Source organism: Ochotona princeps, chromosome 22 (assembly GCF_030435755.1).
Source record: "Ochotona princeps isolate mOchPri1 chromosome 22, mOchPri1.hap1, whole genome shotgun sequence".
Classification (NCBI taxonomy): domain Eukaryota; kingdom Metazoa; phylum Chordata; class Mammalia; order Lagomorpha; family Ochotonidae; genus Ochotona; species Ochotona princeps.
The window spans coordinates 6,340,402-6,484,037 of record NC_080853.1 but is presented as its reverse complement, the minus strand read 5'-3'; the positions used below and the strand labels follow the sequence as shown (position 1 = coordinate 6,484,037).

At 49.2% G+C, this 143,636-nt stretch overlaps 1 protein-coding gene across 5 annotated transcripts; it reads right to left on the bottom strand.

Annotated features, from left to right (window-relative positions):
* Window positions 1-48,762: 48,762 nt before the first annotated feature.
* Window positions 48,763-110,798, bottom strand: ZFP64 (ZFP64 zinc finger protein). 5 transcript variants are annotated; one of them, XM_004585907.2, is made up of 9 exons: window positions 110,470-110,798; window positions 106,731-106,970; window positions 97,199-97,360; window positions 94,965-95,027; window positions 91,468-91,719; window positions 58,556-58,708; window positions 57,980-58,042; window positions 52,084-52,335; window positions 48,763-49,772 (listed from the first exon to the last, which is right to left on the bottom strand). In XM_004585907.2, exons 1-9 carry the CDS (start codon window positions 110,513-110,515, stop codon window positions 49,075-49,077), a joined length of 1,929 nt encoding a protein of 642 aa, XP_004585964.2. In that variant the 5' UTR covers window positions 110,516-110,798; the 3' UTR covers window positions 48,763-49,074. The 5 variants fall into 5 exon arrangements, 4 of the variants coding, with proteins under 4 accessions (XP_004585964.2, XP_058535448.1, XP_036353038.2 ...); XR_009247441.1 differs by lacking the exon at window positions 48,763-49,772 and adding an exon at window positions 85,220-86,331 and having other exon boundaries at window positions 52,262-52,335; window positions 110,470-110,796; XM_058679465.1 differs by lacking the exon at window positions 91,468-91,719.
* Window positions 110,799-143,636: the final 32,838 nt, after the last annotated feature.

Here is a 143,636-nt window from a genome sequence, read left to right as displayed (position 1 = left end):
AGATAGTGATAAAAGAACAACTCAAAATAACAAAAAAGGAATAAAATGTGCCAGATGCCTAAAAAATGAGGAGGACAATGCCAATAAAAGCAACTGGTTTTCCTATTCTGGGGAATAAACTGGATCCACAATTGAAGCAATCATTCTAGTAGCCAGTTGAAAGAAATCTTTTTTAAGGGATTAGGAGGGGGGGGGAATAAGCAAATATCAGCTGACAACCGCTGCCACATTCTGTTGCAAGAGGGAAAGGAACCCGAGGGTGCCGGAAATCACGGGCGTGTCGCTCCGGCGTCTGCCCTGCCACGCTGCTGTGTTGCTGTTTTATTTTTGTTTTTGTTTATATTTTTTCTCTTTCTGTCTTCATTTGGCTGTGACTTAGATATTGCTCATTAATCGTCATACTGAAAGATTTTGATCCGCAGTGCTTTTTTTTTTTTTTTAAATTACAAAATATCTCAAACCTGTCCAAAAGTCCCCAGGCTTAGGCCAGCCACATCTCTTCTTCCCACCTCTCCAAACTGCCTTCCCTCCCAAGTCCTCTTACACAAGACTTTCCTCAGTTTCGACGTCACCTTTGTTCCTTGAAGGAAGGTGGTTTTTTTTTTTAATAAAAATACAATCCATTTCCTAGTCTTTTTGGTTCTCAAGGGCCCCCCTTCCTGGGCTCCGTGTAAAACAGGGTCTAATGTTTCCAGAATCAGGCTAGCGGACGGAGGGCACAGGCAGGATCCGTAGATTTTTGCCTGTGATGACTGCTTCTTTTCAAAAGTTACCACTGCCAAGTTGCTTTGTCAATTCCTGTGCCCAGAACCAGGTATCCTTCCTGGCCGACTGTGACTGCTCAGCCAATACAAACTTGTACTTTCCATAAATGACTCTGTCAGCTGGGAGCCGAGGACCAGAGGCAGCGGCAGCCTGTATGTCCTGAGCCCAGTCCCGCTTGGGGCTTGGATCCTTTCTCAGCCTAACCAGATAACATTCATGAACCGACTCCACATTAACATGCAGCAGGCATGGGAAAATGATAAACTCCTATTGCCACTGTCATGGCAACTGAAAAAATGGCTGCTTTGCCAGGAACAAGGGCCACAGGAGAAGAAAGGCAAAGGCCTGGGCTCTTTATTCTATCTGACATCTGTTGTTTAACATACAAAATTGTATTATGGAGGGGCGGGCTCTCGGGCAGCGCTGAAGCCTGCCTCCGGGTCCTGCCGCTGCCCCACCCCCTCCGAGTTCCCCAGGGTATAAAATCTGATGCTGCACTCTCACTGCGGCCTCTGGGTCCTCTCCCCTTGCACTCCAGGTAGCAGAGCCCACAGCACCCAGGACCAATCACCCAACTCTACCTTTGTAACTTTCCTTCCCCCCAACTTTCTATCACCAAACCTTTTTGGATTCGCTGAAAGCAGAGGTTGGACAGGATTCGTGAATCCAAATGCAAAACTAGCAGAGAGCGAGAGCGAGAGCGAGAGAGAGAGAGAGAGAGAGAGAAGAGAGAGAGAGAAGAGGACAAAGGGTCAGCAGTGTGTAGGACTGCAGGTTTAACCTGATCATTTGAAGTCTGTGGCTGACCACCCAGGACTGTCACTGGGCCGGTGGCTGTCTCTCCTTCTGAGTTTTTTTTTTTTTAAAAGGCTGTGTGTTCTTATTTTTTTTAAGATTTATTTATTTTTATTGAAAAGTCAGATACACAGAGAGGAGGAGAGACACAGAGGAGGAGCTTCTGTCCAATGATTCACTCCCCAAGTGGCCACAATGGCTGGAGCTGAGCTGATCCAAAGCCAGGAGCCAGGAGACTCTTCCAGGTCTCCCACGTGGGTGCAGGGTCCCAAGGTTCTGGGCTGTCCTCCACTGCTTTCCCAGGCTACAACCAGGGAGCAGGATGGGAAGTGGAGCTGCCAGGACTAGAACCAGTGCCCATATAGGATCCTGGCGCGTTTAAGGTGAGGACTTTAGCTGCTAGGCCACCGCGCCGGATCCACTGAATTCTTCATAAAGGGCATCTGTCAATTAGTCATGGGAAGCAAAAATAACCCCACTTGAGTTTCCAAGTGTCTCCAGAAGTTGGTCCTTAGAAGGACTTTAGGGCTGATTCACAAAACTTCCATATTCTCCAAACAGATCACTCAAAGCAAAATCCTTGGCTTCTATATGAGGGGATTTCAAAAAGTTCATGGAAACATGGAAATCAAAGAAGAATCATCAGGTGCAAAAATTCTGGAAACCCACACATTACTTTTTGTTTTAAGTGCGCATGTGCCGTAAACTTTGTGAAGCTGCTACACAGGCGTGGGCCTCACGTTTTTTATTGTACCCTTAAAGAAACTGTTCTTTTAATTTCATGGTTCCATGAACTTTCGGAAGCTCCCTTCTCTGTGGTTTTTGGTGGGGAAATTTAAATGAAGTGACTCTAACATCTTCGGCTCCCGCCTCCTCCTTCCCTGCTGTGCCCACAGAACTAAGGCATGCTGCAACTGTGACCGAGCTGCCCACTGCTTTGTTGTCAGGCCATCCTGAAATGCATGAATCTGAAATTTCCAGTAAGCATGAGCTGCAACCCCTTGACAGGAGAAGGATTAGATAAATGTAAACAAAAGAAACTCACCTACAGAATCTACCGGATCAGCGGTGCCCAGGGCTGTGCAAGGGGAAGCTCATGGCCCGGTCTGGGGTGCCGCTTGGGAGAACAGGCCACAGGAGCAGCTCTGTTTGTTTTCACAAATTGTCAGAGTAAGCTTGCCATGTGCCACCTGGGCACGGCCACTGGCTAGCACAGTCACCATGGGGGCTTCAGGCGCAGCCAGGAAGGGCTGTTGCAGGCATGTGCTTGGGGGAAGGGAGCCAGGCTGAGGTGGGATAAGCCCCAAGCAAGCACGGAGGACACTGGGTGCTGGACATGAGAACAGGTCCTACTCTTGATCCTCATCTCTTTGAGGGAGGTGTGATTATTCCCAGGCCACAATAGGGCACCCTCCCCCACACCCAGATCCCCTGATTTCTGTTTCCAACAGCAGTCCTGGCAGGCGGAAGCTGCACATTTGCAATTCTAGATTTTTTCCTTTTGTTGTGGGCTTCCGGTAACCCATTACTGCCTTTTTTTTTTTTTAATTTATCGTATACATCAAATAATTCAAACCCTAGAAACAGTTCTGGAATGCTTCCTGGGGACTTCCTTCCACAGGGTCAGATTCCACAAGGTGCAACTTTCTGAGGGGGGGTAGGGGAGTCTTTTCATTCAAATCCTCACCAACTTCCCCTCCGCTCTTTTGACTACTTGTTTGGGGCACCTTGACAACCCCAGAATAAAACCCTGGTCGGCGCCCAAGCTGCCTCAGAATCACTTGGTGAGTTTTTCAAAATAGGGGATTTGCTTCTGTTCTACGTTTGGGGTCAGACTCCAAAGTCTAGAAAAGGGCTGCTTGATTCTCAAAGACCAAAAAGAACTAAGAAGCATAGAAACACATGTGTGTTTAGACTTGGGAAAATCACTGGAAATAGGAAACAAGGCACATCTCAATTTAAGCATCACCTGTTCAAGACACCTTTGGCCTCATCCTGCAAATCCTAATTTTTCAATGTATGCAGTTGGTATCACAGATTTGCATTTTTACCACCACCGTCTCAGGTGTACAAGTCCAAAGTGCAAAGGCCAGTGCCTGAAAATAGCAGGCAGTGCTGGGCAGGTGCGGTAATGAAGGGACAGTTACATTTTCAAAGATTCACTGAGCCCGGGGGGACCTATAATTGAACACAAGCAGGAAGGTAGCACAAAGGGGACCCTGCTACTGAAGTCGCCACTCCTCCCTCATCCTTTCTGCTCCCACAACCATGTGAGTGGTCCTTCCTCTCTCTATGTCCATTTTCTAAGTCAAGTCACTTGGCAAATGGTTGAACAGGGATTTGGAGCCCAGTAGGCTGACATTCAAAGCCTGTGTCCTCAACTGTCCATGTGCAGGAAGTCACTGGACTACGGTAAGACTGTCTGTACCCAGATGCCCTAATTAGGGATCATGGTAGTTCCATGTCCTTCCCAGCCCACGGAGGCAGGAGACTGAAATTCACAAAGGTTCCTTTATCAGGATGTTTTCAGATGAAGTACCAAGGAGTTGACTAAAACTTGACCCCCAAAACAGAGGTGGGAAGTTCCAGGGCGGCATTATAAGATCACCAATACCATGGCGAAAGCAACTTTCTCTATTCTTGTCATGTCAATTCAGTCCCCAGTGAACCTGCTTGTAGACACAGGACTGGCACTGCAGCCCCATCAACTCATCCCCCAACAACATCAAAGGTAGCAGAAGGAGCATGAAACCCAATTCAGAAAGAAAATCTTATCAAGTCTTTGGTGGCCAGAAGGGGTTATACACTCACTTCTAGCAAAACGATCTAAGATGAGTTGGAAGGTGGTAGGAGCCTCCAGGTACTTGAACAAAACACAAAAGCAAGGTAGAAAGGGATGAGGGCAGTTGGGCAGGTGAGCAGCATGGCTCAGGAAAACGTGACTTCTAAAACTGGGTGCCACAGCTTGAAAAGAATATGGCTCCAGAACCCACACAGCAGAGGGCACTCTTTGTCAACTGGGAAATTAAACTGATCATGATGTCTAGCTTTGGGGGGCCTGTGGGAGGTCCTTAGGTCATGGGTGGGGAAGGTGCCCTTGGAAGGGATGACTTGGGAACTCCCTGCTTCCCAGCTCACCCCACGACACTTCCTGCATACACGTCATCAGTGTCACTCTCCAGCCTCCCTGGACAGCAGGGCTGATGGAGCCACCTGACCTTAGACTATGAATCTCCAAAGCTGAGAGCTGAAATAAGCCTCCCATATAGCTTGTGATAGGCATTCCCTTGTTGTGGAAAGCTGACTAGTGGATTGGCCAATTTCCGTTCACTTAGAGTGGGACAACGTTGAGCTGTCACTTGCATTACTGCCATTGGTTTTGGAGGATCAGTTCAAGTCCTGGCTGCCCTGATGCCAACTCAGCACCCTGTCAATGAGTCTGTCAAAGCTTGGAAAATGGCCCAAATGCCTGGGTCCCTGCCGCCCACATGAAGGGACCAGGAAGGAGTTCCTGGCTACCTGTTTCAGCCTGGCCCAGTCCTGGATGTTGCAGCCATTTGGAGAGTGAACCAGAAAATAGATTTCTCTCTCTCTGTGTGCCGCTCTGCCTGTCAACTACATAGGCAAATTGGAAAAGAAAGAAAAGGGGAGGGAAGAAGGGAGGGAGGAAGGAAGGAAAAAAGGAAGGAAGAAAGGGAGAAAGAGAGAAAGGAAGGAAGAGAGGAAGAAAATAAAAGAAAAAAATTTTAAAAATGACAAGACTCCTGAACATCTGGCAATGTATCCTCATGTTTCAGGCCCTGCCGTTGCCAATGCCATGAGCTCATTGTTAGCCATTACAAGGTGGTCTTCATTATAAAAATACTCCTGGTAACAAAAACATTCAATTACAGATAGTTAAATTAGCGAGACTAGCGGGGTACATTTTAACTAGTGACCCAAGTTAGATGGAAACAGATAAATTTGCAGAGCCTTCAGCCTGACAAAGGCAAGGGCATGAAATCAATTTGTATGTAAATGGCTCCCTGTCTGTACCTCCCACCAAGGGAGAGTCACACGCAAGTCAGATCCTTCTGGGACAAAATTCTTTCAGAAAGGATCCTGCTTAAAAGTTGCTAAACACTTCTTCCAGTTTAGAGTCTAGTTGTGTGTGTGTGTGTGTTTAACCTTGTTGTCCCTGTATACAGGGAAAGAGGAGAATTTACAAATTGTGTTTTCCTCCCGTTGGCTTTTCTTTCAAGGGTAGACCAGTTGCTGTCATGACAATCCTTTAATTAATACAACGTGGGAGGGTCGAGGATCCCAGCAGTCCTAGTTGTGCTGTAGGCAATGTTTTCCTTGGATGGCACTCTTGACGGAAGGTAAGAGCTTATGATAAGAAATAGGATGATGCTGATTATGCTAACATGTCTACGGCATTCGCTGTAAGCCAAGCACTGTGCCAAACAGCTTCCTGTGTCAGGACCACACACTCGCACTGTGCTGCAGTGAACCCAGCTCCTCTAGGAGGGAGAGTGCTTTGTTAGACCCCTTTGACAGATGCGGCCACTGACCTTTGGAGAGGCTAAGTGATAGCTGGAGCCCCAGCTCTACTGCTAAGGACCTGAGTAACTGTAGGGAGCTCAACTGAGGCTTCCCAAAAGCTGTGCTAGGATCCTAATCTCCAGCAGGTGCAATGTGACTTCATGGAAAAAAGGGTCTTTCCCAGGGCTGGATGGGAAATGGGAAGTGAAAGAGCTGGCACTCATACTGGTGCCCATATTTGATACCAGTGCCATAGGCACCATTTTTATGCCTTATGCTACAGTGCTATTTCTAAGAAAGATAAATTTAAATTAAAAATCATGTTTCTTGGGCCCAGCAGGGTAGCCTAGCGGCTAAAGTCCTCACCTTGCACCCACCAGGATCCCATATGGGCGCTGGTGCCAATCCTGGCAGCCCCGCTTCCCATCCAGCTCTCTGCTTGTGGCCTGGGAAAGCAGTCAAGGACGGCCCAAAGCCTCGGGACCCTGCACCCACATGGGTGACCCGGAACAGGCTCCAGGCTTGTGGTTTCAGATTGGCTCAGCTCCAGCCTTTGTGGTGACTTGAGGAGTGAATCATTGGACGAAGATCTTCCTCTCTGTCTCTCCTCCTATTTGAATATCTGACTTTCCAATAAAAATAAATAAATCTAAAAAAAAAAAAAAAGAATCATGTTTCTTTAGAAAGAAATCTGCAGCTCAAGCTCCTTGCATGACAAGTACTGCCCTGATCTGGAAGCCAGAAGATGACCTTCATAGAGGCCAGTTGCTGCATATTTGAGTTAAATCAAACCTGTTTTTCCAGCTTCCAGTAATCTTATAATTATGCAAGGGAAGTGCAACTTAAGAGAATCACAGGAAAATGATGTCTCTTTGCATGTGTGAACATAGTTTGCCAGGCAGGTGACAGAAAAGTTAAAACCTGGTCAGTCATCAGACAACACAACAAAGGGTCTGGATACTTCTCAACTCACCTCTGAGACAGTCCATTCTTTCATGGCTCGCACTAAATATCCCCAATCAAGAGCTCTCCCGGGCCCGGTGCTGGCCTAGCAGATAAAGTCCTTGCCTTGAACACTCTGGAATCCCATATGGGTGCCGGTTCTAATCCCGGCTGACCTGCTTCCCATCCATCTCTCTGCTTGTGACCTGGGAAAGCAGTCAAGGACAGCCCAAAGCCTTGGGAACCTACACCCACGTGGGAGACCCAGAAGAGCTCCTGGCTCCTGGCTTTGGATTGGCACAGCACCGGCAGTTGTGCTCACTTGGGGAGTGAATCATCGGACAGAAGATCTTCCTCTCTATCTCTCCTCCTCTCTGTATATCTGACTTTGCACAAAAAAATTAATTAATTAAAAAAAATAAGATACATCTTTAAGAAAAAAAGAGATCGGGCTTGGCGGTGTGGCCTAGTGGCTAAGGTCCTCGCCTTGATCCCATATGGCCGCTGGTTCTAATCCCGGCAGCTCCAATTCCTCTCTGTCTCTCCTCCTCTCAGTATATCTGACTTTGTAATAAAAATAAAATAAATCTTTAAAAAAAAAAAAAAGAAAAAAAGAGATCTCTTTTTCCACCACCTCAAGGTAAAAGGACCCATCTTGACCAGCATCTACCAAGAACTCTGATTTCCCTTTATATTAAAAAAAAATATTTTTAGGACCTACAATGGCCATTTTTAGCACAATGGCTCAAAGGTTGAATACCTTGCAAACACTGGGATCCCATATGGGCATCAGTTTTTGTCCTAGCTGCTCTACTTCCCATCCAGCTCCCTGTGTATGGCCTGGGAAAGCAGTAGAGCATGGCCCAAAGCCCTGGGACCCTGCATTCATGCTGGAGACTTGGAAGAAGCTCCGGCTTTGGACCAGCTCATTTCTGGCCATTGCAGCCATTTGAGCTATCTTTCTAAGGCAGATAAATAAGTCTTTTATTTATTTTTCCTGGAAAGACCCATGGCTTTGGGACATCCCCTACTGCGGGAAATGGAGTAGCCAGGGCATGAACCAACATCCATATGGGATGCCAGCACTTGCAGGGGGAGGATTAGCCAATTGAGACATGGTGGTGGACCCTCTGACTTCCTTTGGACTCTATCTCTAACTGTGGCTTTTGACTTTGATGTGTGTCTGCGCGCTACAGTGCTAACATGTGTTGCTGTTGGGTGTAGCCCGTGAGCTGAGTTCTCCTCCTTGCTTTCCTACCCTTTTCTAATGTTCTTCTATGAGGATGCACCACGTTGACATAATACACTAAGCAAACGACTAATAAAAATGTTCTTAAAGACACTAAAATGTAGCATTTTGAAGTTGCGGGTCACAGAAGCAGGTGGCACTGCTGGTGCATGGTGCAGCCCCTCTCCTGAAGGACACGGGTTGTGGCGGGAGAGAGGGACAACCTCCAGGCAGTGTTCCCCAGCACTTGTCATTTGTGGACCACTGTCACAATTTTAAAAACTGTTTATTGATATGCAAGTCAGAATGGGATCAGGTGAGACAGAGACAGAAACTGACCTTCTGTCTGTTGGACTACAACAGCCAGGCCTGGTCTGGGCCGAAGCCAGGAGCCAGAACTCCGTCTGGTCTCTCGTGTGAGAGGCTGCTGCCCAACACTTGTGCTGCCAAGCACTGCCTTCTGGGCATCTTGGCAGCAAGCTGGACTGCGAGCACAGAGCAGCCAGGACTCAGACCAGGTGCTCCCGTGTGGGATGTGACCACTTAAGTGGGGCCACTGGGACTACCACGTCTGTTACTAGTCTTAGAAAATTCATCTATCGCCTCATTTCTTTGAGTTTATTGGGCTCCTGGTCCACATATTTTCCTGTTGTAGGGCTTTCAGAATTACATTTAATGCCTAGGACAGTTCTCCTCTACTTTAATTTTAGAGCCAGAGAATGTGATTTCCTCCTCCCTCCAGGCAATTAAGATTAAATAAATATTTACATTTTCTTACCATTTACCCAACATTTTCCACTCTTCATTTTTGGTATTGTTTCAGAGCACAGTTTCGTCTTGTTCTCTAACATTCTAATTGCTACTTAGATTTCTGGGTTGTAATTTTGCTGCTATGTAAATTACATCACTTCAGTAGTAAAACCCAGCAAACAGTATTTATTTCCTTCCTCTGCCTTGGAAATTGATGCCTTCTGAAAAGAAACGCAGAAACTAATGAATGCAAGACACAGCTCCTGTCTGGATCTTGCTGATGCGATTTTGAACCAGTCCCTAGAGGAAGGAGGAGATAAAATGATGCCAGACTAGCCAGCATTCTTGGCTGTTTCTGGTGATGTAGAAGCAATGTGACCAATATGTCAAGTGAAAAAATATTTCCTTGATGAAAGTCATAATAACATATTATGTGTAATAACACAGGGAGCAGACATGACTCCGATTCCAGAAATAATAAAAACTGGTGTCTCAGCAACATAAACCAGCTGGAGAGGAATGCGGTGCCGGGACAGGGAATTGGAAAAGCCAGGCCAACCATGCGCTGAAGTTAAACAGAAGCCTAACTTAATTTTTAACCCCTGGCTGATACTGGTATATTACATACTTCAGTCAAAAGTGACACGGATGCCTTTGGCTCTCTGCAAAACCCCTGTGATTTAAATAAGATAAACGTTTATTTTCCTTCAATGGAAAGCCATGTAGGTGGTCGAAGCCCGTGATGACGTGGCCTAGGCCCAAGCTTTCTCTCTCGTGCTCTGCATACTTGACCGATCTCACGGCTCACACGACAGCGTCCAAGCCCAGACAGCTGCAAGACGAAAGGAAACAGGAGGAAAACAGTAACAGGGCCCCGGATGTGTGTCACTTGTATTTCGACACTATCGGCTGGAACTTGGTCTCAAGAACTTTGGAAATGTGGGTATCTGCAGCAATGATATAAACATGCCCTGATGAAAATTCTGTCGCACGCAAGAGAGATGAGTTTTTGAGGAACAGTAAAATCTTCTAGCCTGAAGTTCCATATGGATACAGAAAATACTCATTCATTCAGTTATTGAATTAATGCTTTCCGATAAGTGTTCACTGAGCGCCTACGATGGGCCACTCACTGTTGCATTGGCTGTGCCACACTGGGAATAAAAACAAAGCCCCCTGCTCTAATGGAGCAGACTTCCTGTTGGGGGAGGAAAGACAGAAATCATTAGCACAAGCAACAGAATTCTTGTCATCGCTCAAACATTTGTGTCCTCCAAAACTCAGCTGCTGACATCCTAACCCCCAGCTAGACGGCTTTACAAGGTGGGTGCCTCGGAGGTAAGGGGGTCACGAGTAAGGGTGACTGCTCTATTAATTTAGATTTATTTTAATTTGAAAAAACGACAGAGAGAAGAAGAATCAGAGAGAAAAATCTTCTATTCACTGAATCACTCCCCAAATGGCCACAATTTCCAGAGCTGGATTGGTCCACAGCCAGGGGCCAGGAGCCTGGGCTATCCTGCTTTTCCAGGCACAGCACCAGGGAGCTGGGTTGGAAGTGGGGCAGCCGGGACTTGAACTGGAGCTCATTAATGAAGCTGGTGCTGCAGGTGGGAGCTTTAACTGACTATGCTATGCTGCCAGCCCAACGGGTTAGTGTTCCTTTTTTTTTTTTTTTTTAAGATTTATTTATTTTTTCGGGCCCAGCACAGTGGCCTAGCAGATAAAGTCCTCGCCTTGAACGCCCCAAGATCCCATATGGGTGCCGGTTCTAGTCCCGGCAGCTCTGCTTCCCATCCAGCTCCCTGCTTGTGGCCTGGGAAAGCAGGAGAGGATGGCCCAAAGCCTTGGGACCCTACATCCACATGGGAGACCCGGAAGAGGTTCCTGGTTCCCGGCATCGGATCGGTGTGCACCGGCCGTTGCGGCTCACTTGGGGAGTGAAACATTGGAAGGAAGATTTTCCTCTCTGTCTCCTCTCCTCTCTGTATATCTGACTTTGTAATAAAAATAAATAAATCTATTAAAAACTTTTATTTATTTTTATTGGAAAAGCAGATCTACAGAGAGTAGGAGATAAAGATCTTTCTTTTGCTGGTTTACTCCCCAGATGGCCACAATGACTGAGCTGAACCAAACTGAAGCCAGAAGTCAGGAGCTTCTTCTAGGTCTCCCACGTGGGTCCCAAGACTTTGGGCCTTCATCAACGCTTTCCCAGGTCACAAGCAGGGAGCTGGATGGGAAGTGGAGCAGCTGGGAAATGAACTGGTGCCCATATGGGATCCTGATACTTGCAAGGTGATCTGACCATTGAGCTGAAGTGCCGGGTCATCTTTGCTTTTCCTTAACCACATATAATTGTTTGGAAAAGCAGAAAAGAATTTGTTCTTTAGTAACCTGAGATGTTCTCCCCAAGACACACACACACACACACACACACACACACACACACACAGAGTCTCTTCTGCACCAAGGCTTGTTTGGAAAACAGGGCTTTATTCCAGTGATGATGTACATACAATTAGGGAGCAGTTTGAGCACAGTCCAAATTTTGCCTTTGCTTGTTTGCAAGAAATCTTAAGTGAATTCTGAAAATCGCACACTCATGTGCAGCTACATAAAGCACCCATTCCAAACATCTTGCAGTCACCTCAGGCCAGATGTGCCACACCAGGCCCCACTGGGTGCCCTTCTGTCTGGTTTCAGATAAGCCTCCGTTTCATCAGAACACCAGGCTGGGCATCAGAAGCTTAGGAGTGTTGTGGGTTTGAAGACTGAGGCGCCTGGGTGTTGGGGAGAGGCACCTGTGGTTAGGATCTTGGTGTCGTGTCTTAACATGGCAGTAGGCGGCGCAGGCAGACAGCGAAGGGGGCTGAATGTTCCCCACTTCTCTGATAAGCCCACGCCTCCAATAACAGCTTACTCTATTCAAGAGAGGGGCATCTTATCTCAGTCACCAACACCACTGTACTGGGAAGTATATTTCCAACACTCCAGTGCTGGGGCCACATTCAGACCACAGCACCTTCTGGCCACTGCTTCCCCAAGCTCCCAAGGTCTCAAGTCCTGCAAGGCGCATTCTCACAAGCTCTTCCTCCAAGGACAGTGTTCTTTCTTTTTTTTTTTTTGAAAGATTTATTTATTTTTATTGCAAAGTCAGATATACAGAGAGGAGGAGAGACAGAGAAGAAGATCTTCTGTCCCACTGACTGATTCACTCCCCAAGTGAGCTGCAACGGCCGGTACTGCGCCGATCCGAAGCCAGGAACCAGGAACCTCTTCCAGGTCTCCCACGCGGGTGCAGGGTCCCAAAGCTTTGGGCCGTCCTCGACTGCTTTCTCAGGCCACAAGCAGGGAGCTGGATGGGAAGTGGAGCTTCCGGGATTAGAACCGGCGCCCATATGGGATCCCGGGGTGTTCAAGGAGAGGACTTCAGCCGCTAGGCCACGCCGCCGGGCCCAGAGAGTGTTCTTGACTTCAGTACACAGGTGTACTCTATATGACTGTGCTACCGTTGTTATTAGGATTCAGTCTCTCTTGCCCTGTGTCACTGCTCAAGTGTGTGGGAGGGTGCTGTGCCCCAACTGCCATTTTCCAGTAAGTCCTATGGCTCTGACTGCACATCTTTCACAGCACAGCGTTTTTCAGGAATGTGCATGGCACCTGACGGAGCTGGTCATATTGTGTAAAGAGTTACATGCACATTATAGGAAATCTTCAAAGAGGTTAGGAGAGTAGTGGGGGGTGGGTATGGAGGGACAGCACAAGTCACTGCTAGAAGAAATCATGTTCCCTAATGTGCTTGCTCTGCATCTACACACATTGGAAAACCACCACACCATACGTACACAGTACAGTTATATAGTTGCATCCTTGCTGCCCACATTTAACTGTCTGGATTTAGTTCCTGGCTCTCGCAGGTAAGCTGGCCTCTACTCGCTGTTGCAGGTGTCTGGGGAGCAGGCCAGCAGGTAGAGGATCTCCATCTCTCCACCGCTTGAATTAAAAAGCACCAACCGCTTAAACCATAAATTCATATGTGTGTATATACATTTACATAATATATGCACATATAAATGCATATGTATATAAATATATACACATATAAATATATATATACATAATACAAATTTATGTATATGAAGTTTATTTGAGAGGCAGAGAGATTGGATAAATCTATCCACTGATTCACACCCCACCCCAAATTCCCAAAACAGCCAATGGGACCGAGCTTAAGCAGAGAGCTGAGTCCCCCAGGTGAGGTGATCCTGGCTGGACGGCATCGCCACAGGAGGGGTCCATATTTACAGTCACAGGTGCCCGGCCCGCAGTACTGTCTCGGCGCACTGCAGTTCCTGCATGGCACTTACCACGTCTGCCAGCTATGTTGCCTTCTGAGGTTTTTTTCTACACTTTCTGGCTCTGGACACTGCTCACCCCTCGAAAGCAGTTTCTGGGCCTGCTTTTGTTTATTTCTCAGTTAAATCCCCAGTTACCACCCCAGGAGGGCTCAACAGACAGCTGCCAGAGAGATTATGTAAATCACGGCTGGGGTGAGAGTACAATTCAGCTTTCCCTCCCGTGTGGCAGACTTCTTCCTTTCCTTTTTTTTTTTTTTTTTTTTTTTGGTAAGCGTTATTTTATTATTTGCATGGTACAGAAAGAGAGAGAGAGAGAGAAGAAATTTCTATCCATTGGTTCACTCCCAAATGGCACAATGGTTGGGCTGAGCCAGGCTGAAGTCAGGAGCAAGAGTTCCGTCTGGCTCTCCCATGTGGGTGGCAGGGGCAAAGGGACATAGGCCATCCTCCACTGCCTTCCTAGGCACATTAGCAGGGAGCTGCATTGGGAGTGAACAGTTGATATTTGAACCAACGCTCCAACATGGGATGTCAGCATCTTCAGCAGCATTTCAGCCGGTTGTGTCACCATGCTGGCTCCAAAGGCTTCATTTTTCCTCACTGCACACATATGTTTTGCTTTTACAGTAGTGGAACTACACATACTCATTTGTTTAACATTGCCTCCTTTGCCTAATGACTTACCCAAGGGAGCTGGGGCCTGGTGCGGCTAAAGTCCTCACCTTGCACATGCCAGGATCCCGTGTTGGTTCTAATCCCAGCTGCTCGACTTCCATCCAGCTCACTGCTTGTGGCCTGGGAAAGCCGTCGAAGAGGGCCCAAAGCCTTGGGAACCTGCACCCACATGGGAGACCCAGAAGCTTCTGGCTCTGGCTTCAAATCAGCAAAGATAGGGCCGTTGAGGTCACTTCGGGAGTGAATAAGCAAATGGAAGATCTTTCTCTTTGTATCTCCTCCTCTTTGTGTATCTGATTTTCCAAGAAAAATTAATAAAAATAAAATAAATAAAATAAATAAAATAAATAAATCTTTTTAAAAAGATTTTTTTAAATTGGAAAGTCAGAATTACAGAGAGAAGGAGAAACAGAGAGAAGGATCTATCCACTGGTTCACTCCTCTACTGGCTGCAATGGCTGGAGTTGAGACAATCTGAAGCCAGGAGCGTCTTCTGGGACTCCCACATGGGTTGCAAGGTCCCCAGGCTTTGGGCTATCCTCTACTGCTTTCCCAGGCCTTGAGCATGGAGTTGGCTGAGAAGTGGAACAGCCAGGACATGAACTGGTGCCCTTACAGGATGTTTGTATTTGCAGGCAAAGGGTTAGCCAGTCTACTGTGTCAGCCCCTGTTATGTCATTCAATCTCTATGTCAGCTCTTTGGGGTGGTCAGTATTCGCAGCACACAGCTCACACAGCTCACGGAAGCACAAGACATCCCTCAGCTTCTTCAGTGTCAGAAAGTGGGACAGCTCTGAGTGAATCAGAAAGTCCAGGTAATAACACCCCTTTTAAGGTTATTTATTTAAAGATTTGTACCTTTTCTGTCAAGTTCATTGATTTTTATTTATTTGAGAGAAAGAGTGAGAATGAGAATGAGAAAGAGATCACTATTGGTTTATCCCCCAGATGCCTTGCAATAGCTAGGTCAGGCCCAAGCCAGGAGTCAATCCAGGTCTTCCATGTAGGTGGCAAGAACCCAGCTACCTGGGCCACCACTTGCTTCCTGTGGCGTGTGTATTAGCAGGAAGGTAGAGATAGAGGCAGAGCCAGGACTTGAACCCAGACCCTCCAGGGAGGGAGGTGGCTGTCCCAAGCTGCAACTTAAATGTCGCATGAAACATCTACCAGTTTCGGGCCCAGCACAGTGGCCTAGCAGCTAAAGTCCTCGCCTTGAACGCCCCGGGATCCCAGCTGTAATCCCCAGCAGCTCCACTTCCCATCTAGCTCCCTGCTTGTCACCTGGGAAAGCAGTTGAGGACAGCCCAAAGATTTGGGATCCTGTACCCGCGTGGGAGACCCAGAAGAGGTTTCTGGTTCCCAGCTTTGGATCGGCACAGCACCGGCCATTGCAGCTCACTTGGGGAGTGAATCATCGGACGGAAGATCTTCCTTTCTGTTTCTCCTCCTCTCTGTATATCTGACTTTGTAATAAAAATAATAAATAAATCTTAAAAAAAAAATCTACCCGTTTCATCTTTCTGAACTTCAGCATAAGATGTTGAGTGTTTCCCTACTTGAATAGAGAGTTATTTTCAAGAGGGCAACACGTAGTGTGCTTAAGCACACATGTCAGTAAAAAGCAACTTCTTTTGCCATCCACACCCTATAGACACTACAAATACATCCAGACCTGTTACTCTCAAGCTCCCGAATGCAACATGAAATCCCGGGCCAAGGTATCAAAAAGACAGAGCACTCCACAAAGTCTGGAGTTGAGCTGTCTTGCACCAATGTGATCTGCTCAGTCTAGACAACCACAGGATGTTAGCACCAGGCAAAGCAACAGGACAGGCACCCTGGGCGGGACTCTGCAGCCTTCCTGCTACTCTGACAATCAATTCCAGATACCAAGTTTATTTTGCAAGAGCGTCTAGTACTAGATTTTAGTTCTGTAAACACACTCCCTATGTGGTTGGGCAAACATGGGAAACACCTGGCCAGGGTCACGATATGGTAAAAAGAGGGAGAAAAAAAAAGGATCTGTTCTGCTTCAGCTGGACAAAAGGGTATATTTAGCCCCAGATTTTTTGTGGTGACCTCTGCATTCTGAAATGAATTGGAGGTTTATATGTCAGAATCAGGAAGCCGGTGGGGAACCACTTGGCAGTACTGTTTCACTTGACTCTGCATAGGAGTGACTTGAGGCGTGGAGGTTCTGCTAGACCTAAGGGGAACACACATCGCCTCACCCAGCCTTCTGGAACTTTCTATTGCATGGGTTAACTCAATTACTACTGTGCTCAGCCAGGCTGTTATTATTTTAGCTGAACTACTGTGATAATGATTATTTTTCCTAGCCAGATTATCATAATTTTAGTGAAATTTTTTTTAGCCAGATCATTATAATTTTAGCTGAATTATAATTTATTATTCCTAGATAGACTACACATTTTAGCTGAATTCATATTTTCTGATTATTATTACTATTTGTGTATTATTTGCTGGTTACTATTATTTTAATGGAAGTATCATATTACTGCTTTAGCTCAATTCTTGAATTGGCTCTTCTTTCCGGGGTTATTTTGCTCCAAATGAATTTCCATCTTTGGTTGCATGTCCAGGAAGTTTTTTTTTTTTTTTTTTACGTCTCAAAGATCATCCAAGGGAGGGATGTCTTGGAAAGCAAAACACAGTCCATTTCACCTCTTTAGTAATCATGCAACTTCTGAACATCTGCATTGTTTTTGATGGTCCTAACCAACGTGGCACTTTCCATGCAGATCAGGAAAAGTCCAGCTTTCCTAGAATTCTGGCTGTCTTGTGCAGTTGTTTCTCTAAGCGTCTAACTTGGTGGCTGGCAGATGATTGACACTTGTATTTCTAGGATGGGCAAAGAAAGGAAGAGCTTTGCACACTATCCCGGCACTTGATGCGTTTATAGGGGAAGCAGCATTTTTTTTTCTGCGAGAATGTAAGGCAGCGTATTAGAAAATGCAACCGGCAAGGACATTTGCTGCCTTTAATATCCACTTTTTGGGAACAGTCTTCATTTTCAGGAATTTCCAAGTTAATACTGAATAGTAAGCAAGATGGGTTATTTTTCTCTTATTCCTCAAATCTGACCACATTTGGTGTCTTAGAAGCATCTAAACACTGACATTTTGTTTCCATTCATGGAACAAACGAAGGGGTTTTAGTTGAACTTTTATTCAAATGACATTTTCAAACCGGAGCATATGTTTCAGGGAGTAATTAGTGATTGTTTAATATAAAGACCCTGCAGGCTGGGAGGGCTGCAGGTCAGAACTGTTAACAGGCAAAGCAATGAAAAATAGTAAAGCATTAGCAGATAGCATAAATAGTCAGATTTGACCTCCAGAGGTCAACAGAGAACTAAATAGTGTGGTCACAGCATGGACTGATTTAAATCCACGCCACCTCAAGCCCTTTCTGGCTGGTGTGCCCTGCGGATTCCACGGTCCAGTTATCGCCAGCAGTTGGGAGAGAGACAGCGGCCTCAGGGCTGCTCAGTCACCTTTGCTACACGTGGGTGGCTTCCAGTGGAAAAATAGCCAGAAGTATTTCAGGAGCCAAATGAAGTTATCTAAACAGAATGCCACCGTCATCCGCTCTCCTCTTTGCTTCTCTAAGGGTGATTTACGAGGCTAACACCAATACAAATACATAATTAACTTTGGAAGCATTTGGTATATCGGCGTTCCCACACTGCTTCCCATTCGTGGGCTTCTGAGATTTAAAAATCACACCCTTAGCCTAGAAAACAGAAGCATTGGTACGCTGATCAAAGGATAAGCTTTTATCTTTTTCATATAAAAAGGTTCTTTTTTTTCCAAATCAAAAAGTGTTTGAATGCACTCTTTTTAAGTGATTTCACTCTTTTTAAGTGATTTTCCTTTGGCATACTCTTTTTCCGCAGGGATGAGCACCCCGCCTTGTAGCTCTCACACAGACCACGAGAAGAGACTTCAAAAACCTCACGGAAGAATCGAATTAAAGATAAGTTGATCTGCGGATCAACATAGTTTTGGACTCTTAATTTTTTTTTCCACGTTAGAGATTTCCCACGCACTTTTTGAAGACTCCCCGTTTGTAGCTGGTTCCGATTTATTTTTAAGCTCATAATGTTTTGATTAAGAAAAGAATATTTAAAGGGAGGAAAAAAATCTTCTGGTGATTACAAAATCACTTTAAGACCCAGAGGGAACTATGCCTCAGTGACAAAACAAATTTGCCACAAATCATTGTACAAAAGAACAGCAGGCTCTGTGCCTGAACCCGGGCTGCTCCCATTCATCCCACATTTGTTTTGGAAACCACACCCTCCTGCTGCCACATCCAGTATCTCATTGGCATTCTGACCCTTCAGATAACTGAACATCTGCTCCTCGGACGCATCTTGAAGACCCTTTGTTCCCCTACAGGGAGGAGCAGAGGCTCTCCTCATGGATACATGGTCCAGGCACACCATTGTGTGCACAGCTCCTGGCACAGGCAACTTTGGCACGCCGCTAGCCAAAAATGCAGCCTCCTACCTATTCCAATCAACTTGCCCTTGGAAGATGCGACACTTCAGATGGAGGAGATACAGAGTGATGAAGACACCAAGCACTGAGCGCCCCGGTTTTACACAGCAGTTGCAGGTGGCAACCCATAGTTTGACTTCAGCTTCCAGGTTTGGTTGATATCCTTTATTTTCCACTGTGATGAGGAAGCCTCATTGCTTCCCCCTGAACACAGCTGTAAGGATTTCCTATGGGTTTCCAGGGGGAGCCACACATACCAATGATCTCCTAACACATTATTTCACTGAATCCTAAACATCGTGGACTGTAAACTGCATTCTTCTCTTCTGTTTGGAAAGAAAAAAGTGTGCCAATTAACTTGTGACATGCCTTGCATTCTAAAACCTGAAATGCAAAAAAAAAAATGTGGAAAAAAAAAGTGCCCACCCAGGAATGGTGATATTTGCATATCCTAGCACGGGTTTATGGAGAGATTTATGCAATTTGCATTTCTGCAGTTCACTGACTTCAGCTGCCTGCCTTTCTCCAGGTGGCCCGCTGTGTTCTGCTTGCAGGGACACACGCCTTGGGGCAGCCAGAACCACAGGTGTGAGCAAGCGGCTTCCTTTTATTATTTCATGGGACAGTTTGGTGTGTCGTGGTCTCACAGATGGAGCCATCCCTGTTAATACCTGTTCTTTTAAATCCTGAGTGGTGGAACACCCTGGACACTTCTATTATTCTATTACTAATACCCTAAATCTCAGGAGACAGAACCAAAGGGCATGAGCTCTGTCAAGACATCAGGGGCCCAGCACAGTGGCCTAGCAGCTAAAGTCCTCACCTTGCAAGTGCCGGGATCCCATATGGGCACTGGTTCTAATCCCGGCAGCTCCACTTCCCATCCTGCTCCCTGCATGTGGCCTGGGAAAGCAGTCAAGGACAGCCCAAAGCCTTGGGACCTGAACTCACATGGGAGACCTAGAAAAAGCTCCTGGCTTCAGATAAGCTCAGCTCTGGCCATTGCAGTCACTTGGGGAGTAAATCATCGGACAGAAGATATTCCTCCTCTCTGTATATTTGACTTTCCAATAAAAATAAATAAATCTTGAGAGAGAGAGATATCAGGTAGTCTGGATGACTTAAAAAATTTTTTTCTTCCCAGTTCTAAATGGTGGCCAGGGCCTCGCAGCGCTTTGGTTAGAATCTCTGCCCTTGCAGCTTTTAAGCTGGAAGACTTTGGGGCAAATGTTTGCGTCTGTGAAATGCAATATTCACCTCACAGGATTAAATGCGTTACTGCAAATAGCTTTTAGCTTAGTGTCTTGTATATCTTATTACTTGTGATTATTCTTTCTGTGATATAAAAAAATTAATTTATGTTGAAAGACACACGAGAAAGAACTTGAGAAACAGATGTCATTGAATGGCTGTAATAGCTCAGGACAGAATCCAGTGAAGCAAGGAGCCAGAAATATGATCTGAGTCTCGCATGAGGGGGAGGATGGCAGGGACCAAAGAGCTTGGGCCGTCACCTGCTGCCTACCACCGTGTGCACTAGGAGATGCACACGTGGGCTGGAGGCAGGGACTTGAACCCCAGCACTGCGCTTTCCCAAGTGGTGATTTTACGGGTGCCAAACGCCTGTCCCAAGTGTGAGCATTTTGTTGCTGTTAGACCTGGCCTCTTTCGATCCAAAGCTGCCAGAAATGCCCCGCTGCTTCCCAAACAGGGGCAGCGCTCCTGTGCCTGGAGTTTCTTCAAGAGTAACTATCACTATTATATTAAAGTCATGATTAAGCTTTCCATCATTGTTCTTGACTCCCCTCCCTTCAAAACTTAACATCGGTAGGTTTTCATATCAGCGACAAAAGCTGACGTTCAATAGGCAAGATTTTCAGTTCTAATTCCTGGTTGTGTATACGCGTTTTCAGAGTTCTTAGTGTGGAAATGTCTTTCCAGATGCTTTGAGGCAGCTACACGACCCATGGCCTGCTTCTGGAGTCTTCATCTATCACTTCACTCTTCTGATGACTACATTCATTTAGGGGGATTTCTGAACAGGAGGAAAGATTCTAATAATTAAGAGATTTGGGTGGTTGCTTGACCTATTACACCTTTCCGTGTGTGAAGAGCTAAGAGTGAGCAAGAAGTGGTTTTCCAGGGGAGAAAGGCATGGAAGCGAGGGCAAAAGCTGGAACCCAGCTGCTTCATTTTACTTTCAAAGGCCTTTAAAGGATTTCACTGGCTAAGCAAGCAGGCTCAGGAATAGGGGTGGTAGAAAATTTAAGGGAATACCAAAAAGTCAGAAATCAAGATAAACCACATTCACTGACCCACAATAAGGAGCGGGCACTTTTTAAATGCTCTTCCACTGTTTTAAAGGATTGCATGAAGGATGTCTAAGAAACTCAGCAGCCAAAGGAAGTCCAGGAAGACCAAAGTTTCAAAATTTTAGATAAAAACAGGATCAGCTTTCCCAGGCCACAAGCAGGGAGCTGGATCGGAAGTGGAGCTTCCGGGATTAGAACCGGCGCCCATATGGGATCCCAGGGCGTTCAAGGCGAGGACTTCAGCCGCTAGGCCATGGCGCCGGGCCCCATGGAGTGATTTTTTTAAAAATAACTGAGGGCCTGGTACGGTAGCTAAAGTCCTTGCCTTACATGCACATGCCAGGATCCCATATGGGCACCGGTTCTAATCTCAGCAGCCCCATGCCCCATCCAGCTCCCTGCTTGTGGCCTGGGAAAGCAGTCAAAGATGGCCCAAAGCTTTGGGACCCTGCACCTGCTTGGGAGATCCGGAAGAAGCTCCTGGCTTCAGATTGGCGCAGTACTGGCCATTGCGGTCACTTGGGAAGTGATTCATCGGATGGAAGATCTTCCTCTCTCTCTCTCCTCCTCGCTGTATATCTGCCTTTCCAATAAAGATTAAAAAGTATGGGCCCGGTGGCATGGCCTAGCGGCTAAAGTCCTCGCCTTGAATGCCCCGGGATCCCATATGGGCACCAGTTCTAATCCCGGCAACTCTACTTCCCATCCAGTTCCCTGCTTGTGGCCTGGGAAAGTAGTAGAGGACGGCCCAATGCATTGGGACCTGGAGGAGGTTCCAGGTTCCCGGCTTCAGATCGGTGTGCACTGGCTGTTGCGGCTCACTTGGGGAGTGAATCATCCGACGGAAGATCTTCTTCTCTGTCTCTCCTCCTCTCTGTATATCTGACTTTGTAATAAAAACTGAATAAATCTTAAAAAAAAAGATTAAAAAGTAAATCTTAATATAAGAGCGGAAATGGATGATGTCAAGCAAAATGATGGTTCCAACAAGATTAGTCTAACGACTGGCGTTGTGGTAATAACATCCCATATTGGAGTGCTGGTCCAAGTCCCAGCTACTCTGCTCCTGATCCAACCCCTCATTACAGTTCCAGGAAAGCAGTGAAAGATGAGCCAAATATTTGGGCCTCCATCAGCCATGGAGACCTGGATACCAGCTTTGGCTTGAGCTAGTCCTGGCTATTACAATTATATGGGGGAGTAAACAGGATCTGTGTGTGTGTGTGTGTGTTACTATGCCTTTCAAATAAATGACTAAATTTTTAGGTAAAAAAATACCACATGGGCCAACATAGTGGTATAGCACATTAAATTTCCACCTGTGGTGTTGGCATCCCATATGGGTGCTGGTTTGAGCCCTGGCTGTTTCACTTCTGATACAGCTTTCTTGCTGATGGGTTGGGAAAGCAGTGGCAGATGGCCCAAGTGCGTAGACCCCTGCACCCACGTGGGAGACCTGGAAGAGACTCCTGGTTTCTGACTTAGGATTGCCCAGCTCTGGTCATTGTAGCCATTTGAGGTGTGAACCAGAGGGTGAAAGAGCCATCTCTCTCTGTCTCTCCTTATTTTCTTTGTAACTCTGCTTTTAAAATACAGGTAAATAAAATAGTTATAGGATAGGCAGGGCTTGAACCCTCCTACTAGTCTCCTTTCTGTTTTCCCTTGATGAAAAGAACATACCAGGTGGAGCATAGAATTTTAAAAAGATATTTTCCTCCTCCTCCATTAGAAAGGCAGAACCCACAGAGATAGGCACATGTTTTCCATTTACTGGTTCACTCCCAAATGGTCACAACCCCCAGGGCTGGGCCAGGTGCAGCAGGAGGCAGCAGCTCCACGCACATGGGACTTGCTATGCAGGACTAGCTATTTGACCAATCATTTGCTGCCTCCCAGACACTGGGAACAGAGGTGGGGGTGGGGCCCAGTCCCAGGCACTGTGGTACAGCCAGAGCTGTGGCCTCCCCAGTGCAGCACAAAGCCTTTGGCTGGGCACAGAATTGAAAACTGGATTGCTTTGCGCATGAATGCTCTATCCACCACTTGCAAGCTGGGTGGCCTGGAGAAGGTTACTTAACCTCTCTGGGCCCCACTTAAAGGGAAGGCTTTGCAACAGGCTCAGGTGAGGATTAAATGCGACCAGGCAGGTAAGAACAAGTACTTAGAAAGCCGGCCTGGGTGTCAAGAGCAAGGTCATGCGATCTGAGAAAGAAAACCACCCTGGTTTGCTCAGGGTCTGATGGTCAGCCCTCCAGGGCCATCCTGTGTCCAGAGGGGCTGCCCCACTTCACCCATGCTGTGACAGCGCACCCTTCACCCAGCAGGCTCAGCGTGGCTTGGCCACGGAACCCAGCAGGTGCAGGATGCTCAACTTCTTCCAGTACTGCTGACCCTCCTTGGAACACTAAGAAGTTCCATGTTATTATTTCAGTGAAATGTTCCTACAGACCCCAAAGCAGGGTGCAGGAACCCTCCCCTCCCATAGGTCATCATCCAGATTCAACTGTGATTGCAGACTGTGACAGTCACCATTGCTCAAGTACCACAGACCTCATGCCATTGTCCCCTGCATACTTTAGCATTCCCATTAAAAACCAAGCAAACATCCTCTTAACACCCAGGCCCTCCTCCGGCAGTGGGCCCCAGCCACTCCAAAGCGCCTGCTCCGCCCTGGATTCGTTCCCATCGACTCAAGATCCACGCTGAGTGGACGCTCTGCATTTGGCTGTCATCTGAAACCCCTTCCTGCGGGGAGTCCACAGCAGGTGATGGCGGAATCTCCACCAGCTTTCCTGGCCCCCCCAACTCAGAAGACAAACAAACAAACATAATCCTAACCAATTTTTCAAACGTGTTTATCTAAGAGAAAGGGTGGTGAAGGGGAGGAAGGGGGAGCCACACGTTGGGGGGAAGGGCAGGGAAGGGGAAGAGCCACAGACACAGAGGGGTGCTGCCCGGTGGTGGCGGGGTGTGCCTGTGGGGAGTGCCCGTGTTCCCTCGCAGCAGGCCACAGGCTCCCTGGCTGCACCCGTGTCACAACCAGGTGTTGAGTGTCAAGCCCACTCTGGCCATTGTTTATCCTCCTCCCGCGGATTAATCCCCTGTCAGTCAAACCAGAGATGCGCTCAGGCAGACAGGCCTGCATAGCATCCCATGTGTCAAGGCCCCTTGACACCCTTTATCTGCCCTTATCCCCTAGATGCACCGTGATTCCTCTGCCGGTCACGGCCCGCAGCTTTGGAATCTGTGTGCAGCAACCGACTGCAAGGGAGGCAGGAGGCCCTTTCTTTCTTTGCACAGAAATCATTGTTCTGCCACAATCAAGTGTCCAACTGGGAGTGCCACGTATCTGGGGTTCAGAAGCGGTTCTAGGGCCACAGCCCCCTGCCAGTTTCTGTTGATGGCAAGATCTTGTTACAACTTTGGACCTCATTTTTGTTTATTGAGTTTGGAGATGGGGAAGGCAGGTGCGTGCAGAAGTAAAAAAAAAAAAAAAAAAAAAAAAATCATTCTTCAAATTCCAGTATGAAACAACAAAAGAAACAACACAGGGGCTGGCACTGTGGTATAATGGGTTAAGCTCTGGATTACAGTGCCAGTATTCCATATGGGCATGAATTCAAATGCTAGCTACTCCCCTTCTAATCCAGTTTCCTACTAATGTGCCTGGGAAAGCAGTTGAAGACGGCCCAAGTACTTGGCTCCTACATCCATATGGGAGACCAAAATGAAGCTCCTGGCATTTGGCCTATCCCCAGCCACTGTGGCCATTTGTGGAATGAACAAGTAAATGAAATCTCTCTCTGTGTTTCTCAATCTTTCTCTGTAACTCTGCCTTTCAAATAAATAAAACAGATCATTAAAAAAAAAAAAACAGGGGGAGAAGAGACATGGAGGTGACTGTATTTTGCTGTATCATAAACATAAATGTAGTAAGAGTAATATTAAACCAAGGTACTTTGTGGAATTATTTCAGTTGTTATGCTACTCTTACTGTTTTTTTACTTTGAACATTGTAACTTTCACATGAAATTCTAAATAATTGGGCCCAGTGTGATAGCCAAGTGGTTAAAGTCCTCGCCTTGAACGCCCCGGGATCCCATATGGGCGCCAGTTCTAATCCCAGCAGCCCCAGTTCCCATCCAGCTCCCTGCCTGTGGGCTGGGAAAGCAGTCAAGGCTGGCCCAAGGTCTTAGGACCCTGCACCCACATGGGAGACCCGGAAGAAGCTCCTGGCTCCTGGTTTTGGATTGGCTCAGCTCCAGCTGTTGTAGCCCTTTTGAGAGTGAACTAGTAGATGGAAGATCTTTCTGTCTCTCTTTTTCTAGAAATATGCCATTCAAAGAAAAAATAAAAGCTTATTATATAAAAGCTAACAAACTGTGCAGATCTTCCCTGAGGGGATCCCCAAGAGAACTTAAACTTCCTTGGCTGGACGGTTTTCCAGTATAACACAGGTCATCCCTGTCACAGGACAATGGTAAAGATGACGAAGTTACCTGAAACTGACAATGACAGCAGAGTGAAAATTAATTTTTTTAAAGCAGAGCACTCCTTCACTTCAGCATTCACTCCACCTTTGCGTTTTTCCATTAATAACATTTCAAAATTTAGTTTCTTTTTATTTGAAAGGCGGATCTAGAAGGAGACAAAGCTCTTCTGTCCGCTGGCACTTTGCAGTGACCGGCTGAAGCCACGACACCTCTCCCGGTGTCTCCCATGCCGTGCAGGGATTCAGCGACCCGAGTCACTACCTGTTGCCTTTCAAAGTTTCACACGGGCAGGAAGCTGGGGTGGAACATGGAGCTGGCACTGCAAAGCGAGGTGCTCCCATAGCCCATATGTCGGTGCTATGCCAAACACTCTAAACACCAGCTTGTGTGCCACTGTGCTGCTGTGTGCCCTTCCTCCTGTCTACGGAACATGTTGAAGAGAAGACAGAACTGGGAAAATACAACTAACCTGTTATGAGTTCCTTTGTGGAAAACAGAATCCACTTAACGATACAATTTTTGTCTGATGTGTTCTTTGATAGACAGTCTCCGACTACAGGAGGTTGTGCTGCCTTTGGCCGATGGCTGACACCAGGCTGTGAGATGTAAAGTACCCAAACCCAACGGCTGCTGAGGCCCTGCTAATAGGAATTAGTGCATCAGAAGTGGGAGTTCATATCCTGACAGGAAGAGCCTGGTGTTGCGGTGTAGTGCATAAAGCTGCAGCTCCCAGTGCTAGGATCCCAAATGGGCACTAGTTAGTAGTGTCCCAGTTGCTGCACTTCTGATCCTACGCTCTGCTAAGTGCCTAGAAAAAGCCTTGGAAGATGGTCCAAATTGGGAGGCCTGGAAGAAGCTCCTGGCTCCTGTCTTTAGCCTGGCCCAACCCATGCTGTTGCTGCCATCTGGGAAAGTTGCCCAACATACAAAGATTTCTATGTATCTCCCTCCATGTCTAATTTTTTCAACTAAACAAATATATATATATACATATATATTTTAAGATTTATTCATTGTATTACAGCCAGATATACACAGAGGAGGAGAGACAGAGAGGAAGATCTTCCGTCCGATGATTCACTCCCCAAGTGAGCAGCAACGGCCGGTACTGTGCCAATCCGAAGCCAGGAGCCAGGAACCTCTTCCAGGTCTCCCACATGGGTGCAGGGTCCCAATGCATTGCGCTGTCCTCGACTGCTTTCCCAGGCCACAAGCAGGGAGCTGGATGGGAAGTAGAGCTGCCGGGATTAGAACCGGCGCCCATATGGGATCCCGGGGCTTTCAAGGCGAGGACTTTAGCCGCTAGGCCACGCCGCCGGGCCCTAAAAAATATTTTAGAGTTTATTCTTGGGGCCCAGCACAATCGCCTAGTGGTTACTAAAGTCCTCACCTTGCACGCGCTGGGATCCCATATGGGCGCTGGTTCTAATCCTGGAAGCCCCCCTTCCCATCCAGCTCCCTGCTTGTGGCCTGGGAAAGCAGTCGAGGACGGTACTCTGCACCCACATGGGAGATCTGGAGGAAGTTCCTGGCTCCTGGCTGTGGATCGGCACAGCTCCAGTTGTTGCAGTCCCTTGGGGAGTCAATCATCAGACGGAAGATCTTCCTCTCTATCTCTTCTCCTCTCTCTGTATCTGACTTTGTAATAGAAATACATAAATCTTTTTTTTTTTTTTTAAAGTTTATTGTTAGGGCTCAGTGCAGTGGCCTAGCACCTAAATTCCTCGCCTGGAACGCGCCAGGATCCCCTTTGGGAGCCGGTTCTAATCCCGGCAGCTCCACTTCCCATCCAGCTCTCTGCTTGTGGCCTGGGAAAGCAGTCGAGGACGGCCCAAAGCCTTGGGACCCTGCACCCGCATGGGAGACCCAGAAGAGGTTCCTGGTCCTGGCATCAGATTGGCACAGTTCCGAGTGTTGCAGTCCCTTGGGGAGTGAATCATCGAATGGAAGATCTTCCTCTCTGTCTCTCCTCTCTGTATATCTGACTTTGCAATGAGAATAAATAAATCTTTTTTTTTAAAGAGTTTATTGTTATTTTATTTGAAGGGCAGAGTTACAGAGAGAGTCCAAGCACTGAGCTTCATCATCTACTGCTTTCCAAGGAACATTAGCAGGAAGCCAGGTCAGAAACAGAGCAGTTGGGAATCCATCTGGCACTTTGAAGTGGCGTGCTGGTGTTACATGCCACCAGCAGCTTAATTCACTATTCCACAACACCTGTCCCATTGCAAAACATTTTGGCTATCAAACAGAACCTTTTCATATTATCCTGCTAAAAAAATATGGAGCTGTCTAAATATACTACACACATTTCTCTTGGTTAAGTAGGCTGAGTTTGCAATTGCTACTTTATCCCAAATGTATCTCAAGTTGGTTAATTTTTTCCCCTACATCTTGGGTATGCTTTTCCTAATTACAATTCCACTGAGTGTTTCCCAAGCATAGGTTTTTTTTTTTTTTTTTTTGGTCTGAGTTCTTTTGTGAAATCAACTCTTTTTGAATTGCAAGTGGGATGAATAGCAGATGCCACAAAAGTGAAGCCACTTGTTGATGACAGGCCTTGTTTAATCTGGGGGGTTCTTCAATGGCTGTGCTGTTGCTGCTGTTTAGAGAATTACATAAAATCAGCAGCATGCCCTCACTCACCCGAGGTGGTTTCTTCTGGGGGAGCCCAGATGTTGGGGTTGCTGATAAGACATGAAAAGCCGCTTCTCTGCGGCTCGTTTTCTAAGGGCGTGTGGGTCATGGTAACATACGAAGGTGCACCTCGCGCCATCTTCTGACACAGCTGTGCTTGATCTGTTTTATCAACTAGTTGAAAACACACACATTGAAAGAAAATTAAATAGTAACCCCTAAATGTAGGCCCAGTTCAATAATTTAGATGGCCAGCTTGCCTACTGTGTCTTTAAAAAACATTTTACAAAGCCCAATATATCCACACTACACACACACACACACACACACACAACCATGCAGTCTGTTGGAATGTTCCTAAGGGTTACACACGTGCTCTGGTTATTCGGTGTCCATAAACCTCACAGCTCTTGTCTAGTTTTTAAATTCCAGTTCGTATTGAAGCAGGTCAGAGGGCTCTGCCAAAGGCAGGGGTGTTAGTGCCCCAGCTGTGTGGCTTTATTTAAACAAAGGATGCCTTGGGCCTGGCACGTGACATGGTTGTTAGTATATGTGCTGCCGAAGCACACGTGACATGATATTAAGTGCAAGTACCAAAGGGATGACCCTGCCCCTTCCGCTTGATTTCGTTATGTGTTCTGAACATTCTGCAGGTGAGCAGAGACTTTGCTGGATGTCCAAGATGCACAGAGTGCCACAGGACAGCCCAGCCCTCCCTTCTGCCACAGGCTTCAGCATCAAAGCTACCAGGGTGCAGCTGAGCCACGATCCCCTTAGCTGACCTGGAGCTCACTTCTACCCCCTTGGTACAGACGTCCCTCTGTGAATGTCCAAAGCATTTGCTGCACATATTTCATCCCAAGGTCCAGTATCAATGCCAAGTGCAGGTGGTACGTTTTGACATCGAAAACAGCAGTTTCTTGGAGATAGCTCTTCTCATCTGACACCAAACGAGAAAACGAGGTGTGTTGTCAGGATTCCGAGATGGTCACTCCAGGCCTTTCCAAGCTGAACTCATTTTGGATTTTCCAGTACCAGAAACACAACACAGTAGACACATGATCAGACTGAAGGGCAGGCCAGCTCCTGCTTCCAGGCGTGGGCAGATTGCCATGAGCTGAGACCTTGCTCCAGGTGGCAGTTGGGGTCACCCCTCGCTCAGAACGGGAGCACTTCACGAGCATCTGCGGACTGGATGTGTTTCCTCTTTGTGTTTTTCATGTGCCTGGGGCTCTTTGATGGCTCAACCTCAGGCTGTGTCAACAGGCCCATAACAGCATAAAGGTGAGTGAGAGCCACAGTTCCTTAACACTTAGGGGTTTGGGCCTGGCTGTGGCCTAGCGGCTAAAGTCCTCACCTTGAATGCGCCAGGATCCCATATGGGCGCCGGTTCTAATCCCGGAAGCTCCACTTCCCATTCCAGCTCCCTGCTTGTGCCTGGGAAAGCAGTGGAGGACGGCCCAAAGCCTTGGGACCCTGCACCCACGTGGGAGACCCGGAAGAGGTTCCTGGCTCCTGGGTTCGGATTGGCACAGTACCGGCCGTTGCGGTCACTTGGGGAGTGAATCATCGGATGGAAGATCTTCCTCTCTGTCTCTCCTCCTCTCTGTATATCTGACTTTGTAATAAAAATAAATAAATCTTAAAAAAAAAAAAACTCAGAAGGACAAACAATAAAACCTGGCTATGGGCTTGGTGCCTAAGACCTCACCTTGCATGTGCCAGGATCCATTATGGGGGCCAGCTCGAATCCTGGCTCCTCCATTTACCTTCAAGCTCCTGCTTACGGCCTGGGAGGCAGTAGAGGATGGCCAGGATTGGGACCCTGCATCTGTGTGGTGTGCCCTGGAAAACCTCCTGGCTCCTGGCTTCAGATCGGTTCAGTTCTGGTCATTGCGGCCATTTGGGGAGTGAACCAGCGGATAGAAGATCTTTCTCTCTGTCTTTCCTTCTCTCTGTAAGATCTAACTTTCCAATAATAATAATGATAATAAAACATTATACATGGGGCTAACTGTAATAAAATACATTACTAAATATATTTACAAATAAGTAACAAAATTAAAGTCATAATAATTCAAAGATAATAATTCCTTATATGATTACAAGAAACATTAAAATGATTGCCCTTCGTTGCTCCTAGACGAAGGTAGGCTAGCCGGAAGCTCAGCTGTATGTACTGAATTTCTCAGGCATGGCACTGACAGGGGCTTCCCTGGCAGGCTCGGGAACGCTTTCCGGATCATGCCAGCTCTTGGTCGGCCCTGAGAGCCAGGCCTCGTTCTCATCACGTGCCGTCTGGGTGCTGAGGTTCACCTCTCTGCCCGTCCTCCCGTCCTGTTCCCGGGCAGCCTCCTTGGTGGGTGCTGAGCGGCGTCTGCCTCTGGCTTTCCGCTCATAAATTCCTGCCCCTTCTCACCCCGATACTCTCTAAGGAATTTCCGAGGAGGACACAAAAGCACTTTTGGAGTTCACCAGCACTCCCAATTCCAGGTCTCCAGACCGTGGCAGGGACATCTTTTTCTATCTGGGAATCCACGCCTTCCGGGGAGGGAAAGAAAGATGGGGGCGGGAGGGGTGCAGAAAAAGAAAAGAAAGATTCAGTGTGTAGGAACCACGTGAGATCACAGCCGGAAGACGCAGGAAAATCCATCAATCACTGCTTTCGTGATGGCTGTTTTAAATATTTAGCTGAAATCGTCCTCATCTGGGCGTCAGCTGTTTTCCCTGCGCTCCCACACAGCACTCGGGGCCTGGCGAGGGACCCCGTTTCAAAGTCCCTGGGTTGATGGTTCGCAGCAACGCTAGCATAGAAAACACTCAACCTGCGGGTTGAGAAAGCAGTTTTTCCTCATAAAACCCTTTGATAGTTTAGCCATCTGGTCAGAGGGAAGCCCTGCATACAAGAGGCCCAAATAGGGTCAAAGGGCATCCTCTGGGCGGGTCAAGGGGCCCTCCCCGAGGTGGCTCCAGTGGACTCCGCTAAAAGGATGCCTGACAAATTATGGCGCATTCCACAGCTCTGGGCGTACGTATTTGATTACAGTGGACAGCAACACTGTGGATCTTTCTAGCAAAGCGTTGAGAGGGAGGAGGGGACCTGCACTTGCGTGGGCAGACGAACGCCCAGGAGTGGCATGGTGTGGCGTGGAGAGACACATCTCTTCCCCATTTCCCCTCAGAGAGGAGGAAGGAGACCCTCAGAGTTGCCCTCACTGCGCGGACATGAAGCCCTGCGCTGCCACTTTCCTTGCTGTTTAGTGGTCAACAGGCACCTTGCCAACTGAACAAGCCATACTGATGCCTTTGTTTCTTGGTGGGGGTCAGAGAGCCAGGGGAATTGGGGGGGGGGCCTGAAGTGTCATTTTCCGCAGGCCTGGACAAAGGCGGAGGAAGTCCCTCCACTTTATGGCGTCTTTGAACGGCTCTGCCCCGCATCTGGGATCTCTCCAGACTAGAGTGCCAGGCGGGCGTCCCTCTCCTTAGAAGCAAGGGGGGACCAGGCCACTGTCCGGGAGCAGGCTCTGTGGTGTGACTTGGGAGGCAGGGGAAGGGTGGTGAGCTCTTGGCGAGGGGCTGGCCCCTTGAGGACACTGGGTCCCAGGACAGGTTCTCAGCTCTGCAGGCCACACAGTTTAACTTCTTGGTAACTGCCAGCTGCAGGGGGTGGGGGGTGGGGGAAGGAGCAAACAGCGGTGGGGCAGAGACTTACCGAGCAGCCCACAGGGGTAGGGAGCCGGGCTGGGGACAGACCCCAGACTCTCTGCCCAGAGCGCAGGGCTGTGGCCAGGGCAATGCCCCGCCTCTCTGTTTCCATGACTGTGGAATGAGACGCAGAACACAGACTTCCCCAGCGCCGAGTGGACCCGTCACTGCACTCTAGACGCTGGCAGGGCTGTGCCACCAGCAACACTCTTTAGTTTTGGACCATCTTTTATTCAACCCAAGAGGAAAGCCCTTGGTGCCCACAAGCACCCCTGCCCCAGCCTTTCTTAAATTAATTGTGAGGACAATGTAAGGTGCTCTAACAGTTCCTAGCCAATGTATTTACTGGATCCGTTCCCTTCCCGGGAGGCGTGGGATGAACAGACACACGTGTGGGTCCCCTTGGCTGGCTGCATCTGAGACAGAGAAAGGTGAATGCCACGGATACAGGGCAGAAAAGGGACAGAGCCATTTCATCGCTGACTGCCTCCCCAAGTAACAATCTCAGTGCTGTCAGCAGGGCCCCACAGGTGCCTGTGGTCTGCACAGTTCCATCCCTCGGCCCTTTAAGTCATCTCCTTGTAGGCCTCCTTGGAAGTTCATAGAGCTGTGACTTCGAGCATTATCAGAAGCCACGAAGGAAAACAAGTCATGTCAAGTGCTCGCTGCACCCAGGAATGAATGTTGAAATGGGAAGAGGGGTTAGTTCTCCCATTTCACAGATTAGGACACTGAGGTTTCCAGAGGTGAGCACAGAACTAACACTCTGTGAGGGAGGATGGGCAGCTGGGCCCGTTCCATGCAGCTGTTTATTGTTTCAACGGTGTGGTTCCAAATGGAAGCACCCACTCCTGAGAGTGGTCAGCATCCATCTAGAAGCAAACAAGTCCTGTGCCTGGTACTGGGAAGCTGCCAGTGAGTATTCCTTTTGTATCTCACTGCCCAGGATGAGCCACACGACCACGCTTGGTCACAGGGGCTGCTGGGAAAGTAGTCTTTGTTTCTAGTCAGAAGCCTCCCACCAATATTCAGGCTTCTAATTATTAGGGATGGAAATGGCTACTTGGGGACCAGAGCAGTCTACCACAGGTACTCAGTATGTCACTTACGGACTGTTACGACAAACATCAGCTTTAAGACTAGAAACCCAGGGCCCAGTGCAGTGGCCTAGTGGCTAAAAGTCCTCGCCTTGAATGCACCGGGATCCCATATGGGTACCAGTTCTAATCCTGGCAGCTCTACCTACCATCCAGCTTCCTGCATGTTGCCTGGGAAAGCAGTGGAGGGTGGCCCAAAGCCTTGGGACCCTGCACCCGCATGGGAGACCTGGGGGAGGTTCCTGGCTCCTGGCTTTCGATTGGCACAGCACTGGCTGTTGCGGCTGCCTGGGGAGTGAACCATTGGACAGAAGATCTTCCTCTCTGTCTCTCCTCCTCTCTACATATCTGACTTTGCAATAAAAATAAATCTTTATATTAAAAAAAAAGACTAGAAATGACCACTACACATCTGTTTATGCCAGGAAAAACACGAAGTCCTTTTCATTTGTTTGTATACTGTCCCACTCAAAGGCTATCACGTGAGGGCTATTTGTACAACTTGCGAGGTACGATAGTCTTGGTGCTTAAAAGAAAAAAAAAAGACATTATTATCCAGGAAGAGAAACATCCTGGCAGGGACAGATGCTTGTGTACAAGAAAGAAACAGAAAGGCATCCCTGTTTTCCCTAAAGCAGTAATTAAGAAGACTTCCAAAGTCTTACCTGTGAGGAATGCTCATCACACTTCGCTATAAGCCAGTAAAAAATGGAAGGCAACTGAAATATCCCGTTGTTTTTAAAGTCAAGGACTGCACGTCATGGGAAATAACGTGGTAAAATGGTACCTGGGCTTAGCATCTTTTTATCATTTCTCTGTGTCAGTCACCGAATCAACTCCTGATAACATTCATTTGGGTCTCCCATGTGGGTCATCTTTCATTGCTTTCCCAGGTGCGTGATCTGGAAGCTAGACTGGAAGTGGAGCAGGTGGGACTCAAGCAGCACTCACATGGGCAGTCAGTGTCTCAGGTGGCTGATTAACCCCCCATTGATTTATTTGTTGTTGCTGTTTTTGTGCCAGAGTAAACTTCTGGGTCCTATGCCCATGTGAGACCCAGAAGAGACTCCTGGCGCCTGGCTTAGGTTCAGCTCAGCTCCAGCCATTGTGGCCACGTGGGGAGTGAACCAGTGGATGGAAGATCTTTCTCTCTGTATTTCCTTGTCTCTATAAATCTGAATTTCCAATAAAATAATAAATATGAAAATACAAGAAGAGAAAGATAGACTATAAGGAATGATCTCATTTTTAAAAGATTTTTATTAGAAACTCAGATATATAAAGAGGAAGACTTCTGTCTGTTGATTCACTCCCCAAGTGCCTGCAACAGCTGGATCTGTGTCAATCTGAAGCCAGGAGCCAGGAGCCTCTTCCAGGTCTCCCACGCGGGTGCAGGGTCCCAAGGCTCAGGGCCGTCCTTGACTACATTCCCAGGCCACAAGCGGGGAGCTGGAAGGGCAGGTTAGTGGAATAAGGGGCCGGGGACCTGTGCCTAGTGGCAGGAGACTGTTTCAGATTACGTGTAAGAGATTCTTCCTCATCCCTCAAGATTACCAGAAACTCAGGTCTAAGGAGAACAAAGCAGTTTGCACTAAGCCAAATGAAAGGGCTCTTAAGTTTCGTCCAACACTTGACAGCAATGCAGTGTCATGACACAAACTCTGAGCCTGGAGAGGCAGATCCTGATACAGTCAGGATGTTCCAAAAAGCAGGATGGAATCCCAGAGAGCAGCCTGTTGGGAGAGGCCTGAGCCTGCCAAGCAGCAGCTCTGGGTGAAGATGAGCCCTGGGACAGGCAGAGCAGCGTCTGCTAATCGCCAAGGGCAGCAGAACTGTCAGAACCATCGAGTCTTCAACAAGCTTGAACAGCGAAAGGAAAGCTTGCTGGAGAGACAGCAGCCAGGCAGGCCAAAAGAATCAGCACTGCTGCCCTTTTGGATTCTGAGCATGGAGAAGGAAGGCTGCATCACAAGGCCCTTATCAAAAAGAATATGGTATGTCAGTGAGATTCACAGAATCCAAGTGCAGGGTGGCGTTCACCAGGGATGAGGGGCTCCCAGACTCTGAGCAGCAGGCATCAGCTAACCACAACTCAGACGCTCTGCAAAACTGCTATAGCACGTGGCGCCCAGGGTCGACACACTACTGCACCCCAAACATGTAACAGGGTAGGTCTCCTGGCCAGTTCTCGCCACAACAGAAGTCAGAACTTCCTGCTCCTGACTGTGGATCCATGTCTCAGTTACCTGAATAACAATGGCAGTGCCCCCAGAATCACAAAGCCAGAAATGACTGCTTACTCAGGTCTGACTTTGTAATAAAAATAAATAAATCTTAAAAAAAAACTTAAATAAATTAAAAAAAAAACAAACAAGAGAAAAATGTTAATGATAACCATGTTTGGTTTTAAATGGGTCCCTTGATAGTGAATATTTATCCACAAATTCAAAATAACCAAATTGTGCGGGGCAGGTTCCATCAATGTCTGTGGTTAAAAATTTCCAGAATAAAGTTGAGTTCCTCTAGACTTAATACTTTTATATGTACCATAATGTGGAAGGGAGAACTGATAACTTGAGCTATGGTGTCTTTTTAAAATGTGTCATTTAAATGCAAATGAGCTACTTGGGGCATTATTAGAGAAAAAAAAGATTAAACTTGATTATTTGCATCATACTGCAGGAGGATTACCCAGTGCGGACGAGCTTTCCCACAATGCCTGGTCCTATTTCAGTTTCCAGACAGGTAATTTTTAGAATGGACAAATACAGGGAGGCTGGGCTATTCTTGGCACCTTCAAACCAGCCCCACATTTCTGCATGTTCTGATGAAACACTTCCAGGCAGTTTGCGCGTGACCACAGCAGCAGTGGCAAGGCATCTGAATGTTAACCAATGCAAGTGGTATCATATTTGCATCATAACTGAGCCTCCAGATTTACAGCCACAAAAGGTGGAACTGGTCTAGAAGCATGAAAGACAGGGAGCAGTTTTCTTTCTTTTTTTTCCCCTCCCTCCAGCCACAGGAGTGTCATCACTCAGTACCCAGAACAGTGGACAAGCCCACTGGTGGATTAAAAATCCACACGTTGATTCTTCAAAAGCGAAGCCACTGGACGCATCAAAGCGAAGTGCTTTGGCCCTGCTCTCACTCCAAAAAAAAACACCAGGAGGAGGCAGGAGAAAGGGTGGACACGAGGGGGGAAAATTGGCCAAGATAAAAGAAGTTAAGCAAGTCCCCAGGTCTGTGCCATATTTTAACGGGGTTGTACCGTCCCTGCTGTGCAACCCAAATCCATGCTGGGAGAAGCACCCCTGCTGGGTGGCTAATTAAAACAATTATAAATACAAAGGAGGTATCCATGGCATCCCAAGACTCAAACAAAGAGATAAAGCACTGAAGATTTAGATTATCAGGGGCCCCTCTCTTACGGCAGTGCTGGCCAGGAGTCCTTGGGAGACCCCCAACTTCTTTACCCTCTCGGTTACAATGGGTTTCTTATCCTCTATGCCTCCCTTTGCGCTTTTAACCAGGGAGTTATGGGACTTTAATTCATTGGCTTGCAATGACTTCACTGTCAGGATTGTACTGCACCTGAGGTTAAAAAGAACATCTTATCTGGAAAAGTAGTTTCCTGACTGCTCCAGATAGAACCAGCATTTCCAATACCGCCACAACAGAAGACACCTCAGACCTTTCACCTCAATTCCACAGGACAAACCAAAGTCAAACATGATTCAGTTTCTTGTAAAAGTAATGTGGGCAGGGCCCGGCGCGATAGTGTAATGGTTAAATACCTCGCCTTGAACGCACTAGGATCCCATAGGGGTGCTGGTTCTAATCCTGGCAGCTCCACTTCCCATCCAGCTCCCTGCTTGTGGTCTGGGAAAGCAGTGGAGGATGGCCCAAAGCCTTGGGATCCTGCACCCGCATGGGAGACCTGGAAAGAAGTTCCTGGCTCCTGGCTGTGGATCGGTGCAGCACCGGCTGTTGCGGCTCACTTGGGGAGTGAATCATCGGATGGAAGATCTTCCTCTCTATCTCTCCTCCTCTCTCTACATCTGCCTTTCCAATAAAATAAATAAATCTTTAATAAAGAAAAAAGTAATGTGGGCAACTTTAAGATTTAAAATGCAGCAGTTATAGTAGAATACATCCCCACCATGTATCTTTAAAAGATTCATTAATTTATTCAAAAGTCAGAGTTACAAAGAGAGGGTGAGTCAGAGAAAGAAACAGAACTTTCACCCACTCCCCAGGTGGCTGCAATGGCTGGTGCTGGGCCAGGAGCCTCATCCGGGTCTCCCATTGTGGGTGGCAGGGGCCAAGGTCTTCACGTGTCATCTGCTGCTTTTCCCAGGGCATCTGGACTGGAAGTAGAACAGCTGGGTCATGAACTGGTTCCCATAGGAGGCATCAGCGTCACAGCAGGGAGCTTCGCCTGCATGTAGGGGAGTAGGGCACTGATGTGCTGAATCAAATGGAAACCTTTCCTAGTGTCTTTTTTTTTTTTTGGAAGTTGTTTGTTTGTTTTTATATTGGAAAGTCAGGTATACAGAGAGACAGAGGAAGATCTGTCTGCTGATTCACTCTCCAAGTAGCTGCAACTGCCGGAGCAGAGCTGATCTGAAGCCAGGAGCCAGGAGCCTTCCCTCTGGGTCTCCCACGCAGGTGCAGGGTCCCAAAGCTTTGGACCATTTTCCACTGCTTTCCTATCCCATTAGCAGGGAGCTGGAAGGAAGTGGAGCAGCTAGGACACAAACCGGCATCCATATAGGAACCCTATGGATGGATGCATGGCAAGGATTTAGCCACTTGGCTATCGTGCCGGGCCCGAGCTTGATTCTCTATCTGCCAGGCTACTCCCCAAATGGCCACAATGGCCAGGCTGACCAAGTCAGCATCTCTGTCTGGGTCTCCCTTGTTAGCAGCAAGGGCCCCAGTACTTGGATCATTGTCTGCTGCCTTCTCGAGTGCATGAATCAGGAACTGGATCAGAAGTGCAGCAATCAGGACTCAAATTCATGGGCCCGGCGGCGTGGTCTAGCGGCTAAAGTCCTCGCCTTGAAAGCCCCGGGATCCCATATGGGCGCCGGTTCTAATCCCAGCAGCTCCACTTCCCATCCAGCTCCCTGCTTGTGGCCTGGGAAAGCAGTCGAGGACGGCCCAATGCTTTGGGACACTGCACCCGCGTGGGAGACCCGGAAGAGGTTCCAGGTTCCCGGCATCGGATCGGCGCGCACCGGCCCGTTGCGGCTCACTTGGGGAGTGAATCATCGGACGGAAGATCTTCCTCTCTGTCTCTCCTCCTCTGTGTATATCTGGCTGTAATAAAAAAAAAAAAAAAAAAAAAAAAATTCTTTTGAGATTTTTAACCAACAATTTCTCATTTCAACTCTATAAGAAACAAATTTTTGAAAGGCAGAGGACAAAAACACAGAGGCATTCCCTAAACTACTGCAACAGCTGGTGCTGGGCTGGGCTGGGCTGAAGCCAGGAGCCAGGAAGCCCTTCCAGGTCTCCCTCCTGCACAGCCAGAATCCAGGTGCTTCAGCCACCATCCCGGCAGCCTGCCACCTCTCAGGTGTGCCAGGGCAGGAAGCCGGGAACTGTGGATGCACACACTGCAAGCGGCATCTTCATGCTTGCCTAACTCCTCATTCCCAGGAAGCACCAGCAGAGGCGGGACAGTGCTCAGTGTTCCCACAGGGCAGTGCCTGGAGGCAAGTCCTGCCTCCACTCCCATTACTGCCTCCACTCTCCAGCGAAGGCACACCTGTCCCCGCTACTCACACGGAAGATGCAGATTGGGTTCCAAGACCAAACCCAGACCACCCAGGCTAGTACCAATCCTGTGCGCTTCCAAAGTTTTGGATTTAAAGCTGTTTTTAGGTTATGGAAATACTGCAAAGCTGGTACAGAGATTTCCCAGACACTGACGCGCAGCCTCTCCCAAGGCTAGCATACTGTATGGCTGCTGGGACGGCAGCAGCGACGAGCCTTGCAGCTTTTATTTACGTTCCCACTTAGCGCTTCAGGATACACTGCCGCATCCTTCTCTCCATTGTCTTGGAGGTGGAAAGACTAGTGGACATCTGTATGGAGGTCAACTGACAGCTCCCATACCCGGCTGTCAACCACTAAAGGACATGATTTCGCCAGCTTGGCCTGATTTACAAAGCTTCTGGGTGGCAGAGGACCAAAGAAATTTCCAGGGCTCTGGGATGTCAGGTGTGCTAATAAAGGCCCGGTTAGGCCAGGTGGGGCACATCAGCACCTCGTCACCATTGCTGCCAGTCACGCTGGAGGAAGTGGGCGATTTGTTCCTAACACAGGGTCACTTCCTCCCTTCCATCGCCACCTCCTAACAGCTGGTAGAAGCCGCAGCCCGGGTCGCTTAGAGATATCTCCAAAGCTTGTTTGGAGGTCCTAGCAGGCAGCACGGCTAACTGTGTACCCTTGACCTAAGACTGGTCCTCCTCCAGTGGGGAATGTCATCCTCTCTGACCAAGCACACAGCTTTGGGAGTGACGCCCAAGAAGCATCAACCCTGGCGATAAGGGAGATGACAGATGTCACAGCCAGATCTCCCTCAGATTTGGTGACATCTTAAAGTGAGGCCACAAACTGATGGCAAGTGTCATTCTTCACCTCTCGGGGGACTTTCAGAATCTCAGAGTCCCTCCTGGGAGGACTGTCACCCAGAAATATGAGGTTAGACATGGGGGGGGGCATTGGGAATTATAAGAAACCAAACTGCTGTGTGCTTTCACCAGGAGCTCCTTCAGTTACTCATACAGCAGTCACTTGCTGACTACCCACAGCTGAGCATCAGTTCAAATTCTAGCTTGCTTGCTAATGTGCCTGGAAGAGCAGTGGATGGCCCAAGTGCTTCAATCCCTGCCACGCACACAGGAGACCCGGACTGAATTCCTGGCTCCTGGCTTCAGCCTGGCCTTGTCCTGGCCATGGTGGACATTTGGGAAGTGAACCAGTGAATGGACTATTTCTCTTAGTCTTTCTAATAAATAAATCTTCACAAAAAAAGTAGAAAAGGTTGATTGTTAAGATTCTATTTTAATAATGAAGTTGGGACAAGCCACAGACTTCCCCCCGCCCCCGCTTGTGCCTGTTCTTGGACCGTATTTTACAGTTGCTGTCACACTCAGCTTCCTAGCAGCAACACCGAATCTCCCCAAGTAACTTAGTGAGATGAGAGCACCGGGCAACCCTCAGTCAACACTGGACCGCCTTCCACCTTCCTTCTACACCTGCAGGGTTCCCTGGGTCTCTGGGACAGAATCACCGTGTCTGCACCACACCAGGTTACCTCCTCCTGTGCTAGCGGCTGCGCACTCCCCTGCTTCAATGAGACACTGAAAACACAGCAAAGCTGTCTTACTTGATGCTATCCCCACCCACAGCCCTTTTCTGGATCACCCACTTTGATCACTTTCAAGATTTACATCCAGATACCCAAGTCAGTCAGTCTCTGAGGCTATTAGCAGTGAAAGCTAATCAATTGGAAATGGTCCCTGATGGGCAATTTTCAAGCAGAGTCATCACCAAAAGCCAATCGTGCTGGCAGCTTTGGGCCATCACGAGCATCCCAGTCCCATTAGAAGTCAATGCACTTGCTGAGTCCTGAGATTCCTGCACAAGCGGTGAACATTGCTCAAGCAACGCAAGGCCCACGGGAAGGAGCCCAACATCTTTTGGGGCACAAAGTTCAGAAATGCAATAATTTTCCTTTTGTTCGTTACTAGGATAGATGTATACAAACAAGGTGATAAATCCAATAATTGTGTTCATAGAGCTTTCTAAAAGTTTAAAAAGAATACTTTAAAAAATATAAAACAGAGTTATAGAGTAGGGGACAAAGAAGAGAGCTCTTCATGGATTGGTCTGCTTTCCAAAGGGCCAGCCAGCAGCTTAGAGCTCCACCCAGGTCACGTGGGTGTCGGGGGTACTTGAGACAAGTGCTTTAGTAAAGAGCTGATTGCAAGCAGAGCAGCCAGGACCAGCAGGTTCTCATATGGAAGACAGGCAGTACAGGTAGTGGCTGAACCTGTTGAGCCTCCACAACGACCCCTTTACAGGGCTCCTGTATCCTTCCGGTGATACCTGACCATCAGAAAACTCCTGATCCTTTTCTGTAACAGCTATTAAATAAAAAAAATTAAGCAAAGACTAGGTATTAATGTACAAATCTTGTTCAGATTTTAAAAACCTCTTCTACTGAAGTCATGAAGTTACAAATGTTTAATGACCATCAAATCAACGAGTATAGGACTGGATTCCTTTCTTTCACAAACAAGGCTGGTTGCTGAAATGACAACTGTGCTCACTCAATAAATTCCAATTGTACCCTGGCAGGACAGCACACAGACTCAGAGAAGCCACCAGCTCTTCCAGGCTCCCATGTGGCAAGCAGAGGTGCCAAGCAAGTCACTAATAACACTGTAAACAAACCTTCAGTTTGTCATCCAGAGATTGGCAGAAAATGCAGTCAATGTGTCTCAAGCACAGGGTGGAGACTAGACAGATGTGTGTGAACATGTGTGCTTTGTGTCCGCATGTGTAAGTGAGTGTGCACCCAAAAATCCTAGCAAGAAAGACGTACAGTACGAGCAAGGCCACAGAGCCTTGTACATTGCAAAGGGTTTTACACATTGAAACCAGTATGTATCTTCAGAATAGGAACATCAGAGAGAATAGTTCAGAACCTGGCAGAGAAACCTGTTTTTATTATTTATGTCACACTTGCTCGCCGTCAAAAGCCGAACAGACAGAACAGGAACAATGAGATAACCAGCAGAGGCTTAACTGGCAGTAGCACAACACTGGCCTCAAGCACACAGGATGTAATCTAGATATCATTGAGATAGAAGTGCCCCATACCAACAGGTTGCCATGGCTGGACTAGCAACTTCCATTTGTCACTTGCTGTTCTCCATTTCCCCTAGTGACTTCGCCTTGCTTTCCCCAGAAGACAAAGTTATTGTAAAATACTGCTTAGTCCTGAAAGGCACAGTGCTTTCTGCCTGGAAGGAGGTTCCCCCTCCAGGTACCCCAGCCGTCTCTGCACCAGGGGGTCTGCATGTTGGTGGAACATAGGTCTTGCACCCATCTTAGGCCACGTGGGCACCTCACAGACTCCACACACAAACCTGGGTACTTCTCTAACCCCACAAAACCAAGTCCTAATTAGCACATCACAGGGCTCAGAGGGAAGAGAATTGCCTGGCAAAAGGACAGGAAGAAGCCAGGGCGAGCAAGCTTGGGAACAGAAAGTAACGAGAGCCACCATCTGCAATGGCTAGAAGATATCACTTCTGGCAGAGGCAGGCTCAGGGTGCAGCCTGTGGGTGCAGGGACCATGAGGGTCCTGGTCGGTGGACTGGGGGCTGCTGGGACTGAGTCATCATGGATACATCTCTGTGCTCACATCCATTTATACCCAGGACTCAGGGCATTCCTCTAATGGGACTTCGGTGCCCTACCTGACATCCTGGCTACCAGACCAAACACCTGCTGCCTTCTGCTGACGTTTAAATAACCTCTAGATGATTTATAATGCCTCATACAATGGAAATGCCTTGCAATTACCTGTTATATTATGCTGTGTAGGAAGAATGACCAAGGTCGGGGGATACCTGGAGAGGTTCAGTCAAGTCAGAATGTTTTTCAAATATATTTTTAAAAAGATTTATTTACTCGGGCCGGTGCGGTGGCTCAGTGGCTAAAGTCCTCGCCTTGCATGCACCAGGATCCCATATGGGCACCGGTTCTAATCCCGGCAGCTCCATTTCCCATCCAGCTCCCTGCCTGTGGCCTGTGAAAGCAGTTAATGATGGCCCAAAGCCTTGGGACCCTGTACCTGCATGGGAGACCTGGAAGAGGCTCCTGGCTCCTGGCCTCGGATTGGCACAGCTCCGGCCGTTGCAGCCGCTTAGGGAGTAAATCAGTGGATGGAAGATCTTCTTTGTCTTTCCCCCTCTCTATATCTGACTTTGCAATAAAAATAAATAAATCTATTTAAAAAAGATGTATTTACTCATTAGAAAGGCACAGCAACAGAGAGGAGGAGAGAGAGAGAATCTTGCCATTTGTTGCTTCACTCCCCAAATGGTTGCAGCAACCAGGTGTGGCTAGGCTGAAGCCAGGAGCCTGCCTTCCATCAGGGTGTTCCCTGCAGGTGGTAGGGGCTCAAGCACTTGGGCCATCTCCTGCTGCTTTCCCAGGTACATTAGCAGGGAACTTGAATGGAAATGCAGACTTGAACAGGTGTCCATATGGGATCCAGTATTTTGATCTACACTCAGCTATTCTGCATAGGGGAACTGAAGCCACATGACTATGAAAACAGGCAGCAGGCCAGCTGGTGGACCCTGGCTTAGACGATTGGGCTTCAGGTCCGTCCTTCCCTGCCATGGGGCTGTAGAGTCATGAGGTCATGCTAACCCTTAACCCAAGCAGGATGTGCAGATTCATGGAACAGATTTGGGCTCAATCTAAAGCCTGGAGTCAAGCCCAGTTAACCAGAAACTTGCTGAGTCCCCTAGATAACCATAAGCGAGAAAAATAGCCACCTGTTGTAAGATCTTCAGATCTGGGGGCTGGTAGGTCATACAACATTATCTCAGCAATAGTTGACTCATCAACCATCTGATTCTCTCAGCCAACAAGCAGAAGAGCATGGCACTGCGCGGCTGGAGCAGCTCTTCCAGGGCATTTCAGGGCTGGTGCACCCCACTGTAGTTCCAGGAGAAGGACTGCTAGCTTGTTGCAAATAGTCTGACAAAACCAATATCTGTGTTTTTAAAAAGTGCTTTTTCATTCAAATGGAAAGGCAGGGTAATGGAGAATAAGACACAGACATCTTGCAAATGTGAGTTCACTCTTCAAATGCTCTCAACAGCCAGGGCTGGGCCAGGCTACAACCAGGAGCCTGAAGCTCCATCCAAATCTCCCATGTGGGGGCAGGGAACCATCTGCTGCCTAATGGGGCATGTACTGGTGGGTAGATGGGATCAGAGTGGAGCTGGGACTAGAGCACAGCACTGTAACACGGGTTGCTGGTGCTCCAGGCAGCCAAGCAAACACTGGCCTCGTGTGGGATTATGCTAACAATCATGCAAAACCTATTTCTTAGGGAGGATGGGGGAGGGGGAGATGTACTGTTAGTCTTGGCTTTCCCAAGAACAATTTTTAACCTCCAAGTGACTGTCAGTGCATCCACCTGTCTCGGGGTGATCACACATGTAGGACCATGCCTCCAAAGATACTGCTAGGACTCTCGCAGGAGCCTAATATTGCAAGGCCATGTCAGACGGAGCAAAAGGAAGGGAGGAGAGTGAAAAGCTTTCCAGTATAAGGTGGAGTGCGCGTGTAGCAAGTTGGGGTTGCTAGAGCAAGGGCCTTGTGTCATGTGGGAGGGACCCTCCCTGCAGGCAATGGGAAGCCCCAGCAAGGCATGCTCGGAAGCACACCCTACTCATGTCTGCCGACTCTGCCTCCAGGAGTCTGAGCTGCAAGGTGGACCCAGCATTCCCTAGTTTGCAAAGTTGGTGGATGGAGTCAAGGGGTTTGGGAACAACAAGAACTACTATTTTTGGCAGCTAACTTGATAAAGCCACCCATGATGACAAATATTAGTAAGACCTTGTTAGTTTTTTTAAAGATGCACATACAAGGCCCAGGGCTATTTCTCCATTATTTAATGACACCTATGTTTGAAGTTTTCTTCTCATTCAACAAGAGACCTCATTGTTCTTGGGGAAAGAAAGAAAAAGAAAACCTTGGACCCGGCATGATAACCTTGTGGCTAAATCCTCACCTTGCATGCCTGGGATCCTATACCGGCACCAGTCCGTACTTAGCTGCTTCGCTTTCATCCCAGCTCACTGCCTGTGGCCTGGGAAAGCAGTAGAGAATGGCCAAGGCCTTGGGACCCTGTACCCGTCTGGGAGACCTGGAAGCAGGTTCATTTTTCCAGAGGCCACTTTTCCTGCCAGCACAGAGGCAGATTCTTGCTTTGTTAGTTCTGAGTGGCCTCCTGGAGGAGATGGGAGGTTTGAAGGGGAGTGATTCCCGGCGCTGGCTCCTCCTACCCAGTGCCTGGCTGTTTCACCTCAGGAGTCCCTGTTGCATTCTTTTCCATAGCTTACAAGTGAGGCAGCAAAACCTGCTTCCTTAGGAAGGGTCTTTCCTTCCCCGTCAAAAATGGCTGCATTGGGGTGGTTGTTGTGGGGCAGTGCATGTGTCATGTTGCTGCATGGGACACTTGCATTCCTTCTCGGAGTGTCCAGGATGGAGTCCTACCTGCACTTTCAACCCAGCGTCCTGATAATGCACCTGAGAGGCAGCGAATAATGGCCCAGTACTTGGCTTTCCACCATGGGAGCTCCTGACTTCAAACTGGCCCAGCTTTGGCTGTTGTAGGCGTTCGGGGATGGAAGATCTGCTCCTCTGATAAACATATTTTCTAAACCACTGACTGCATAATCTGTGGGGCCTGGTGCAAAATCAGAGTGTAGGACCTCCTTACTTAGAAAGTACGGATTTCGCAACAGGGACAGCAGAGCACACAACCAAGCAAGAGGTCCGCGCGGCAGCTTGCGTCAATCGCCCAGGAAGACAGACCTGCTCCTCTCGCTGGTGCAGGCCCTGCCCAAGTTACACATTACAGTCACCTGAACAACTGCAGGAAGTGGGGATGCAAGCGCCTTTTCCCCAGAGGCAGATTCCAGATCTAAGAGCATCTTAGGGTCTGTACAGGTGTGCCTGGCTGTATACCACCTGGGAAGAGCACCGGTAAAACCCTGCTAAGACACCAACTGATGGGCAGAACACACTGGGGCCAGGGATGCCCCAGCAGAGCATCTTCAGTCACTCCATGCCTGCTCACTGGCCGCTCGCTGAGCCAGCAGGCCTGCTTCCCAGCATGCTGCGCAAACAGGAGGCTGTGGCCCTGAGCTGGGTGGAGCTGCTGGAAGGTGTCGGGGAAGAAGGGGGGGGTCTCACGCTTGGTTATTCTCACTCCCTCTACAACAACAAGAAAAAAGGGAGGGGGTGGGGAGGGGACTCTTTGAAGCCAGATGTTGTCTTTAAGCCTGATTCCTGACACAGCCCATTTTACAGATAGGCAAATCTGCAACTCAAAGTCAGACAGTATTACCCCAAGCAAGGTCTTCCTACTGCCCTCTTCAACCCCATCAGCGTGTAACACAAAAATGGTTTTCCCCAACAGGGGTTGAGGGGGACTTGGGAGCCCCATTGGTTAAAAGGTATGGAGTCTCAGTGTAAGTTCTGGAATTGTGGGCACAGCATGGCACACAGCCTGGCAGGGTTCACTGGCACCCATTATGAGATTTACATGTGCATGCGAAAATCAGAGTCACCAGATCAAATGTAACATTTCAATATTGAAGGTAGCATGGCTTCTCTAGGCTGGTCTGCTATTCCCCTCCAGACTACAGGCCCTGGGGCTACATGGCCCAGGCTGGGACCTGTTCTTCCAGGAAGCCGCTGCACTCCCCCCCTTCAGTGTCCACCTGCCACAGCCCTGGGGGACAGGGAAGAGGCAAGGTGAGGCCAGGCAAAAGCCTCAGGCACATATTTAAGGCAGGGCTCCAATCTCAGGGATCAAGCTGAAGCAAGTTGTTAAAAGGACCCAGAGGAATTAAATAAAGACCAGACCCCACTCACCTCCCTGGCTCCAAACCTAGCCCACTTCCGATCCAACTCGGTTTAGACAAAGTGGCTAATCCACTGGATCACTGCTCACTTTGATTTTTAAAAACCGAGCCTTAAGATGTTACAGCTTGTGCCCAAGGCAGGTGCCTCACTTGTGGGACCCTACTGCCAGTCCAAAGTGACCCTGGGGACTCACACTGCCTGGCTCCAGCAGGCACCAGGGTCCATCCTTGTCCCTGGAAGGACACTGAGGGACATGTTTCCACTGAGTGTGTTGGACAGTGTCTGGAAGCCAGCAGAGGTGAGCATGGGAGCTAGGGGCTGTCGCCAGTCTCACTGCAGACGGCATAGCTGGTTTTTATCTGAGCGAAGATAATGAAGGTAGTTTTCCCTCTGCCTGACCAGGAACTCTGCAACCTGGCATGAAGCAACACCTCCTTCCCCTGGCCTCAGGAAACAGTTCTTGGTTCTTGCCCCTCCTGCCTTTTATGGCTGCCAATTACCCAGGGCATGGCAGCCCAGTGTGCCTTGCACCTTCCACAAGGCAGCTTCTCCATCCGCTTCTCACAGCTGGCCAGAGCTGAGCGGTCCTGCCTCTAGGCGGGTCTGCATGGCTCCCTGGTCCTACCCAGAAAGCCTGCGGATGTGTCCTGGTGAATCTGACCTGCACACTTGCTCGGCGGCCCTGCCCAAGGCAGTTTCCTGGCTTACTTTAAATCTAATCACAAAGGTGCAGCCAGTCCACCCTGCAGTTCCTGGATTTCATTCAACTCCATCACTTTCTCATTTTCTTGCTAAAAATGGGGCTAAAGTTACTTGGCAGGGGCAAGTTTCCTGGGACCAGACTTCTCTCATAACACCAAACCTCCACCACCCAGTCTCCTTATTATGATTAAACAATTCATCCTCCTCCTGATAGCCTTATTCCCTGAACTACCCTGAGCTCCATGAGCATCCGGTCTGCATCACGGCTACAGCACAGTGTGTTTGAGGAATCACGCCTGCCCGCTCAGACTAACGCGTCCAAAGGTACTGTGAACAGCAGTGGGTAACAGAACTGCAAGTTCATGGCGATGCAGTGAACTTCAAAACCCAGACCCTGCTTTCACCTGATGCACGTCTTCCAGGTTCCTGGAGACCTCAGTTAGTGGGATGCACCTGACCTCCACCTGTTGTTATTGGTTGCAGAGCTGAGTGGTCAGATACACTCCACGGCCCTGTTAAAGCCTGTGATACTCAACAACTGGCCCCAAACCCTCCACTCACCTCTGCTTGATCAGTGGTCCACATCAGCTGGGCGCCAGCTACCATGCTGAATCCAAGATCCTGGGAACCACAACCTGCTCCTTCCACAGAGGCCACAGTCATCCCTGCTGGCTGGCTGTGCTATGACAGCGCAGCACTAGGGCCGGCGTGTGACTCCGACCTGCGGATTGCCCTGGAGAACGGCCCTTCTGCCATGCACACGCACAGAAACCTGGGTAAGACCAAGGCAGAGAGGCAGCAAGGAGGACTCTGGCAACAGCACCGCCAACTAGGAGCCAAATTCTTCCGCCATCCAAACCCGTATCTCCCCATAAATAGCTAAGGGCCCCCTGCTGCTTCATGAACCAAATAGCGCCCTGCATACCACCTGCAAAATGTGCTACATCCTCGTTCTTATTTGCTAATGATGGGTCTACTTTATTCCTTCTGGAAACATCTCGGTTTAGCTTGGCGAGGGCACAGATTTACGCTAAATGAAGGCAGCCTTGGAGGAGCAGAGCAACCCTGGATAAACCATACAGCCACTATAGTTCCACGGCCTCCTGAACTCCAGCCAGGAAGATAGTTGGATTGTTACGTGTGTGCTGGTTTGCCAAATGCTAAATGCATTCCAAATGAAAAAGATGCTGGCCCCTCAAAATCAAGCCCAAAATCCACAGGCCCTGTAGGCTTTTTCTAATAGTTGGTGGTAGCTTAATCTTTAGCGCCATCTTTGGATCACTTCACGTTATTGGCAGTAACCCACTGAGAAGTCACTGGGGTGTGTTGAGGGGGGCGGGTGTTAAAGGGGATGGAGACCTGACCCCCGTTGCCCTTAACCTAAGGAAGACATTTTACAGACGTCTGTCTTTATTGTCAGACAGCAGGTGAAAGAAACCACAGAGGTTTAAGGCGAACCCTTAACTACCACCCAGGTTAGGGGATACAACTCTTCTTGGCCCTGGGGACCCCCTTTTTGTGCTAACTCTTCCCTATCAGACACTGGTGAAGTTCTGGTTCCCCCTGCGTCTAACAGGTGTAACAGTTGCATCCGTTTAAAATGGAAACCCATCACACTGAAGCTATCCCGTCAGATGCAGGTACTCCACACATCCACGGCACAGTCGGCTGCTCGGGGAAGTCACGCAGCGAGCTGGATACGTGAAGCGCCAGCACAGCCTGGCGCTGGCGCCCATCCTTAGACCAGAGCTCTGACTCTGGGCTGCCACAGGCCTGGGCGTCAGAGCAGCCAGCCTATGACCCGGGCTGGTCACCAGCACTCTGCTGGGGTTGCTGGTAGCTGCCAACCCTCTACGGTGGCCTAGAGGTCCCGGCCGGGCTCCAGCGGGGTCTCGAGCTGCCCCATGGACACCAGGAGGCCTGGGGTGGAGCTCTCTGGCGGGAAGGTGACCAGCCCCGAGCTCTTGCTCTCACCCTGCTCGCCGTGTTGCTTCCTGTGGCACCTCAGAGAGTCATCCCTGACGAAGGAGGCACCACAGGTCTCACAGCGGAAGGCCCGCTGGGTCACAATCTTGGCCATGTGGGTGCTGCCGTCACGGGGCCCTTCCCGGCCCTGCGGGGCCCAGTTCTCGGTCTTGGCCTCGTCCCTGTGCACCCTGTCCAGGTGTTTGGCCAGGCTGCTGGGCCGCTTGGTGTCGAAGCTACAGAAGTCGCACTTGAAGGGGCGGTCCTTGGAGTGCACCCTGCTGTGCACGCGCAGGGCAGCAGCGCTGGAACAGGAGTAGCTGCATTCGGGGCACTTCTCCGGGTGGGCGGCCTGGTGCAGCCGGCTGTGCCCCAGCAGGTCAGCACGGTCGCGGCCCTGGAAGGCGCAGTGCAGACACTTGAAGGTGTGCTTGATGCGCACGTGCGCCTTGAGGTTGGCCTTCATGGTGCAGCGGACGTCACAGAACTCACACTTGAAGGGCTTCTCCCCCGAGTGCACGATCATGTGCCGCTTCAAGTCCGAGCTGATTTTGAACTTGGCGCTACAGAGCCAGCACTGGAAGGGGGTGTCCCCTAGCAAGGCAAGGCGTGTTTCCATTAGAGCAGGTAGGCAACACAGAATGCCCCCAGACACATGCCAGCATCCCCGGTTGCAGCAAGGTGATCCAGTCTTTCAATCTCCTGTCATCTACCACCTCCTGACTGTCTCATCAGCTCAATCGTACTGAGTCAGTACTGGTACTCCCACTTCCCAGATGGGGCAACTGAGGCCCAAAGAGGTCACTACGGGACCTAGCTCATTCTGGTGGCCAAGTCCACACGCAGCTGCTTCAAACAATGCTGAGATGCAGGGACACATGCCTGGCTCTGCTACAGGCACCCCGGTCTTCTGTCTGTGGGTTGGATTTTATTTATAAAATGCAGACATGGCAGCAGGGGCAAATGCCAGGCTGTGGCCTCCTCTGACTCAGTCCCTTGGTAGCAACTGCTAGGGTTCTCCAGCATTGGCTGACCTGTCCTTGGTCCTGTCCCCTCTGGCATCCGGGTGGTCATGCTGCCCAATCTCCTAGGCTGAGCACTTTCTGAACCGAGGAGTCAGGCCTGTCTCACTGTACCAGCTGGGCAGCTTGTCCGAGTATCTCCCCGCCTCCCCGCCCCCGCTCGTCCTCGCCACCTCCCGTGTGCCCTGGGTGGCTTCAGTCTTACACTGAGGTCCGACATTTCCTCTCTGTTCTGTGAATGCCTACACGGGAGTGACCTTCAGATTTCTACTGGCAAATCTCAGTTACCAGTCTTTACTATTGGGTGTGTGTGGGTTACCGGATGGCCTACTGGGATCACAACCACGTCCCTAAAGGGTCATTGCTTGTGTCCGCACTGTTTTAGCTTTTTCTTCTTCACTACATTGTGCATTTCTTGAAAGAAAAAAATCATCATCTGGCATCATCCAGTTTCTTAATTATGGATCCTTTTACATGGGATCATCAATGGATTCTTCTGTATTCCTGACTTACTTTTTCTCATGTTATGTTCTATGGTCTCATCCGGGTGTTTGTCCTTGATAAATCCTGGTTAGCTACACTCTGGTATTCGCACATCAGAGTCTTCATGCCAGACTGCTTTTTCCCTTGTGTTGCTATAGTCTGTCTTATAGTGCATTCCGTCAGCCTGGCATGTGGGAGTAAAGATGAGTCCTTGTTTGCCCCATTCTGCTCCCATCAGTAAGAGAGCTTAGCCAAGTACAGAATTCTCAAGCCAAGGTCACTTCCCAGTGGCTGAGATAGCCAGACGTTCTCACAGGGGCAGAGCCTCCCTGCCCACTGCCTGATGAAGACTCCCAGGAGTCCTTCCCTTTCCTGGTGCCTAGGACTGGACGATTCTCTTCCTCCCCAGATCTAGCCAGAAGCCACATTTCTGGCTGTTTCTTCTTGGTCCTTTGCTTTCTCCCCTAATTTCCAGAAAAATTCACGAAGTTGCTAAGTAGCAATGCTAGTTTACATTTCCTTTTCTTTGTTTCCAGGATCCCTTCACAGGAGCTACTCCCGCCAGCAGGCAGGCACCGATTAGAATGCAAACATTCTCGTCTTCTATTCAAGTATTCTCCTACTTCTGGGATTGTTTTCTGGTAAGACCCAGGGCACTGGACGCCACCCATTCTCTGCAAATAACAGAATTGCTGGTGGACCGTGTTTGGGAAGAGCAGATTGGTTTAAGGATTGGACATGGTGCCACGGATTTCACCTGCTGCTGCTGGCTGGGCTGTACAAGGCCCCTAGCCTCAGTAGCGTACATGCCACCCTAAGCCCAGACTCCCAGGGCACGACCCACTAGGAGCAAAGCCTGGTTCACAGCGCTGGTCACCTCCACGTTTGTCTGCTGCAGATGTCCGTACTCAGTTCTGTAAGTCAGCATATTCTGACCTACTTGCCATCCTCCATGATGAAATCACCGAGAATTCTCACTCTGAGTCCCCAACTTTTCCACCCCAGGATAGGTTCATTCTATCATTATTTCAGCTGGGGCCCCATGGCTGGAAAAACCTCAAGGACTAGACTTGTAATGACTTGCAACTGATTTTGTCACATTTCAGAATTAAGCCGGGCAATCACAGTGTAAGGTCCCCAAACACTCAGTTTACAGCCTTTGCTTGCTGACGTACGTCTGGGTTCATCTTCTGGCTGTGCTCCATGTGGTCAAGCTATAAGCCATACCTGCAGGCTCATCCTGTTCCACTGACGCCTGTGTGCTGGCTGCAACCAACCAACCCAACAAGCATGAACAGCACTGCATGTTTACTTCTGCCACCAAGTCACTTGTGTTTCAAGGACACGAAAAGCTAAGAAATCAGAGAAGCAGGCACCGAGCTCCCGGGCCAGGGACTTACCTGTGTGCGATCGCAGGTGCACGGTGAGCTGGCTGGAGTTGCGGCTGGCGTAGGGGCAGAGCTGGCACTTGTATGGCCGCTCATCGGAATGTATCCGCAGGTGCTTCTTGAGGCTGCTGCTGTCCACAGCGGCATAGTCGCACAGGTGACACTTGTGTGGCTTCACGCTGGTGTGGCACCGCATGTGCATGGTCAGATTGTCCTTCCGGCTGAAGCACTTGTCACAGAACTCACACTTGTGTGGCTTGTCTCCTTCAAATGCACAAGGAGTTGAGGTTGTAAAGTTTCTCAATCAAGAGGGGCCACACAGACTTACCAGATTGGCAGCCTGAGCATATGGGTCTGCCCCCTCCAGTCTAAATGCCCAAAGTAGGAAGATACTAAAGCTGAGACTTGACACTGGGGCAAATAAGAAGGAATGCCAAGTCTCAAGGGCTCAGAAGTTCTGAGGAATCCTAAGGAATGTCAGACAATCAGACCGATGGTCAACTGATTTTTGGGAAGATGGATGTGGTCTGAGAAGCATCCAAGGTCACAGATGGCAGGTATAGGGTGCTTGGACAGTTTTTCCAGTTCTCTAGTCACTGTTGATAAACCACAAAGAACAAGGGTGGGCAACGTCTGGGAAATCACTGGGTCTAGCCCTGCCAAGGCTACTGCAGGCGAGATTGAAAATTCATTACCTGTATAGCAGGCTAATGTCTAAGGTGATTATCTTCTATGGCCTGAGAACAATGCTATAAATATCCAAATGGTCCTTGGCAGAAGAGAGGTCCACCCCCCAACACAGGCAATGGCAGGCTGACCCTCCTGTGACACTGCCAGGCTGTCAGGGAAGGCAGTCAAGAGGCCACAGGAATGTGAGGGCACCAGGACTTAGAGGCAACCCAGACAAGAGGCGCCCGTGCCCAGGCTAGCGCCGCCCTGCCGTGTACTCCTTCTCCATCTCCCACCACTGTAGGTTTATCCTATCCAGTTAAAAAGCACCATTGGGCACTGCATGTTAAGCTGCTGTGTGATGCTGACATCCCATAGGAGCGCTGCTGGTTCAAGTCTTGGTTGCTTCCTTTCCAGTCTAGCTGTTTCGTAATAAGACTAGGAAAGATAGCCTGAACGCTTGGTCCCCTGCACTCACATGAGACACTCTGATGGAGTTCTTGTCTGCTGGCTTTGGTCTGGTCTAGCCCTGGCCACTGTGGCCATTTAGGGAGTAAATCAACGTATGGGAGATTTCTCTAACTCCACTCTTCAAATAAATAAATAACCTTAACATTAGAGCACCAGGAAGAATTGAAATTATAAAAAGGAGAACTGTGGTATCAAAATTAAACTTCTCTATAAATACAGGCAAGCAGAAGGATGTCATATAGATGGATGTTGATGCTGAGGGAGATGTATCACACAGCTGCGCAGCCTTGCAGGATGGCCAGTGCCAGGAGCGACTCCCTGATGTAAACTATGGACATGTCACAGTGGTTTCATTCACTGTAACCAGCGTTTCCTTTTCTGGTGGGGAATGCTGATAACGGAGAAATGGGGCCAAAGGATGCAAATAAATCTTTGTATCAGTGTCCGGTGTGGTAATCTATTGGCTAAGAGTCCTCGTCTTGCATACGCCAGGATCCCATATGGGAGCCAGTTCATGTCCTGGCTGCTCCACTTCCCATCCAGTTCCCTGCTCGTGGCCTGGGAAAGTAGTCGAGGATGGCCCAAAGCCTTGGGATCCAGCACCTCCCCAAATGGCCACAAAGGCCGAAGCTAAGCCAATCTAGAACCAGGAGCTTTTTCCAGGTTTCCCACACCAACATTAAATCCCTGACCTTTATGGGGCTAAACAAATGATCAGACCACAGTCAGGAGCCAAACATTGGAAATCCAATCATGTTTTCTGATGATCACCCACACAACACAAAACTAACCTTGGAAGCCGGCAACAAGCATAGAAGTTCAGGAAGTTACCTGGGGGTGCCGCGCAGGGCATCAAATCCCTATGCTAAGACTGGAGTCTTCTCCACACACGAGGGAATCAGGAGCTGTCTCTTTCCACCCTCAGGATCAAGCACATCGGACAGACAGCTCATGTGCAATGCTAGTCTTCCTGACCAACAAGAAGGAACCAACTTGAGCTCCAAGACTATAAACAAGAGGAGGGCAGCCAGCAACCCATCCTTCAAGAATGTTTTCTTTTTTTTGGAAGATTTTATTGAAAAGGCAGAGTTAGAGAGAGATCTTCCTTCAGCTACTCACTCCCCAGAGGGCCACAACAGCCTGGGCTAGGCCAGTTTCTTCTGGGTGCAGGGGCCCAAATACCTATCATCTTCCACTGCTTTGCCTAGATGCATTAACAGGGAGCTGAATCAGATGTGGAGCAGCTGGGGCTCAAACTGGCACCCATAGGGATGCTGGTGTCACAGACAGGAGCTTAACGTGCCATGCCCAGCCCCAGGATTCATTTGACAACTGCTTCCACTACATTATCAGAGCGCCATAATGATTCTAGTCTCCATTCCTAGGCTTCTCCCTAAAGATAAACAATTGATTTTTCTGAATTTGGAGGCAGGAGACAGGGTGTGGTAACAATAAACTTAGTGGTGATTTGTGACTCAATATTTCAGCCAATTAAAATTGTAGAATTGGGGTTACACCGTAGCATAATGCATAAGGATGCTGCCAGAGGTACTGGCAGCCCATGTGGGTGCTGGTGGCCTTGGAAGGCAGCAGAGAATGGCCTAAATGCTGGGACCCTTGCACTCATCTAGGAGACCTGGAGGAGGCTCTCGATTCCTGATTTGGACTGGCCTAGTGCTGGCTTTTATAGTCTTTTGGGGAGTGAACCAGTGGATGCGAAACTTGTCTCTACCTTTTTTTTTTTTTTTCAGATTTTTTAAAAATTTATTTTTTTTGGAAAGTCAGATATACAGAGAGGAGGAGAGAGGAAGATCTTCCATCTAATGATTCACTTTAAGTGGCTGCAATGACCAAAAGCTGAGCCAATCCAAAGCCAGGAGCCAGGAGCCTCTTCCGGGTCTCCCATGCAGGCACAGCGTCCCAAGGCTTTGGGCCCTCCTCAACTGCTTTCCCAGGCCACAAGCAGGGAGTTAAATGGGAAGCAGGGCTGCCAGGATTAGAACTGGTGCCCATATGGGATCCTGGTGCATGCAAGGTGAGGACTTTAGCCGCTAGGCCACCATGCTGGGCCCTCTCCCTTATCTCTCTAACTACTTTTCAAGCAAATAAAAAAGATTATTTTAAATGTGAGATTTACATTTAACTAGCATTTTATTGCTTTGAGGTTACTTTTTTTTTATTATTACCATCACTTTGTTTTTTTTTTTTAAGATTTATTTTATTTTCATTACAAAGTCAGATATACTGAGAGGAGGAGAGACAGAGAGGAAGTGGAGCTGCCGGGACCAGAACCAGCGGCCAAATGGGATCAAGGCAAGGACCGTAGCCACTAGGCCACGCTACCGAGCCCACTTTGAGGTTATTTTTAAAATGACAGAAATCTATGCATCCCATGGGCTGCAGCAGCTGGCACTGGGCTCCAAAGCAGGAGGCAGAAACCCAAGTACGTAAGCCATCATGTCCTGCTCCCCGATGCATCTGCAGGCCGCTGATTCCGAGCGGAAGAGTGGAGCAGCACTGTGTCTCTGGCTGTCACTCTGACACAAGGTACAGGTGCCAGGTGACTAAAGCCACTGGCCGACAACACCTGCAAGTGCTCTTGGGCCTTCCACCTATTAGGACATATATTTTTGGAGGGACTACCTACATATATAGTTTTCCAATGGAACTGGTTATCTTTGACTTACTATGGTTATGTGTCTTGAAAAATCAATTCTACCCTAGGTTATTAGGTCAGGACTCCAACCGGCACTCTACATGGGGTGTTGGGGTCACAGGTGGTAATTTAACCTGCTGTGTCACAGTGCTTGCCATAGAGACGACTTAAAAAAAATAAATTTCATTTTTGGTGATGTTTTAACATGGTTGAGAAGGATATACATCCAAGTGGACCACTGATCACACTGGGAATGGTCAAGGTATAGGGGAAAGTGGTTGAGACAGTTGCTTCCAATTTTTTTTTTCTTTCTGCATCTGGGGGAAACAGGGAGAGGAGGGGCCACTCCCAGCACACTAACCACTTCAGTACCCAGGGATGGGAGATGGCCCCTCGATGTCATCCTAGCAGCCCTGACGTGGAGCATGTTTCAAGAAGACTTCTTTTTGAAAGGAAACAGTTTTGAAAAATTTCATTCGGAGGCAGCGGGATACAGAATCAGATACACAGACCCCCACTGCGGACTCACTCCTCAAATGCCTTCAACCAGCTGGGGCTGGGCCGGGCTGAAGCCAGGAGCCTGGAAGTCAATCGGGAACCCCCCTGAGGATGGCAGGACTCAAGCACGCATGTCACCAGCTGCTGCTGTTCCCAGGGTCTGCATTAGCAGGAAACAGGATCAGAAGCAGAGCTGGGACCAAAGGGGTGGACAGGCATCTGCAGCAATGTCCCCCTTCACTGCACCCGTCCTGAAAACGACTATTTAATACTGATAAAATGAGAAACCCATCTGCTGCCACCCAAGGTGTCTGGCCATCCCCAAAGCATGCACTGATGGCCACATGGCAAGTTGAACAGGGACCTTTTCTTATGAGGTACCACCTGGATTAAGAATTCACACTCCATTTGTGTTTTCTCTGTATTTGCATTTATCAGATATTTACTCAAAAATGAACTGAGCACAGCTGTTACTCAAGGAGAATAATGTGAATACTGACACAGCAACATGTGGGCTGCCTAGGACAGGTTTTCAGGCGTCCCTGCTGCCGGGGCCTTGCCTGAGAGGTAGCCCAGTTTCCACATTGGCCCATCCCCTGTCTGCATTCCATGGCAAGGCTCCCCTCACACCTGATGCGACCTGCTAGTGCTGTGTAGTGCTTCAGTAGAACATGTAACACAATCCCTGCCCATCTCTGGGACAAGCACAGCACTGTGGGCTCTTGGAATCTGGTAGATCCTGGCTGCGGGGCTACCCCATGTGCTGCAGGATTCTGGAACTCTTCTGCCATCACCTAACAGCTGGCAGCAGCACGGCCCCAGTGGAGAATGGCTACCTGTCACCCCAAAGTCAGGGCTATCCACTTTTAAGTTTCTTAGCCCACCACATTGGTAAAAAACTTGTCTTTTGCCAAATAGTTCCTGGCACCTGCACATAGCTTGCCAGCATCACCATCCCGGAGACTTGGTAGTTCAAAGAAAGGATCAACTGTTTCCTCGCTGAAGGACCTTGCACAACGTGCCCACCCTTCTCCTGTTTCTATAGCAACATGCCTACTTCCAGCAAAGGCTTCTCCATTGCACAGGAAGCTCTGTCCCTCTCAGCGACAGGGCACCAAGGTTTTAGTCAAGACAGCAGAGCCATTCCGGCAGCTGCGACGGCTCCCTTCCTCAGCAGTACTTGAGGAATAACCCAGTGACATTTAAGCCCTCAATCTGATGCTCTGAGAGCCAACACCTGATGCTCTTGCTCACAGGGGCCAGTGCAGGGCTTTTAAGTTGCTCGCAGAGGGCCAGCAGGGTGGGTGGCAGTGGGTGCGGAAGCCGGGGGATGCAGATCCCGGCTACACACCAGGACAGCCCTCTGCTACAGCACGGCTTGCTTCCCACACTCGGGCATCTTTCTGAAGCAACTTTTGGCTCTCCTCTAGCACTGCGAGAGCCACAGGCCTCTGGGTGGCTCGTCTTCACCTCGCAGCCTCTGTACCCCCTCACCTATGCCGACCCCACTAGACCTGGTGCCTGCGTTGGTCCAAGCCCTCTACACCCAGCAATTCCTTCACAGCCATTACCTGGCTCCTCCCTTGGCCTTCGAGCCATGGAACAGACACCTACCAGTGTGGATTCTCAGGTGACGATCCAAGTCCTTCATGCCATGAACCGTTTTGAAGTGGCAACCTGGGGTGGGGAGAGGGCAACAGGAAATATTGCTCTTAAACACCCAGACTGCTTCTGACTTACAAGGGTTCAAGGCTGGACTTTGTGGTAGGGCTTCTCTGTTTTCTTTCAGCATGGTATTCACTCCTATACATCTGCTTTTGAACACTTTAAAGCTGGCTTTATAACAAAGATCATATTCCACAACCTTGCCAAGCTGCAGGCTAGCATAGGTGCCCTGCATGTGTTTACGGTGGTCTGGGCTAAGCTACTCAGGTCAGGGGTATTAACTGCATTTTTAACAGGTATTTTAAACTCAGGATGGGTTTACTGGGAGGTGACCCCAGTGGAAGGTGGAAGCTGAGGAGATAAGGAGCCTCCACTGGGAGAAATTGAATCTGTTGTCCTAGTGGGTGTCAGGCAGACATCCGGAAACTGGGGAAGAGCTAGAGGCTGTGTGATGCCCACAGGGACGTGTGGCGCGCATACACCAGCACGCAGTCCAGGGCAGCGGTTGGCCCCTTGGCTCCTTACCTGGGTAGCAGCAGTTGAATGTCTTTTCTCCAAGGGTCACGGTCTGCTCTCTCGACTCCGTGGCCACAGCAGCAGTGGGAGGGGCCTTCTCTGTATTGCTGTTGTCTGCAGAGCGGCAGGCTGGCTTCGGGCCATCACCGTCCATTTCTGAAGCTGAAATTGAGGCGTGAGATTTTACTTCATTTCTTGAACTGAACTGCCATGCAAGTTTTAGAATATGTAGGTCAAAGGTTATCTTCTGATCCCCATCCACCCGTCCTCAAAAAATTTTTTTTTAAAAACTGAAGGGACGTGTAAGAGACTGTGGTATCCAGCTGCGAGGATACAATGCAGAATGCATCTCTACTTCCAGACAAAGATGGACTCCCAATGAAACTGTTAACTATATCTTGACAATAGGATACTGGACTCTCTGCCATTGCCTATGCCCACAATGATGGACATATGATTGTGTATGAAGAACTATACTATTTTAATAACATAGGAGAACTCAGTGAGGGGGGAGAGAATTGGGGAGGGGATATGGGAGATCCCAGGGCCAATGAAACTGATCATAAAATGACAATAATAGCACTTCCTAAAGCACACAAACACCTGGCTTTTAAAAACGCTGCCCAGGGCCCAGCAGGATAGCCTAGTGGCTAAGTCCTCGCCTTGCATGTGCTGGGATCCCATGTGGGCACTGGTTCTAATCCCTGCAGCCCTGCTCCCCATCCAGCTCCCTGCCTGTAGCCTAGGAAAGCAGTTGAGGATGGCCCAAAGCCTTGGGACGCTACACCCATGTGGGAGACCAGGATGAGGCTCCAGGTTCCTGGCTTCGGATTGGCTCAGCTCCAGCCATTGCAGCCTCTTGGGGAGTGAATCAGCAGATGGAAGATCTTCCTCTCTGTCTCTCCTCCTCTCTGTATATCTGACTTTCCAATAAAAATCAATAAATCTTTAAAGCAAAACAAACAACAACAACAACAAAACACTGCCCAGCCTATCACAGGCAAGTGTGCTCGTGAAACAAGACGGATGAAGAGGAATCCCAGGAGCTGGAGCCTCCGTATCAGGTAAGGCAGAAAGCAGCTGTCGTGGCACTCAGCACAAGGCTACGGGAATGTTGGCGCTCCGTGTCCGATCGGCTCTGCTGCAGTTCAAGGACAGGTGGGAGACTGTCACAAACACAGAGGAAGGGAATTCCAGAGATGTACAGATAGCTCCCTGCACGACTGGGGCTCATCTGGCTCTGGTTTCAAGCACGGTCAAGACCATTTGAGCAATGGAAACCATCAGCCAGGCGAAGAAGCCACCTGGGCATCTTACAAAGAACTGGCCTCTGGATTATAGAAGCTCAACAACAATCCAATGATCCAATTAAGAAATGGGCAAAGAAAAGGAAGAGACACTTTTCAAAAGAAAAATTATCAATGGCTAATAGACACTTGAAAAAATGCTCAGGATTGGGCTCACTAGCCATTAGGGGAATGCAAGCAAAAATCACCAAGAGGAACCATTTCACTCCTACTGAAATGGCTGTTGCCCCAAAATCAAAACATAAGCGCTGGTGAAAGCACAGAGAAAATGGTACCCTACCCCACTGCCGGTGGGGATGCATAGCAACATACCCATTCTGGAAGACAGTATGGAGATAGCTCAAAAAAACTGAAAATGGACCTACCATGTGACCCAGGTACCCTCCCCTCTTGGGACAACATCCAAAGGAAATGAAATCAGTATGTGAGAGAGAATTACATTCCCATGTGTACCATGGCCTGGTTCACACAGCAAGGACACAAAACCAACCCAGGCACTCACTGAGGACTCAATCAAGAACACATGGTATGTCTAGGTGAGGAATACCACTCAGCCGTAAGAGTGAAATCCCGACACTTGGAGCTGGAAACCATTATGCCAAGTGAAACAAGCCAGACTCAAACACCTCACTCTCTCTTACCAGTGGGTTCTATGTCAAGTCTAGAAATGGTGGATATTATCTCTCCATCTATCTATCTATCTAAAAGCATACTTCAGTACAAGACAATTCTACACACTTCCCCACACACCTGCGATGAGCTCTGAGAACCCCCCTAACTCCATCTAGATTGTGCTTCAAAATAACCCAGAGTTAGGGAAATAGTTGGTGTCAGGAGAAATGGGGGTCTGAGCTCAGATCAGCTAAACTCCAGCCATTTGAGGTGTGAACCAGTGGACAGAAGATCTTTCTGTCTCTCTTCTCCGTAAAATCTGATCTGCCTTTCCAATAAAAATAAATAAGTCTTAAAAAAAAAAAGAGCTACCAGATTCTCCAAGAGGGGAATGCATGCTTCTACTACAGAGTTAACACAGGCAAAAGGGAGGGTGGGGGGCTAAAGTCACGAAAGAAGCACAGCCAGCAGGAAGGACCGACCCAGACCCACCAGGGACAGCTGGGCAGGGGTGCCCCAGAAACTTCCTGTACCTAAGGCAGAGGCTAGGGAACAGACTGAAAGTGGGGGCAGGCCACACTAGGAGACCCTGGAATCTGGCTGAGCAGCTGAGCAGTTTAACTCCTTGAGAACCTTGGTTCCTTCCCTGCCCCTTTCTTATCAATGCTGGTAAGTCCACTTGCTAACCACTTCCCTCCCAACTAGGGCTACAGATTATGTGCAACCGGGGGGGGGGTGCTCAGCCAGGGAACTAGCATTATACGCATCGGTGGGGAGAATTCTCCCTTCAAGCTGAGGCCCTTGAGAGGCACACCGCTGGGTGGATGTGGGTTGCATCCTGTTCCAAGAGGGCACACCTCTCACCACCAGGGGCCACTGGGCGCTGCCAAACCCAAACCAGAACTCTTCCAATGTTTCCTGAACAGAAATAAGAGGCTCAGTGATTCCAAACTCCAGTCCAGGATTATTCCATTCTGTGGCTACCGGGCCTTCCTCAACACCTCCCCAAGCCCAGGACAGCCCCATGACGCTCACCTATGCCATATTCCTGGCCCGTGGCACCGCCTTCCTGGGGCTTTCACACCAGCAAGCTTTACTCTTACTATAAACGGTTAACTTGGGAAAACCTACATCCATCCACAGCTTCCCACCACTTCCAGGGGAGGTGTGGACCCAAGCCCTCGGGGCTGGCAAGCTGGTCCAGAAGAGGCGGTCTGCAGAGTGAGCCCGGGCGCGCAAGATGTCTTTCCCTTTCAGTGCCAGCAAAACACGGGCAAGCCAGGTTAAAAAGCTCCTCTCTCCAACTCTCTCCCTCGCCCCCCACCTCTGCAGAAAAGGGCATCCTCCAGGCAGTAAGATGGGCAGGAGGGAATCTCCCCGCTCTGAGTGCGGAGCAGAATGGGAGCAGCCCTCCAAGGGCAGGTGCCCCGCCCTCCCGGGGATTCCGACTGCGGTGCGCAGAGGGAGCACCCCAGCAGACAACGCGCCCCTCCCACTCGCTCTGGCTAACAGGAGGCTCCGCAGCCACGCGGGAGAGAAATGGGGCTGGAGGGTGGGGGCGCGGTGGAGGACTCCTGTCGTTTCCCCTTCCTGTGCCCACCCTCCTCGGCTTGGGACCACGTGGCATTCAGGGTGAGTCCGTTAGTTAGGTCGGGCAGCGTCCTAGCCCCTCCCGTTGCCCAAGGCTCCCGCGTCACCAAGAACCAGGCCCCCCGCGCAGCCTGCTGCGGTCCCGCGGTCCCCTAGCCTGGGGATACCCAGGCTCCGCCACCTCTTCTCGCTCGCTCGCCCACCCACACCCTCGCTGAGTGCCCGCTGCGGAAGCCTCTCCCAGCTCCCTATCCCCAAGCCTCCTTGGCTTTACGACGTTTTCCCCTCCAGTAAACTGTGTGCTTCGTCTTTCTCCCGCCCACCGGACCGGAAGCTCCAGGAGGGCTGGGACTGGGTTCTGGTCACCCATTGCGGCGTCCTCCCCAGAACCCACCCCAGGCTGGCACCCGCTGGGAACTCGGGCATTTTGCCTCTAACCCCATCCCTGGCCAAGGCACCGAAGACGCAGCGCCCGCGCACCCCGAAAACAGTCGCGGAGGGGGGGCGGGTCTCCGAGCATCCTTGCAGCGTGTTAGGAGGGCAACTCCTAGTTCAACAGTGCGACTCGAGATACCCACGAGGGGAACGACACCATTGCCCTAGAACAGTTGAGGACAGTTAAGGGAGGGCTCCCGGGCGCCGTGGCGGACTCCCAAGACCCGAGTTGGCGGCGTCGCTCGCCCTCCCCAAGCCCCTGGCTCGCCCCATGTACTCGCGGGGGTCCGGGGAGAGCCCGCTGCACCACTCACCCGGCTCCCCCGTCACCTGCGGGGCCACTTGAGCGTCCTGGCGCGCAAACCGCAGCTGCTCAGAGTCGAGGTGCTGGGGTTTGGCTTGCTTGCGGCGCGACATGGCGCGAGGCCGGAGTCGGCGAGTCCCTGCGAGTGGCCTACTTCACGCCGCCAATTCCCGGAGTTGGGAAATTAACACTCCCCCACTGCGTCCCAGAACGCGCACGTCCCGGCAGTGGCGCTCGGCCCCGGCGCAGGGCCATTTATCCCGAGTCCTGACGGCTGATTGGCCCAGAGCCAAGACCTCCGGGGTCCCGTGCCCGGGCGGCCCGCGCTGCACCCCCGCCTGCCGGGAGCTCGTTACGAATGCAGACGCTCGGGCTCCGCCCCAGCCCCGCTGCATCAGAATCTGCATTTTTAACCATCTCCCCAGGTGACTTGCCTGCACATTAAAGTTGGAGAGAACGTGTCTGCATTTTAACGAGATCCCCAGGTGATTCGTTTGCCTATTAAAATTTCAGAAGCGCAGCGCTCCTCCAACTTTCAAGTGCGCACGGGTCCCCCCGGGAACTCGTTAAAATGCAGATTCTGCCTCCGCGGGTCCGGGGTGCGGCCCGAGCGTCTGTATTTCTAACGAGCTCCCAGGTGCCGCCGCAGCTGTGCAGGCCGCGCCTTTGCGTTCGGATTTAATTGGTCTGGGCCGGGCCTTGCGCCCCCGGGTTAATTCGGATGCGCTTGCCTGGGCGGGAGATGCTAAACCTCTGCTCGCTTGCGGTTCTCCGCCTCAGCCGAATTTAAAATATAAAGGAGGCCCGAACTGCCCCAGCTTGCTGGAGGCTGCGGGAACCCTTGTGCCAGGAGCAGATTGGAAAGTTCTGGAATCTGCATTTTTCATTTCGCGCCTTCCCCTGCCCCCCGCGTGGCTTGGGAGCACGGAGTCCGGGGGCACTCAGAGTGCCTGAGGCGTGGACCTGGGGAACCGAGCTAACTGGCCTTCGTGCTCAGACTCGCCAGGGCTCTGATGAGACCCGAGGGGACCCCTCCTTGCTCCACGTGAGCGACGCCCAACGGGGAGCAAGGGAGGCCACCTGCCTTCCCAGGTGTTTGCTTTCTTCAAAGGAAACCCGGGGTGTGCCCCAAGCTTGCCTGAACCTGATAATCACGTGGGGCACCTGGTTACGAAAAAGACCTGGTCCGGGTCAGCCCTGAGCCCGTGGGGAGAGGCCTGGGAAGCCGCATTTTGAACAGTGACGCAGGGGAGTTTTGAGGGAGGCGGGTGGAGAACTCGTGGGGTCGTCCTGCGCCTAGAAAACGCTGTCTGGAGGTAGGCATGGCCCAGCTCGGGGCCCACAAGAAGTGCCTTTTTGCCTTGCTCGAAAGCCAAGCGTGTTTCCCCCAATGTAGGGATGTCAGCTAAATGGCGCAGGATGGAAGGGGATTTCTTTAAGAACGCGTGGGGGCTCTTTGGGGGAGGGGCAGGGAGGGTAGTGCTGCAACTACGGGTATCCCTAAGATCTGAAAACAAACAGGCCATGGGCTTGTGTCCTTGGGGGCTCCCTTTGATAATGTCCCACAGGGGCGCTGAATAAACTGGAGACTAGGGCTCCGAAAGAGGGGCTGTCCCCGGGACCCTCCTTCGCGCATGGCGGGTGCGTGCCTTCATGTTAAAGCAGGTGCGGGTTGCTCACCTGCGAGCACGCAATGGGATGCACAGTCCCGCCCCGTCCCCTGCCTGGCGCCACACCATTGCAGAGCTCTCACAGGGCCGCACCCGCGTGCTGGACGGCTTAGGTACCAAGTAGCCCCTCCCACCAGGACCTTAACCGCAGCCTGCGTCTCTACCCGGGCACCGCTCCTCCTGCCTCTTCCAATAATTAAACTTCTCTGTTTTTTGTATCTACGCACATTCCTTTAAAATTATAATTCTAGGGACCTGCATTTTGGGGTCTGTGACACTGCTATCCCATGTGGGCCACCATTCCAGCTCTGGCTGCGTCACTTGGTCCCCTGCTACTGATGGGCAGTGAAGGCAGCAGCAGATGGCCTAAGAGCTGGCGCTGGAGGATGCAGCCATCGGGGGAGTGAATCAGCTGATGGAAGATCTCTGTCTCTGTTAGTCTGCCTCTCAGATAAATAACTCTTCTTAAAAAGGTTATTTTAGGGCCCGGGGCAGTAACCTAGCAGCTAAAGTCCTCCAGTGCACACGCTGGGATTCCATATGGGTGCTGGTTCTAATCCCGGTAGCCTCACTTCGCATCCAACTCCCTGCCTGTGGCCTGGGAAAGCAGTCAAGGACGGCCCAAGCCTTGGGACCCCTGCACCCATGTGGGTGACCTGGAAGAAGCTCCTGGCTTCGGTTTGGCTCAGCTCCAGCTGTTGCAGCTGCTTAGGGAGTGAACCATTGAATGGAAGATCTTCCTTTCTATATATCTGACTTTGCAATAAAAATAAATAAATCTTTAAAAAAGAAGTGTCTGTCTGGTGGTTCCCTTCCTGAGGGTTAACCCAGATGCTGCAAAGTAATCACACCGAGTGAGCCTTGTCCACACTGCACACTACCAGACATCTCCAGTGTTGCTGTCTGCATTGATACAAAACTGCATCTCACTCGGTCCTGGTTTGCATTTGCCCTGCACGTGAAGTTTCAAGCAAAGAAACATGAAAATAACACTTGCCACAAGTAAATGTAGTATGCTTTCCCACGAATGCATAAGTTTCACTTTTGAAAGGATTATTTTGTCTGATATCTACTGCAAGTTTGGGCCCTAAAATAAGTTTATTACCAAGTTATGTTGTAATGATCTGAATTCAGGGACCACAGCTGAGGAGCCAGAAAAATACAGACAGCTGACACACTATCCGGATCGCAGGAAAAGAGGACTACGGGCTAAGCTTCCCAAGTCCTGATTCTCCTAACCATTCCTGAACAACCCGAGCTGGCTGGCCTTTTCATGGAAATCCAACTTGAGAAAGCTCAGAGAGAATGTGTACTAAGAAAAAAGATTTCAAAACTTGTTTTGCATCAAAGCGGGCGGGGAGGACTCCTTCCACAAATTTTTCGAAGTACCTGTATGAGATTTCATTTTTCCTGAGCCTGAGCCAGTTGGTTTTTGTCCAAAATAAACGGAAGTGCATGCCTCACTGTATCATAGCAAGTGGATTCCAAGCCCACAGAAGCTCGCTCTGAAGTTGTTTAGGCAGATTAGAAAAGTTTGCTGCCCAGTCTAGACTTGCAGCAAGTGTTACTGGGAGATGACAGACAGCTTTCCCTCAGCAAAGATATCATACCCCAGAGAACCCTGGCCCACAGGCCTTTCACACAGCCTTCTCCATAGGACGCTTTTCTTGGAAATTGGTTACTCCCTTATTATTATTATTATTATTATTATTATTATTATTATTATTATTATTTAACCCTGACTTGATTTGTTTTTCCATGTGGTGGTTACGGAATTGCTTTCATCATGGAGAAAATGAGATTTTTCGGAGCCCTGCATGGTAGCCTAGTGGCTGAAGTCCTCGCCTTGCATGCACCAGGATCCCATATGGGTACCGGTTTGTGTTCCAACGACCCCTGCTTCCCACCCAGCTCCCTGCTTGTGGCCTAGGAAAGCAGTGCTGGAAGGTGCAAAGCCTTGGGTTCCTGCACCCATGTGGGAGATCTGGAGGAGACTCCTGACTCCTGGCTTCAGATCGACTCAGCTCTAGCTGTTGTGGCCACTTGTGGGGTAAACCAGCAGATGGAAGACCTTTCTTTCTATCTCTCCTTCTCTCTGTATGTTTGACTTTCCAAGAAAAATAATAAACTAAATCTTTCTAAAAGAAAATGAGATTTTTCAATTGTTGTCCTTATGTGGAAAAAAAAAAAAAAGAATCTCTGTGTTTTTCCTAAGTCTTTAGGTATTCTGCCGAGAGAGAAACCATGCACCTCTGCGCTATACAAAGCTCCCTCCTGCAAGTCTCCCACCGATGTCAGCTAACAGCGTGGACAGGACGCAGCCAGCTCTGCGACCTGCTGCATGGTCCACCTTCCCATGCTCATGCCAGGTGGGTGCTGGGAGGACGAACGGCCAAGTGGGAAGTGGAAGCAGGTTCTGGCCAAGTGTTCATAATTGTTACGACCAGAGGGCGAGTGTTGTTGCTGTCTCTCACAACCCACAACTGGTGGTTCTCTAACTAGGCACATGCAGAAACTGAACGCGAAGCCAAGTGGCCTGTAGGACATTACTCTGTTCTCCCAAGCCGCAGAATTCCCCTCCCTGAGGCAGCTCCCATCAATCCATGCAGTAAAGGAGTCCAGCTTGCTTGCTGGATTCTTATAGAGAAAGAAACAGATGCAAATACAAAAGCCATCCTGGTCCTGGGTCCCGGGCCTCGGGGTGTGGGCACCTGCTCTTGGCCTATGTGTCCAAGCCGTGTTGTCTAACTCCTGTCATGACCAGTACTGCTCTTCACTGGGAAATACCGCGAAGAACAAAGGACCGTATATCTGGGCATAAAGGCATGGCAAGCAAGGAGGGAGCAAATCAACTTCACTCTAAGATTTGCCAGCATGCATTTATCTGTTCATCTGATAATTTCTTGAGCCCACACAACTATCTCACTCCACAGTATCTGCTAGAAACAGAACCATGTCCAAGATGAGCAGTGTCTGGCAGCACAGACCCAGATGTGACCAAAGACTAAACATACAAGGTCATTTCAGACAGCAGGAGACACTGTGACCAGCACAGCATGGGGCCACGATAGCACAAGTGACCCGGCAGCCGTGGGGTGACCTGAGGGTGGCCAGAAGTGAGCTATTTGCTAGAACATGAATGCAGTAGGCAGCCATGGACAGAACCAGGACGAGGGCATCCTGGGCAGGAGATGGCAAGATGGGGATTCAGATTCAGTGACTCCAGAAAAGAGAAACAAGGTCTATGGAAATTAGAGAATGTTCCAGCTCACTTAGGATTACAGAAATGCAAGCTGAAATAAACGGAACCTCTGTTTTTCACCTATCTGACGCGAAAGGATTAACCACACACACAGACATGCTGAGCTGAACCCAATTACTCCATGCTTACACTGCACATCTCAAGCCCGCTGTGGCTAACAATCACCGAGGGATCTTGTTAAATGCAGATTCTGGGCAACAGATGTGAGAGGGATCCAGCCTTACTCATTATAAAGGAATGAGTAGAAGAATTATGAATTTCTCTTATCATCTGTCAGTTCAATAAAACCTAAGAATGTTGCCAGTATCTACTGCTAGCAAGAAGGCAGGGAGCTGGTCTTTTAATGCACTACTAGGGAGTGTGAATGTTGACAGCTTCTACGGAGGACAATTTGGCAACTCATCTTTCTTCCCTGTCAGTGATCTGTCAGTTCCACTTTCTGTCTATTCTCCTCCAGAGGAACATGTGCAGACGCACAGAAGGAGACCGAGGGCGTCGGTGGCAACACCACCCCTGCCAAAACACCAGGAACAACCCCGGGGCTGCCACCGTGGTGGTGTCACCTGGACACCAGCATCCCACATGCTGCTCCACTTGCAGTCCAGCTCCCCGCTGGTGTGCCTGGGACAGCAGAAGACCACAGGCCCCTGCCACCCACATGGGAGACCCAGATGATGCTCCCGGCACCTGGGTTTAGTCTGGTCCAGCTCTAGCAGTTGTGACCATTAAGGGACTGAATCAGTGGATGGAAGAATCTCTCTCTGTAACCACGTTTTCCAGAAAGAAACCCAAGTGTCCAACAGTAGGGGAATGGCTAAGGCAAACAGGTCAAGTCATATTGTTCAATGCCAGGCAAGGGAAAATCATCAACCACACGTATAGCAGCACAGCTAGAGCTCCAAAATATACTGCAGGAAAGAAAAAAAAAAAAAAAAAAAGCAAGCCCTGCATGAAAATAGAAACACACATTCGGATCCAGGTATGTTTCTGATGATAAAATATTTATGCACACAAATTCAGTGATAAAAGTACCAGGAGACTATATTCCAGTTACAACTTGTGCAAGGTTGGGGAGGGGAATGGATTGGGGGGAGAACAGAGAGAAAACCTAAATTTTCTCTCTATATATGTATATATGTGAATATTATCCTTACAACTACTAAAAAATTTTTTTTGAGATTTATTTCACTTATTTGAAAGGCAGAGTAATAATGACAAAGAGACAGAGATCTTTCATCTCCTGGTGCGTTCCCCAAATGGCCATAATGGCTGGGGTTGGGCGAACTGAAGTCAGAAACTAGAAACTCCATCTGGGTCAGCCACATGGGTGGCAGGAGTTTAAGCACTCAAGCCACCTTCTGGTGCCTTCCCAGGCATATTAGCAAGAGACTGTATCAAAAGTGGAACAGGTAGGACTTGAAGAGGTACTTATGTGGGAAATCCTGTTGCAACTTAACCCAGTCTACCCTAACAGGCTTGGTCTTTTTGTTGTTGTTTTGAAAAAGGGAATGGGGTGAGTATTTGGCACAATGGTTAAATCCCCACTTGGACCACTTGCATTCCATATCGGAACGTCGGCTTTGAGTCCCAACTATTCTGCTTCCCCTCCAGCTTCTTGAATGTGCAGAAGACGGCTCAAGTAGTAGAAACCCTGGATGGAGTTCTGTGCTGGTGGCTGCAGCCTGGCCCAGGGCTAGAGAGTGAAACAGCAGATGCCAGCTCTCTATTGCTCTGCCTTTCAAATGAAAACTTTAAGAAACAGCAAATGCGGGCCTGGCGGCGTGGCCTACCGGCTAAACAGCAAATGCATTTACATATTACTTCGTAGTTAAAAAGTCAGAAAATCCATAACTAAACCATGATACTTTCATGCAGTGGATTAAATTCTAAGCAACCACCAGAAAGAATGGCATAGGGGCAGGTGTCCGAGCAGTCAAGACGATGCTAAGACACCTGCGTAGCACCTTGGTGTGCTGGGTTGTCAACTCCAGCTTCCTGTCTGTGTGCGCCGAGGGAGGTGCTGGTGATGCCTGGGTTCCTGTCCCCCACGAGGCAGATCTGGCCTGAGTTCTGAGGGCCCACCCCAGGCTCTGTGGTCTGCAGGCATTTGGGGTGGGAAGAAAAGCATGGGAGTTCTCTCTCTCAAATAAGTAAATTAAATAATGTATTTCTTCTGTATGTATTGATACAGAATATCCTTCAAGATATATGTTCTGAACTACCCTCAGGATAATAAACAAATAATGCTGTTTTGTGTATGGAACATATATACAAATATGTATACATACATATGTATGTGTGTATGTATAAATTCCATACATACAACATATATGTGTGTGTGCAAATACCTACACAAATATGAGGACAGCATCATCTTCCTATATGGATTTTAATATAAATTATCCACTCACGGACATGAGCCTGGGAAACAGGTTGTCCCTGAGGTTGGGGACAAAAGTTTTGGGGAGTGAGTTTGAACAGCTGACACCCTGCCACAGACCTTTCTGAAATCTTAGAACATTTGACTTAAATATAAGAATGTGTGGGCTCAGCATGGTAGCCCAGTGGCTAAAGTCCTCGCCGTGAACGTGCCAGGATCCCATATGGGCGCCAGTTCATGTCCCGGCTGATCCACTTCCCATCCAGCTCCCTGCCTGTGGCCTGGGAAAGCAGTAGAGGACGGCCCAAAACCTTGGGACGCTGCACCTGTCTGGGAGACCCAGAAGAAGTTACTGGCTCCTGGCTGTGGATCAGCTCAGCTCTGGCCATTGTAGCCACTTGGGGAGTGAATCATCGGAGGGAAGATCTTCCTGTCTGTCTCTCCTCTTCTTTGTAATCTTTCCCATAAAAATAAATAAATCTTAAAAAGAATGTGTAAGACACAACTATAAGGGACTAGACAGATAGCTGTGCTACCATGTGACCTAAGACCTAGAACACAGAAACCCTTCACATGTGACCCTTCCCTGCCAGCTCTATATTTGTGTATGATTATTTAAAAGTTGCTTTTTCCCCTAAGCAATCAATTGCTAGGTTTTGCCTCTTTGTCAGCCTTGAACATTTTCCTTCCCTTGTTTCTGTGAGAGTCAACACATCCTGAGAGGCAGCTGAAGTCTGGGGCTGCTCTCACGTGGCTTTCACAGTCATCTCTACCTTCTAAAGGCAATGTGCAACCTCTTGCATAGAATTCCTAACTCACGCACGAGACTCCCTGTGTCCAGAATCGGCCTTTAACTAGGTTCCCAGGGCATCCCCTGCAGATTCAGGCCTGAGAAGAGCAGGAATCAGCAACTGCCTTGCAACAAGATCCCTGGGGGATCCTGTGCTGTGTTTGGAATGAGCAGTGTGGGCGTGCCAGAGCTGCATTACAGCACAGGTTTCCACTGAGCTTTCTAAGGGCCTGCCTAACCAAGCCCGCTCCCACTTCCAGTAGCATACATTACTCTTCAAATGAAAAAGAAAGCCGGTGAGAAGGTCACCTGGGCACAGTCTTTGCAGAAAGGGAAGTAAGTTACGGCTACACCAATGCTAGCTTCTTCCTCCACATGTTGGTCACCTCACACACAAACCTCTCCCTTTTACGCAACAGAATCTGTTGGACAACATGGACTTGACCCTGTGTTGATAGAGGGAACAGCCTCCAATGTTCCCTCTGCTTCCCACACATTTGGAAGTCCCTGAATCACAAAGGCATGGTCCCAAGGGCAGGCCTCCTGAGCTTCCTGGCACAGGCCAGTGCATGGCCTACCTGAACTGCTCAGGCGTCCCAGTTACTCCCCAGGCAGGGAGTTTCCTAACCTTTGTGGCAAAAGTGGATTCACTGGGTCCAACTTCAGGCCAAGTAACATCTCTCTGGGTGCCATTTTTCCCAGGGACACCCCAGAGCCATGAGTTAATTTGCTTAACAAATATGACTGTACTTTTCCTAAGAGTTAGGGTGTGTTAACTTCTAGTAGTGGGATAGGATGGCAGCATGGCGAGCAGGGATAACTCAGTGCGACAGGGACAACTTCCTGCAGAGGTGCAGTCTGTCACCTTGATGGTGGAGGTGAGGACCATCTTGGGAAGGTAAGGAAGTGAGGTGGTGCTGTAACACCGCAGGTTTTGAAACTGGGATCAGTCCTCTGCCTGCAATGCTTGAGTCCTGTGTGCACACTAGTTGGAGTCCCAGCTACTCCACTACCCATCCAGCTCCCTGTTAATGCAGCGGGCCAGCAGCGGAGCATGGACCAAGTGCTTGGGGCCCTGCCACCTATATAGGAAACCTGGAGGAAGCTCTTGGCTTCTGGCTTTGGACCAGCCCAGCTCTGGCTATTGTGGCCATCTGGGGGGTGAGCCAGTAGATGGAAGTGCTCTCCCTCTGCCTCTCCCCCTCCCCGATTCTCTGTAACTCTTTCAAATAAAATAGATCTTTACAAAAAGAAAAGAAAGGCCAAGAGTGTTTCCGGTGAGGGTGGAAAAGCCAGGCGGTAGATGACAAGGGGGGTGGTTGGTAAACTGGAGACTCGCTGGAGTTGTGGGTCCTGCTGGTGAGGGAGCTGAAAGCAGCGATGGATGAACAGGGGGCTCGCTTCAGGTGCTGGGCGGGAAGTGAGCGAGGCAGGCCAGGTAGCTGGCATGGTGATGATGGTTCCCTGTGAGCGTAGGTGGCATCTCTGGAACCCCTACTTGCACTCCTCCTCCTGGCAGCCATCTCGGTCTCTCACTGTGGGCTTGGTGTGTTTGCTAGGCTTGGCCAGGCCTAGCTTATGTGTGTGTCCTCCAGCTGCCAGGCTGTGGGGGAACAGCAGGTGCTGCCGCTGCCCCAACAGACATAGTGAGTGAGACCCTGTGCACAGGAACTGGCTGGGGCCTGAGCAGCCCTAACAGTGACAGCTGTAGGCTGCCAATGGCTTAAAGTGAATATACACACAGAAAAAACAAAAAACAAAAAAAACCAGAGTTGCCACTGAATAGCTGACATCAGGCTATGTTGCGTGTGCTAATTCATTCTTCCTTCTGTCATAAGGAAAGCACTGTTATCCCATTACACAGGAGAAACAGGATCAGAGAGGTGAGGTCAGCCACCTGGGAAAACTTGGAGCTGTGATTCGAGCCCAATTCCAAAGGGGTAGGCATGGGGGCACAGTGGGGTTAAGTTACTGGTTGGGATATCCACATCCAAGCATTCTGCTTTCCAATCTAATCTCCTTCCAATGCGCCCGAGAGGCAGCAGATGATAGGAGGAACTCTCTGTCTCTTCTCCTCTGTATATCTGACATCTTTTTCTAAAAATTAAATACATCTTTTTTAAAAATTAAAAAAAGAAAAGAAATCAAGACAAAAAAGGAAGAAATTTAGGGTAAGTGTTGTGGCACAGTGCGTTTCGCTGCTGCTTGGGACAATCGGATCAGACATCAGACCGCTAGCTGAAATTGTCCCAGCTACTGTGTATCCAATCCAATCTCCCACTATTGTACCTAGCAGACGGCACTCGGAGACTCGCCGCCACAGGAGAAGCTGCCGCCAGAGGCGCGCACAGCCATGGCTGAGAACCCTGGCTTGGAACACCATCACATCAAGAGCTTTAAGAACAAGGACCATGATGTGCAAACAATGCGAAGACACAGAAATGAAGTGACAGTTGAATTGTGAAAGAACAAACGAGATGAACATTTACTGAAAAAGAGAAATGTTCCTCAGGAAGAACATTTAGAAAGTTCAGATGTTGATTTTAAATCACAAAATGTAACACTAGAAGCTATATTGCAGAACGCCACGAGTGACGGTCCAGTGCTCCAGCTGAGTGCTGTCCAGGCAGCAAGAGAACTGTTATCCAGTGACCGGAACCCACCAACTGATGACCTAGTAAAATCTGGGATTTTACCAATTCTAGTCAAATGGCTAGGAAGGGATGATAATCCACCATTACAATCTGAAGCTACTTGGGCACTAACCAATCAGCATCAGAAAGCTTTGCACACACTCAGGTTTGTACAGTCTAATGCTGTACCTCTTTTCCTGAGACTTCTCCATTCCCACGTCAAAATGTGAGGTAGCACTCAATTCCCTGCCATTTACATGGAAACCTGGCTGGAGTTACTGCCTTCCGGCTGTTGCACCCATCCAGGAAATGAACCAGCAGATGAAACATCTCTCCCTCTCTGTCACTTTGCCTCAAAAATGAGTGAATATATAAATCTTTCTAAAACTGGCAAGAAACATTCCAAGCACAAATATTTCCCCCATCATATCTGTGTTGAAAGTCAACTGAAAGAAGCATTGTAGGAAAAGCGTGACTCCATCCAAACACTGAGAACAGCGACTCACTAGCAAACCATAAACCGAGGGCATGTGTTAAAGCCCATCGGGCTAGGCGGCATTCCACGCATGCGCCCTCAGTCTACTGGGCTAGAAGACATTCCACGCATGCGCCCTTAGTCCACTGAGCTACCCAGCATTACACGCATGCGCCCTGAGACAACTGGGCTAGCTGGCATTACACGCATGCGCCCTGATACATCGGGCTAGGCAGCATTCCACGCATGCGCTCTTAGTCCACTGGGCTAGCAGGATTACACGCATGCGCCCTCAGTCCACTGGGCTAGCCGGCATTACACGCATGCACCCTGAAACACCGGGCTAGCCGGCATTACAAGCATGCGTCCTTAGTCCACTGGGTTAGAAGGCATTCCACGCATGCGCCCTTAGTCCACCACGCTAGCAAGCATTACACGCATGCGCCCTGAAACACCGGGCTAGCCGGCATTACACACATGCGCTCTTAGTCCACTGGGCTAGCAGGATTACACGCATGCGCCCTTAGTCCACTGGGCTAGCCGGCATTACACGCACGCACCCTGAAACACCGGGCTACCCGGCATTATACGCATGCGTCCTTAGTCCACTGGGTTAGAAGGCATTCCACGCATGCGCCCTTAGTCCACCACGCTAGCAAGCATTACACGCATGCGCCCTCAGTCCACTGGGCTAGCCGGCATTACACGCACGCACCCTGAAACACCGGGCTAGCCGGCATTACAAGCATGCGCTCTTAGTCCACTGGGTTAGAAGGCATCCCACGCATGCGCCCTTAGTCCACTGGGCTAGTCAGCATTACACGCATGCGCCCTGAGACAACTGGGCTAGCCGGCATTACACGCATGCACCCTGAAACACCGGGCTAGCCAGCATTACAAGCATGCGCTCTTAGTCCATTGGGCTAGTCAGCATTACACGCATGCGCCCTTAGTCCACTGGGCTAGTCAGCATTACACGCATGCGCCCTGAGACAACTGGGCCAGCCGGCATTACACACATGCGCCCTTAGTCCACTGGGCTAGCCGGCATTATACGCATGCGCCCTGAGACAACTGGGCCAGCCGGCATTACACACATGCGCTTTTAGTCCACTGGGCTAGCAGGATTACACGCATGCGCTCTTAGTCCACTGGGCTAGCCAGCATTCCACGCATGCGCCCTTGGTCCACCGGGCTAGCCGGCATTATACGCATGCGCCCTGAAACACCGGGCTAACCAGCATTCCAAGCATGCGCTCTTAGTCCACTGGGCTAGCTGACATTATACGCATGCGTCGATAGTCCACTGGGCTAGCCCAAATTACACACATGCGCCCTGAGACAACTGGGCCAGCCGGCATTACACACATGCGCTCTTAGTCCACCGGGCTAGTCAGCATTCCACGCATGCGCCCTTAGTCCACCACGCTAGCAAGCATGGCACACATGCGCTCTGAGACCACTGGGCTAGCCAACATTCCACGCATGCACTCCTACTCCACGCATCTAGCAATAATTCACTACGCAAGCACTGAGTCCACCGGCTCTAGCCAGCACTCCCTACGTATGAACTTTTGGTCCACTGAGCAAGCCAACACTTTCTACGCATGAGCTCAGGGTCTACCTGGTCTGGTCTAGAGAGCATTCCCTGCGCATGTGCTCTGAATCCACCGCATGCAGCGATTCCCTACGCATGCGCTCTGGGTCCACCAGGTCCACACAGCATTCTAGACCCGACCGGGTCTAGCCAGGTGTGCTACACATACGTTCCGAGTCCACTGGGCTGGCCAACGTTCACTACGCATGCGCTTGGAATCCAGGCGAGGGGTGCGTCTAGTCAGCATTCTCTACGCATGCGCCCTGAGTCGGGAGCGGGTGTCTAGCCAGCATTCTCTACGCATGCGGTCGGAGTCGGGGTGGGGGCGGTGTCTAGTCAGCATGCTCTACGCATGCGCTCTGAGTCGGGGGCGGTGTCTAGGCAGCATGCTCTACGCATGCGCTCTGAGTCCGGGGTGGGGAGGTCTGCCAGAATAACGTACGCATGCGCTTGGAGTCCGGTGTGGGGGGTGTCTAGCCAGCGTTCCTTAACACGTTCGCTCTGGGTCCACCAGGTCCATACAGCATTCCTTACGTGCTCGGAGCCAACCGGGTCTAGCCAGGTGTGCTACACATACGTTCCAAGTCCACTGGGCTGGCCAACGTCCACTATGCATGCTCTCAGTCACCTAGGCTAGCCAGCATCCCCTACGCATGCGCTGAGTTGGGGGGGCGTGGTGCGGTGTCTAGCCAGCGTTCCCTACGCATGCGCTGTGAGTGGAGGGGGTGGCGCGGTGGCTAACCAGCATTCCCTACGCATGCGCTGAGTGGGGGGTGGCCGGTGTGGTGGTTAGCCAGTTTTCCCTACGCATGCGCTGTGAGTCGGGGGCGGTGTCTAGCGTGCGCTCCATGTCTGTCTAGTGTTTTCTACACATACCCACCGGGTCATCTGGACTAAGCGGATATTCTCTACGCATGCGCTCAGTCACCTGGGCTAGTGGGCGTTCCCTACGCGTGCGCTCTGAGTGTCCCCCAGCTAGCTAGCATTCCCTACGCATGCGCTCAGGGTCCACCAAACTAGCAAGCACTCCCTACGCATGTGCTCTGTGTTCACTGGGCTAGCTTTCATTATCTACAAATCAGCCTCAAAGCCTTTGGGGCTTGCACACGGCCCTCTACTGGTCACCGCCTCCTGCATGGCAGACAGGTCCATCCTGTGCGGGTTCATTTTTCTGTGGTTGGCAGCTGTCCAGGGCATGTTCTTCCATTGGCCGACCCCTGGAGTGTAAGGAGATCCTAACTCCACCTCAGAGCCCTTCCTTCCATCACGTGGACTAACACCACTGGCCAAAGTGTGGCACAGCTTCGCCCCAGATCAGCTGAGGCAGGGAGGCCAACGGACGGACGGGGAGCTGGTAGCGGGCACAGTTCCCCACATCCTGGCCATCTACAGGCTATTGCCGCCGAGATGCAGCCCAGCGCGTGCATTTCCAGTCACAGTGAGGTCTTCTAAGGTGTTGTAGGGGGAATCCAGGCTGTGGCACGTCACATGCTGTTTTTCTGAAAAATCAACGCGAGCTGGGGATGGTGTGGGGCAGTGGGCCACCTGTACCCTTGAGGGAGACCAGGGTCTGGGGTATGGCCCAGCTGCAGTCAGTCGGGGAGTGAGTGAACAGATGGAACATTCTCTGTCTTGCTTCACTTCCTCCTTCCCCTCAGCTCTGCCTTTAAAATAAAGAAATGTTTTCAAAAGCGATAGACGGAATTGGTGAAATCCTGGGCTCCCCTGTGCGGTGTATTTACAGTGTTGTATGCACAGTGGATCCAAGCCGGTGTCTCCTGGTCATCAGCAGAGCCATGCCACTCTTCAAAGTGCCCCATTTGGATGCCGAATGGGGTTTCCTCCCCACAAGGTGGCCTCTCGTGTTCCCCGAGGAGTGCTGTCTTTAAATCTGGCCTTTCCTGACCAGCCGAATGCCCCAACGACAGTGAGCTCCATACCTCTGACTGCCGTCTAGGCTCCTGCTCCCAGCTGGCCACTGTGCCACTGCTGCAGGGTCCCAGCTCCCCTTGGCCATTGCCCAGGTCTTCCGGGGGGTCCCAAGACCTGACAACCTGCTGGTCTACCTTGTTGGGTAACATGTCCCTGTCCTCTGCAAGCTGTGAGTCCTGAACCAATGTGACTACCGGTTAGGGTGGTGACTGTGATTATGGAGGGCGCAGCAGGGCGAACAGGAACAGGGTGGGGGCTCCTGTGAGGCCCACTGCCTTCCTATCCCTCCTCGTTCCTCCGCTCGGGTCGCCGTCCTGTCGGAGCCTTGGTGCTTCCCGGTGTTCCCTCTGCCGGCCTTCCCCTGCTCTGGGAATCCACATAGCTCTCCCACACCCCCTTTCCCGTCTGTTCCAAGTAGAACTCTTTGGGGAGATCTTTTCTGGTCACCGTGTTTACATATGCAACCCTGCAGCCCAGGAAGTTTACATATGCCTGCCCAGCAGCCCAGCCTTCCCCTCCTACAGAATCCCTTCACTCAAAGGTAGACTCCACAAGGCAACATGGCTTCCTGCTTCCTCAGAGAAATACCCTGGGTTCCCACACATAGTAGGTATTCAAGAAACTATGGTGCTTAGGGAATTTTCCAGGTTCTGAACATGGGAGGTGCTCACTTGAGTTTCTGGGCTTCCGTACACTGTGGGTGCACTGAAGCAGGAAATGAGGTCAGCAAACCTCCCCTGAGCTCCTTGGTCCAGGGGTGGTGCAGGCAGAATGAACTCCTTCCCTCAGGGTCCCAGTTTTGGTAAAGAAAATGACAACACAGCAGTCAGCACACAGGGGCTGATCAGGGCTGTAGGGCAGTAGCTCAAAAGAGGGAGGAATGTGGAGTAGGGTGCAAGTCAGTTGGAAAAATTGGCAGGTGGTGGCTGGGTGTCCTTTGAGTTGGAATCATGGTGCAGGGGGAGGGTCCCCACTGTGGATGGGCACTGAGGTTGTGGGCTGCTGAGGGCCAAGAGGCTGCTGCCAGCACTGCCTAAAGTAGGGGCGGTTCATGCGTGCAGAGTGAGCCGGGGGCAGGCTGTCTGTCCTATGCCTCTATGTCTCCATTTCCCCATCTTGCTGGAGGGCATGAGTAGTTCCTGATAGCATCTTAAACCTCCACAGTGCTACCCTGAGACTTGTAGGAAATTAGGAAGCTTAGTGGGGAAAAGCCTGAGGGGCCTCAAATCAAGGATCCTCAAATAACCTCTGACTACAGGAGAGGACAGGATCTCAGTGGCAGCAAAGCAAGCAAGGAGGACAGAGAGAAAAGCTATTACAGTTGTTATTTCAGATCCTCAACCAAAGTCTTTCCAGAAGATTCCATTTTGGCTAACGAATCAAAAATTTCCATTATAAGCATTACATTCATCTCCTAGAAAATTCTTTTGAAGCCATCACCAAGAGTCTGAACTTACAAAAACACAACATAAAGCAAAACGAGGTGACTGGCTTCCAGGACACAACCTTGAAAACCACACGCCAGCAGCCCCAAGAGCAGCTCCGCTGGACCTGCCACAGTGGAATCCTATGAGACCGAACTATGCTGGTGTATGCAAGAGGCTTCCCGGATTTTAACTGGAAACCCAAGTGTAAATGAATCTGTCTCTTGCCCACACTTAGGGGCAGGTGCAGCTGTGACACAACAAAGTTGCCTGGGCCAGCCTCCTAGCCCATCTACCACGATGATGGCAGGAATGGGCTGGAATCAAGAGGCAGACTCCCACAAGGAAGCCCCTGATGGAGGCAGCAGATGTCAGCATGGCATACGTGAAGGCTGGGTCTGGGGGTGGGTTGGGCTGAGCTAAACTCCCATATCCATGGGTGCTCATGAGAGCAAGATGGGATGTGAGATGGGACGGACTAGGCCTCAGCAGAGACTGGCATGTGTAAAAACCAGGGCTGGGAGTGGGCCTGATGGGGATTATTGAGGGTCACCTTGAAGTTGACCCCCTTGACTAGGCCAGATGGTATGCGTGAAGACTGGGCCTGTGGTGGGCTGGCTGGCCTGGGCTGCAGCACTTTCGTTTCGCATGAGATGGGGCTGGGGATGAACTGACCAGGCAGCTGCACCTACTGGTATGTGTGTTGACTAATGCAGGTGACCCGAACCTTACCCTGCATTGGCTGGCACACGTGGGAGTCAGGTCTGAGGTCACCCCAGGTGAGGTTTCTTGGGGGACTCCGAGCCTGGCCACAGGCAAAAACAGGATGTGTGGTCTGACACTGGAGTGCAGGTACTGGAACTGGGCCTCAGTTGCTGATGCCTGTACAGGGGACAGCATGCCCAGAGGCACATGGGGACATGACAGTCAGATCTCGGTCCTCAGGGAACACTGACTGCTTCGTCAGAGCAAGGAAAGCAAAACAGGCTGGACGATTTCCCCGTCCAAGCTCTGCAGCGCGTTCCCGGGTCTGTGGATGCACTCAGGTGAACTCTGCCAAACAACAGACCTTGAAAGGATTTCCTCAAAACTACTCGGATAACATCCTCAGACCACTCTTCCCTGTATCAGGTCTCTATGGTGTCACCAAAGGATTGTCCTTCTGGAATGTGACAGTGGATAAGACCCAGAGTTCCTGACCTCAGGAGGGTGCCCACTGCAGCACAAGAGATGGACAGAGCAAACAGGTGCACAGACAAGCATGTAAACATAGCTGCAACGCAAACCTAAGAGAACCAGGGTCCTCTGAAGGTAAGCACTAACTCTCAAGGCTGGACGCACGGGGCAAGGGAAGCAATCAGCAGAAGCAGTGTGTTAGAGAACAGAGAGGATGCTGTCCACCTGCACTTCACGTCCTCCCAACCTCAGCAGCCCGGGCCATCTGGGCAAATCTAACTTCTGTGCTTTTGTGTTTGTAATTCCCTACTGTCCCAAGATGTGACACATGCTCTAAACCCGAGTTTGCATCCTTCACCATGGGCCCCTCTCATTCACTGCCCCCTGTTTCCAGCACACGTTTATCCTGATCACGCGAAGCAGTCGTGGGACATGCAGGCTGGAGAAGAGGATTCTTTCACTGCTCCTCGCCTGTCAGTCCTTTGGGTGAACCAAGGCCCTTGTGTTTCCAGAGTATTCCCAGTCAAAAGAAAAAGGTAAAAGAGACATGTGCTTTGCTTCCAGTTCTTCCTCAGAGAAGTACATCCTGAGACTCCTGCCTGCTCCTCAGCCCCCCACAGACCATGGTCCAAGTGCAGGTGCCGTTCCTCAGTGTCACTTGACACGAGGACTCTGAGTTCTGGAAAGAGCCAAACGCCTCAAAAGGAATTAAGGTAACAGCCAGTGCGGTAACCCAGGCAACCTTGGCCACACTTCTAGTACACACTCAGACTCGTGCAGCCGTCCATCCCCGAGCTACTTTAGTCACAGAATTAACCAGCGCATAATCAATACAGCTAAAATCAAATTGCACTTTGCAGTTAAAAAAATGATGGGAAACAAGGTGAATTACAATGAAAATTACAGGCACAACAAGAGAGCTCAGCAAAGAGGAGACGAGAAGGACAGATGATCATTCGCTATGACACACAGGAAGCGACCTTGTAATCAGACAGCACACAAAAGAAAACGAGACGAAAGGACCTGACGACTCTTGTACAAACTGCAAACAAATACCAGGAAGCGGAAGAACAATCCAGCAGCATCCAGAAGCCGAACTCTAGGCATGTAGGTAGCTCCCTGTCAGGCGAGGTCCTACACTAATCCACTGTATGAACATACGCAAGTGCGGACGCCGAAGAACCTAGGCAGGGCACACGGAAACTACAGCGCTTAGAACTCAGCAGCCCAGCCTCAGGAAGACTGCACGTAAAAACTGGCGTAGAAGAAAATGCCCCAGTACCATTCAAAATCAGCCCCCAAAGGAAAGTACGCACGGTGTTAAACTGAGAAATTCTAAAGCCAGTCCAGCTAACACGCTGGTCAACACTGTTTGCATATCCTGCTTCATGCAATAGGATAAGAAACAAACAAACAAAAAACAACACAAATGGGATAAACATTGTCGGGGAGAGATGAGATGGTAGGGTTACACAGGCAAGTGTTTCTAATGCTGTCAGTTAAGTAAGGCATGCTTGCTAAACTACAATAAACATATGAAAAGGAGCCTTTTGACATGCTTACGCCAAATAATTACTTAAAACACTTCTTTGGGGAATGAACCAGTGGATCAAAGATTTCTCTCTGCTTTTTCTCCTTTCACTTCCAATTAAAATAAACAAATCTTAAACAAACAAACAAAAAACAAGTTACTCTTTGGATAGACGCTGAGGTGCAGTGGGTTAACTGCCTCTTGTGCTGCCAGCATCCCATACTGGGGTGGCATCCTGGCTATGCCACCTGTGTTCCAGCTCCCAGATAATGTGGTTAGTTAGTTTCCAAAAATAAAAACATAGCTAGTGTAAAAGATGAATGTTTATGTTAACACTACTATCATTCAACAGCTGCTACTGTAAGTCAGGGCCATAAGGATCAGCAACAAACTCAAGAAACAGATCCTAGTGGATTTGGGAATTTCATTTATGTTAAAGGTGAAACTGAAGCAATGCTATGGCGTAAGTGGGCAGCCACACCCACTACCATATGTACCTCACATGTAGAAATAGAGATCTTGGCTGCAGTAGGTACTAAGTAAACACAAATGAGCAAGCAGTAAAATGATCAGAGAAAGAAATTCAATCTCAGGATCCGGGGGGACAATCTTACAAAGCAAAGAAGCCACAGACAATAGACACAGAGACACACTAGAAAAAAGTCATTTCTAGATGGTCAGTGAGCTACACGAAAAAGCAGAAGCCAAGACGCAGAGCAAGGAGACCCAGCGAGCCTCTCCCGTTCCCCACAGCCCAGGGCACCATGAAGGAGGAGTGGCAGCTGTCACTACGCCAGCTGGGACAGCAGCTGGGGAGGCCCTGTCGCTCAGCATGGGGACCACACTCACCCACAGCACAGGGAAAGCCACTACTTTGAAAACTAATTGGAATCTTTTCAAGCAGAAATCTCGAGAACTTGCTGAAACTCACTTTTGGGAAGCAGACCTGCAGAGGAAGAAAACGCAACTGAAAAACAAAGGATGCCAGCTGTCTGCCTAACACAGGTGCATCCTCAGAAACAAAGGCTTGTAGGACTGCCAGGAGACACGCCAGCAGGTTGCAGAGATGTGTACTTAGCGTGACCCAGGAAGAACCTTCTCCATGCTGCCCTGGGTACCCATGTGGTGCTGGTGGGACACAGGGAGTTTATCGCCTCGAATGCACACATGAAGGTCTACGTAAAGTTCATGCGAAGAGCACAGAATGAAATGCCTATTGGGAAAATCTACCATGGATTTCAAATATATATATATTTTTTTTTTGCACCAAAATAAGCTAACCTTTCCATTTTATTGCAATCAACTTTTGGAAGTATCCTGGTAGCTATATATGGAGGGCAGCTGCTGGGTGAAGACATCAAGATATAAAAAGAGAAGCAAAACATAGAGAATGTATGAAGGAACTACACGGGCTGGCTTTGGGATAAAGTGGGCAAAGTTGGCATCTCATCGCCACTTTGAGTCCTGGCTACTCCGCCTCCCACCCGGCTCCCTGTGAACAGCCCGAGAAAGTGGCAGCAGATGGCCTAAGTGCTTGGGCTCCGGTACCCAGCCAGGAGGCCTGGATGAAGCTCTTGGCTGCTGGCTCTGGCCTAGCCCGGTCCTGGCTGTGCTAGTCACTGGAGAGAGTGAACCAGCAAATAGAAGATCTCTCCTCTCTCTGTAACTCTTTCAAATAAATAAATCTTTTAAAAAAAACCACAACGTTATAACTTGGCTTGGAAAGACACAAATAGCAGAGAAGGCCAGAGAGGAGCCTACCCAAAGAGCTGTGATGCCTGTGGGTGTCGTAAAATGATGACTGACTGCAATTTTCTTAATAAAATGGCCTCTCAAATTTATATCTTAAATATATATCATTTTTAATCAGGAAAACATTATTTAAAAAAAGTTGGCAAGAAAAAGGAAGATAAAGACGCAGAGGGCAGGTTCGGGCCAGCACAAGCTCCCCTGCTCAGCTTTAACTGCTGCAGACTTTCCCAACAGCAACAAGCAGCTGAAGAAATTACTAAAATGACTAGCGTTGTCCTCTGGAAGCTTTTTCTGTTGCTTACAAAGCCATACGTAATATTTACTACATATGAAAGATACAAAAATAAGTAACTCCTGGAAAAAAAAAAAACCCAAACCAAACGAAAAACAGTGAGGCTTCTTCATGGTGTTCAGATATTCAGGATTAAAGAGCAAAAGGACAAAGAAATATCAGCACATCCAAGAGCAGAACTCTCCAAGGTCCCTTTCCCTGGCTTGCTATTATCAAAACCAAAAATCACATCTTATAATAACAGCAAGATGATGCTTGTGAATAAACAGGCTTATGCATTAGGGAAGAATAAAGGCGGTGAAAATGAATTCTCAGATGTTCTAAACAGGCTTCTCACAGGAGGAACCACCCCTGGAGAAACAGGTGCTGATGCGGGAAGTCAGGGCCACTCGCTCCAGCCCTGAGGGTGCAAGGATTAACCTGGAGATTCTAGCTTGCTCTCTGGCGCCACCTCCTGATCAAACAGCATGTCAACTCAAAACTACACAATTTGAACTTTCCTCTCATTGCCGCCCACCCTTGGGAAGACACTTAGATGCTTTTTCCAGTTTCAGCTACAGCCTGATGTTAACTCTGAGCACCCATTAACATTTAAGAAAGACAGCATCCTAGAAAGCGATCTCTCATGTTACTTAAAACTTGCCTCACAGTTGGACCCTTTCTGGAAGTCTCAGTGCCCAAGTCACACGGCTTCAGCAGTCCAGATTCACCCGTGAAGGAGGCGACGGCACGCTCCTCGACTCTACAGCCACGTCCACCGCCCCTCAACCATTTCACCATGCAGCAAGTCAGGAGGGAACCGTTCCTCCCAGGTCCAGGGACCCAAATCTCCGCATGGAGAGCCACACAGCTCTTGAGCGACACCCAGCACCCTACTAATGGATTTGGGCACTTCATTTAAATTAAAGGTGAAACCGAGGCAATGCTATGGCCTAGGTGGGCAGGCACACCCCTCATCATATGTACCTTCCATGTACATGCTCAGCAGCATGGATTCAGAAGGGGGTGTGGGCGCCATCTCCCAACCCAACGTGATGGAGAGAACCTGCAACAGCTAGAAACCCCAGGGGATACCCTCAACCCTTGGCCCCTGCTCGGGGACCCATCATTCTGGCCACTATGCAAGACCGGCAGCCACCCATCACCGGGATCAGCACTCCAGAGAGCTGCAAGGTCTCCAGGTCACAATTGTCAGGAAATCATAATAAGCAAATATAAAAACCCCCCACAATTTATTCACAGCCGTCCTTGGGGTTGGGAGCGCACGGGGGATTCCCTCTAGGTGTGCCCACCCGCCTCCCAGGCATCCTCGCATCCTAGTCTGGGATGCAGTCAGCCGGGCAGAGCGCAGCTGCGTGAGCCGCTTCTGGGAGGATAGAGAAAGTTGGCTTGGGCAGCTCCTGCTGCGAGGAAGAGGAGGCTGAGGAAGAGGAGGAGGAAGAGGAAGAAGAGGAGGAGAACATGGGCGGGGCTGTAGATGCTACCGCCAAGTTCTGGTCTCCGTCGCTCACCACGGTCACTTCCGTTGCACCCTCCTGGATGAGGGCGTTCAGGCCTTCGAAGTCAGTGCAGGTAATACCCGAGCTGGCGATGAAGGTCTGGCCGCCAGCGCCTTCCGGGGGTCCGGCCGGCGCCGCAGGGATGAGCGTGTGGTCGTGCGCAGCCAACAGGACCGTGGGCTGCGCCAGGGCACCCGCCTCGGATGCGCAGCCCGTGGCCTGACCCGGGGCGATCAGGTTGACCTGGCGCAGGATCTGCAGCCGCTGCCCACTGCCCGAGAGCTCATCCGGGCTCTGTGCCACCAGGGCTGGCGGCACGATACTGACGGTGGTGGCAGTGGCAGCTTCAGTGGCCTGGACGATGCTGTTGGCCTGGGGCATCTGGTGGCCCACGATGATCTTGACTTGGCCCTCCCCAAACTGGGGCACCTGGCTGGGCTGCAGGGGCACCTGCAGCTGGCCCACGGTGAGGGGCGCGGCGGGTGGCTTGCCCGGGGTAATCTGAAACTGCAGGACTGTCAGGTTGGAATTCTTACTTTCCTGGTACTCACTGTGCTGCCGCTTGTGGCTGCGGAGGGAGTCCTCGCGCATGAAGGAGGCGTCGCACAAGTCACAGTGGAACGTCTTCTTGGCGTCTAGCTTGGCCAGCTGGCGGCCTCCCTGCCTGCCCACGTCCTTCCTTTCTGAGGCGTCGGCCTTGTCTGCATGGAACTTCTTCACGTGCTTGCTGAGGTTGCTGGGCTGCTTGGTGTCGAAGCTGCAGTAGCTGCACTTGAACGGGCGCTCTGCGCAGTGGATGCGCTCGTGCACGCGCAGCGCCGCCTTGCTGGAGCAGGAGTAGCTGCACTCGCTACACTTCTCGGGGTGCTCAGCCTGGTGCAGGCGGCTGTGCTTGCGAAGGGTGGCCTTGCTGTCACCCAGGAAGTCGCAGTGCGGACACTTGAAGTTGTTCCCACTGTGCTTGATGCGCACGTGCGACTTGAGGTTCCCCTTCATGGTGCAGCGGACGTCACAGAACTCGCACTTGAAGGGCTTCTCCCCCGAGTGCACCCGCATGTGTCGCTTCAAGTCCGAGCTGATTTTGAACTTGGAGCTACAGAGCCAGCACTGGAAGGGGGCGTCCCCTGTCAACACAAGGTGAGTTTCCATAAGAACAGGCAGGTAACAACTGCAGCGGATTCCCCCTGAAGCGCACACCCAGGACAGCGACACGGAACTCTTGAATCCCGTTCCTAGGGGAAAGGGGTTTGCTTCTCTCCCACAGCCTAAACTACCACCTCTGATCTCAAACCTGGAAGGAAAAACACAGCCTAAAGCCAAAACAAAACTGGGAGATGGAAGACAGCTACTTAATTGTCCCCGACAAAATATGATTTGCGAACATACTTAGGTTCCTTAAGACAGTTAAGCTTAGAGGGTGCCATTTGGCCGGCCAGAGGTTCACCGATGTACACTCCTGCAGGATCTGTTGCTTCTGCTTGACTTACAGGACACAGATTTGGCAAGGTATTTTCAAATGGGTCAGCTCCAAGTGCCACGCAAAGGCTGAGCTGAGACACCCAGCTTACACTCTGCACATTTTTATTAATCAAGATGTGTTTATTGCACACAATTTGTTTATCCCACATTTGCCAGCTGCCTTCTTCGTTTGTGAGGTTACAAAATCCAGCTGCTTGACTAAAAATAATAATAAAACAAACCAACATTTATATTTGCCAAGAGACGAGCAGGGAAAGTGAAATTGCAAACATGTGAAAGGGTAGGAGGCTCTGAGTTCCGCTCCTGGAGTGCCGAGTCCACATTATCTAAGCCACAGGTGATGCTAGCAGCTGGGTGACTCCCCCACTTCGACAGTGTGTAAGCAAGTAAAAGAGTAGCAGCTACGGCCTTCTATTGCTCCTGGGGCGGCAGGTGCCACCAGGCGGGACAGTGTGCTGTGATGCTGGCACCAGCCCTTGAGGTGGGTGCTCTGGTCCAGAGGAGGATACTGTGGCCCACAGCACTCAAAAACTTGCTCATGGTCACCCAGGAGGAGGTGGCAGGGCCACGATTCCAAAGCTGACATTCTTGGATGCTACATGATTATCCGAATTTTCTGTACAATTGGCTCACATCCTCCTTCATAGGTCATAAACGTAAAACACTGGGCTTGCATTCCAGGGTTCTGGCTTAGGGTCATACAATGTGATCACCAGCTTCTTAAGAAATACAATGACAGACAGTAGGGAGCGAGTGAAGAAGCTTCTGGAAACGATGCCTACATCTAAAACAATGGCTTAAATGATCAAACTCTACCAAGTCTTCTAGACTCTAGAACAAGGAATCAATAGTCTGATGGCCAAATCCTGTCCCCCAGCCCATTTTTTTTTTTTAAATAAACGTTTTTATTGGGAACAGCCACGACCGTTTCTTGACACATGGTTACTCTCATGTTGTAACAGCAGAGGTGAGTACTGACAGATCTAGGGCCCCAAAGCCCAAGACCCCCTTTCTGCCCCAACCCCCCCCTTTTTTTTTTAGTGCTATCACCGCTTTGGGACAGTTTTGTGACTCATGTTTCAAATGCACAAAATAAGCTAAATGAAAATCACAGACATACCAGAGCAACCAGTTTCACTGAAACAGTCACTAAGCTACTAAAAGGCAGGATGTGCTGTCTGGCCATGAGTGTGTTTCCCGTGCCATGAGTAACAGGATCTGAAGGCAGCATCAGTAAGCACGGGACTTCACACTGAAGAATGCAGAATGGTCCCCCCCATTCACCACCACTGCTGACAACACCTGAGGCTTCCTCTGGCGGCGAGTTACACACACCATTCTTAGACCGGCCACCTGTTTTTATAATCAAAGGACACATCAAATTTCAGTGCAAGTGAAGATGTGACTTCTTTTCCCAACCAGGTTCACAGACCTGCTGAATTCTACTCATGCATTCCTGGAAGAAGATATCTGTAGACCCAGAGTAAGAATCTAGAATGTTCTAGTAGACTTTCTAAGTATGTCTCTGCTTACATTACAGAGAGCCTAACAACACTTTCTGATAAGAAAACAAAGAATTTAAAACCCTTCATTGTTGGTTTTTTTAAATCATGATTTTTTTTAATGTTTGTTTTTCTCTCTGTAGAAGGCAGATTGATAGAGATGTATATAGAGAGATTTTCCATTCATTCCCCAACTGTCAACAAAAGCCAGGGCTGGGCCAGGTTGAGGGTTGGAGCCCATGTGGACGGCATGGACCCAAGCACTACAGCCATCGTGCAGTGCCTTCCCAGGACATATTAGCAGGAAGGTGGATTGAAAATGGAGGAGACAGGACTTGAACTTGCATTGTAATATGGGATGCAGGCAACCCAAGAGGTAATTTAACCTTCTTCAGTGAGGTGTATTAATCAGACAGCCCCCTAAGACTGTAGCTCCCCAAGACCAAGGACTGTGTTTGGTCCTGCCTACTACCTCCCCTCCAGTGTCTAGTGTATGGACAGACTCAAGGAATGTTGTTGAATAAGTGTGTGATGGGTATTTTTAAGCTGACAGATCTTTCTAGAGCTTACATTGCCACTACAATGTCTGATGTTTGAACTCATCAAGCCAGTGGAAAGAGAACAGAATCTGATGAACTCTAAAATTTTACAAGTGTCCCTGACTTCCAAAAAAGAACACGAATGTTTTATGGAAACAAGGCCTAAATGGCACACATTTGAAGTTTTAGAAAAATATGACGGTTCTAGACCAATTTAAAGATGCCACTACAAGCAGGAAGTTCATTCTGAGAAGTTGAAATGAAGCTATTTCATAAATGAATCCTTCCGTGTCTGACGTGGGCGTGGAGAATTTCTGAGGAAACCATTCAGCCATCAGCTACTGCTACCAAATGCCCCGGATGTCCCTACCTCTCACTCTTCCCAGGGTTTCTGTCTGCTCTCCAATCAACAAGTACAGAGTGATATGCCATGAGTACCATGACAGGCTCTACCATGCCACTGGATTTGCCCAATAGTGCATCAAATGGCTTGAAATGCCATTATTTGCTTATTTACTTCCACCTGGGTCATTGCCATGGAAGGGTCACTCCCAGCCTAGCCCTGCAGTCTCAGAATGAGGATAGATATGCACAGTAGAGCTAGACTACCCCAAGCAAGCCAGCAGACTGGGAGTCTGTGTACATGTGAGCCCAGCCAGGATCAGCAGAACCGCTTGGTGGTAGCAGCCGATGGCTGACACTGTAGTGCTCAAGGAGGTTTTGTAAGTTTTTTTTTACACCATATCGCTGTGACAATAGGCAGTCAATACACACATTGATATCTAGAAATGGGGTGTTGTCACAACATGGAAGGGAAACCTGTATTGCTTTTGGATTGAGATGCAGGTCAAGGCTGGAGAAACCTCAAGTCGCAGCATGTAAAGGCAAATATTTGATCAGAACTGTCATCTGCAGTAAGTTAGAAGACAGAAAATGCACAGAACCAGTTTTAGATTTGAGGAGGCAAATGCGAAGTAAAACAGTGCAAATATTTTATCAATCACACATGATAAGGCACTGTAAAAGGGAACCAGCTATTTTCAAAGCAGAATTTCCAGACAATAAGAAAGTCGAAGAGTTACAGAATAAAGTGTCTCATCAGCCATCATAGCCAGCCAGCGTTCCAAAGGTACCACCCGAAGACTCCCAAACTAAGACAAAATCCCGGGGACAAAGACCACATTCCAGGAACTGATCTCAAAGTGAAGATCCTGAGTGTCAAAATCTTCAAAAGGATTAAGCTGGTGTCAAGTGGATTCTTCAAGTCAGACAAATGAACTCGTAGCTCCCACAGAAAGCCGCGTGTCCTAAGTGCCTACGTGATAAGTTTAGAAAGAAAAGCAAGACCCTCAGAGAACTGTGGGTGTGGATCTTGGCATACGGACGCATGAGACTCACAGGGCTTTGGGAGAGCTTTACTGTGTTACTAACCTAGGGTATGGTAAAACGTAAAACAGAGAAGACCCCTGGCTTTCAGCAGGTGGGAAGCAGGTGAGAAAGTTCCTCCAGAGTGGATTTCCAATTATTTTGCAAAGCAGCTAAGGAAGGTGATGGAAGGAAGCTCCCACAGGCAGAGGCAGAACCAGGCTGCTGAGCTAAGGCCTAATCCAGAAATACGGCCTGGTGGACGCCGGGACCCTCTGCCCAGAACGAGTGACTGCCAAGTGTACCTGCCACTCTCCCCCTTCAAACAGGATCATCACAAGGGTTCTGTCTCCGTGTCACTAGCATACATGTGCTGTGCAAACAAGGAGCCAGTCTTCTCATCTCAACTGACCTCAGATGAAGAGGAACATGGGGCACCTGAGGGAGACCCCATGGCCCGGGCCCTGAATCCCTAGTGCATGAGGGGTCCTGGGAGGAGGTGAGCACGTGTTGTCTGACAGAGATGTGACTGATGGAAGAGGGATACAGGTGACTGTGGTCATGCCTCCAGTTTTCCATTTTCTCCTTTAACCTCTGCCTTTCCCTTGTAACTTTGGGATGCTTCCTCCCATCCCTGATACCAGGTTCAACCAGACGACCTGCTTAAGCCAAGGAGAGGCTTACAGATGGACACAAGCAGAGGCCTGAGCAGGGCTGGCTGACTGGCTGGCTTGTGCCTCTACGCTGGTCATAGCAGAACAAACTTAGGTTGGATCAGAAACACACAGAGCAGCCCACGGCCAAAGCTGGGGGGCCCCTGGCCTCCCCCACACACCTGATGAAGCCAAGGCCACACCAACAGCCTCCTGCTGCTGATGGGAAGCAGGCAAGCAACAAGCGTTGACTAGCGTGTAGGGGCTGTTGCGCAGCATCAACATGTTGACAGCTAGCACACACCACACCGGAAGGAAAGCACAGTCTGTCACTCTCTGCTGACTGCCACGTGTTTGGATCGTGCTGTCCCTGCTGAGTATACAAAGACTACTGACATGTCTAAGTACACGCAGGAGTATATTAACGATGCGCTCCTTAGAGCTCTAGTTCATTTAGTGGCTCCCCATTGCACACTTCACTCATGAATGTACTGTAGTCATGAACTTACAGAAAGATGCACATAAATTACACACATGGTGTCTCCCCCATGTTGCTGACAAGGGCAGCTTCATCTGGGCAAAGGAAAGCAGATGGGCACACCTTGGGAAGATCAAACGCGTCTGTGTTTTCTCATGGGGTGGGCACACCCTCCAAGGTGCATGTGCTGCTGTAAGCGACAGGAAGCGAGGGCTGCAGAGCGGGAGCAACGGGTGGCACTCACCGGTGTGCGATCGCAGGTGCACGGTGAGCTGGCTGGAGTTGCGGCTGGCGTAGGGGCAGAGCTGGCACTTGAAGGGGCGCTCGTCGGAATGTATCCGCAGGTGCTTGTTGAGGCTGCTGCTGTCGGCCGCCGCATAGTCACACGTCTTGCACTTGTAGGGCTTCACGCCCGTGTGGCACCGCATATGGGTCTTCAGCTTGTCCTTCCGGCTAAAGCACTTGCCACACACTTCACACTTGTGGGGTTTGTCTCCTTCAAACACACACAGATGGCAGCAGGAAACGAGATTAAACAGGAACAGGTTTACGGCTCATGATCTTGGGACAAAAGTAAAATGCGTCCTTAGAAAAAAAACCCCAAAAGTGGAACAGATAATTGGCAAAGAGAATCTTGTGTCGCTCGGGGGCAGGGAGGGAAGAGGAGGAAGGTCTTCATTCTACTTTGCTTATTGGCATTGTCTTTCTTCCCCCTCGCAATGAAGATGAATTCTTCATTTATGAAAAGTAGAAGTCTACTAAAGTAACATTTTGAAGTATAGCTGAGTAAAATAAGAAGCTGCTAACTGTGGCTTGCAGTAAGTCTCCCCTTTACCCCCTGCAGAGATGCACTGGAAAACTAGGACCCAGAAGGCAGCATTTCGCAGCCTCACTTGTAGCGAGGTAGATTCCTGTGACAAGTCTTGGTCAATATCACAGCAGAGACTAAAGTAAAGTGTGTCCCTTTGAAAACAGGCAATTGCTCGCCTTCCGAACAGCTCCCTCTGCCTTCTTGCTAGCTGTAACGCAGATCCAGGCACAAGAAAGCACGTGAGGCTGCCAGCGTTTAGGGAGATGATGCGAAACACTGCAATGGGAAGGACTTGGGGTCTCTGGGATCTCCTGGCACAGATCTGCCACTTGCCCACCTCCAGACGGTGATGTGAGAGAGACTCGAAGCCAGGCCTGCCTTGAGCTGCTGTTTGGCCGTCTTCCTGACTTCACCAACAAACACACTACCTTGCCACCTGTGAACAACTGCGAACTATCCGACCCATATTTTTCTGGTTCTTTGCTGGCAGCAAACAAACCAACCCTCTCAGCTAACACAAATTTAAACACTTCCTTTTTTTTTTGCTAACCACTTAAAATACCATTTATTTGAGAGAGAGACAGATTGTCCATGAGCTGGTTCACTTCCCCAGTAGCCAGGAGCTCAACCTAGATCTCCCACGTGGGTGGCAGCGACCTGACGACTGAAGTCCTTTCCACTGTCCCCCAGGGCACACCCCGGCAGGGAGCGGGGCGGGAAGTGAGGCTGGGATTGTGACATGAGATAGAAGTGTCCTAGCCACTATGCCAAAGGCCCATTCCATCAACTCTGCACAAACCACTGGTCCAGGAACTAGAACCAGGACTTAAAATTTACAAAAAGCAAAACACTAGCCTTTCTTTATATTGATTCCTTTCTTGTACATAGAGTAGCTTTACACTTAATATCATTCAGTAACCATAACATGATTTTTATGGCTCAACTAGTTCACTATATACATGCACCATAAATTATTGAACCAATTCCCTACTTGGCTAATGAAAAAATGCAGTAGCTATACACACATTGACATGAAAAGATGTTCAATATTAACTGAAGAAAGCATGTTGTAGTTGATAGCGTACAATGTGGTACCTGCATAATGTATAAAGTGACAGTATGTAATGTGGTATTGTGTTAACTTGGGAAGAGATGGGAAATGGATTCTGTATGCCTTAATTCCAGACTGCTGCCCCAGAGCTGACTTTTGGCCAAGGGAGGAGCAGGTGGGTGACCACCTGAGATTTTTGCTTCTTACTTCACATGCCAATCATGTATTTTGGCCAAATCCTAAATAGCCAAGCGCTAAAATTAACTGTCAAAGCAGATCACCATCATCTCAGGGGGAAAGAGGGATGTATCGGGAAATGTGTTACAGGTTTTCACAAGAAAGAGGAGAAGTCAATCCCAGCAACTTCACTTCCCAGCGCTGGGGGCCACAACAACACCCTTGGAGCCTCTCTGCCTATTTGCAACAAGGGCGAGATTGGCGGGGGTGGGTGGAGCCGGCAGCTTCAGCCAGTTCTGTTGGGAAGGAGCCCTGGAGCTGCCGTGGCTGCAGCCCCAGTCTCCAGGGGTTAAGGTTCAGGTCACTACTGTCCTCTCTGGACACCTTCTTGTTAACCTATGGCCTTGAAGATGTCAACAGAAACACATCAGTCTGACACTGACTCGGGACACAGCCTGACTGGCGAGGTTTTCTGGTGAGCATGGAGAGACTGCGAGCTGCCGCCCTCACCTGTGCTTCTGCCACGCTTTGCACAACATCCACCGTTCTCCAAGCACCTGGCTCTTACGGCGTCAAACACGGCTAGTGCAGCCTCCGAGTATGAAACCCACAGAGAGAGGCTCATTGCCGTAATGTTTAGAGATGCTTGAAACTTAACATCTGGACAACTGGAATAAATCCAAATGACATGCCAGCAAGGCTGACAGTAACCCTAAGCGCACTAAGGCCCTCACTGATTGTGACCAAAGAATATAATCAACAATCATTGGCTAGCTAAACAGCAGATGTGGGCCAGGTGAAGCCAAAGTCAGATTCCAGTGTGGTATCCCTCACTTACACATGCTGATGCTTCTGAATGGCTACATGTCTGCAGCAGTGAAGCAGGAACACGGAACCCTCTGCTAAAGAAGGCTTTCTGTGCTCGCTGCCGCAGCACACTGCTGATGCTGGAACAACACCAGGAAGGTGAGCACGGCTCAATGACGACGGACAAAGCCACAAAGCGCTCCGTAGTTTAAAAGAAATAAGGAAGGAGGAGGGTGGGTGGGGAAGGCAGGCAGGTGGAGGGAAGTGTGCGAAGTATCAGCAAGTGCCTAAATCTCTTTGTGATATATGTGACATTTGTCCATTTTCTATGAATAAATACATTTAAAGAATTATAAAAAGCAAGGCCTAAAAATATTGCCCCATGTTACAAAATCAAGATATCATAAAGATAATTTAAAAAGGGAAATCACCACAATCAACTTTCCTCCTTGCATTGATCTTGTTCTCCCCTTTAAAAAGTACTTTTCAAAGTCACAAAATAACACATACTATATCCACTATATCCAATGACGCCACAGAAAGATATACATAAATGCCATTATCCTTTGCCCTTATTCCTACACGCGCGTGCGCACACACACACACACACACACACACACACCTCACAGAGACAATGCCACTGCATTCTAGTTTCTATGAATTTGGCTGATTTTCATGCAACAGTGGCAGCAGCTTGAATTCCTATTTGCGAGGCTGGCTCACATTCTTTTCTTCCATGCTTTAAACATTTTCTGCCAAAACGACATGCACAAACATTTGCATTCTTGTGACACCCAGTGAAGCTCTGGGTCAGGCCCGAGTCTAAGTAAGCCAGAACCCCAGCCCTGGGCATAGAGCAGGTGTTTAGGGCACATGGCCCAGGAGCATCTCATACCTGTGTGGATTTTTAGATGCCGCTCCATGTCCTTCATGCCGTAGGCAGTCTTGAATTGGCAACCTAAAAACAGGAAGGAACAATAAATTAGAAAAGCACTTGAGGTGTCATGCTACAGCAGAGGTTAAAGTTGCTTGGATCATGGCTGTTCCACTTTCCATCCAGCTCAATAGGAAAGTAGCGGAGGGATGGTCCAAGTCCTTGGGCCCCTGCACCCATGTGGGAGACCTGGAAGCAGCTCTGGCGTCTGCCTTCAGGACTGCTTGGTTCTGGTCACTGTGGCCTCTTGGAGAGCAAACCAATGGATGGAGACCCTTCTCTCTGTCTTTCCCTCTTTGTCTCTGAACGCTGCTTTTCAAATAAAATAATTCTTAGAAAAGAAGTAAAGTGAACATAGACTTTAGGGTATTAAAAACTAGCAGAAACTTCCTAAGTGACCTATAAATAGGATGAACACATCTCCTGGGCCTCTGGATGTAACGCCCCAGTGAGAACACAGCATCTGTCTTAGATTTCTACCACAACCCCCCAATCACATCAAACTGGGCACTTCTTTCAGCCCAGGTGGCTGTTGGCTCATACAGACAACAGCTTAGCCATTCCTCATGAACGACACCAAGGACACATAGCCACTGCAAGCAGGGAGTCTGGCTACAGCCCGGACCGGGAGCAGGATTTTATTTTTGGACAGGTCGGGACAGAATAGTTGGTGACCACGGAAGAAGGCTTCAGATTTGGACTCCTATGTTCATAGCAGCACAATCAGTAATTGCAAAAACATGGAAGCAGCCAAAATGCCCATCAGCAGACGATTGGATAAGAAAGCTATGGTTCATCTACTCCATGGAATACTACTCAGCTATTAAAAAAAACAAAATGCAGTTCTTTGTGGCCAAATGGGCCAAACTGGAAACCATAATGCTAAGGGAAATGAGCCAATCCCAAAAGGTTAAATACCACATGTTTGCCTTAATTTAAGATGATATGATGTTATGTATAACAAGTTATGTTATGAATGTTATATGTTGTGTATAAACCAAAATTGAAATGTCAATGAGGTGGTCACAGAAGGTGGATAAGAAATCGCATTTACTTTTACCATATTGGTTACTCATTACTATGTCAATTAATTCCATAATGATGTAAATTTTTGCTGATGGTATGTTGGAGCTTTTAATTGATCGGCATGATACTCTGCTGGCTCTGTCTTCAGACCAGAGAGGGTATACCTAAGAAGCCGTTGAACTTGACTGGACAATAAGATGCTGGACTCTATGTTTGGTATATGCTTGCAATGGGGGAATCTCAACTGAACTTGAACTGTGGTTATGCAACAAGGTGGAGGAATCCACCATGGTGGGAGGGTTTGGGGAGGGGTGGGGAGAATCCCAGTACCTATGAAACTGTGTCACATAATACAATGTAATTAATGAATTTAAAATAAAATTAAAAAAAAAAAAAAAGAAAATGTTAACATGCAGACCGTAGATGAAGGCCACGTGGGCAAGTTTTGGTCTTGTTCTTGCAACTGTTCCATGAGTCTGAAACAATTTCCAAATAAAAAGTATAAAACAAAAGTAAGGAGGAAAAAAAAAATCATGGATGTCTTCCTAAATTGTAGCATCGGAAAAGAAATTCCCAGTGGCCTGGAGTTTTCAGTTCATGAGTTTTCAGTTCAGAGTCATGGAGAGGAGACACAGTAACATACACACAGAGACAGAGAGAGAAAGATCTTCCATTCTCTGTTTCATTCTCCAAATGGCCACAGTGGCTGGGGATGAGCCAGGTTGAAACCAGGAACTCCATCGAGGGCTTCCACATGGGTGCAAGGGCCTAGGCACTCAAGCCACCTCTGTTACTTTCCCAAGTGTATTAACAGGAAGCTGGATTGCAGGTGGAGCAGTCAAGATTTGAATCGGTACCCAGATGGGATGTGGGCATGGTAGGTGGGAGCTTAACTTGCTGTGTCACAATGGCAGATCCCTCAGTTCCATTTCTAAGCCTATGGCTGTGAAGGCCTGGGAACCCCTAGGCATGATGAATAGAATGACGAGTAGCAGGTTTCTATGGGCTAATGGCAATGCCATGGGGCTCGGGTTTTGGGCCAGTTGACATGGAGCACATCTACACCCAGTTGTAGGAACACAGGAGCATGAGCCCTGGAACCAGGCTCAACAGCACATCTTCTACCCTGGCCATGGGATGTCACCGCAGGATATCGCTACACATGTTACCTGGATAGCAACAGCTGAGCCTCCGCTGAGCAGTTACGGCTGCTGGCTTTTTGGTGCGTGTCTTGGTAGGGAGAGAGATGACAGTGGCTGTCTGGTTTTCGTTACTTTCCGCAGGAAGATACGTTTGATAGCCATGTTCAAACACAAACTCTGGAGCTGAAACTAAAAGATGTTGTGGTTACTGTGGTTACTGCTTTCATTTAACTTTTTTAGAAGGTTTATTTATTTGAAAAGCAGATTGACACATACACACACACAAATACACACACAGAAAAAAGATCTTCCATCTGTTGGCCCACTCCCTAAATGTTCGTAACAGGTCGGCTGAAACTGGGTCGCCCATGTGGGTGGTATTCCTATGTTTAAAGTGCTGTGAATTCTCCTAAAACAGTGACACCTTATTTCTTTGTACCTAACATGTTATAGATTGAAAGGTGCACTATTATTTTATATTTGGGCAAAAAGCTTCCCAAATAAGCACATCATAGCAGAAAGTGTTCTTTTTTTTTAAATTTTAAACATTTATTTATTTTTATTGGAAAGTCAGATATACAAAGAGAAGGAGAGACAGAGAGGAAGATCTTTCATCCAATGGTTCATTCGCCAAGTGGTCACAATGGCTGGAGCTGAGCCAATCTGAAGCTAGGAGCCTCTTCTGGGTCTCCCGTATGGCTGCAGGGTCCCAAGGCTTTGGGCTATCCTTAACTGCTTCCTCAGGCCACAAGCAGGGAGCTGGATGGGAAGTGGAGCAGTCAGGATACGAACTGGCGCCCATATGGGATACCAGCACTTGCAAGGTGAGGACTTTAGCTGCGAGGCTACCCTGCCGGGTCCGGTAGAAAGCGTTCTTAACCCATCATATTTAAGACATCTTGGGACACTGGACATCCAGGTGCCTGGTCGCCATCACGCCAACATCTGCCAAACCACACCTGGGCTCTGTCTCTGATGTCTGAGTCAAGTTTCAAGTTCCATTTTCCCCCATGGAACAGTGTTGAGGGAAGCTAAGTGGCACTGGTTTAACATCAGCAGGAAGAGTCTGATATACTGTCTCCCGTCCTCACACCAAGTCTCACTGCAGCTGCAGCTGCTCCTCGTGGAGATGCTTTCACTTTCTCGGTGGCACTTGCTCCGGCTTTCGCTCACTCTTAGTCCTCCAAATGTGGTCTCCAGCAAGCAGCATGACAACGACCTGGGAACCTGCCACAGGGGCAAATCCTCAGGCAGCAGAGTCAGACGCCCTGTGGTGCCAGGCAGATGACTATGAAACTCTCTGGAATCACCTGCCATCCTTCTCCATGGACCTCAGCAGCGGAACACGACCTACAGAAGGAACGTGCTCTTCTGTTCGTTGCACTCCAGCACGTGGAACTGTCTTCACTGCTCCAACAGCAGACATGTGTCTCCTGGTATCAAAGTCCCCTCTTGGGGTTGTTCGCAGGCCGTCCTGGTATCAAAGTCCCCTCTTGGGGTTGTTCGCAGGCCGGTCTAAATCATCACGCAGGATCTTGGAAGGCATGTTAAACAGCACATATAGCTCCAAAAGTACACAATTTGGCCCATGTGACATGAACAAGGCAAACTGCTATCAAGCTTGGCCCGACGCAGGCCAAGACAACTCGTGGGGGCCTGCCTGTTGGCAGAAGGCATCCTCGTTGGCTCGAAGACACGCTGCTGTTTCAGATATGTTACAACGTGGCCCCTGAACTGATGAGACCATGGTCCAGCCATTGACTCTATGGGTGATCACAGACCAGCTCCAGACCCTCTCAGCTTTGTCCCCTGCAGATGGCAGTGGTCACGGTCACAGGGTTGCTGCCAAAGTTAATGAGAGAATTCAGGAGGGCAGGTTGTGCTGCAGGGAGATCCCAGTGACTTGTTGAACAGGGCTGGACTTGAGCACCAGTTTCAGTGGAATGTGCAGGACCCAAGGTGACCAGCTGTCCCTGCTTGTCTGGGACTAGAGAGCCAACCAAGACACAAGGTGCTCAATGCTTCACACCAGGCTTACGTGGTCACACTCACCACGGCCTTCCGACTTCGCTCCACACAAGTGACTCCCACACTGGAAAGTGCTTAGTGTGGCGGGAGAGAGGGCAGCCAGTCTTTCCCTGCAAGTCAGTCCAGAGCCCTCCTGGAAAGTAAGTGCTAGGCACCACACCCTCTGCCCTCCCTGGACACTGGCTGGGTCTCTTGTCCCAAGAGCCCTCTGCCCTCTGCCTCCAGGGCAACTCACAGCAGAGAAAAGCAGCACAGTATTTAGATCTTAATCTACGCACAGACATGACTTGCAAACATCTCCTGTCCCGTAGCTTGCCTTGTCATTCCGTGGTTTCCTCCGATGCTCTCAACGTTTATCATCTGATGCAAACTCATCTGTCTGTTTCCACTTTTGTTGCTATAGTGCCTTTGATACCTTGGGGAGGCAGCAGAAACCATTCAGTGAGGGGAGCTTAAACACAGCAAAGAGGGGCTGGCACCTAATGGCAGGGATCACTTTTGGGGTGAAATTAATTAGACATAACACAAGAATCATCTCAGAGCAGCTAGCTACTAGCCCAGGCAGGTCCTGCCTACCTGAGCTTCAGGGGACCCACACCCACCCTTATCTTCCAGGACTGCTGAGAGGGTCAGATATCAGGTAGTCAAAGTTTATTCATGAACTCACCTACCAAACATTTATTAAGCATGCCAAGCATTGTTCGAACACAAGAACTGCAGCAGTGAGCTAGGGATAAAAGCCACCATGGTCCTGGAGCCAACATGCTAGATGAAAAACCCCTGGATGGAAGTAAACCCAGAGCCGCTCAGTCTGGGCATGGCAGGTGCTCGACAGACCTGAGGAATCAAGCAGAAGGAGGCCCCTGCCCACCCATGGATTCCAGGGTTCATGCTGCTTGGTTTTCTATTACTTGGGACTGTCTGCTTACAATAGACCCTTTGGCATCTTGGACCTGTTGGGTTCGCATGGACCAATGTCACCCCTTCTCCATGGGATCGCCTGTGAACCACCTGGAGATGCCATTGCTGCCCAGTCCCCTTTGTTCCCTCCTCTTGAATTTAAAATTAGATCCCTTTTGTACTACAATTGTTACTATTTTTCCAAAATAAAAAGTAAACACTCATTATTGAAAATCTTGCAAGTATGGAAGAATGTAGAGAAGGAAATAAGAGGCCCCGGTGCTGTCACAGCCTGACAACATACACCCTTATGGTCCACACCGCGGCAAGCGTGCTTCTCCTTGAAAGCCTGTCTGTGTTGTGACGAGTCACTGCTGCCTGCGTAGCCTCCGATTGGCTGAATGTGCCACAAGCAGACAGAGGCCTGTCTGTCTGCAGCACTCTCTCCTGGCAGCTCGGACAACACCTGCTGCTGTGCACAAGCCATCTGTGATACTAATGACGGGTTACATGGCAAACGTGTCCTTTCAGAAAGGTGATAAAACTGTTAAACTGAAGGCTGGCATTGTGGCACAGCATGTTACGCCTCTGCCTGTGACACCAGCATATCACACGGCTGCCAGTTCATGTCCACGTGCTTGGGTTCCTGCACCCGTGTGAGAGATCCCGAAGAAGCTCCCAGCTCCTGGCTTTGGATTGGTCCAACTTCAGCCGCTCTGGTCATTTAAGGAATGAATTAACCGATGGAAGATTTCTCTCTCTCTCTCTGTAAACTTTGTCTTTCAAACAATTAGATGAATCTTTTTAAAAAAGGATCAAACTGGGATGATAGCCACAGTTATTTCATATTTCCTTTTTAAATGAAACCATTTCGCCACATTGAAGCATTTGGCTCTTATCATTTCCCCGAAACATCATTTCTGGTGGCTATATCATATCTTATCATTTCGGTTGCAGAACAATTTAATCAGTTGCTTTCCTTTCCTGGACACTGAAGACTTTCTATGTATTTACTTCTTTCTTTTTAATAATCTGTTTTTGTATTTACTTCAAAGGCAAAGACAAAGAGCGAGAGAGAGAGAGAGAGAATTTTCCATTCATGGATTCACTTGCCCAAAGCCTGCAATAGTCAAAGCTGGGCCAGATTGAAGTCAGCAGGCTGGAACTCCATGCAGGTCTCTGGTGAGTGGCAGGGACTCAGGGACCTGAGCTACCACCTGCTGCCTCCCAGGGCATGTCAGCAGGAAGCTGAAAGAGAAGCCGAGGTAGGACCTGACTCACATACTGTGGTATGGAACATGGGTGTACCAAGCAGTGTCGTAACACCTGCTCTGGTATTTCCTTTTATAAATAATACCTACGCAGAGTTCTTACCTTTGATTTTTTTGGGACCTTACCTTTAAGTTGAAGAACTCGGTCAAAGTGGTATGGAGGTCTTGTTGCTTGGTGGTAGGTAACTACAGGATACTTTGAGAAAATGGAACTAATTTGCATTCTCCCCATCCCCTTGGCTATCACAGAACAACATGAGATCATTTTAATCTTGCATTTCTTTTATAATTAGTAGGAATGAAGGGCTTCTCCACATGTATTACCCATTCAAACACCTACTTCGGTGAACTGCTTGCATCTGCTGCTAGTTCTTTTCCCACTTGAATTCTGGCTTTGCCCTCACTGACCTGTGCATGTTCTTGCCTGAATGAGCCTACTGCTGCACTGTCCTGCAGCCCGCTCTCTGACTTCTCCCTCTGCCGTTTCCCCCAGCGCTCTACACGCTTGCGAATCAGCCCAACTCTCCCCCTGGCCTCAGGGGGGAGCTCTGGACACTAAACTCTCCGACCACACCCCCAGCTCTGCAGGTTATTTGGCGGCAGACACCAGGCAGGGGCTAGTTCAATCAGACTCGGCTGGCCTGGCTCCGGTGCTGGAGCTAAGATGTTCTGAATTGGTGTGGATTTTGCTGCTGTGAAAGGAAGGCAGTCCGGGGGTCACGTGCACATTTCCCCCAAAGCAGACTCTCCCTCCTCAGGTCTGGGTGTGCAGGAGGTGCCACCATTTCAAAGGCCCCCCGTGGTGACGGCTGTAGTTCCTCAGACTACCCTTTAAATTGTTGGGGTGCAGCTTTAAAGCCCTGATACATTTCTGGCTTCTATTTCAACCACAGTGTAAGATTTGGCTGCACCCCTGCACTCAATTTTTCCATTTGCTCCTATATTGTGAATAAGGTCTTAACTAATGCTAGAGAATGGGTCTATTGTAAACAAACAGTCCCAAGTAATAGAAAACCAAGCAGCATGAACCCTGGAATCCATGGGTGGGCCGGGCCTCCTTCTGCTTGATTCCTCAGGTCTGTCGAGCACCTGCCATGCCCAGACTGAGCGGCTCTGGGTTTACTTCCATCCAGGGGTCTTTCAAACTTGATGCACACATTTCAGGCAATGTCTGGAAACGGTTGTATCTATTTTCTATGTTTCTAGGAAGCTGTCTTGCACATTGGCACCTGAGAATTCAGGCATCAGCCCACTGAAGGGGGCAGGGCAGGAATGTGGCTTTGCAAGGGGGACCGTGGGGATAAGATCTCCTCTTCCTCGTCCCTTGCCGGCCCAGCCGCTTTACTACAAGGTCAATGGGCGAGCACATATGTCTCTGTTTTGGCCACGGGATTGGGAGTTTGTCAGGCAGAGTTTCCTCCCTGACATGGACCCGGTCACTCTCTCCCTGTCTGTGGATGTGGCTGAGAAATCTGAGGTTTACAGTGAGGGCAGACACCTGCAGCCAGGGAGGTCAAGGGCACTGGAGAAGAGCCCACAGCAGAGGACAGCAAGCAGCAAAGAATGCACCACATCAAAGCCTCATGGATTTGAAAGAACATCTTCACCACCCGGCCTGTGTTCAGCTGCTGGCTTGTTCACACTCCCACGAGGAGGGACCTGGGAACCTATTCCTCACCTGGACACCCCTCTTGAGAAGCATAGTGAGGAAGACCATGGGCCTGTGGGGCTGAAGAGCATAGGCCCTGTGGGCTGAGGGCCTGACAGCGAGACCTAGCTGGGCCGCTTCTGGTCTCTGTCATTTGGGACAAGTTATGGAACCCTTCTGTGCCCCAAGTGCATTCCCGGCAAACTTAGGATCATTAGCATTCTTAGCTTATGCTCCTGGAAATGGCTTCCTGCAGAGTATCTAGAAAAACCCACGGCGGTGCAGAGTCAGCACCCACAGAACCAGCCACTGCTACTCCTGCCAGATCCTTGCACGCATGAGTAATCCATCTTTCTCAATTACTCACAAACTCCTGGTGGCTCCCAGCTCCTCCAAAATCACAGCCAGAGTTAACGTGGCCCTGGCACACGCCCTGCCCTGTGTCATCTCCAGGCTCTGCTAACAGATGTTGCCCTGAGATGCCTCACCTCCAAACCCACACCCTCTTCCTACCACCCGTCTTCCAGAGCCTATATCACATCTGCTCTTCCACAATTGCTCACTCCTGGCTCTCCCAGCCCCTCTCTTCATTCTTTACACCTTCCAGGTTGTGCAGGTCACAGCTGGGCCAGTGAATCTTCCCCTCCCCGAGTAGCCTGGAAACCTCCAACGGCCAGCTCCACTCACACTGAGATTCCACAACGGGAGCCGACAGCAGGCCGCATGGCTCAGGAACATCTACAAGTATAATCCTTATCATGGTACTTTCCTGTGTTTACATAAAGTCTGTTTTATTCAGTGCCTACGATGTGCCAGGCCTGATGCTGGGTGGCATGGCAGGAAGGTACGACTGACTAGGGCCTTTCTTGCAGTGAGCCTTCCAATCTGGTAAACTAGACATTAAACCACTGATTAGGGGCTAAGAAGTAGAAGCAAGTTTTCACAGTCTTTCTTTGAGGCTTTCAAAATTAGGTGAGCTGGGGTCTATGCTACATCACATACCACCAGCCATCTGCAGGTGAATCAATCTGCTGCTAGTCCCAAGAAAGCAGCTTCATAGAACGGAATCCTGGAGCATCCCAATAACAGGATGGGCTTGGGGCTCATGGTAAATGCTTCTGGGGAAGGTTTCGAGAAAACCTGGGTTGACCAGAAGTGAGGGCAACTCCATAATTTGGAATGTTAGTAAGCCTCATTCAGAGGGAGAGGAAACAATAGGCTAAGGCTTCAGAAGGTAAAGCAGCAGCCAGCACTCAGTTCAACTAACGCCGGCCAAGCGCTTGCCACACACCAGGTTCTGTGCTGATGTTTCCTGGGTGCTGTTTCATTTAATTCCCATAGCTCCTGTTATGCTTAGAACAAGAGCTAGCACTGATAACTTCAAGGGTCTTCCACCCAGGAGCTCAGCGAAGCCCAGCTAGAGCGCTCTGACTTGAATGCCATGGTTACTCCCATTTTATAGCTGGGGAAATGGAGTCGTGAGCTTCCTGTCCGGCTGTACTCACACACACACCACGAGCAAGTGGTGCAGCCAGATTTGAATGTCGGCCTTCTGTCTTGGGACCTTTAACTACCAAATCCTGTCACCTCTCTGTTGGCTTTCACCCCCACTTTATAGGGAGACCCTGTGGGCTCTTGTAATTTTCCAGGGTCACAGGGTCACGTGGTTCCAAGGCTCTACCTAGCCAAGATTCATACTCAGAAACCCAATTCCAAAGCCGCAGGATGTTAGGCCATGGACTCAGACAACATATGTAGGATGCTAGCGTTCGCCCGTCAGCACCTCATTCTACTGCTCTAGTGTGACAGCTCAGAAATCATATGTGAAACAATGGGCAGCTTGCGAAGCCGGCAAGCAGGAAATCCATTTCATTTTACACTGAAATATTACGGAGAGGAGATGTAGAAGCTGAGCGAGGAAGGACTAACAGGAGCAGGACTGCCTGCTTCAGGGTAGCTCAGCCACCTGCTGTGTGGGTGGGAAGGGGGGATTGGACAGTGGCCTTGGGCCGTCAGTCAGTGACCCTCAGACCTGGCTGACACCTGCACTCTCCTGGGAGCTTATTATACACTCAGAAGCCTGCACCTCAGCCCCAAGATTCGCCCTCAGGAGGCAGAGGCCTGGCCCAGGCATCTGTAACAAGCTCCTAGGGGAACGTGGCTCACCGGCAGTGTGGGAGCTGGCAGCTAATGGAACACGGAAGCCCAGGAAGCCAATCTTGTAAATGGGAAAAGAAAGCAGCACTTGGCTGGACTTGGCACGGAAGCAGGAAGAATGAGGATGGGCAGCAAAACCAGGCAAACACTCACGCGCTTCCACTCCCCACCAGTATGCTCTGCACTAATAAAAGCCATCGTTGCTGGAACCCAGCCCCAAGACGGCAGCCCTCCACGTGGGCTTCCGCACAAGCATTATTACGAGGAACAGCAGGTGACTTTGGGTCGATGACACACCCCATCCTTGAGCTGTAAGGGACTGACGTGGTACTCACACCTAGCCCCTGGAATCTGGCTTGTAGCCCCCCTCAGCACTGGCAAACGATGCGTCTGTGAGCTGGATGCTAACAGCATAGACGCCCGGTCTGGCCTGAACATACAGGGAGATTAGCAACCCCTAAGCACAGGAATATCAAATGACAGAGGGCAGTGGAAACACTAAAAGGAGGACAGACATCTCTGATGAAGAGCTGGAAAGAGACAAGATGGAGCAGCTGTTTGTGTGGCCAGCTTCAGTGATGGACACCAGAGCCGAGCAGTCGCTCAAACCCCACAATAACCAATGCCACTGAGTCAAGTCTGGATGCTGCGCTGCAGTGGGAAATGAGCAGGGGTACCTCCTTGGCTTCATGGTACTTAACGGTCAGTGATGGGGACAGACCTCAAGGTCACAGCCTGGTCCAGGAGAACAGCACATGTGAGCACAGCGGCATGCATGTGCATCAGTGGTGTCATTGGAGAAAACGCCCGGGAGCTCAGCTCTGACGCAGTGGGATCAAGGCAAGAAGGGGCAGCACAGACAGGCGCTCGGAACTGACAGGAGGCATGGCTGCCACACACAGGGGAGAGCAGTGGCCACAGATGATGAAGATCATGAACCTTCACGTCTTGAGTTGCGCTTGTGTCAGGTGGGAAATGGATCAGGCAGGGGGAACAGCAGAGGCCAAGGGTCAGAATCTAGGTGTCAAGGGCACAGAGCAAGCATAGGGCTTGAATCCTCCTGCACTGTGGTAGCATCAAGGAGGGGAGACCTTAGTGTCCGCCTGCAGAGCCCGCTTTTCTGTCTGTTCACACCAGTCACACCAAGCTCAGGAATCATACTCCCACCATCTAAACAAGCACCCTCACCACGGCACCGTGCTTCCTGCAAGTATTACTTCTAGCATCGAGTTTTTGTTTAGAAGCCTGACACGTAACAACATCTATAAGGACATACCGATTTCCTTATTAAGGCACCAACGTAACCCTACCTCTGTGCACCAACTTATTGTAGCATGGGAGTACAAGCACCAAGAGCTAACATCATAACTTCACAGCTCCCAGCCTGGCTGAGCAGCCTGCTTCCCAGTGGAGTTTGACAGAAAATATCGGCAGCCTCAGGGGGTGGGCACTGGGCATCCCTGGGTCTGTGCTTTTCATGAGTTCCCCAAGTCTCCCAGAGGGCCTGGGGCCCAGCCAGCACTGACTCCCTGCCTTCCCGCCCCCAGAGCTGTACCTGTGATGGTCTGGGTCTCTGAAGTGATGGTCCTGGTGGTCGTCTGAGCTTGGGCAGAAGGCACCGTTTCCTCTGATACAAACTGGACCGTGCTGGGGGTGGCCCCAGCCGTACCGGTCAGCTGGCATCCGCTCTGCTTGTGAGCTACAAAGGTATCCAGGTTGTTGAACTGATGTTTGCAGATCCCGCAGATGTGGATGTCGGGGGTCAGCTCCACCAGCACTGTCGCACCACCCGGAACTCCATGGAACAAAGGGAAAGGTGGCAGGTTAATCCCACATACATGCCTCTACATGCATAGGTGCTCGCACCACCACTCACATGCTTTGCACATTCTTGGATGTCCGTGGTTGCCCTGCTCTGTGCAGTACTAGTAGTCATCCCTTACGCAATGCGGAGGTCACTGTATAAACCTGTCCCACCACATTTCCCAACGAAAGGCAGATCAGATTTACAGAGAGAAGGAGAGACAAAGATCTTCCGTCCACTGGTTCACTCTGGTTCACTCCCCAAGTGGCTGCAATGGCTGGTGCTGAGCCAATCTGAAGCTAAGAGCTTATTCTGGGTCTCCATACAGGTGCAGGTCCCAAGGCTTTGGGCCATCCTTGACTGCTTTTCCAGGCCATCCTCGACTGCTTTGGGCCATCCTTGACTGCTTTTCCAGGCCACAAGCAGGGAGCTGGAAGGGGAGCTGGAAGGGAAGTGGGGCCGCCAAGACATGAACCGGCACCCATATGGGATCCCAGTGCTTGTGAGGTGAGGATTTCGCCATTGAACCATCACGCCAGGCCTGACATCACTACTTTAAGTCGTCTTGGTTTCCTACATACTGGACCATTCCTACAGCACAATGCTGCAGGACGGAGAGGCTTGGCATTCATAACAGAAAGGGAACACACATGACTGGCACCGTCCATGTCATCAGGCTTTCAATGCAGATATGAAAACAGGAGCTTGGGCCCGGCGGGATAGCGTAATGGTTAAGGTCCTCATCTTGAAAGTGCCGGGATCCCATATGGGCACCAGTTCTAATCCCGGCAGCTCCACTTCCCGTCCAGCTCTCTGCTTGTGGCTTGGGAAAGCAGTCAAGGACAGCCCAAAACCTTGGGACCCTGCACCCGCGTGGGAGACCCGGAAAGAAGTTCCTGGCTCCTGGCTGTGGATCGGCGCAGCACCGGCTGTTGCGACCACTTGGGGAGTGAATCATCGGACGGAAGATCTTCCTCTCTGCCTCTCCTCCCCTCTGTATAAATGCCTTTCCGATAAAATAAATAAATTCTAAAAACAAACAAACAAACAAACAAAAAACAGAAACCAGGGGCTTCTGCAGCTATCTTGGGATGATGAGCAAAAGATTAAGATCCCTAAGGATTCTAGTGCTCACGTTAGTCCCCTGAATCGATGCTGGAGACAATTCCAAATTTCTGGTTAGGTCAGCACACTTGGGGTTTTTATCACCTGCAAGCAAACTGTTGACAGGGCTATTGTTTCTAATGCTGTGGTAATATTTGCAAAAATACTCAGCATAGTACCTGGCCCAGTAACACAAAGAACTGTGCATAGATTTGTTAAATAACAAACACAATTAATAAATTTCTAATTAATATGACTACGTTCATTTTCACTTTAAAAACTTCCTTTGCATTATTACAAGAAAGTTCATGTTAATAACAGACATTTGGAAGAATCATCTGAAGAGGTGGGAGGAGGGCGGATCATGGAGACTATCCCCAGTAACACTTCCTATGAACACTAGGTCTTCTTCCACGCATGCTCTTTACACAAATAACTGTGTAAGATGACGATGCATGGGGGCCAGCCTTGGGGCTTGGTGGGTTAAGTCACTGTTAGTCATGCCAGCATCCTTATCTAAGTGCTGCCTCAAGGCCTGGCTGCTCTGCTTCCTATCCAGCTCCCTGCTCATGTGCCTGGGGAAGCACTGGAAGACGGCATGAGTACTTGTGCTCCTGTCGCCCACACGGGAGATGAGGTTGCAGGCTCCTGGCTTCAGCTTGGTCCAGCCCTGGACACTGTGGCCACTTGGGGGGGGGGTGAACCAGCAAATAGAAGCTCTCTCTACTCACCCTTCGTGTGTCATTTGCTTTCCAAATAAATAAAACATATCATCCAAAAGGTAACTACGTTTTGTAAAACTGATGCTTTCTAAATTACACTGTGTAAGCATTAGGCTGCAGTGTTCAGTTCTCCTAATTATTTACTGACCACACATCATGGCACAGTATCCACAGCTCTCATTTCAGCATCGTGAGGTACTCACTTTATTTCCAATTTCCCCCACGCTCTATGCTAGGAGACTGCATTTATGCATGTCCAGGGGTTCTTCAAAGGATTTGTGTTAAATGGAATTAAAAGATAAGTTACCTTGGTGTAAAAAAAAAGTTTTAAATCCATGCATCGCACACAAAACCTCTTTAAGAAATCCACTGAAATGCATATTATGAACAAAATTGGCATGCATTTCAAAGTTTTGGCCCCAAAGTCGACTTAACTTTTCATCCTACTCTCCATGGACTTTCTGGAGGGCCTTTGGATCATGTCCATGCATCATAATCTTCTGAAAATATTTAACAAGACATCAACATCACAGCCAGTCTTCCCCAGGCACCCCGAACGTAAGCAGAAGCTGCTTGGCGGGCCAGGAGGGTTTGCAAGGGTTAACAGAGGGTTTGCAAGCAGGATTCCAGTGGGGAAAGTGGGACACAGGAAAAGAGAAAGACCTTTGGGGGCAAGGCGTGCCGTTAGTACCCTAAGGAGCGCACAAACTGTGGCAGTCTCAGCACTGTCACTGTCCAACAGAACTGTGGCCTTGGTTTTCTTATCTGTGATATGGGGACAAGAATGGCGGCCGGGACCAAGAGGGGACCGGGTGGGTTCCGGAAATGGAGTCGCACTGGGGCGGGTGAGGAAGCCTGTGCTTGTCCCAACTTAATGCTAGGAGTACCCAGGCCAGCCGGGGAGCTGCTGTCCGCGACACTGTCCACACCAACAGCCGACAAATACGCAGGCGTGGCAGGGACCCTCGGGTGACCCTGCTCCGCCCTCCCCAGGCCCGCGAGATGAGGCCAAGAAAGCTTTTTTTTTTTCTTCTTTCTCGCGCCATGTCCCAAGTGTGCCTGGACTACACTTTGGGAAACAATGCACCGGGCGAAGCCAGAGACTTGAAAAACGCCGGGGCCCTTGTCTGGAGAATCAGAATCAACCACCCCCCAAAACTCCAAGGAAGCCACTGCAGCCCCACTTCCCAGCCAGGTTCCCCGCCTCTCCCGTGCCAGGCGCTGGCGAGACCACGAGAACCCGGCCGGCTAACACCCGCTGCAAATCCAAAGCCGCGGGAGCCGAAGTTTCCCCATCTGCGTTGCCCGGGTGACCCCAGATTTACGCTCCCTCTCCGCCCCAAACTCCGCCCGGCGGGGCGGGAGCACCCCGAGGAGGCGGCAACGGTGTGCCCGGCTGCGTCTTCCCCAACGGCCCCCTGTGCGGGGGTCTCCCAGCCTCGAGGTGCGCCCCCATTCTGGTGCCGCATCAGGGGCTCCCGGCCGCCAGCCCACCCCGGGGGTCCCCTGCACCGCGCGCCCACTCAGATTCCCTCCTCCACCGCCACGCGAGACGCGGCTGGCGGCGGTCACCCCGATTTCGGGGCTGCGGGCCTGCTGGCTGCAGCGCGGACGCGGTTGGGCCCGGGCCCTGGAGCGCGCACTGCGCCCGGAAAAGCACTTACTTTGCACCGAGCCGGGGAAGCTGTCGCTCTCGCCGTTCGCGTTCATGGCCGCAGGCTGGGAGGTCTCCCGGGTGGCCGCGGCGCCTGAGCGGGGGGCGCTGGTCTACATGATGCCCGGACTTTTCCCTTTTATTTTTCCGCACACACACACACCCCCCGCCTGCCGTCTCCCAACTCTGCGAGGCGGGGAGGACGGATGTAAAGCAAGCTCCACTTCCGCTGCCTAGAGGGCGCTGCCCGAGCCCGCCGCCCCGGCCGGTTTTGCAGCAGCCGCGAATCCCCAGGCCCGGGCGGCGAGGAATTGTGCCCCGGGGCGCAGGCGGTTCTCCGCCGCCAGGATTACCACACACACCCCAACACCCCACGGCCCCGGCTCGGGGTGCCCATGCACCTGCAGCGCCCGGGTTGTTTGGCTACCCCACCGGCCGAGAGTTTGGGAGCAGCCGCATGGCGCCCAGACTCCTGGGAGAGACCCGAGCCGGGTTGTGGGGATCCGGGAGCGCGGCGCCGAGCGCGCGGGCTCTGCAGCAAAGCCCCGGAGGCTTCCCCTGCCCAGGTTTTGAAATACCGAGAGCCGCGACCGCGTGGGAGATAGGAAGATGACTGGTATGGGGACACTGCAGGGGCCTCACTCCAGGACCCTCCCACTTGGTCTCGAGTCGGTCACCGGGAGTGTTAGGGTGTTACGACGTGCGGGACCCGCCCTAGGTCCTTGATTTAGAAGTTTGGGTGGGGAGAGGCCCCGACAACAAGCATTAACGAGCTCCCCGGGGCTGCTCCTGGCGTCAGCCGGAGTCTGCTCTCTGAGGACAGCCTGTCTGGTCCGGCGCCCCTCGCCTGCACGCTGGGAGATAAGGACTCCGCCTTTCCGGGTTGCTTCCTGCAGAGTGGCAGTTTCTGTTAACTAACGAACTAGCTAATGAATTAATTTGAGGGGACCAAAGAGAAAAAGCGTGCTCCCATCTGCCCGGCTCGCTCCCCACAGGTCCCTGGCTGCCACTGCAGGAATTCACAATCAGGCCTTCCCTGGCTCCACATTCTGACATGGCAAGGCCCTCTTCCCCCAGCAGCTGTGCAGCCATCTCAGCAATATTGTCCCCAGGATCTCCACGTATGTGCACATCCATCTACACAGATATTTTCTCCACGCCTCCCCTTATTTTCAGTAAGGCCTTGCGAAAATAGGATTTTTTGAACATCTTGTTTGCCTCACTGATGTAGAGCAAGTGCCTTGGCCAGTGCCTGGGCTATAGGAGGCAGCTACAGGGTCTGAATAGCTAAGGGGATGTTCCCTGCTGTTTCCTACAGGAGTTTATTCCTGTGGTAGCTGTCTGTGGTCCAATCAGATGATAATGACTTAGATGCACATGTTTTGACACATCAGCTTAAGAGGCCACTTGTGATACCCACATCCCATACCAAACTGCCTGGATCAAATCCAAGCTATTCTACTTCCAGTCTGTGGGGAAAAAAAATACACAAAGATGTAAGAGGCAAAATATAAACTCATTTATGATGTGGCTTGCAGATGATGAATATACCTAAAGCCTTTTCGATGGGTGTATGTGCATATATATATAAATATATATGCATAAATACATACTGATTGTTTACACAGACTTGATGAAAGTGTGACTGTAACTTAAAAGTCCACAAATAATGCCTGGTCAACTGAGATTCCGCTGATCCCCAAAAATAGAGAAAGTTGGTATTTACATCTTTGCCATTTTCGTTTTTCTTTTATCTGAGAGGCAGGGAGAGCTCTCACGTCTTGGTTCACTCTCCACTCGAACTCAACCTGGTCTGCCTTATTGGCTGCAGGAAGCCAATCACTTGAACCATCACTAGTGCCTCACCAGCATCTGCGTTGGCAGGAAGCAGGATTCAGGAGCCACTACTGGGAATTGAACCCAGGTCTGTGATACAGGGCAAAAGTGACCTAACCACCAGTTTAAACGGCTGCCCCTGTAATCACAACTTTAATGCTGTAAATTTTGTTGGGCTTTCATTTTTTTTTTTTAAGATTTTTTAATTTTTATTGAAAAGTCAGATATACAGACAGGAGGAGAGACAGAGAGAAAGATCTTCTGTCTGAAGATTCACTCCTCAAGTGATCACAATGGCCAGTACTGAGCTGATGCGAAGCCAGGAGTTAGGAACTTCCTCCAGGTCTCCCACATGGGTACAGGGTTCCAAGGCTTTGGGCCGTCAACTGCTTTCCCAGACCACAAGCAGGGGGCTGGATGGGAAACAGGGCTGCCAGGATTAGAACCGGTGCCCATATGGGATGACAACGTGTTTAAGGCAAGGACTTCAGCCACTAGGCCACTGCCCCGGGCCCTCAGCTTCTTTTTCTAAAGAAATATAGACTGCACCTCATGGATTGCTGATATTTATTCTTAGAAGTGACAATTTCATTGGGTTTGATAGTGATATTAAACTTGTGGCCACTGCTGCTCATGTGCCCAATGTCAATCTTTCAAATTCTCTTGGTACTGAAACTCCTGGTTGACAGCTGACCATGTGGCTTCCTAGGAACTGACCATTCACTCCCTCCCTCCCTCCCCTCACCCCCAGGAAAACGAGTGTTCCAGGCTTCCTATATAAAAGGCGTGCATACTGGTCATTTCTAAGAAGGTGAATAAAATATTGCAATACAACAGATGAGAAATCTCCTAAAAGTAACAACCCTCATATACAGCTTCACTTTTTAAAAATCTCTTCCTTGTTTGCTTGGAATGAGGATGCAATGGCTGGAAAGATGTGGAAGATATCACCCCAGAGTTTCTGTTGGCTGTTACTAGGACGGGGCTCTTTTAAATGAAGCGGCTTCCTCGCGTACCCCAGGCCCCACACCTTCTTATCTTCCTATAGTTCATTACCTTCGAGGCAAGGATTTGAATGTATCCAAAATTTCCAACATGTTTTACACTGAAAAAGGATGTCTTCCTCCCTGTGTTTTGAATCTTTCTATAATAAAGCCTTTTTTGCTGTGGCTTGATGGGCCAGTTAACCCCCAAGTTCCAGTCGAAGGGTCTCCCTGAGGGTAATAGCTTAAGCCAAGCACGGAGTGCAGCTCGGGGACCTGGAGTGGTGGTTCGTGGGCAGCGGGAAGCGGGGCGTGGCCCGAGAAGGGAATTCTCGCGAGAGGCTGGGTTCTAGAAGCCGCAGTGAGGCCGTGCCCTCCTGGCTTCCGGGCTGGCTTCCTGGGTCTTCGTGGACTTTAGCACCCACTTGCGCGGCCGTGGCCGCTGCCTGTGCCAGGACTGCCTGCGTGAGGGGCGACCCTGTAGGGCCCCCGGTTCTGGAAGGTGAGTCCCTCGCTGTCCACCCCGTGCCGGTGGGTTAGGTCTTGAGCTGACGACACCCGTGGGTTCCAGAGCCTCCTGTGTCTCTCTGGGAGCCACCATGTGGTCCGCGAGAATGAACGTTCTCTGCTGTCAGAGCTCAGTTATCAGTGCAGAATCTGTAAGGTGAGGTAACAAACTAGAAGGGATTTTTGCGGCCCTCCGAAATCGGCCCTTTCCCTCCAGTGGACAGTCCCTTCGTCCACCGACTCCCGAGTACGTTCTAAAATGACTAAGAGAATGTTTTCCTGGTAAGAAGAATCAGGAGGCTGTGATTTAATTACCACACGTTTTGTGAGCCCGTGCCCCTTCACTTAGCCAAGTAGCCTCCGCTGTAGCTTCAAGTGATGGCCATTAAGCATTTGAACAAATGTTGTTCCTAACAGCGTTTTTTTCGTAGTCCACTAAAATGTAAGTTGTTAAGGCAAGGATGTTGTTTTTCCCTTTTGTTTCAACACGTACAACAGTGCTAAGTAGATAGGAATGAGGAAGGAGTGATGACTCCTCACCGAGGTTATGTTGGAAGGTAACAGTTAAACCAAACCTTTGACCCACAAGAAAGCTTTTTTCGCTTTTCAACAGAGACCAAAATATGCTGGAATGCAGAATAGTTGGAGAGTTCTTGTTTTAAAACTCCCCTGATTTCCTAGACCAACCCCAACGGTGATGTCTGACCCCCGGGCTTTGCCTTCCCCAAAGTGCTCGGAAGTGCCGCAGAGGTGGTGGGCAGCGTTTCAGCTGTGCATCGGCTGGGGGATGGTCTGGCCCTGCAGTCGGGGCTCTTGCACCTTTCTCTTCCCTTGCCCCCCCAAGCTGGCCTCTGTTTCCCCATTTTCTCTTGGGTTTAGCCACTATGCAGGAGGAAGAAGCTCTGCGTTCTTCCTTTTCCTCTCTCCCTGTCTTGGTGTGCCTCCATGTCTCTCTGACTCGTGGGGGAGCTCACTGGGGTGCCAGCTTTTAACAGATGACCAGTCTCTGAAAATAGCGCTTTCTCCCTGTGACTCCCTTCTAGTTCCCTTCCCTGGGGGAAGGACAGCGTGGCTTCTGTGAGTTAGTACCAGGTAAATCCTGGTGGCTAAAGTCTTCGCCTTGCACAAGCCAGGATCCCATATGGGCACCGGTTCTAATCCCGGCAGCCTCACTTCCCATCCAACTCCTTGCTTGTGGCCTGGGAAAGCAGTCAAGGACAGCCCAAGGCCTTGGGATCCTGCACCCTCATGGGAAACCTGGAAGAGGCTACTGGCTCCTGGTTTTGGATTGGCTCAGCTCTGGCTCTTGCGGCCACTTGGGGAATGAATTGGTGGATGGAATAACTTCCTCTCTCTCTCCTCCTTTCTGTATATCTGATTTTGCAATGAAAATAAATACATCTAAAAAAAAAAAGATCCAGCAAGCTCCTCCTGGTGCTTGCAAGGTGAGGATTTAGCCAACTGAGCCATCGTGCTGGGCCCAGGAATGAACTCTTGGTTGCTCTGAGACTCCCAGACACCATGTGCCAGTGTCAAAGGGTTTCATATCATGTGTACCCTTGTGGAGGGCATCTGTAGGATAAACTAATGACTGGGAACAGGCAGAGCTATGGTATCCGGGCCCTAGAGGGGCAGGGAGGCTCTGACTACTAAGCGAGAGGTTCTGGAGTGGTGGAGACATCTGGATCTTGAGGGGCGTATACCTGTCAATACTGAATGCACAGTCGCTGTATGTTGTAAATGCAGAACAATACTTGGTTGCAAGTCCCGTGATTTTTATATATGTATTTGGAAGTCAGCAGGAAGGAGAGATCTTCCATCTATTGTTTGGCTTCCCGTATGCCCATGAAAGCTGGGACTGGGCTAGGTTGAAGCAAGGAGCAGGAACTCTAGCCTGGTCTTCCGTGCGGAGGCGGGGACTCAAACATCTGAGCCATCACCTGTTGCCTGCTAGAGTACGCAGTATCGGGAAGCTGGAATAGGAATGGAACTGGCACCTGCACACGGTGCCAGCGTCCCAAGAGGCAGCTCACCTGCCTGCACCAAGTGTTTGCCACGGCACAGTTGATTCTTGTGATTCGTGAACATTCAGTCAACAAGTACTGAACTACGGCTGCTTGGGGAAATACAGAGTCATGTACCTATGCATCCTGGTCAGAACATTTTGTTCAACTGATCAATGTATAACCTTGTTTCATGTGTGCCTTTGAAAGATACCTTATTGAAGGTGCATTGTTACTTCATTGGCATTGGACGCTGATGCATACATGAGGGAAGCTTATCTAGTATAACCAATGTTGTCCATATGCCCACCGCAGCTTTCCTGCAGCATCCAACGAGGAGCACAAAAGTGCAAACAAGGTGGTACCACATAGTGTGCAGGGAGATCTGCTTCACCATGAGAGTTGACACAAGGCAGACTGTCCCCTGGATCCCCCTCAGCTGGGCACATGCACATGGACTCACCCAGACTTGGTTGTGCTGTCCTTCGTGGAAGGGCTGTACTGTGGACACAGATACGTTTCAGGGAGGAGGAGGTGAATTCGCAAATGCCGAATCTGTGAGTGGTGGGAACTCACTGTTCCTCACAAGTTCAGACGTGTCCTTGATCCTGACATTGCTGATGGCACTAGTCTGATGCTCTTCCCGTTGTTGTCTTCTGATGAAAACGGCTCATTTTTCCTTAAAAAGCTCTTAACTGTGTTTCCTTGTCCCTCAGTAATCTGAAGTGTAGTGATGATGCCTGTAGATGGTGTCCGTTTCCATCCCTGGAGAGCTGTTCTCACAGGGTCCTCACTTGGCAAACCCTCAGTTCTCAACACTGGTTCCTCTCTTCTCTGAAACTTCTGGCATTTGGAATCGAAACTCCTGCATGGTGTCTGGCATTTTTCCCTTGATCATTTCTCTCCAGTTGCCATGTCTTGATCATTTTACTCTACTTTTATCTGTATCTTTCATGTTTTCTACTGAAAACTCAGACCCTTGGGGCCAGCATTATGGTGCAAACAGGTTAAAGCCACTGTCTGCAAAGCTGATATCCCGTAAGAGTGTTGATTCAAGTCCTGGCTGATGCTGTTGGTCAGGCCGCGGAAGGTGGCCCAAGTACCTGTGACCCTGCTGCTCACGTGAGAGACTGGGATGGAGTTGCAGCCTCCTGACTTCCGCCTGGTGCAGCCCTGCCTGCTGTGGCCCTCTGGGGAATGAACCAGTGGGGCGAGTAGAAGATGTATTTCTATCTCTATATATACAACTCTAAAATAAATAAACCTTTTAAAAAATTGACATCTTATTTTGTGAGTGCAGTATTTTCTCTCATCTTTGCAAGGCTGTTAGTGTTCTGAGGGGAGAGATTGTCTTCGTCTTGCCTGTCATCCCTATGGTTGCCTTCTTCCTGAGGGGTTGTTTGGGTTTTTGTCTTTCAGGGTTCCTTCACGGTCTTGTGCTCCTTGGTTGTCCAGCCTTACGTTGGAAAAAGGCACAGGAGAACTGATGGGGAGTCCTGAGTACATGGGGTGGTAGGTTGTCAGACCGTTGTCAGCAGTGGGGGGAGGGTGGCCTGGCCGGGCTTTGTCACATCCTTTCCTCTCTCATGTGCCCGTGTGTTTGGTTTCCTTTGTTCTGCACTGTGCACATTTCCTAGAGCGAGCTTGCTGTGCATCTGCCTGCAGGATCTAATTCTTCCTGACTGTGTTTTCGGAGCATGATGGGGGAGGAAGGTTGAGGGTCTTGGTGATGGGGACCTGGGCTTCCCACCACGCAGTTACTGCATGCGCCTGAGGCTCCCTGCTCAGGGCCCTCTGCTTTATCCTCTCGGTTGTCTAAACAGATGCGACAAACACCCAGCATGAGGGAGGGAGTTTGGGCTCGCAGGGATTTTTTTCCACGCATCATTTGCTCATCTTTGCATTTTAAAAAGTTGTGCTTCTCTCTGGACTGCAGTGGGATATTCCAAGTATGTGTACTGTGTGAACTGACCAAGTGAAGGTCATCAGCATCTCTCGTCTTGTGACACTACTTTGTGATTGGCACTTTGGTGCTTCTTGCTTCTGTTTACTTATGAAATATGTAGTAGTTAACTGCGAACTGGACTTAGGTTTCCAAATATTCTTTCCATTTCTTGGCCCGGTTTCACTCCTAACTGGTAGAGGTGGCTGGTGCTATTAGTTCCTGGCAGTCACAGGGCTCTGCGGGACACATAGGCTCCTGGCTGGTACTGCCCACAGCCGGCACAGGCTCCACGTCTCCGGAGTCGGCTGCTTTAGTCACGAGCTTTCCAGTGTTAAAAGGCAATTTTCTTAAGAAGGTGAAATCTTGACTCTGGTTCAGAAAGCTAAGGTTTCACACTAGTGAGTGTGAGCGCCAGTTCAAAGGAGATTCCAAAGAACAGGCACATACTCTAAGAGCTGTTGCACCAGAAGCCCTGGGGTGGGGCCGGCATTCCAAGTGTTGAGAAGCCGCTGGGGACATTCCATGCGTGCTAGGGCGAGAGGCCCATGCCACTGCCTTGCCCTGACCTTCTGTCAGGCTGGAGCACTGTAGATGCTATCAGCTTTAGGTGGGTCCTGCTCTGAAACGTGGACCCTTTCTAGCCCTGGCCTGGCACAGCCAGTGCTGGCTCATACAGGTGAACCCTTCCTTGGGGGCAAGCATGAATGGCCAGCATGGGGTCTGGGGCTCCCTGGGATGTCCAGCTGACCCAGGAGTCTGGCCAAAGCACAGCCTCACAGTGATCTGCAGCTGCTGTGCCCTGCAAGCCTGAGGCCTCTTGCTTGGCAGCTGTCCTTCAATAAAGAACTTCTATGAACAGGCTCTGCTTCCAGAAACCTATCCTATGACAAACAAGTGCCTGGAGAGCCTGGCCTTGGAGGGTTTACATCAGCATTCTCAAAAACATGAGACTCTTGAGGCTGTGATGTGGCCTAGCCAGTTAAGCTGTCCCCTGCAACGCTGCCATTCCACAGGAGTGCTGGTTCAAGTCCTGCCTGCTGTACTTCTGATCCAGCTCCCTATTATGGCTTGGGAAAATGGGCCCCTGCGCTTAGGTGGGAGACATGGATGAAGCTCCTGGCTTTGGCTTGAGCCTGCCACTGCTGTTACAACCATTTGGGGAGTGAACCAGTGGATGGGAGATCTGTTTCTCTCCTCTGTCTCTGTGTAGCTCTGTCTTTCAAATAAAATCCTTTCAAGAAGGTAGACTCTCACGATAAGTAAGAGATCAGGGGCCACCGTGGCGTAAGGGTTGGGGGACGGGTGTAAGCTTGGGGTGCTGGAAACTTTGTGAACCTTGAATGTGGTTGTGGTTCAGGGTCTCTGCATCTTACTGGTCATAGAACTGTATGCCTACAAATAAGAGGTCAAGGTATCTGTATTTTAAACTTTAGAAAATTTAATTAAATGGGCTAACACAGTGGCTCAACAGACTAATTCGCTGATTATAGTGCTGGTACCCCATATGGGTGGCCTGTTCTAGTCCTGGATGCTTCATTTCCTGTCCAGCAGTCTGCTTATGGCCTGGCAAACCAACAGATGGCTCAAGTCCCTGGCCCCCTGCACCTACGTGGGAGACCCAGAAGAAGCTTCTGACTCTTAGTTTTGGATTGACTCAGCTCTGGCTGTTTTGGTACTTTGGGGAGTGAGCCAGTATAAATCTACCTTTAAAAAAAATATGGATAAATAAACATTGAAAATGTTTAATTATAAATGTGAAACATTCTATCCTTGCAAAATGTGTAATATGAACAGAACTGAACTCTGGAGGTGGCAGTGGGGAGTCCGGGAGGGAGGAGCCTGTTCAGAGACATGTCCGCGCACGCACACACACACACATACACACACACACACGACCTCTCGGGTCCTGCCTCCCCTCCTCTGCTGTCAGAATGATCCCTCCCCCACCCACCAAGCTCCCACCGCGGATGTCTTAGCCCCAGAACCTATGAGTAGACCATTTTGCTACATGGCAAATGGGCCTCTACAGGTGCGATCATGTTAATGACCATGTAATGGGGAGCGCACCTGCTCATGAGGCGAGACCGACGTCATCATGAGTGCTTGTGAATGCAAGAGGGAGGAGGAAGGCTCCTAAATGGAGCACGGGATGTGATGGCCGTGCAGGAGACTGAGAACAGAAAGGAGAGACAGATCCGAAGACAAAGGAAGCAGCCATGAGCCAAGGCCTGCAGGTAGCTGTCACAAGCTTCTCTGCAGCGCTGGCAGGACACTGCCCCACCCAGCCTGGGCTTAGGAGTGCTGACCTCCAGGACTGTAAGCTAAGTCACCTGCTTTGCCTTTTTAAGAACTTTTACTCTTCTGTGAAATTTTTTAAAAGATTTATTTATTTTTATTGGAAAGTCAGATATACAGAGAGGAGAGACAGAGAGAGGAAGATCTTCCTTCCAATGATTCACTCCCCAAGTGAGTGCAACGGCCAGTGCTGTGCCCATCCGAAGCCGGGAACCAGGAACCTCTTCCGAGTTTCCCATGCGGGTGCAGGGTCCCAAAGCTTTGGGCCGTCCTCAACTGCTTTCCCAGGCCACAAGCAGGGAGTTGGATGGGAAGTGGAGCTGCCGGGATTAGAACCGGTACTCATATGGGATCTCAGGCGCGTTCAAGGCGAGGACTTTAGTGGCTAGGCCACGCCGCCGGGCCCACTCTTCTGCTTTTAAAGATAAGATTTTAAAAACTTTTAAATTTTATCTGCATTTTATTTGAAAGCCAGAGAAACAGCGATCCTTCATCTACTGATTCGTTTTCCAAGAGTCTGTAACAACTGGGGCTGAACCGGATGGAAGCCAGGAACCGGAAGCTCAGTGTGAGTCCCCCAAGTGAGCGTTAGGGACCCGAGTACTCGAGCCCTGTCTGTTGCCTCCCAGGGTGTGCATTTTGTAGGAGGTCAAACTGGAAGCAGAGCTGGGACTTGAAGCAGGCACTCCCATGTGGTACATGGGTATCCAAAATGGTGACTGAAGCTGGTGTGCCAAATGTCTCTCCCAGCATTTCCCGTTTTAAGGCACTGAATTTCTGGGAACTGATTTCAGCAGCAGTAGAAAACAAACATTACCCACACATTTGTTTTAACACTCCTATTTTATGAGCCTATCCTTTAAATTCCCCTTTGAAGTGATTCTGACACCTCAAGCAGAAACCAGCACAGCTCACACTTTGACTTCTGCCCCCCGGAGACTGACTGATGGACTTCTGACCTCCAGGGCTGGAAGAAAATAAACCTGTGTTGCTTCAGCCCACCACATCTGTGGTCATTTTTGACAGCAGACAGAGGAAATGAATATACTCTGCTTTGGGACGCAAAGGGAATTTTAGTCCTAGTCCCTAAGATGGAAAAATGCGGAAAAAAGCTTGAGTCATCTACTAGCTTAATAAATAAGCCTGTGGGCACAATTCACATGAGCTTTATCCTAGCACGATCACTTCTGTCTTCGAAATGTGTTCAGGTCCCCTAATTCCTATTAATATAACAGGAGTTTCACTACAAGTATGGGAAACAGGTCCTACTGGGTCAGCTTTTGACCACCTGCGGTACAGGAAGTAGAGACGATGTTCCTGAGGCCGCATCCGGAAGGTGTCAGAGATGGGGCTGCACTCACGTGTGACAGTGGCTGCCCTCTCTCTATTTCCTCATGTTGTAAAAATGGTTTCATGGTTAAATCATCACGGCCAACTCCATTCTGACTGTTATCAGGATTTCGTATCTTGCTGCTGCTGCTGTCTTTTTTTTTGGCTGTTGACATATGCTGCATTTTTTCCCCTTTAGCACTTACTCAGTTCTTCATGTTAGTATTGTGTCCTGGTGTGGCTGAAGATAAAAGTAAGAAGGAATTGGGTTCAGTGCTGCTGCAGCACTGGCATGTCGTATTGGAGTTCTGATTCATCTTGGCGTTTCTGCTTCTCATTCAGTTTGGGGAGTGAACCAGAGCTGTGTTTCTTCCTCTCTGTCAGTCTGCATTTCAAATGAGTAAAAACAAAAATGGAATCAGTTTAGTCTGATGAGGCCAATTGACCAAAGGGCAGCAGAAAAAAAAAATGACAGAATTTGCCATAGAAAACTCTGATGAGGCCCCAGGGCCGTACGTTTCTGGCATCTGCCCTTGTGTTTTTACTGTTTATTTTTTCTTTGTGGTCTCCTACCTGGGAAATGCTTGGGGAGACACAAAGTCACTTGGTTAGGTTATTTGTTCTGTTGTGAGTTGACTTGTGGTCCTCAAAAGGCATCCTGGAGAAGGACATTTTGAAGTCTCAAATCTTGGTGCCCGAATGTGAGCTTGTTTGGGAGGCAGGGTGTTTGCAGATTTCACTGAAGTGTAAAGTAAGATGAAGTTATCTTGAGCAGGAACAGCCATGATGCCCTGAGACTGATGTCATAATTTATAAGGAGAAGAAAAGATAGGGACAAACACATAAGGATTTTTCCAAGTGATGTGCTTTGGCTTTTATTTTTTTAGAGTCTGTTTCCTATAGTTATTTTCCTTGTGGTTTCTATGGGGATTACATAGTAGAATGATATTTTAAACTGTTAACTTTAGCTACGTATATAGAATCTTTTATGTTTCCTTCCCGATTTATATTATTATTGTCACAAATTATATCTTTTTGCATTTGTGTGTGTTAATGTACTTTTGTAGTTATGTTTATTTTTATGCTTTTGTCTTTTAAATTGTATACCAGAATTACAGCATCCTGTAATTGTGCGTTTCCCTTCTCCAGTGAGTTTTGTTTTTGTATTGACATCTTGCATCCTGTCGTTTCAACTTGGAAGACTCCCTCCAGCACTTCCTGTAAGACAGTTCAAGTGGTAATCGCTGCTTGAGTTGTATCTGGAAATGCTCTTCTTTCTTGCTCTTGCAGAGCAGATTAGTGGGATGTAGTATTCTTGGCTGAAGTTCCCCTTTGCTTTCAGCCTTGGAAAAGATCATTCCATTCTCTCCTAGCCTGCAGAGCCTCGGAGAAATTATTAATCGTATTATAAGAGCTCTCTTGTATGTGACAAATTCATTTTCTCATGCTACTTTTTGTGTTTATGTATTTTCTTTTTCTTCTTCCTGTGTCTTGGGGATGCAGGGATACAAGGAGAAAAGCCACGCCCAGCCTCCCAACTGCCTCAGATGGGGAACAGTCACCTGATGTAATCCCATAATCCCTGTGGTAGAGCATTTTCTGAGGGTTCTGGTTGAGCGGTTTGGATAGTTCTGAGATGCTATTGATATGGCTGCTCCAAGGATGAGGAAATCTTTAAAGTCAGTTGGCTGACATAGTCCACCTCAGAGTCTCCATTCGCCCATAAGTTTGCTGTCAAGCTGAAGAACCTGTATGTTTTCTGCCTTTTGTAATTCCTGCCCTAATGGCTTGGCTGGGGGCTGTGTGAACTCCAGGCCTGACAGTCTACGTGACACCCGGCAGGACACCTGGCCGGTCACGTAGGCAGACCACTCCTCAGGAAGGCGGTACCTGGTGTTTGATAAGATTCACCGCCCTATAGTTCATCGATTTGTACTTTTTGAAAGTTGCTTGCTTCAAACCCACCAATAGAAGCCTGCTAGATCATGACTGTGTAATTAATAGCCTAGAATGTATAAGAACTGGGGGGCTCGGGCTCGCGCTCTCTCTCTGGCTCTTGCTCACGCTTCTTTTTGTCCTCCCAGCGGATCCTACAGCAGCCTCTTCTGCGGCTGCCCCTCCCCCTCCAGCCATGCTGGGCTGGGGGAGACGGCTGGGAGACCTAGGTTAACTGAATAAACCTTTATGCCTTAGCACCGACTTCAGACTTGATGATTTTCTGGGGATATCAAAATCCAGCACAACAAAGCTTTGCTGGAATAGTTGATCAGTTTGTTCTGCCCTCCTTCCTATGTAAACCAGTGGGTGCTGTAAGCTAGCTCAGTCCTGCCCACCACACACTCAGCCCGTATGGGCCCTCCCCTCCCCCCCGTCCCAGTTCTTGCTGGTGAGTGAGACAGTCTGGCCCTGACTCATGCAGATTGGTAGGTATGATAGCTTAGCCCGCATGCCCCACATTCCAGCCCAGGTCTTGCATTTGCCAGTGAGGTAAGGGTGGCCTGGTCCTGCCTGATCCACCCCCTTCCAAAACCAACCCACACAGTTGCCAGTGGGTGGAGCTACCCTGCCTGGTCTGACCAACACTCAGGCCTGAATCCAATGCTCATCAGTGGGAGCTTCCCATCAGGGGAGTTTCCCAAGTTCCCCCGGCAACCCCACCCTCAGACCCAGATCTCACATGTGTTAGCAGGTGCTAGGCCCTTACTGGGTATAGACTACCCCTCCATCCTGGCCTATGCATGGACAGTGGATGCTGTGGCCATACCCACCCCACACTGTATTTTTGGATGTGCGTGTGGGTGTCACAACCTGGAGCAGCCCAGCCTTTACCTAACCCCAGTACCTATGAGTGTTGGAGGGTTCTGTGGTCATGTTTGGCTCAGCCTGTCACCACCCCTCACTTCCCAAGCAAACTGGAATGTTTCTTTTGTTTCTACGATCAAGCCATGTTTCCCTGTTATTTGTTTGCCTTGTTTGTTCTCTTTCTGTTTTGAGTGCTCCAGAAGTCTTTCCTGGTCTTTACTGATTGATTATGCGAAGGGGAAGACCTTCACCCATCAGCCCACGATGCCTCTTCTCTAAGTGGATCATGAAATTTCTCCATGAGAGAGTCTTGTCAGTTTTTGTTTCAGGGCCTTGTGATGCCTTGTTGCCACTGGTATCTGTCTAACTTACTTCAAGTTGTCTGGGTTGGAACAGGCCACCGCCCTCCGATTTGTTTGCAGCATCCCGTGTCAGTCCCCGTCAGCATTCGGAGTCAGATGAGACAGAAATCGGAGCCGCAGGGTGCTGGGTGCACTCCGCACTCTTTTCTTTCCCTCACAAGGGAGTAGCTGTGTATTATGTTTTTCTCCCCTTTGCACTGAACTGTGCTGGATTCAGGAAATGAAATGTGAAGCCTTCTTACCTCTTTTTAAAAAAGGGTTATTTATCCATTTATTCAAAATATAGAGTTCTAGAGAGGGGGAAAGGCTTATAGAGACAACTTCCAACTGCTGGTTCACTCCTCAGATGGCCACAATAGCCAGTTTTGGGCCAGACCAAAGCCAGGAACTGGAAGCTCTGCACTGGTCCTCCTCATGGATGCTAGGGAGCCAGATAATCGGACCCCCTTCCTCTGTATTCCCAGGCACATTAGTAGGACGTTAAGCCGGAAGCATGGAGCAGTGGTTGTTGAGATGCCACTGTGATACAGGCTGCTGCCATTCCCAAACAGCAGTTTGACAAGTTGTACTGACAGTCAGCTGTGTCAGTGCAGCGCTTTTTGGCTTGGAGCTTGTCTGGGCTGCTGTGATTTCTTATTTCGCTTCTGGACTGCTCCTAAAGGTATCGTTAGCACTCCGTGTTGTTGTCAAGTGAAGAAACGGGGGGTAGGGTTTAGTAGCAGCCTTGCTGATGGCACTACATCGACAGCAGCCTATACGCACTGGTTCCTGTGCTTCATACACGTTAAAGAGAAAGTTCTGGCTATACTTTAAAGTTGACTGTATTTTTTTAAAAACTCACACAAATGTATTATAGACTCTGTAAAATGTCTATATTAGCACAATCCAGTAATGTTTAGAGCTGCATTCTGAGTGCTTGCTTAGTGTCAGACTTGGAAATAATTTCTCTGGATATGGAGTTGATGAGCTGGACATCAGGAGTCAGGATGTGTGCACTGCCTCTTCTCATGACCTACTGCTTTCAGCCTGAGCACTTGTAAAACAGAGAGGCTAATGTGACCATCCTCCCTGGGTCTGAAGTTGCAGCTAACGGGACGGGCCATACGGTACAGCAGGTTTGAGTCCGAGGTGCTGCACTTCTGATCCAGTTTTCTGTGGACACTGCTGGGAAGGCCTTGAATGCTGGACCAAGTACTTGGGTTTCTCCTATCTGTGTGGGAGACCTGGATGGAGTTCCTGGCTCCTGGCTTTGGCCTGGCCCAGCCCTGGCTGTTGTGACCATTTAGGGAGTGAACCAGCAGGTGGAATATTTCTCTGTAGCTCTGCCTTTGAAATAAATAAATAAATCTTTTTTTTTAAAGTGGAGATTAAAAAGGGAAAGCAAAATCAAGCTGTTTTTAAAAACTAGTTTTTAACTATTTTAAGAAATAGTTAAGTATTTATTGGATAGGAATAGTTTGAGAGGAGAGACATTGAGTGATCATTCATCTGTTGGTTTCAAATGGCCGCAGTGGCTAGAGCTGAGCTGATCCAAAACCAGAAGCCACGAGCTGCTTCTGGGCCTCCCACTTTGGTGCTGTGGCACAAAAACTTAGGCAAGCCTCCACTGCTTTCCTGGGCCGTTAATGGGGAGCTGGACTAGAAGTGGAGCAGCTGGAGCCGCTGCCTGTATGGGACACTGGCACTGTAGGTAGAAGATTAGCATGCTACACCACTGGCTGGCTCCAACAACCCTCTTTCGTATTGGCAGTTGTACCTTCCTCAAAGCACTAGACTAGATGCAGGGGTGGATTGTGAGCTCTGAGGCCAGGGACTGTGTCTGCAGAGCTTGTTGAGGTGACCACCTCATTCTGGGTTTAAAATGGAAAGTTTCCTAAATAACATTCAGCTGTTTCGTGAAACAACACTGTGCTGGCCCTGTTCTTAGCGCCTGCTGTACTCCCCTTCTTAGTTGTCAGATGCATGAAGCAGTTACTGTTGTTATCATCTGCCATGTTGCAGATGATAAAGTGAGGTCTTGAAAGACTGAGCAACTTGTTCCAAGTAGAATCTGCAGACATCAGAGACTAAAGGCACTAAGATAGTGCATCGTTTCAGAAACATATCTGCAGATCTTGGACATTTCCTGTACATTTTTTTTCTGAAGTTTGTCTAAAAATATGGTCATGAGTTAAAAGAGATGATGGTGAAGAAAAGTGTCTTCCAAACTCTGTTTAGCATGTCATTTCAGTTATGCTGAAGTGTAGGTCCTGGGGCTGGTGTCACAGCACAGTGGGGTAGCATTCACTTGCGATGCAGCATCCCACATCAGCCTGCCTGTTCAAGTTCTGGCTGCTGCTCCATCCATAACATAGCTTCCTGCTAATGTGTCTCTGAAGGCAGCAGATACTGGCTCAAGGGCCTGACCCCTGATATCGCAGTGGGAGATCAGGATGGAGTTCTGGGCTCCTGGTATCAGCCTGGCTCAGCCCTAACTGTTGCTGCCTTTTTTTTTTTTTTTAATTAAACACTTGGTTCAATTTTTAGTTCCATTTTTATTGGAAAGGCAGATTTACAGAGATGGAGGGTTGCAGAGAGAAAGATCTTCCATCCACTCGTTCACTCCCCAGGTAGCTGCAATGGTCGGAACTGAGCCTGTCTGAAGCCAGGAGCTTTCTCTGGGTGTCCCACATGGGGCTTTGGGCCATCTTTGACTGCGTTTCTGGCCACAAGTAGGGAGATGGAAGGGAAGTTGAGCAGCTGGACCACAAACCAGTGCCCATATGGGATTCCAGTGCGTTCAAGGCAACGATTTAGCAAACCATTGAGCCATCATGCGGGGTCCTGTTGTGGCCTTTTGGGGAGTAAGTAGCCAAAGGAAGATCTCTCTGTCTCACTTTGTTTTTCTGCCTTTCAGATAAACAAGTCTTTTAGAAGTGAGGAAAAACAGCTCAACGTTTAGTAGTATTCTCAATGGAAGTGTAGGTGCTCATGCAGCAGTGGTGGGATCCTGCATTTCTGACAGAGGTGCTGATGTGGTAGATCTTAAGGAAGGGTTATTGATAGGAAAACAAAGGCCAGGGACAATGATTTCTACCAAGTCCTGTGATGGGTTGAGGGGGTAGAGCCTGAACCAGTAGTTTGACATGAAAGTTTGGATCAGATGCTGAAGACAGCAGTACATCCCAAAGCAATTTTTAAAGGAGTCTTGGATATACAGATACTGGCAAATGATCTTAGTGTTTTGTCATTTGCGCATTAATTTGTGTGTATTAATTTTACATTTTAAATAAAGATTTATTTTTCTTTGAAAGGAAGAATTATGAAAAGAAAAGGAGAGATAGAAAGGGATCCATTTGCTAGTTCACTTTGCAAATGGCCTCAGTGGTGGAACTGGGCTTGTCCGAAGCCAGGATCCAGGAGCTGCATCTGGGTCTCCCTCATGGGTGCAGGGGCCCGAGGACCTGGGCCGTCCTTCTCTGCTTTCACAGGTTGTTAGCAGGGAGCTGGATGGGAAGTGGAGCAGCCTCGGGTGGAGGCTTAGTCTGCCATGCAGTGACACCAGCCTCTACTTTCACATTTTTTCTGTGTCCTTGACTTGAGTGGACCCCCTCAGAAACAGAGCCCGAGGCCAAGAGTGATGAGAGGAACACAGTCCCCGCGGGGGGTGAGAGTGAGAGGATGTGCAGTGTGGTCCTCGACTTCCACAGAGGTGGCTTTGGCCGAATCTCTCAGGGAGCTGTGCAGACTGTGGGAGCCTGCCTCACCTTTTGTCTGAGTCACTTCAGGCTGCTGCAGTGGCAACACCACAGGCTGGGTGGCTTCAAGAACAGAAATCTATTTTATTTTTTGGTTCCATGATCAATGGCTGGTGCCTGGGAAGGGTCTCCTTCACATGTCCTCAGAGGATGGAGAGAGAGCCTTCCTCACGTCTTCTTGGATCCACTTATGAGACTTCACTGAATGAGCTGATGACCTCCCAAAGACCTCGCCCCCATCGCCGTCGTGTGCTGGGGCCTCAGTCCATCCACAGCACCCATGCAGAGCTAAGACAGCAGTCCCAAGCCTCTGTGGCCACTGACCCCAAAGGCAGAGAGGCTGTAACTGTCAATATAAACTAGGCTTTGAGGACTTGGTATAGGAAATGAAATGTGAAATATCTCACAACTAATTTTTAATATTATAGACTGAAGTGATATTTGGACTGTAATGGGTTAAATAAAATGCTTAACAAGAATAATTTCAGCTATTATTTTTGACTGCCTAAATCATAAAGCTACTAGAAAATGTAAAATCACTGGGGCAAATGGCCTTATTATTTCTACCAGACAGTTCATCTATCAGACATTAGACAAGGGCATTGGCCAAGGCATTTCAGGCTTTTGTTGAACCCTGAAACAACTGGCTTCACCGTCAGGAGATGGACAAGAGCCATAGGTCCTTGACTGCGGGGGGCAGGAGCACCCTGGGAGACTGTGTGCAGCAAACCGGGGAGGGATCCCCTGGGGACATGGTGGTACATGACCTTCCCTGTTTCAGTCTCTAATGCTTGCACTAAGACTTTGTGGTACTTTATGTCTATGAAGAAAACTTCATCACACACAATAATATTGGTGGCATCTCAGGCTTGATGTGCTTGATATTTATTTCTAAGATGCATTAATATAATCACATGGCTATTAAAATAGAATCGTATTTATCTTCTGTCCACAAATGGTGCACATTTTGGAATGTTCTGGCAAAAGCAGTGTTCATTCATCTTCAGCAAAGGAATGCTGTTGAAAGAATAGTCAGTCATATTCTGATATGTGTAATTATAATTCTCCTTCCTTTCGATTTTATGAAGCCATCTGAAGTCCTCCAATGTGTTACTTTGACACTTAATGCAATGTTTATACAACCATCATAAAAATTAATAGTGTTCCTTTTTGAAGCTATTTAAAATCTCCTTTGCTGCATCCCTTATTGACTTGTGTGCATTAAAGTATGACTATGTGACAATAATAATTTTACAACAAAAAATAAATGTCATATTAATTATGTCAAAATAGTAATTTATTTCCTTTTACATATGTGTAATTATTAATTTTGGAGATGTGTACAGAAAATATTAAATATAATCTCAGACATGAGGCTGAACCTCTAAATAGAAGTTTACTGTCTTGAAATGTGTGCTCTTGGGAGTATAGTTTTTGGTAGGTTCTGTTACTTGGTGGGAAATCCTAGACTACATCTCAGATTGCAAACCAATATATGTAACCAGTCACCAACAAGTGCCAATAGAAATTGGAGCTTTTCATTTGTGAAAGGAGTGTGAAGTTTTTCTTTTTACTCTTTTGGCTATCATAAGCATTACATTGTCTTCTACTTCTGTTTGCTGGAATAACTCTCCAGCTAAAAATAGGAAATGCACTGCTTCTTTTCATTCTTTAGATATTATCTTTTTTAAGATATTATCTTTAATATACATTCTTAGAGCATCCTTATCATTTTGGTTGAGTGTTTTGATGTTTTTTTTTCTGCTGTCATTTCAGATGGTACAAAGAGAGACATTCTTTTCCGTACGTTTTGTTAACTATGCATGTTTCACTTATGACGTTTACATGCACATTTGCAGTTATGCTTTCTTTTAGTCCTCCACATTTAGAGTGGATTCAATGAGAAGCACTGTGGGTATTTCTGGGGACCTGGCAGCTACAAGTTTAGTCCCTTACTTCCTCACTGCTGCTAGATTTAGGAAATCACAGGGCACATCTTTCCATGTCCCTGAAAGTGCAGGACTATCAGAGCTGGTAGGTGGGACTGCTGCAGAGTCCGTAGAACCAAGTCTGTCTTTGGAGTCCCCAAACCCTCTGCTTACCCTTAGAGAGCCAATGTTTCTAGAATGTTCTGGGAGTATTGTGGGAAAACCAGTCTCTTCCCTTCCAGGTTAGGATCACTTGATTCTCTCTCTGTCTTCTTTCTTGCTCTCATATTCTTCTTCTAACCTTCTTCCCCTTTCCTCCTCTTCCTTTTTCTCCACTTACATTATGCTTTTTTTAGAGTATAGAACAAGATGAGTCATGCAGTCCAGAGGCAGTGAAAATTTTGACAACAGTAAGTTCCACAGCCAGGCTGTAAAGCCAGGCTGGTTAGCCCGTTAGTGATGAACACCTAGCTGTTGCAGTGCCTTACTGTTATGAACTGAGTGTGCACCTTCAACCTCAAGTGCAAAGGCATTTGTGGATGAGAAGTTTGCCTCTTCTTGCCCCCAGAGGGGCATTTTCCCCGTGCACAGAAGCTAATCCTCGGATCTGGGAAGTGGGAGGTTGAATTCCCTTTCCTCATCATTGCTTTTCTTAAATTCATAAATTTTGTTGTACATATTTAAGGTATACAAGTTGATGTCATGAAATACATACAGATAGTAAAGTGGTTGTTATGGTGAAGCAAATTAACAGTTCACTATTTCACAGTTACTGACTTTATGTGTGTGTCAGGAACAGCCAAGATCTACTGATTCAATAAAAAATATTGACTCCCCTCCTAGGCTGGTGCTTGAGCATGAGAGCTGGGACTGGGGGCAGACCAGGCTGGGCAGGACTGCAACACCATTGGCTGTATGTGAGCTGGTTTTGTGGCTGTGGGAGGGCAGGCTAGACTAGACCACTGCATCCACTGGCATATGCAAGAGCCAGAATAAGTGTGGACCTTATTCCACACTGGGCTTCACTGCCTTCTTTGTTGGCAAGTGCTGGGATTGGGTGCAAGTCATGTCAGGCTGGACCCACAGTACCCCTGGCAAGTGCAAGATCTGGGGCTGGGAGCGGGGCTATTAGGGGAACTGTAGGCTCTCCTCTGTTGGTGAGCATGAGAGCCAGGACTGGGGGCAGGCTGGACCGGACATGGTGACAGTACCCATTGGAATAAGTGTAGGCTGGGTCAAGGGGTGGTTCATGTTGAGCTAAGCCATATCACCTATGGATGTGTATGAGAGTTGGATGGAATAGGGGATGTCCAACTAGATTGCTACACATTCTGGCACATGCAAGAACTGGAACTGGGGGTGGGTCTGGTGGGGATTATGGGGAGTTACTTTGACTAAGTTGCAGTTTCTGCTGGTGTGCATAAGGACTGGGTTTGTGATAGGTTGGATTGGGTTAGGTTGTAGCACCTGGTGGTTTTTTTTTTTTTTAAAGATTTTATTATTATTGGAAAGCCGGATATACAGAGAGGAGGAGAGACAGAGAGGAAGATCTTCCGTCCGATGATTCACTCCCCAAGTGAGCCGCAACGGGCCGATGCGCGCCGATCCGAAGCCGGGAACCTGGAACCTCTTCCAGGTCTCCCACGAGGGTGCAGGGTCCCAAGACTTGGGCCGTCCTCAACTGCTTTCCCAGGCCACAAGCAGGGAGCTGGATGGGAAGTGGAGCTGCCGGGATTAGAACCGGCGCCCATATGGGATCCTGGGGCGTTCAAGGTGAGGACTTTAGTGGCTAGGCCACGCCGCCGGGCCCCACCTGGTGGTTTGTGTGGAAGATGGGTCTCAGGGCAGAACTGACCAGGCAACTGTATTCACTCGTATGTATGTAGGCTGATGCTGTTGACAGATTGAACTGAACCCCGAACTAGGGTTGTTACCCAGAATAAGGAGTGAATGTCGGAGCAGTGGAACAGTGGAGCACAGCCCTGGAACTGAAAAAGGACACCTAAGGATAAGCTAGACACAGATCTTCTCTTGCTAGCTGTTCATGTTGTCTTACATTCTGCTTAAAACATTTACATATGTGTTTTCATTTATTTATTTGAAGGGTGGAGAGACAAACAGGGTGTCCATTGGTTTACTCTCCAAATGCCCACAATAGCCAGAGCTGGACCAGGTGGGAGCCAGGAGCCTGGATATCAGGCTGGGTCTGCCCCGGGACTGACAGGGATCCAAGTCCGGAGGCGATCACCCCTGTCTCCTAGGGTGCGCACTAGCAGGCAGCTGGGTTGTTGACCCGGGGTGTAAACCAGGCTCTGTGCTGTGAGCTGTGGGCACCACAAGCACAGCTGAACCTCCACCCTCTGGCTTTGTGAATGATTCTGTAAGCATCACTCTTTTCCCAGGCTAAGTTCTGTGACGTGGAAATACTGCGTTCAAGAACACAAATGTTTGTGTAGCTCATGGTACATATAGCAGAAGTGTTCTTGGGAAAACCAGCCTCAATTTCTGTTCTTAATTCCCATCCCCCATTTTTTATTTTATTTTATTTTTTTTTTGCCAAGTGAGATGGAATTAGTATTATTTTACATTTATTTGTCTATTTTTGTCTTATCCTTCACCTAGGCTCAAAGATTTACCCTTCTTTTTTTTAAGATTTATTTTATTTTTATTGCAAAGTTAGTTATACAATGAGAAGGAGAGACAGAGAGGAAGATCCTCCGTCCGACGATTCACTCCCCAAGTGGCCGCAAGAGCCAGAGCTGAGCTGACCTGAAGGCAGGAGCCAGGAGCCTGTTCCGGGTCTCTAATGAGGGTGCAGTGTCCCAAGGTCTTGGACCGTCCTCCACTGCTTTCCCAGGCCACAAGCAGGGAGCTGGATGGGAAGTGGAGCTGCCGGGATTAGAACCGGCGCCCATATGGGATCCCGGCGTGTTCATGGCGAGGACTTCAGCCACTAGGCCACCACGCTGGGCCCTATTTACCCTTCTTTCAAGATATCTCCCTACACCCCACACAATGGTAAACATATTTTTCATTCTCGACTGGAACAATAGATGAAGAAAGTGAATATTGTTGAAAGCAGAAAAGCGTATGTATGGGAAAGGAGGGAATATTCCTCACACGTCCTGCTCAGCACAGCAACCATCACCGGCTGCTTGGCTACCCTGCTGGACCCTTCCAGGAATCCTTTACAAATTATACGGGAGTAACTAAGCATACTGTTACTCTGTGCAGACACTCACATGTGAACCACAGTGCTTCCTGAATGCTCTGCATCCTGTGGGTCATGTGCCAGTCTGTGCAGCAGTAAGTACAAGTGGACCGGTTCTTTGCAGTGGTGCAGAGCTTGCTGTATCGGGGCTGTTTGATTCTAATCAGAAGTTATCAGCCACTTGCTGCTGAGGAACGTTTGTCTCCAACTTGGTGACATTACCCTATCATGCATCGCACAGCCTGTGCCTGTGTTTGTGCTCTTTGCTAAGTGGAATCGTTGGAACGATTACATTAAAAAATACGGGTGCAGTTAGCAAATAGAGAGGTAAACGCGCGAGACTATGTGGTGAGAGTGTGTCTCTAGCCACCCACAGCAGTTGTCTGAATAGCAGAACTCATTAATTAAGGTGCTGTGTTAAAAACAAAAATTAACCAAAGGTACTTCTCCCTAAACTGAAGTTTTGAATCTTTATTTGGAAACATTGTTTTTCCTGCCTTACCATGAACTTTATTTTTCAGCTGTAACCTAAACCACCTTTACAACAAATCATTTATTCCAAAGGTTTGCTGTGTCATAATTGCATGGTTATTTGGATGATGGATGTGTCTTATCTGAGAACAAACTAGTTGTCTTTGGAGATTTATTTCAACATATATTATCTAAACCACCAAAGGTGAGAACATTGCATAGATAAATATGATAAAAAAATATGATGGATTTAGCAGCACGGTGCTCAGGCTTAGTATTTAGTCATTTTTATTATATTAGTGGTTCGACAAAGGAAAGGAAGCCCTGTTAACACTCCTTGGAGTTTTTCTTGTTCTCTCTCTCAGGGTGGAGGCCAGTGCTTTACAAGTAATGGAAACCAAGTGGGAAAAGCATGTTGTATATTTTAATGCTGACATCCTTATAGGAAAAAAAAAATTAAAGATTCAGAATACTTGGCCGTGATTCAGTGCCTAAACACTTGCTGGTGTTTTTCAAAAGTCCCCGGAGACGCATAAATGCCTCTGTGCTGGAGGTGCCCATTGTGGCGGCACACTTAGGCCCGTTTATCAAACTAACGAGCTCCGCGGTGATGCTATTTCCAGGTTCAACCCCACCAGGGAGGGACGGAGAGAAAACAAAACCAAGATTCAGACAGAAGAGTAATCCTCACAGCCAGCCTGACAAAAAATTTATTAATTCATATACACCAAAATCTCACCCGCTGTAATATTCTTTGTGCAGATTTTGCTCTACAAATCTTAGGCTGGCTCTTCAAGTCCAGGGCTTACAGATAAGGCAGTGCGGTTCTTACACCGAGTGATGTTTATTGATCGAGACTTAAAAACCAGTGCTGCAGGGCCTTTTTCCCCCACTAACACAATATTTGCGAATAACTATGGAATGGATAGAATGTATTTTTCTCTCGTTAGGGGCCTACTGCCTCTTTTTAAATTAGCAGGAGGAGAAGGTTTTAAAATTCATTCAGAGGGAACTTTTCACTTTGGAATTTGAATGGTGGGTGATGGGGGAAGTGAGTTTCTGTGTGACCTGCTTCAAAACACCTTCCATGTTAGTGAAGGAAGCAAACATGAAGGCTAATGAGAAGAGAAAGTGGAATGTGTACAGATGTGCCTTTCTAGAAAGCTTTTGTTGCCTGCTGTTGTCTAGCTGTGCAGGCGAGAACTGGACACCTATGTTGGTCACACTTAGGTTTTAGCAGCATATCGTGTGATCTAACACCAGAGTCCAGCTTACAGGTTTGCCTCGTATGGAGCCGAATCATTGTGAAATTCCACTGCTGCCTGAATGGATTGCTCAAAGATTGTCAATCAAATATTGATAAACGAATCTCAGAGATGACATCTTGGTTTTTAATGTTTGCGACATAATCAAATGCAAATTTTGGGGGTTTGTGAAGTTCCTTTTTATTTTTTTTTTAAAAAGATTGACTTACATATTTGAAAGAGTTACAGAGAGAAAGGGAAAGACAGGTGTGGGAGTGAGGAGCACAGGGCTGCAACGTCTTCCCTTTGCAGGGTCACTCCAGGGTGGCGATGGTGGCCAAGGCTGGGCGAGGCGGAAGTCGGGAGCTTCATCTGCCCGTCCCACTGGGGGGCAGGGACCCAACACGTGATCCGTGTGCTGCTTCTCCCAGGCCGTTTGCAGGGAGCCGGATCAGACGTGTAATAGTTGGAAATGAACCCCGTGAGGGATGCTGGTGTTGGGGCGATCACGTCGCCTGCTGTGTGAGAACACCGCTCTCCGTCCTCCCTGGCCCTGCCCCGCCTCCGGCTCCTCTTCCTCTCTTCCTGCCTTTTCCTTGTCCTTTCTTGTTCAGTGAATCCATGGAAGGATTAATTTTATTGCTGGCTTATTTTAAGAAATTATCTTTCAGGGATATTCCAACATTATAATCCTGACGAAACATGGTAGTTTTTAATTTCTTTTTTAAATTTCGTGGTAGGAAAATGAAACAAATATGAATAAATAATCTAATACTTCCTAACCTTTGTATTGTGTCCATGAGAACATATTTTTCTTGAATTGGATTTTTTAAAGATTTATTTTTATTTCTTTCAAAGGCACAATTACAGACAGGGGAACTAGAGAAATCTCATCACTGGTTCAGTCTCCAAATGGCCACAATGCTGGGATGGGCCGGGCTGAAGCCAGGAACTTCTGGCTCTCCCATGCACTTGGGCTGTCTTACACTGCTTCCTCTGGGGCCTCAGCGAGGGCCGGCTCACCATCACAGGCATGCTGAGATGCAGCCAGCCTCACTCGCTGTACCGCAAAGCTGGCTCTGCGTTGGATTTTTTTATGTAGAACTCTGTGCATTCTTGATGACATTTTTGAACTTTAATATTATTGACATTAATATTGGAAATATTTTTTTTTCTCAAGAGGGTACCTGTTTCGCCCACAAATAACCCACATCTTGATGAGAGCATTTTGTAAATGGAAATAGTTAAATTTGCATTCCTAGACCTTCAAGCCTTGATTAGTTGTGTTTTAAACCCGAAGGGGAATGTTTTCATTCCTGTGTTTTTCAGCTGGAGGGCGTGGCTCCCCTTCACTCTGCTATTTTGGCTTATAAAGGCATACTTGGTAGGTTGTGTTTTTTACGTTGTCATTGATTTCATGGGCGAGTTGTGGAGCCCGTGGATTTCCTCCGACTCGAACATACTGACTTATTTCTCGTTTTGTTTTATGTGGTTGGTACTTTGGGGGAAGGGACCTTGAACTTGGCATATACGTTGAAACTTCAAGCTAAGGTTTGCCATGAAGTCAATTTTTCTGTTATTATTCTGGAAATGACATATGTGAATAAAAGACACTGCTCTTGCGCACAGCATACAGAGCAGGTGCCCTGAGCCGGTGTCTGTGGAGCGTCCTGGGCCCGGCACATCCTACAGCGGGTGCTGGACCCGGGCAGCACTGCTCCATCTACGCCCTGTGTGTGGGAGACGCGGCTCAGTTCCTGCTCCTGACCATTGTGGACGTTTGCGAAGTGAGCCAGGTGATGGGAGCTCTGTCTCCACCTGTCTAATAAATACAGAAACACCTGCTTCAGGGCCAGTCTTCCAAAGAGCATGTTTCAGAGGCTTGGAGTGGATACCTGTAAGCGGCAGTCAACAAAACTCAACCCTAAAAGCTCTCCGAAAGCTCCTGATACAATCAGCCGTACTTGGAAATCATGCACGCCCGATGGGGTGTGAAGGAAGAGAAGGAAAATTCAAGATCATGGAGGAGGTGTCTTTTATAAAGTCACTTTGCCAATATTTTGGATAGTTTTTATTTTCAATTTGATAAAAATTGCCTAAGTTTATAGTGTATCATATGTTATTTGCACATGGTGGGGACGGCTAAATCAGCTCATTAGCTTGTATATTACCTGTCATACTTTCCGTGTCTTTGGTGTGATGATACCTCACATCTACTCTATTGGCCCCTTTCAATGCAGTGTTGACTGTGGTCTCTGTTGTGCCTCCGATCTCTGACCAGCATCTCCCCGTCTCCTGAGTGCTTGGTAACCATCCTCCTCCTCTCTGCTTCTCAGCTCAGCCTCTTAAGATTCTGAACATATGAGATGCAGTGACATTTGTCTTTTTGTGCCTGGCTCATTTTACTTAACACAATATCCTACAGGTTCATCCATGTGGCTCTGTGGATTTCCTACATTTAAAAAAAAAAGATTTATTTTTTATTACTATTTTTTGAAAGTCAGATATAGAGAGAAGGAGAGACAGAGACGAAGATCCTCTGTCTGTTGATTCACTCCCCAAGCAGCCACAATGGCCAGAGCTGAGACAATCCGAAGCCAGGAGTCCAGAGTCTCTTCCGGGTCTCCCATGAGGGTGCAGGGTCCCAAGGCTTTGGACTGCCCTTGACTGCTTTCCCAGGCCACAAGCAGGGAGCTGGATAGGAAGCGGGGCTGCTGGGACTGGAACCAGCACCCATATGGGATCCCGGCATATGCAAGGCAAGGACTTTAGCCATTAGGCTTCCACGCCGGGCCCGAATTTCATTTTAAAGGCTATCATTGTATTGCACACACTATGTTTTATTCAATTCATTCATCCATTGGTGGATGCTTGATTCCGTGTCTGTTGTGGATAATGTTGCAATGGCCATTGGAGTGCGGGTACTGCTCTTAGACTAATCTCTTCTTTGTGCTGGGATGGGTGGATCACTGTGATGATTTATACACATATATTTGACCCAACGGAGAAAGCATGTGGATGTCGCCATGTCAGTCAGAGGCGGGCGAGGGTGCCTGGGAAGCCCCACTGCTGGGAGAGCAATGGTCCTGAAGGTTCCTACAGGAGAGCGGCCTGGGCACCTAGGAGGACAACTGAAGGTCCTGGGTGGCCGTGCTGGAGACGTCCAGCATCGGGCAAGGCTGCCATCCCTGCTGTCCTTGAGTCCTGTAGACCACAGGCGACATTGAATGGGGCACAGAAACCAGTGGGAGCTTGGCATGAGCCAAGACTTCCAAGTAGTTAGTCTAGAACCTTGTTACCTTGTGTCTGGTATGAGTGGGAGTCTTCAGAAATGGCTGGCTAGCCCCTTTCCATGGCTGGGCCTTATGCAGTCACGTCAACGAAGGGCCGTGCCGTGTGCAGGGAGCCATCTGCTTGTCTGCTGGCCTCTCAGAGCTGGGACCGCTGCGGGTCAGCCATGCAGGAGATGCAGCGACCGCACTGTGCCTCGCTGACACCGTGGGTGGAATCCAGGGCTGAGTGGAGGGAGAAACCTAGGAGTGCTGGGTGGCCTGTGAGATCCAGGTTGGCCTTGGGTACCATGCCTTGTTGCTGTGTGGACCGAGCTCCCGTGGAGGTGACTGAGAACACTTCAGGGGACCGGAGGCCTGGAGGAGGATGCGTGCTGCCATGCCAAAGGGTGGGCCTGGTTTTCACGTGGTGCCCCGTAGAGCTGTGAGCACTTCCTGTTTGTTAACTCCTTCAGTGCTGCTGGTGCCTGAGGGGGTGCACTGCTCTCCTCTTCCTCATGCAGGCACAGAGAGGTGCTGTGGGTGCTGGGTGAGCGGCTCCTAAGGAGATGACTGGAATTTCAACCTGGAGAGTTCATCCTTGGTTATTCCATCTCCACAGCAGGGCTGTCCTCACTGTTCAAGCTCTGCACAGGGTAAGAAAAGCTGCAGTGCCCAGAGTCGCTCCTCTCGAACGCGTCCCCGCTGGTCCCTTTGTGTGGTCTCTCCTTCACCCAGCATTTGCCCCCTCCCCTGCCTCGCTAGCTGTATCCTGCTTGCTCATTTTGGAAGTACAAAGGGATTTCTTCCAGAAAATTCTTAGTTCAGTGCAACCCAATGTTGGCAAGTGACCAGAGTTCACTTTTCTGGCTTGCAGTCTAAGTGAAGGTTGTCACCCGGTGGCTCCTGGTTCCTGTAAGGAGAGCTAAGCCTTGGAGGAAGAACAGAGCAAAGGTGATGTTGGGGACCCTGCTCCGTGTGGGGTGTGGCCTCTTGGCCCGAGGTTCATGAAGAAAGGCAGGAAGTCCGTGGTGGCAAGAAAGGAAGGCGGAGTCCCTTGCTGGCTGTTAACTTTGTGAAGATTATAGAGAAAAGCTCATTTCGATGACAGCCATCCCAAGTGGCTGAAACAGCTGGGCCGGCGCCGGGCTGAAGCCAGGAGCCAGGCACTCTACCCAGGTCTCCCACGTGGCTGGTGAGGGTGCAAGTAAGTGGGCCATTTCGGTTGCTTTCCTAGGGCCGTTAGCAGCAGCTGGATCAGAAATGGGGCAGCTGGAATATGAAGGCTCGTGCGGGATGGCAGCATTACGGGAGGCAGCTTAACGTGCTGTGGCGTGACGCTGACTCGCAAACAGTCTGTACGGGAATGGGAAGACTTGGGTTGCTGGGATGGCTGGTTTTCATTTTAACCTCTGTATGTGTCCCCTCCCCCATCTACTTACCCCAGTGACCCAGGGCTCTGAGAACAGGATTGGACAGTTCTAGAAAATAAGGAAAAGTTTCCCCCACTCCTGAGTAAAGCATGTTAAACGTTTTTACCTCAGCTCCAGTCGTGGCGTATTTATTGGTGTAATTGTTTCAGTTGCTTCTTGGCCTGCTTGCTCGCAGAGTCTCCAGGGCGGGGCTTCTGCTCACCTTTCTCTCCGAGGGGTGACGGCTGGCGAGCGCCCGCAGGAGTGCGCCGCGCTCCCTAGGAGAGTAACAGGAAGTGATGTGAGGTGCGAGTCAGTTACTGATCACCTCGGCAGAATCAAATTTATCAACTTTGCCTAAAAATTATGAATGATTTTAGTATTATCTAGATAGTTCCATTTCTCAAATCTTTAAAAATATTTTCTTTTAGTTGCAGAAATGCAAGTATTTGCTATTATTTTTCATTAAAATTTTTTAACTTACTAAAAAGAATCAAGCTTAATTTTTTATTTTAGCATCCTCTTAAAATGATGATGATGTACAAAATCAAAGATTCGCCCTGCCAGATTTTCCCCAGTAAGCAGTGGAAAGAACACATAAGAGGTTGAGTGTGTGAATCCAGTACAGTAGCCTAGTGGCCAAAATCCTCGGTTTTCATGCGTCAGGATCCCATATGGGCGCCGGCTGCTCTACTTCCCATCCAGCTCCCTGCTTGTGGCCTGGAAAAGCAGTTGAGGATGGCCTAAAGCCTTGGGACCCTGCACCCACATGGGAGGCCTGGAAGAAACTCCTGGCTCCTGGCTTCGGATTGGCTCAGCTTCAGCGATTGCAGCCACTTGGGGAGTAAACCAGCAGATGGAAGTTCTTCCTCCCTGTCTCTCCTCCTCTCTGTATATCTGACTTTCTAATAAAACAAATACATCTTAAAAGACAAAGAAGCAGAGGTTGAGTGTGGTGGCATCTTGCCTGCTGCCTTGACCTGGAGCCCGGCGTTAGGGAGGGATCCCAGGTGCTCCGCTGTGTAGTGGTGCTTTATGGATTGGGCCAACAGACTAAAAGTTAGGTCCGGAGCTTTGATCTAGAAACTGTGTGTCCCTCCCCATGAAGGGAAAGGACACTGTCCCTCTCTTGTGATGACCAGGTGACCAGCTGGTTCCGGTCTTCCTAACACATTCCTGGGATTGGCTCCGACATCCCCATATCTTGGAGCCCCTCAGTCCTGGACACAGCAGGGTAGCAGGCCCTCCTGTAGTTGATACTATCACAATTTTAAGCCACCGTCTTTTTGGTGATGATTTGATTAGTCCAAAGACCTTGGGACAGATGGCAAGAGCAAGTGAGGGGGGGTGGGACAGCCAACTCTAGGCTTGCAAGTATTGAGTCTTTGTGATTGGTTGATTGTCTTCATTTTGGCATTCCTCGGATATAGACTTTGAGACATAGATTTGAGTGTAAGTAGATGATTTGGGAAGTGAGCGTGGTACTGACAGTAGCCAGTGAAGCAGGCAGTGCCAAGCAAGTACCCACCGTGGGAAAGTGGAGTTTCAGCTTGTGGGCGCTCTGGCCGCCGGTGAGCACAGCAGGCCTCCCCTGTTAGAGCAGAGGCGGACCTGGGCTGTTTGTGTTCCAGTCCCAGCAGTCACTGGCAGAGAGCTACTGTCAGTTCTGCAGGCTTCTGGCCTGGCCTGAGTGTCTGAGCCAAGTGGGTCAGTTCCATCTCCAGAAAGAGCAGCAGAGGGGGTTGTGGCAGTGGGCAGCTGCCCTTGGAACACTGCAGTGAACAGGCCTGGGGCTGTGGGCCAGCGCAGGCAGGGCACTCTCCCTGCCTCTCCCTGCTGGGCTGTACCCCCCCCCCCCCCCCCCCCGTCCCCGGATCTCCCGAGAAGCTGGAGTCTGGTGCGAGGCAGGGGCCAGTCCGTGAGAGCGCGGACCTGGGGAGGTGCAGACACTAACTTCAAATCACACCGGAGATAGCAGGACACAGCGTGTGTTTTCCTGCTCAGGCCTGCTCGAGCGTTCAGCACACGCTGTCTTCCCTCCGAGTTTCACCTTTGAGCAACAGAGTGCAGTCTTGAAAACCAGTGTCAGAAATAAAATAATATGACTTAATGTTTACCTGTTTACTTATTGTTAAATATTTATTTGTTTTTTGTGGAAAGGCAGATTTACAGAGAGGAGAGACAAAGATTCTGTCTGCTGGTTCACTCCCCAAGTGGCCTCAGTGATCAGCCAATCCAAAGTCAGGAGCCAGGAACTTTCTCCTGGTCTCCCACCGGGTGCAGGGTCCCAGGCTTTGGGCCATTTTTGACTGCTTTTCCAGGCCACGAGCAGGGAGCTGGATGGTATTAGAACCGGCGCCCATATGGGATCCTGATGCATGCAAAATGAGGACTTAGCCACTAGGCTACTGTGCTGGACCCAATATTGTTTATTTTAAATCTTTGTTTCTGTTTATTACATATGATCTTCGTCTTCCTTTATTTAAGCACAAATCAAGCTGGCTAAAAGGCAAAATTAGGTAAATCACTGGACCAAATGCAAACACAGTTAAGACTGTGATGGTGAGATGTGGGTAATTCAAGTTTTAAATTGTCTTCTAGCTAAGAAGTTCCAGTCCCCCCCCGCCCCCCGCCTTTTCTGCAACATGCTCCAGCAGGCTTTGCTGAGCTTCCTCAATTCTGGCCTTCATCGTGGCATCAGGCCGTGAAATGACATCGGCAGAAAAGCATCTAGGAGGGGAGAACGTGCCCCCGATTTACTTTCCTTTGGAGCCTTGCTTGCATTTGAAGATTTCTAGACAAAGGAGATTATTTTAGTAAGAAAAAGTGGTGGTGATTTCCAGCCGGCTGTGTTTTGAAAAGAAAAACGGAAAGACTACCCAGTTGCGTGGAGGTAGTTGAAGAGAGAAAGCATTAGAAAAGCACATAGTTTTAGCAAATAAAGCTTTAGGTGCTTTAAAGCAGATGTCCCGTTTTCTGGAACTAGGTCAAATCCTGAGTGTTTTGTATACATTCTGTACCCCACTAGAGGGCGCTATTTAGCTGCACAATTAACATTTCCTTTCCATAAAAATCGTAAAAGAATGACTAGAACTGTGGATTCTGATACAATTCTTGTTGAACATGTTATGAAATTTCCTCCAAGACATTGTTTTATTTTCATCTTATATGTGTGAAATTCCACTTTTAGAAGTATAACATGACCCTGAATCTTTCAATATGCATGAAGTCCCAATGGTATTAGGGCATGACAGAAGCAAAAGACATACATTTAAATTATTGTAATCCCATAGGTATTTCGACTATTGTTTCTCTCTATATGTTACTGCACAAAGAAAATTTATTGTAAATACTAACACTGTCTGCTTAGATCTTTTGAGAAGACAAAGAGAGGCGTGTGGTCTAGATGTGTGTTTTTGTCAGTATTTCCAAGATGACTTTTGTTATCTGGAAACAATTTCCAGGATTTTTTTTTTTTTGAGTTTCCGTGTCTTCAGCTCATTATTGTCTCCACAATAATCGGGGACAATTTTTCTCTCCTTTTATTTTAATTCTTCTAGATTGTTTAGACTGAAGAATGATGTGCTACTATTTGCAAAACCACACCAAATTTGCCACCTTTAAAAAATGAGCCAGGAATCCTCCTGTTCCAGATTCTCAGAAAAATATTAGCAGGATTCTCTTCATTTATTTTACTGTGTTACATTTTCTTACATCTGTTATAATTTATGGCTAAAGTTAAACATACCTATGTAGTGATGCATATAAAATTTAGTATATAAAGCTTAATAATTGGATTATCATGTGGTACTAAAGCCTTAATCTAAATATGTTTTGAAATTC

Excerpts from the sequence above, each read along its gene's own strand:
- ZFP64 (XM_004585905.2), bottom strand. The coding sequence starts at position 110,515 with ATGAACGCGAACGGCGAGAGCGACAGCTTCCCCGGCTCGGTGCAAA. Across the intron at positions 97,361-106,730 it reads AGAGACCCAGACCATCACAG|TTTCAGCTCCAGAGTTTGTG; the intron begins GTACAGCTCTGG and ends AACATCTTTTAG. Across the intron at positions 95,028-97,198 it reads GCTCAGCTGTTGCTATCCAG|GTTGCCAATTCAAGACTGCC; the intron begins GTAACATGTGTA and ends TCCTGTTTTTAG.